Below are 119,421 nucleotides of genomic sequence, written 5' to 3' on the forward strand. Positions count from 1 at the left end.
GCAATATAGATTCTTGACTCCCCAAATCCAAAGAACATCACAGCAGGTGGGAGTCACAGGCCCCTTCCTGGCCAGCCATGAGTGTTGGGCCCAGAGAGGATACATGGTAGAGCCAGGACTCAGATCCCCGCCCTAGTAGAGAGATGCAGGCCACTTTAATCTCAGGACCACTGATGTGACCAAGGATGTGTCAGGAGTGGCTGAGCCAGCCTGGTCTGCTATGTCCCTGCATTCACACCACCCAACACCTCCAAGTCCATGTTCTGCATAGTGGGAGAAACTGAAGCATAGAGAGAGGACATGCTTTCCAAGAGCTTCACAGCACCTTTCTGTGCCAGACTAGATGCAGCCTACTAGAGCCAGGGCCATCTGAGCTGGACGGATCCCGTCATCTGTTGCATTAGACCAGAGCAGCTGGGGACTCTGAGGCCCGGAATGTGGGAAGGCCTGCCCTGGGTCACTAGCCTGCGGCTCCCACATCCTTCTCCAACACTCCTGCCCCCCATGCCGTGCCATGCCACCCTGTTTGTGCTGAGTCTTTTGTGGTCCCCCACACACACTGTGTGCTCCACGAGGTCAGGCACTGACATGCCCACCACTGCGTCCCTCAGTGTACCTGGCGCCTGTGCAAACAGGGTTTGTGGACAGTCAGTGGGGGGTGAGGCGAGTTGGTGTCTTGCCAGGAAGGGTGGGGATGCCCCTGCGGAAGTATTTGCCAAGAGCCTGCTGAGTGCCCGCTCCTCACTTGGCCGCGTGGAGGGCACTTAGCGTTGGGGTGGAGGAGCAGTCACACGCCTGGATCCAGATGGAGTCACGCCTCTGGAGAGAGGGGATGCCCCAGGAGTGTATTCACTGCGTGTGGGGGAGGTGGGACAGAGACAAAGAAGTGGACCTGGTGCCTGCTGTGTCACAGGCACCAGCAGAGGTGAAGGAAGGGGATTGGGGGAGGAAGAAGGAAGAAGGATTGGCAGGAGGAAGAAGAGGGGAAAGAGGAGGAAAAGGAAGACTTGGAAAAGGAGGGGGGAAGGAAGGGGAAAGGTGGGAGAAGAAGGAGGAAAATAGAGCAGGGGATAAATGGGAGGGGGAGAAGAGAACAGGAGGAGGAAGAGGCTGCAGAGGGGCAAAAACAGTCCTGCCCTCCTGGTGGCAAGGGGTGTGGGGCATCTTGAGGCTGAGGGTCCATCTGTGGGGCAAAGGACTCAATCCAGCTCTGCCCTGCGGTGGCTCAGGGATGGGGCACAGCAGCCAGGTGGCGTGGGGGCTGGGGAAGGTGTGAGAGACACGGGAAAATCAACACGGCCAGGAGCCAAGGAGACGCCCAGACGCCCGGGAGGAAAGAAAACACACCCACCAGAGCTCAAGTCCTCCTGCGATGCTCCTGGTGGGGACATGTGGGGTCAGGGCAACCGTCCCAGCCCATGCCAGCCCCCAAAACCGCCTTCCAAAGCATCCGCTAGGCTGACATCTCGTAATGGGTCGCCTCCATTTTATTTTTGTATTTATTTATTTATTTATTTTTTTGAGATGGAGTCTAGCTCTGTCATACAGCCTGGAGTGCAATGGCGCGATCTCGGCTCACTGCAACCTCTGCCTCGCAGGTTCAAGCGATTCTCCTGCCTCAGCTTCCCGAGTACCTGGGATTACAGGCATCCCCACCACGCCCGGCTAATTTTGTATTTTTAGTAGAGACGGGTTTCACCATGTTGGTCAGGCTGGTCTCGAACTCCTGACCTCGTGATCCGCCCGCCTCGGCCTCCCAAAGTGCTGGGATTACAGGCATGAGCCACCGCGCCCGGCCACAGGTCGCTTCCATTTTAGCCTTACATAGCCTGAAACCCGGGTCGGGGGGCGCATGGGGAGTAATCTTCGCCGGTCAAGGTGCGCGAGCCATACATGCACGCAGGGATCCACGGTCCCTACCCCAGGGGAGGCAAGCTGAGGCAGGGGGGGCCCGAGCGCGCCCGGGAGGTGTGAGCTTTGGGTTCCATCGGCACCGTCTAGACCGTGAGCTTGGCGCGTGCACCCCGGGCTTCAGTTTACGCATCTGTGCGATGGGATCGCTGCTCCGGCGGTGCCGGCTGAGGGGGCGGAGTTCGCGCACGCTCTGCACCGGGCGAGGGGCGAGGCGCGCTGGGTGTGCATGGATACGGGCTCCTGCGAACTGAGGTCCGCGCGGCCTCGGCCCGGGAGTCCCGGCTCCCGCCGCTCTCGCGGGCCCTGCCCGGACGCCGGGCGCAGGGGCGCCTCCGCCGGGTGCGTTCCCCGGGCGGGCAGGGAAGGAGGCGGCGGAGCGGAGGAGGAGGGAGTCCGGGCAGCGGCTGCCCGCGCCCGCCTGACCCTCGAGGGGGTCGCTGTTGCCTCGCAGATCCCTCCCTCGCTCCCTGCTTGCGTCCCTCCCTGCCGCTCTCGCCGCGTCCGCCTTTTGTTCGCGGAACCGCGCGCCCCCGAGCCGAGGCGGCGGGGCGGGGAGCTGGCGGGGCTGCGCGGGGGGCGGGCCGCGCCGGGCGGAGCCGGGGCCCGGGCCGCAGCCGGACTCGGAGCCCGAGGGAGCGATCGGCGTGCGGGCGGCGGGGGCCCGGGCGCGCTCCGGGGGCGCGGCGAGGCCGAGGGGGCGGGCGCCGGGCGGAGCCGCAGCCGGAGCCGGGGCGCCTGGAGGCGGTCGGGCCGCACTCTCCGAGCCCAGAGCAGCGGAGAGACCGCGCGGCGGGGCTTGGGGCGGAGACGCGGTGTCGGGGCCGAGGTGGGCCGAGAGCAGCCGCAGCCCGAGCGGCCGGAGCCGCGCCGGGTCCCTCCCCAGGGACGTCGAGGCCGGGCGGGCCTGGGCCATGCGCGCAGCTCGCTGAGGCCGAGGGAGGCCGCGATGGAGGCGCCGGCGACTGAGCCCCCGGTCCGGGGCTGCGGTCCCCAGCCCGCGCCCGCACCCGCGCCCGCCCCGGAGAGGAAAAAGAGCCACCGCGCGCCGTCGCCGGCCCGGCCCAAAGACGTGGCCGGCTGGTCGCTGGCTAAGGGCCGCCGCGGCCCAGGCCCGGGCGCAGCCGTCGCCTGCGGCGCCGCGTCCTCCGCACGGCCGGACAAGAAGGGGCGCGCGGTGGCGCCCGGGGCACGGGGCGCGGGGGCGCGGGTGGCTGGGGTCCGCACCGGGGTCCGTGCCAAGGGCCGTCCGCGGCCGGGTGCGGGGCCGCGACCGCCACCGCCACCTCCCAGCCTCACGGATAGCAGCTCGGAGGTGTCGGACTGCGCGTCGGAGGAAGCGCGCCTGCTGGGCCTGGAGCTGGCGCTGAGCAGCGACGCCGAGTCCGCGGCCGGAGGCCCTGCGGGGGTCCGCACAGGGCAGCCGGCCCAGCCGGCGCCTTCGGCGCAGCAGCCCCCGCGGCCGCCCGCCTCCCCGGACGAGCCGTCGGTGGCTGCGTCGTCGGTGGGCAGCAGCCGCCTGCCGCTCAGCGCCTCGCTCGCCTTCTCCGACCTCACCGAGGAGATGCTGGACTGCGGGCCCGGCGGTTTGGTGCGGGAGCTGGAGGAGCTGCGCTCGGAGAACGACTATCTCAAGGTGGGGGCGCCCGGGGGAAAGGGGGACTGCGGGGGGCACCGGCTGTCACAGTCCCGCGGGCCTGAGGCACCAGCCGGCCCTCCTTCCCACTGAAGAATCCGGAGAAAGAGGCCCAAGCCCTCTGGGGACCACTCTGAGGTGGATCTGGGGCTCCCTCATTCCCCACCGCCTCAACTTTATTTGGGAAGCATGCTCCTGAAAAACACCTTGGAACTGGCCACAGGGCCCTAACCTGGGAGCGGGGACTTGAGAAAACAGCTTTGGAGCGTTCTGGGGGGCGTTGCTGGGCTGGGGGTGGGTAGGCAGGGAAGGGATGGATCTCTGCCTTCAGCTGCCCAGAACCTCCACGCCCAGGCTCTCCTTCCTGGGACAAGATTGGTGGGCACCGCCGCCAGGGAAGCCTGTGGCCATCCCCTGCCCAGGAGAGGCCTGAATGCCACCCTGAGTCGTTACCCAGGGCTTTCCCGGGCGCAGGCCTGTCTCTGCCTGCCTTTCTGGGCGGGTCCAGTTTGAAAGCATGACATCTGGGAACATCCCCTTGGCTGGAGTCCACTTCCGCCCAGCCTAACGGTCCCACAGCCTGGAGGATGATGTCGTGGGAGAACCGGTTCAGAGGCAGCTTCCTAAATCCCAGGGCTGTGTTTTGCCCTCCCTGGGGCAGACCTTGTGCACACAGCAACTCCACTGGCCCCTCGTGGCCAGTGCCTTTCCATGTTCCCAGTGAGAGGAGGGTAGCTGCCCACCTGGAAGGGGCCTTCCCTGTGGCCATGTGGGGACCCCAGGGCTTCCCCCGGACAGCAGGCTTTGCCTTTGCTTTTTCAGTGGATGTGAGCACCTACTGGGTGCCGGCCAGGCTCCATCTGCGCGCTTCCTGGTGCTGTGGCAACTTTAGGGACAGCCCAGCTTGCACGTGTTGACCTCTCCCTGGGAGGCTAGAAGCTTCCTGAGCTCTCCTGCCACTGGCTGGGCACGGTTTTGGAGGAGGCTGAAATGTTGCCGACTCTTGACAGTGAATGGCCTGGCACAACACCCAGAGTGCCCCTGGCCGTGGCGCTCACAGCATGCTGCTGATTTATGTCTGCCCTGCAGCACTTAGCTTTTAACTTTTCCTTGTGGCTATTCTGGCCAAATGGGCTTCTCCCTCATTAGAGTGTTGGTGTCTTGCTCAGCTGTGTCTCTGTCTCCCCATTTTCCCCGGGATCTGCTCTCCGGCTTGAGTTCTGTAAATGCTTGTAGTGTGGAAGGACAAGGTCTGTCTGAATCAAGAGACACCGTTCCCCAAGCCAGGCCTCAGTCTCCTCATCTGTTAAATGGGAGGATGTCTTCCCAAGGGCCCGGTTCGGTGTTGGCAACTGGGAGTTCAGTCGGCTCTTAGAGTCTTCAGAAGCTGGTGGTAAGGAGAGGGCAAGTGGAAGGTGAGGAGGAAGAGGGAGGCGACCAGCCAGGACAAGGGTCTTTTGCTCCTGCCCTCTTGGTGCTCTGAGCTGCTTCCAGTGAGTGCTGCCTGAATTGGCTTAACCGAAACTCTGAGCTCCTCACCCCTGCCTCCCAGTTCCTGCTACTCACTCTGGTGAGGGGGGGATGGGTTGCAGAGCTTTGCTTCAGGGCTCCTAGGCACCCATCCCCATGGGCTCCTCTCCGTCCCAGGAAGTCATCAGGCTCCGACCCAAAGTCCATTTGAGGCACCCATGACTGTTTAAAGGGGAAAACAATCCCAGGAGGCTGGGGGTTGAGCCCGGGATCTCACAGGGGCCAGGGCCCAGCTGGGGACATCCCACATCTGGGCCAGCATGGAGCCGTAATTTCCACTGTTCATTCAGTGGCTCAGGCTTCGTGCTGCTGTTGGGTCTGGGGTCTGTCGCTTCCTGACTGCCTGATCTTTGGCAAGTTACTTAACAGCCCTGGACCTTAGATTTCTCATTTGTAAAAATGGGACAGTAACACGCTTTCCAACCTCAAGGGTTAAATGAGCTGATGCCTGCAAACGCCATTAGAGCACCTGGTATGTAGTAAGCCTCCGATCACTGCTCTTGTCAGTGGCATGGGACACGTTTCCATGTGCACCCAGCCTGTTCTCTTGTGGGTTCTGTGAGGGCAGAATAGATCCTCTTCATCGCCTAAGGCAGGCTGGGCTCTTTCTCCCGGCCCCTCCTTGGTTCATTCGCCCGCTGTTTATTTAGAACCTGCTGTGTGCCAGCACAGATCTGGGATACAGCCGTGGACGAGAGAGGGTGAGGTGTCTGTTTTCGTAGAGCTTTGGGGGAGACCGGAATTAAACAATAGTCATACAAGAAATCACAACACAGATCATAATGAGGGTGAAGGGGACAGTTTGCCAGGAGCACACAAAGGTGGGGGCTGAGGTAAGAAGATTTCAGGCTGAGGGAAATTGGAAAGAGCTTGTTGAGTTCAAGAACAGCGCTGAGGCCAGAGAGGGGAAGGAGTGTGGGTGAGAGAGGAGAGCAAGGCCAGCCCATGCCACTTCTCACTGTGTATACATTTGGGTTAGCCCCTTAACTTGTCTGGATATCTGTGTATCCCAGCCGCCAGCCTCACAGAGGCAGGGTCAAAATCCAGAGATTGAACGTGGACCACAGAGGGGTTATTACTGGAGGTGTTGTTTTGTTTATTCCACAGATGGGAAAACTGTGGCCAGAGTGGGGAAGAGACTTGCTCCGGGTCCCAGAGCCGGGAATCTAGGCTGCCAGGGCTTGGAGTAAGCGTGTGTTAGACTTTTTTTTTTTGAGACGGAATTTCACTCTTGTTGCCCAGGCTAGAGTGCAATGGTGCACTCTCGGCTCACAGCAACCTCCGCCTCCTGGGTTTAAGCCTTTCTCCTGCTTCAGCCTCCGGAGTAGCTGGGATTACAGGCACGTGCCACCACGCCTGGCTAATTTTGTATTTTTAGTAGAGATGGGGTTTCTCCATGTTGGTCAGGCTGGTCTTGAACTCTGGACCTCAGGTGATCTACCTGCCTCGGCCTCCCAAAGTGCTGGGATTACAGGCGTGAGCCACCGCGCCCGGCAGCATATGTTAGACTTGTTTTTTTTTTTTTTGAGACGGAGTCTCTGTCGCCCAGGCTGGAGTGCAGTGGCGGGATCGCCGCTCACCGCAAGCTCCGCCTCCCGGGTTTACACCATTCTCCTGCCTCAGCCTCCCGAGTAGCTGGGACTACAGGCGCCCGCCACCTTGCCCGGCTAGTTTTTTGTATTTTTCAGTAGAGACAGGGTTTCACCGTGTTAGCCAGGATGGTCTCGATCTCCTGACCTCGTGATCCGCCCGTCTCGGCCTCCCAAAGTGCTGGGATTACAGGCTTGTTAGACTCGATGTGTTTTCTGCCTTTCTGGACTACTTTGCCTCTAAGATGCGGAAACTGAGTACAAGGGAAAGGACTCCAAATCCCCAGAATGTCCCCTGCAGGAGCAGAGTTGAAGGAGGTCCCACCACGTCTGGTGGATGGCCCTGCTCAGGCTTACCTCCCCCTTGTAGGGGTCACTGGGAACTGTCTACTGGGAAGGACTCTTGGGTGATCTCCAGTCTGGTGTGGCCTGCTCTGGGGCCCAAGTGAGGAAAGCATAAATTGGGCAGCTGTCTCCCAGTGAGAAGATAGAAGGAGCTTCTACAGAGAAGGTAGTGAGCTTACTGTCACTTTAATTATTCAGAAAGAGGCCAGATGACCTTTCATGCTTGGATAAAGACAGAGGGTTTGTGGAATGATTGCTTGAGGAGGGTTCAGAGGGAGATTGATGTGGTGGCTGCAGCTGAGCTGCCTGACCTTGGGTCCCTTCTAGCCAAGGAAGTCTGAAGGTTATTAACTACTGAGGTTCCAGGATGCTAAGATGCAGCTTTAGCTGCAGAGCAGACACGTCACCTGTGACCTTCAAAGACCCGGTGATCTGAGGTCTTCCAGCCTTTCATCACCACTAACCGTTAAGCATGTACCATGTGACCAGGACATGTAGGAACCCACTGGGTGTGGATGGAGGAGTCTGAGAGTTGGAGCCTGAAGACCTGACTTTGAAACCTGACTCTCCCATTTACTGTGTGGCCATGGGCAAGTTACCTGGCTTCTCTGAGCTGCTTTTTTTCTCATCTATATAATAAAGGTGATGGGGCCTGGCGCGGTGACTCATGCCTGTAATGCCAGCATTTTGGGAGGCCGAGGCGAGCGGATCATCTGAGGTCAGAAGCTCAAAACCAGGCTGGCCAACATGGTGAAACCCCATCTCTACTAAAAATACAACAATTACCCAGGCGTGGTGGCACGCGCCTGTAATCCCAGCTACTCAGGAGGCTGAGGCAGGAGAATCACTTGACCGTGGGAGGCGGAGGTTGCAGTGAGCTGAGATTGCGCCACTGCACTGTAGCCTGGGAAACAGAGTGAAACTCTGTCTTAAAAAAAAAATAAGTAAAGGTGATGGAACCTGCCCGGACAATCTCATATGATTGTCATCAGGAATCAGGGAAGTATGAATAGACAAGAAAACATTTTGCTAGCAGTGAAATCCCAAGTCACCTGAGGAATTGTTGTTATTCATAGCCAATGGGCAGACAGGAGGTCTGTGTCTGCATTCTTGGAGGAACTGGGAGAATGCAGGAGGGTGGATTTCCTTAGTTTTAGAATGTTGATACATCAGTAGCTGCCCCAGGGAGGATGGGAAGGTGTGATCACCTTCCCTGCCGTGTGTGTGGGCTCCCTCCTGGGTGATTCTAGATGTGAGTGTTTGAAGTGCAGCCAGTCTAGGTGTCAGCTCAGAAGGGCCTGGAGGAAGCACCTAATCCATCCCCGCTTGCCATTTTACAGATCAGTAAATGGAGGCTCTAAGTTACATAACCAGGATTCCAACCAGGTTGGTCTAACTCTGGGCCTGTTCTTTCTGCAGTGTGACCAGAGCAGTGAGCTTTTGGTTGCTAACTAGCGTGTCTAGGCTGGGACACAGGTTGGTGAGAGGAATCCTGTCATGGGCCAGGCTCTAGGCTAAGGCATGCTGGGGGCCCGGAGCCTGGGGGAGGTGGGGGTTAGTGGAGGACGTTTGTGTGTGCACACGTGTGAGATTGTTCCTTCTTCTGTAACATGGGGGACAAGCATGCCCACCCGGGGCCGTGAGGACCCTTTTCAGTGTGAGGATGCAGATAGAGTGCACAGTGAATGTTAGTGTCCTTCCCAGTCATTGCCGTTCCCTCGTCTGTTTCTCCAGGCATTCATTCATTCATTCAACACATATTTCCCCAGTGGGTCCGGGGTACCAGGCCCTGTGCTGGGTGTCTGGACTCAGTGACCACGTAGTAGGCTTCTGCATGTAGCTCTTCTCTTCTCGGCTCCCAGGAGCTACAGGGGAGGACTCCAGTCTGTCACTGGGTGGAGGAGACAAGGTTACCACAGTCAGCAAAACTCTTGGCTGCTCCCTATCCTGAGGCCCAGCCTCAGCCTCCCAGGGGCCGAGCCTGTGTCCCTGGGCACACTCTCTCTTGTATATACAAATGCACATATATGTATTCACAGCTCAAGCTCAGAGACACACAACCACTGGCACATGTCTCACAGACCCATCCAGTGACTCGCTGGTGTTGGATGCTTTCGGAAGCACGCTTCCAGACATATTAGAGAGGATGCTCACTCAGAGAAGTGCACACACCCAAGCAGCTACACAACTCCCATTCCATCACACCCACGCATCACCACACAGACACAATGGAGGCTGAGACCCTGTTGCAACCCCCAGGTCAGAAACACATCCTCATATACACCTCTTACACCCCCAGACACACCCGGATATGCCCCAGAGACTGACATCCTGCAGACACACTCAGACTCATCAGAAGTACACATGAAGGCGGGGATACAAACCTACGCAGACATTATACACACACACTAGCATCCACGGAAGTCGACACATCTACGCTTGCCAGGCTGGCCCAGGCACAAGCTCACCACCCAGGTACCTCCCCTGCCTCTTCCACAAAGAGAGCAGCAGAGACTTGCACACTTACCCGAGGCTTACAGACACCCACCAAGGGGACTCCCACGCAGACATTTACACACAGATAGCACACACAGTCACATGCACATCAGCAGGGACACGGCACAGTCTGGCATGCAAACATTAGGCATGTAGCATTTGCCAACAGGAGCCAGAGGCTCTCAAACCAGGGAACCTACACACACACACACACACACACACACGCGGGCTGTGACATTTCATCCACACACAGAAACAGGAAATCCTGGTCTGTGTCTCCCTGGAGCTAATGTGTACAAACTAAACTGTTTTTAGTGGCTCACTAGGCTTCCTTCCACAAGGCTGCTGGGAACACTGAGGAGTGTGGCCAGGGGCTTGACTTTGTAACCTTCTGGAGCTGGGGGTCCTGGGATCCTGGGTGGTGGGTGGTTGGGGGCTAGTAGGTCTTGAAGTCAGAAGAAGCTGCACTGAAGTCCCCCAGGTCCCTGATGCCCAGGGCCAGTGGGGCCGAGTGAAGTGGACTGATTGTCAGGCTGCCCACAGAAGAAACACTGCCCGGGGGCAACTCCCTTCTAATCTCCTTGGAATTTCCTGCTGGCCCTATCTCCCCCTGTTCCCTTGCTGGGGGCTGCGGAGGGCCATGCCACTCCCATCTGTAAAGGGTGCCCAGTTCTGGCTGGGGAATGATGGAGGCCAGGGTAGAGGTGGCTAGAGGAGGTATGGGAGCTCAGAGAAGGGGCTTGGCAGGCTTCCTGGAGAAGGAGGTGTCCTTGGAGCTGGGGAGTTAGCCTCAAGTGGCTGTCTCTGTGCCCAGCTCTTAGAACAGTGCCTGCCACGTTGTAGGAGCTCAATAAATATGTGTGCAATTAAGTGAAAGGCAGTAGGCAGGGCCTGGAGGTGGACCACAGGCTTGAAACAGAAAAGCTGGATGGAGTGGTGGGAGCTGGCAGGGTTGAGGAGAGTCTGGGAAGGGGAGTTGGGCCGGCTTGGGATGGGCACTGAATGCCAGGCCGAAGCCGTGTGAGCACCTTGCTAGGAGGGGTCTCGTGGCAGCAAACCTGCAGCCACCTCCTTTTATGTGTCTGCAGCCCTGGGCCTGAGGCCTGCCCTGCCGGAGAGGAGAGCAACGCTGTGTGGTCTCAGGGGCAAACTCCACCTCTGGAGTCAAGTCTGGAGCCAAACTTCACTGTGTCACCTTCTCCCTGTGCATGCTGTCCCTGCATGGTCCCTCCTCAAGCCTCCGTGTTCCTCCTGTAAAATGGGATGTGATCGTTTCTAGTGGGGCGCTTGGGAGGTTGAGAGCTCAGGTGTTCTGTGCACCTAGCACCATCCTGGCACAGAGGAGGAGAGGAGGCCCCATGTCCTGCATAGCCTCTGGACAGAGAGAGAGTCCCCCAGGGGAGGGGCGCAGCTAAGTTCAAGGCAAGGGCCTGCCCAGCAGCCAAGTTTTTCACTGAGGTCATTCCCCTAGTCCCCACATGCATGACCTCATCCGTGGTCACGTTCACTCCCCTTGGTGCCGGAAGGAACTTGGAGCTGGGGTGCTCCATGCCAGGCTGACCCTGGCATCACTGGAGGCCTCAGTCAGCACTGCATCTGCCTGCTTTGCGGCAGTGGGGCGCAGCAGGGGGTCGGAGCGGGTGGGAGCAGCAGGCCAGCCCTTCCTTCTCTGAGGTCCAGGGTGGTTGGGAGAGAGCACTGTGATCTGGAGCCAAGCTGACTGGGCTCGAATCCCAGCTCTGCCTTTTCCTTTCTGAGCTTTCCCTTTCTGAGCCTCAGTCTCCTCATCTGTAGAATGGGGATGTGGATGTCCTTGCTGCGCATGTTGCCGTGAGGGTTCCATAAGAGAAAGAGTGCATGTACGGGTCCCATTAGCGAGGTCTGGCTCCTCGGAAGGACCCAACAGCCAAGCGCTTGCCTGTTCTATCTGGCCCTGGTGTGACCCCGGTGACCCCAGGTTAAGCTGGGTCCTTGACAGCAGGGGCTGTGCTTGGCTCTGGGTGTCCCCCCGTGGGTGTTGGCTTGGGGCATCAGTCTGAGTGGTATGCACAGAGCTGCACTGCATTTTGGGTACCCCCAAACATATCTCCCTGTCTGTGTCCCCCCTCCCCTCCCCTACGGCATTGTGTCACTCTTCCCTGAATGACCCAGGCTAGTGCCACCAGCTTAGTAACTGGTGATACACATTTGCTAATGGAAGGACACCTTTGGGGGCCCCTCATTCTCAAATGGAGGTGAATCATCTCTCATCGCCTGAGCCACAAGGAAAAGCTCAGCCTCTATGGAAAAAAGTCTGGGGTTCCCTAGCTAGGCTGGGTTAGCTGAACATCTTTACTCTGGTTGGGGCCCAGGCCTGCTTTGGATCTTCTGGGCTTGAGTCGGTTGCACCAGCCTCTCCTCTTCCAGCCTCTCCTTGACCCTGCCTCATGGTGGAGCAGCCTGTGTGGTCCTGCCTCCCGCAGCCTCGCCCACCCCTGCCCAGCCCAAGCTCTACGGGTGCATGCGGGACATACCCCAGCCTCTGTCCCGTGCTCTTGCCACCTGGCCTTTGTGCTTGCAGTTCCTGGCTCTTTCCCTTAGTTTCTTCCTCCACCTTAGAGCACTCAGCCCCAGCAGCAACTCCCCAGGCCAGGCTCCTGTGTCGGACACCTTGGAGTTCCCTGGAGCTTCCTTTGGAGCATTTACCGTGATGGTGATTAGATTATTAATGGGGTAATGACAGGTTTCATGCCACCACCGCCCCACCTTGCCCTGCATGAGGGCAGGGACCTTCCAGGGTGTTTAGCTCCTTCCTTTTACAAAGGGAGAAACTGAGGCCCAGAGAGGTTAGGGGGCTAGTTAGAGGTCATGCAGCCTGTAAGTGGCAAGAGGCAAGACTGGGGTCTTGTGCTTCTCTCCAGGATGCCAGGCAGGGGGAATGGCAGGGGTGTAAAGTGCTGGGGTGTCCTGGAGCTTCAGGCTGTGTGGTCTTAGGCCACTATCTTTGGAGCTTTGCCTTCTATCCCTAAAGACCTCAGACCCCTGCTCTGAGTTAGAGATTTCGCTGCAACCCAGAAGGTGTTTGGGGGATGTTTTAAACACATCCAGGTCCAGATGCTGCCTTCCTTCCTGTTCACATGGAAAGGATGGGAGGAAACTGTCAGGCGCTTCCTGACATGAATGTCCCAGAGGCCGTAGGGCCTGTGGATATGTCCCTGCTCTGCCAGGTAAGGCCTTGAATGGGACAGTGACAACAATGACAAGCCAGATGTGGCCTTGGTGGGCAGTGGTCTCTGGGCATCTCCTTACCAACAACAAACACCACATACACACACACACACCCCTCCCTGATAGAGCATCTGTAGTCTCCTATGCAGAGCTGTACCAGACGGATCTGGGAGGCTCACTCCTGATTGGCTGCATAGACCTCATCTTCCTGGGCCTCCGTTTGCTCACCTGTGAAATGGGGATAAGATAGTCATAGCGCCTGCCTCTAAGGTTCATCACTGAGCAAGAGATAATGGCCTTTCTGTCTCAGTCCAGTGTCTGGAACACATTAAACACTTGTCAATGTTAGCTATTGTTATCGTCACCATTGTTCATTATAAGACTGTCTGGTCCAGCTTACAGGAGCTCCAACTGGACCTGAATCCTGGCTGTGCCACTTAACTGTGTGTGGCCTTGGGCAACGTACTTGACCTCTCTGAGGTTCCTCTCCCATCGGGGATTGCTTGGACTGCAGTGAGAGAATGTGCGCTGCCTGGCGGGGAGGGGGAGTGCCCAGGGAGCATCTCCTCTTATTTCTTGGCAGTGGAGAGGCGGGTCCAGGCCCCAGTCTTCCCTTGTTATTCCTAACCAGAGGAGTAGGATGCGGTGGGTCTCCAGGGCCAAGCAGTCTCCGTGTCGGCTGGAGTGGGGAAGTTGTGTGGCACAGCAATGCTGGGCTGGGTATACTGGCCTTCTTTCCCTGGGACCTTTTTTTTTTTTTTTTTTTACTGGAGATGAAGTCTTATCTGTCGCCCAGGCTGGAGTGCAGTGGTGTGATCTTGGCTCACTGCAACCTCTGTCTCCTGGGTTCAAGCGATTCTCCTGCCCCAGCCTCCCAAGTAGCTGGGATTACAGGTATGTGCTGCCACGCCCGGCTAATTTTTGCATTTTTTAGTAGAGATGGGGTTTCACCATGTTGGCCAGGCTGGTCTTGAACTCCTGACCTCAGGTGATCCACCCGCCTCAGTCTCCCAAAGTGCTGGGATTATAGGTGTGAGCCACCGCGCCCAGCCTCATCAGGACCTTTGATGCAACTCCCCAAAAACTGGACCCCAGCTTCTTTCCAAGGATGCTAAGCTAGATTGAGCTCTGGGATGGGAGACAGGTGCCCAGAGCCCGCCCGCCCGCTCAGTGCTATCCCCTCCAGGGACTGTGGGATTGTCCCCTGTCCTTCTCGAGGCCTCTGTGTCCCTGGGTATGAAGGGATGGAGTCTTTGGGTTTCCTCCCCTGCTGCTGTGCCCAGAGTGTTTGCATTTGAGCTGAGAAGTGGAGCTCTGTGGAGTTTTTTGCATACCCTTTTTTGGGGTCCAAGTGCGATGATCTCATCTGGAGCCTTGACAGACTCCTGGGGGACTGGCAGAAGGGATGGCAGATGGCTGCCCTGGCCTCTTGGGTGGGGCTGGCATGCCGCCCCTGTGGCCACTGCCGACCCACTCCGCAAAGCAGCCCTTCCGGGGCTGGGGTGAGTGGCCTGGGCCCGGGCAGGAGACGAGTGGCCCAGAGCCAGGGTGGCAGATGGGAGGCAGCCCAGGCCTCGGCCTGAGGGAGGGACCGTGGTGGCCAGGGCAGTGTGGGAGCAGGCGGGCCAGGCGGAGGCTTCTGTTCCTCTATAGTGTGGTTGCTGCCGCGCAGAGTGAGGGTTCTGGGCCTCTCAGCTCAGCTCTGTCATTCTTTTGGGCTGGTCTGCCCGTCAGAGGGCTTGTTGGGCCCCTGGAACCTGGGGAGGAGGTGGTACATTTGGGTAAGGTTTGGAATCTGGCAGGTCTGTGGCCTGGGTCTTGCTGGGCTGGGATTTGAGCCCTGCCACTGGGGTCCGAAGCACCCGTGGGCATTAGCTTCACAGAATCAAGGAATTAGATTCAGACACAGGAGCGCGGACTAGAAGTGGTTTTCTGTAGGGAAGTAGAACAGGGGGATTCTTCTCCCCTCTGAGGGCCTGTGTATTCATTCAGCACCTCTTTATTGAGCTGTTCGGTGTGTCCCAGGCACTGTGCTGGGCTCTGTCCTCCTGACATCACATCCTAGTGGTAGAGACTGACATTCTGCAGGCAAACAGACAAAACGATGAATATCACAAATAAACCTGTGATACATGCCAAGAAAGAAACAAGGGGTTAAGATGGACATAATGGGACTAGAGGAGCATGGAAGGCTTCTCAGAGGAGGTGGCAGTTCAGTGGAGACTTGAGGCAGAAGGCAAGCCAGCAGTGCAGAGATGGGGGCAGGGAAATCCAGGCAGAGGAAACTGCAAGGCCAAAGGCTTTGGGGTGGGACAGGTGAGGCAGTTGCTGGTTGCCTAAGACCCAAGTGGCTGCTGTGTTGCCAGTGAGAGGAGGAGTCGAGGGAGATGAAGATGGAGAAGTGAACAGGACTCAGGCCAGACAGCGCCTGTATGCCCTATGATGGGATTTGGGTTTTCTTTTGTGTGTGATAAAAAGTCACTGGAGGTTTTGTTTTGCTTTGCTTTTTGCTTTTTGGGGTTTTAGGTCAGGTGTACTGGGCATATATATACAATATATACAGTTGTACAAATATATACAATAAAATGAATTTTGGCAAATGCATCCAGTTCTGCAGCCACCACCACAACCAAGATACAGAACAGTTCCTTCACACCCCAAATTTCGCCCTGTGAGGTCAGTTCCTCTTTCGGTTTCAGACCCTGACTACCACTGGCACTGTTTTCTGTCTCTATAGCCTTGCCTTTTCCAGAGTGTCAAAAATAGATTCATACAGTGTGTAGCATACTCAGTCTGGCTTCCTTCCCTAAGCTTCTTGCATGTGAGCTTCCTCCATGTTGCAGGTGTCAGCAGTTCTTTCCTTTTCATCGCTGAATAGTATTCTATTGCGTGGACGTACCACAGTTTATCATTCACCAGCTGAGGGACATTTGGGTGGTTCCCAGGTTTTGGTGATCATTGAAGAATTTTAAACAGTTTTAACCACATTTTAAACATGGTTTTAGAAAAAATCACTCACTGTACAAATTAGTTGGGAGCAGAGTGCCCATCATAAGGATTAAATCCAATAATTTGGTGATGGGTCTGGCCCACCATAGGTACTCAGTAATTGTTCAAACAAAAGGGCTCTGCCCTGGGGCAGTCAGGGAGGCTTCTTGGTGGAGGTGGCTTTTTTCTTTTTTTTTTTTGTCAGATACAGTCTCATTCTGTTGTCCTGGCTGGAGTATAGTGGTGCCATCTCGGCTCACTGCAACCTCCACCTCCTGGGTTCAAGCGATTCTCCTGCCTCAGCCTCCGGAGCAGCTGGGATTACAGGTGTGCACCACCACCCCCGGCTAATTTTTTGTATTTTTGTAGAGACAGGATTTCACCGTGTTGGCCAGGCTGGTCTCAAAGTCCTGACCTCAAGTTATCTGCCCGTCTTGGCCTCCCAAAGTGCTGGGATTACAGGTGTGAGCCACCGCGCTCTGCTGGAGGTGGCTTTTGAGGTGGAAAACAGGTGTGGAGTAGGAGGCCCAGGCAGTGCAGAGTCCCATGGCAGCTAGGTGGGCTCAGATTGCAGCTTCCGCTCCTGAGCCAGCCTTGGCATATCTAGGGTTTCTAGAATGTGGTCTGTAGGGGTCATATCAGAGTTCCCCAGGGACACCAGGGGCTGACTCTTGGGTGGGAGGTAGCTGAGGGACTTCCGCTCTGGAAGTCTCTTCCTTGGTGGCTGGCAAGAGGCAACCTGCTCCTGCCTTCAGGAACCTCATGTCCCCTTGGTTCTCCCCGTCCTCCCAGCTGGGAGCTGCTGCTGGATTCAGACCACACGCTGCCACTTGCTGTGTTTCTGCAGAGGGTCCAGGTGTTCGGTCACTTTCATCTCCAGCCCCACAGCTCCCCAGCTGCTGCAGGCCAATTCCATCATAGCCGTGCATCTGCATCTGGAGCCACGTGCGAAGGTTCCAGTGGCCCCAAATCTAAACTTCCCCCTGCTGTCCTCAGTGTACAAAGGTGAAATCATTTTATATCTGTGTGGGTTTCTCATAGAAAATAATCTTTCTTAGAACACTTATATGTGATTTATCAGCCTGGGCAATAAAGCAAGACCCCCTCTTTACAGAAAATACAAAATTCAGCTAGGCATGGTGGTGTGTGCCTGTAGTCCCAGCTGCTCAGGAGGCTGAAGTAAGAGGATGACTTTAGCCCAAGAGGTCAAGGCTGCAGTGAGCTGTGATCAAGTCACTGTGCTCCAGCCTGGGTGACACAGTGAGACCCCGTCTCAAAAAATAAAATAAATAAGTAAAAAGTGTGATTTGAAAGCGGAGCTCTGCTTCTCCTGTCTATATTTCATTTTAAACATTTAAAGTTATATCTTATTTTGGCTGGGTGCGATGGCTCACGCCTGTAATCCCAGCACTTTGGGAGGCCGAGGCGGGTGGATCACCTGAGGTCAGGAGTTCAAGACCAGACTGGATAACATGGCAAAACCCCGTCTCTACTAAAAATACAAAAATTAGCTGAGCTTGGTGGCGCATGTTTGTAATCCCAGCTACTTAGGAGGCTGAGGTAGGAGAATCGCTTGAACTCCAGAGGCAAAGATTGTGGTGAGCTGAGATCGCGCCACTGGACCCCAGCCTGGGCAACGAGAGCAAAACTCAAAAAAAAAAAAAAAAAAAGGAAACCAACTCTATTGAAATACAGTTATTAAAGTATTTTTAAATTACAACATAGTAATATATGTGCTTATTAACTCATAAATTCTGATGACAGATCTAACTAGCATAATTTCAAACTACTGATGAATGTAAATAATATTTTGACATTTTTGCAGCAACTGTTATATGATATGAAAATATCTGTGATTTTTTTTTTTAGTGGCAAAGTCACAGGTATTACTTATATAATGATGGTTTGTTTATAGGCCCAGAATAGAAGGAAATGCTACATTTTACTTAGAGGTCACTCAAAAGAAAGATGTGATATTCCAAGTTCATGGACTCCCTGAGTTCTGGTTCCAGAGAAAGATCTTGAAGTCAGTGGTTGGAGTTTGAGTCCTGATTGGAGGTCTCACCCCCTCCCCCTGCCCGTTTGCATGTGCTTGGGCATGACCCACCTTCCCAGTGCTTCTCTGAAGTTCTTCATCTGTAGAACATGGATGATGGTTCCTGTCTCTCCTCACTGGGGGGGTTTCAATGAGGATCTGTGGGATGATTCAGCTGGAATGTCTTTGTAAATGGTGAAGCCCTCTGCTGCTGTGCAAGATCTTGCTATTATTAGCAGTAGTGTGAGCTCATGTTTGGCCATCTGGCCCAGCCGGGACCAAGAGGCTCTTCCTGGACAATTCTCCCAGGATTCTTGGGAATCAGTCCATCGAGGGGAGCAGGTTTGCCTCTGAGAGGCTGCTTCCTGCAGGCTGAGTTCATGGTTTGGCAGGGGGTGGACAGAGATGCACTTTGTGGGCAGGGAGTGGGTAGGTGAGCAGGAGGTTCCCTGTGCAGACAGACCCTGCCTACCCTCCTTGGGTGGCATAGAGATCTGAGACTAGTTCTGATCTGCCCAGGCTCTCCCTCTTTTATTTTTAGAGACAGGGGTCTCACTCTGTCACCCAGCCTGGAGTGCAGTGGTGCAGTCATGGCTCACAGCAGCCTGGAACTCCTGGGCTCAAGTGATCCTCCTGCCTCAGCCTCCTGAGTCCTAGGGATTACAGGCACATGCCCAGCTACATTTTTAAAATTTTTTATTTTTTTGTAGAGACGGAGACTCACTGCGTTGCCAAGGCTGGTCTTGAACTTCTGTCTTCCTAACTCTTTGCAGCTGACCTGGAGTTGTGGACTGGGCAGGACAGAAGCTATATTCAATTTTTTTTTTGGGGGGGGGTCAGACTCTGTGTCACTTAGGCTGGAGTGTAGTGGCGCAATCCTTACTTATTGCAGCCTCAACCTCCCAAACTCAAGTGATCCTCCTGTTGCAGGCTCCTGAGTATCTGAGGCTACAGGTGCGCACCACCATGCCTGGCTAATTTTTAAATTTTTTTGTAGAGATGGGGTCTCGCGATGTTGTCCAGGCTGGTCTTGAACTCCTGAGCTCAAGGGATCCTCCCTCTTTGGCCCCCCAAAGTGTTGCAATTACACGCGTGAGCCACCGCGCCTGGCCCCATACTCATTCTTTAATTCCTACATCTACCCATAGACAGTGACGGTACCTGCTCTGTACCACGGCCTGCCCTGGGTGATGCTGGGGACTAGACACAAACCAGCCCCAGCCCTTCTCCCTAGCTCTTGGGGAAGACTGACATGAAAACAGACAAATACAACCTAAAACTACCAGCACAACGGACCATAGATTTCAGAGTGTAGGGTTTGAATCAGATTGCGGGGAGGAAATGTTCTGGAAGGATGAGATAGTCGGGAGTCAGCCTGGCAAAGGCCGTTCTATCAGAGGGAATAGCTGAACAGTCTGGAAGAGCACAGTTATGACGCACTGACCCAGGGCCACGTGGCTGGTATGGAATCCAGCACCGCTGGTCCCTTGCTCAAGCAGCTCTGCGAAGCTTCTGAGCCTCGTCTTCTCATCTGCAAAATAGGAACATTTTCAGCACCTACCTCACAGGGTTGGTAAGAGGATTAAACTGTCAACCGATAATGCACGTACTGCCTGTGCTGGGGCCTGGTAATTAGTGAGCCTCCTAATAGGTGGTAGCCATGTTTCGTTTGTTGAAACAGTCTGTCTCTGTCGCCCAGGCTCAAGTGTAGTGGTGCGATCTCAGCTCACTGCAACCTCTGCCTCTGGGGTTCAAGCGATTCTCCTGCCTCAGTCTCCCGAGTAGCTGGGATTACAGGCACCCGCCACCACACCTGGCTAATTTTTTTGTGTTTTTTTGTAGAGATGGGGTTTCACCATGTTGGTCAGGCTAGTCTCGAACTCCTGAACTCAGGTAATCCATCCACCTCGGCCTCCCAAATTGCTGGGATTACAGGCATGAGCTGCCGTGCCCAGCCAGTGGTAGCCATTTTTAAAGTCACAGCCTATTTGGATGCTGGAGGGCCGGGGTAAGGCAGGAGTAGGGAGGAGACCAGGGGCTGGCTCAGGGCCCAGTAAGGGGACTTGGACCTGAAGCAGAAGCTGGTGAGAACTGGTAGAAGAGATAGAAAGCCGTCTACCTTCTTCAGATTTCTCCAAAAACAGCTATTAACTGTGTAATCAGAGCAAAAAAGCATTCTCTAGAAAGGGAAGCACTGCCTATCCTGGCAGCAGTGTGGGTGCCCTGGTCTCCCATCCTCCTCCATGCTCCTATTCCCCGTTTCTATTCCAGCTAAAAAGTCTGGGTTAGCTTCAAGAGTAGCCTTTAAGGTGAAGAGGTCAACTTGAAGGAGGTGGCCAGGCGTGGTGGGGCTGAGGGTCAGGGGTCCCAGGGCTCTGAGGTGGGCACTGCCAGGCACTGTGTCCTTTTGTTGTCTGGCAGAGGATGAGGCTTGGGGTTTCCCGGGTGGTGTTGAGGGGATTTTTTTTTTTTTGAGACAGTCTCGCTCTGTTGCCCAGGCCGGAGTGCAATGGCGTGATCTCGGCTCACTGCAACCTCTGCCTCCCAGGTTCAAGCAATTCTCTTGCCTCAGCCTCCCAAACAGCTGGGATTACAGGCGTGAGCCACCCCACCTGGCTAAGTTTTGTATTTTTAGTAGAGACAAGGTTTCACCATGTCTACAACCTTGTTCTATAGCCACAAGGCCTACTGAGTCCAGTGGAGCTGGGCCTCTCCCTCCCCATTTCCACACAGTTAGGGGGTCTGGGAGCTGGGAGAGGCTCTTCAGAACCACTGAGCTGTCTGTGAAGGAGCTGGGAAGCCTGTGCTCCTCACCCCCACCTCCCAGGGCCTCTCACCCCCAGCTCTTTCAGTTGGATCTGTCACTGGAGAGCTCTCCTGGGATGGGGGCCCAGACTGCGTGACCGCAGAGCCCCAGAGCATTCTTATGCTCCCTGAGGACTGTGAACCTCTGGAGCAGAACAAGGGCCCACCCTCTGGGTCCCCTCCCCAAGCTCCAGCAGCCTCTCTCCTAGCCCCACCTGGGGCCCCGAAAGCTCAGCGCCCCTGCCTAAGTCCTGCATTCGCCAGCCTCTCCCGCCCACGTCCCTGCAGACCCAGCCTGGGGCCACAAGCCTGTCTTTGTCAGCTCACCCTCTCACGTGGGGCCGTGCCAGCAGGGGCTGACGGGCATTCTGCCTGCAGCTGGGACTAGCCCCCCCGAGAGGCCTAGGCCCCCCTGGAGAGATGGAACTGGTGTGAATGCAACATCTTGCGCTGTCACAAATTGACTGTGGTGAAGGGCAGGCCCTGGGGAGACAGCTGCTCATGTGAGAACTATCATTCATTCATTCACTTATTCAAAGGATGCTTACTGAGATCCTGCTCTGTTTCAGGCCCTGGCTTGGGGACTTGTCCTCAGAGATCTGACTCTTGCCCTTTTAGCAGAGGGGGAAAAAGGCTAGAAGGAAATGCCCTTCATCAGAATCCCTTGGGGGGCTCACCCTAGGAGTTTCTGATTCAGCAAGTCTGGGTTGGGACATGAGAATTTCTCACAAATTCACCAGTGATGCTGATGCTACTGGTCCAGGAACTGTACTTTGAGAGCCACTGTGATTCAGGTATTGGAATTATGCACGGATTATATTTTCTTTCTCTTTTCTTTTTCTTTTTTTTTTCTGAGACAGAATCTCGCTCTGTCGCCTAGAGTGGAGTACAGTGGTATGATCTCAGCTCACTGCAACCTCTGTGTCCTGGGTTCAAGCAATTCTCCTGCCTCAGTAGCTGGGATTACAGGCACCTGCCACCACACCTGGCTAATTTTGTATTTTTAGTAGAGACAGGGTTTCACCAAGATGCCCAGGCTGGTCTCAAACTCCTGACCTCAAATGGTCCACCCACCTTGGCCTCCCCAAAGTGCTGGGATTACAGGTGTGAGCCACTGCACTTGGCCTGTTTTCTCTATTTTCACAACTGTCTCTATGATCATGTTTTACTTTTTTTGTTTTTTTAGAGACAGGTTCTTGCTCTGTTGCCCAGGCTGGAGTGCAGTGGTACAATCATAGTTCAGCGTAACCCCAACCTCCTGGGCTCAAACAATCCTCCCACCCCAGCCTCCCAAGTAGCTGGGGCCACAGGTGTACTTCCAGGCCAGGTAATCCATTCGCCTCAGCCTCCCAAAGTGCTGGGATTACAGGCATGAGCCACTGCACCTGGCCAATGATAGCCATTTTTAAAGTCACGGCCTGTTTGGATGTAATATATTACTATTGTTGTTGTTGTTGTTATTTTTTGTAGAGATGAGGTCTCACTATGTTACCCAGGCTGATCTTGAACTCCTGGGCTCAAGTGATCCTCCTGCCTCAGCTTCTCAGAGTGCTGGGGTTACAGGGGTGAGCCATTGTGCCCTGCCAATGCTTTATTTTATTTTATTTTACTTTGCTTTTTTTCCAAGACAGAGTCTCGCTCTGTTGCTCAGGCTGGAGTGCAGTTGCATGATCTCGGCTCACTGCAACCTCCGCCTCCCGGGTTCAAGCAGTTCTCCTGCCTCAGCCTCCTGAGTAGCTAGGATTACAGGTGTGCACCACCACAACCGGATAATTTTTGTATTTTTAGTAGAGATGGGGTTTCACCATGTTGGCCAGGCTGGTCTCAAACTTCTGACCTCATGATCTGCCGGTCTTGGCATCCCAAAGTGTTGGGATTACAGGCGTGAGCCATCGCCTCCGGCCTGCCCTGTTTTATAAATAAGAAAATCAGTTATTTAAAAGGTAAAAAAGTGATTCCAAAAATGACTCTAGCGCTGTGGGTGTCATCTTATGTGAGAGACGTCACCTCCCATGATCTGAATGTCGTGCATCTGTTAATGTAGCCCAGCATCATAGGGTTGTGTGCATTTCCCCTTGGTTCAGCCTGAGCTTGAGGTCCACTTAGACCCTCCTATTCTTTCCATCACCATATCCTGTCATTTTAACTTTCTAGAGAGAATAAGTGGGGTGCTGATGATCGGCATGGCTAGGATTTGAACACAGATCCATCTGGAGGCTGGCCTAGTCTGGATTTAGCCGACTGGCTTGCACTTCCTGAGTTCTCTTTCCTTCATGCTTCCTTCATCAGCTGACTGAAACAGCGCGTGGATCCTTCACTTCCTCATTTTTTAACTGGTGTGATCATTTACTGTTCCACTTCCTCCTTTCCACTTGTTCTGTCCACATGGTGTGCTGGTGGGGTGGTGAGTCTGTGTGTCTGTGAGGATGGGGTGGGGGGGGGCCTGGCCGAGTGACTGTTGCTCTGCAGCCCCAGGAGTCAAACCGATGGGCAGGAAAACCTCCCAAGCTTCTGAGAACTAGCCTGGAGGGTAGGGCTCCCTAACCCCGACCCTGAATTAAATCCATCCAGCCTCAGGGGGCGGAGGCAACCCCAGCCATACCCCCTTCCTCACAGGGAGCCATCTTACCAGGCTGACCATTGGAAGAGCAGAGCTGTCCTTGCCCTCTGGGCAGGCAGGAGTGAAGAGAGAGACCCCCATGTTTGTTCCTTTCCCAGGCGCAAGGTCAGTTCCCCCCTTCCTCCCAGCCCCAGCGGGGGTATAGTGAGGGGTGCTCGGACAGAAGCCAGAGGTGTCCCTCCAATGGGAGCAGAGTGGACGCTCCCTCCTCCCAGTGGCAGCATGAGGAGGGAGGAATACAAGACCCCACTTCCCAGTCCCTTCCTTTCCGTTTCCTTTGGGGAAAGGCAGGTAGGGAGGGCTGAGGAATCCGGCTCTCCAGATCTGCCCTCTCCAGGACCCGCAGAGGCCTTTTTGCCCCTTGGACCACCCAACCCCTGCTTCCATCACCGCCATCCTCGGTGCTTCCCCCTGGCTCCTCAGGGATGCCTTTAGCAGTTCATTCATCCCTGGTGACTCTGTTTCTCTTTTTTTATTTTTTGAGACAGAGTCTGGCTCTGCTGCCCAGGCTGGAGTGCAGTGGTATGATCTTGACTCACTGCCACCTCTGCCTCCCAGGTTCCAACGATTCTCCTGCCTCAGCCTCCCGAGTAGCTGGGACTACAGGCGCCCACCACCACGCCCGGCTAATTTTTGTATTTTTAGTAGAGACAGGGTTTCACCATGTTGGCCAGGCTGGTCTTGAATTCCTGGCCTCAGGCGATCTGACTGCCTTGGCCTCCCAAAGTGCCGGGATTAGAGGCATGAGCCACTGCACCTGGCCAGTTTCCCTTCTTAGTATACAATCTTATTTAAATCATTCGGTCACACTAAGGGTAAGTATTATTCCCATTTGTGACTGGGTTTGCACATTTGTATGAGACATAATAATTATGCATTTCTTCTGCGTAATTCTACTTCCCTCCCCCTTTACACTTAGTATCTAATGATTGTTGCACATTGGTATGTCTTTTTGTTGTTTTTGACCTAACTAAACATGCATGCACCCATTCAGTTAATATTTGTTGGGAGCCTACTGCCTGCTAGACCAAATGGGATGGCCTCCAGGCACTCATGGTTTGGCTGGAAGACAAACTATTAAACATAGAATTGCAGATTTGCTAATAATGATTATAAAGGAGAAGTGAGGAACAGCTGGAAGCTGATGACAGCGGTAGCAGAAGCTGCCTTGAGGAAGTGAGGTCATACTGTTACCCTCTCTGCTTAAAATGCAAACCCAGGCCAGGCATGGTGGCTCATGCCTGTAATCCCAGCTGGGCAGATTGCTTGAGCTCAGGAATTCATGACCAGCCTGGGCAACATGGCAAAACCCTGTCTACACACACACACACACACACACACACACACACGCGGGATGTGGGGTTGTGTGCCTTTGGTCCCAACTACACACACACACACACACACGCGGGATGTGGGGTTGTGTGCCTTTGGTCCCAACTACTTGGGAGACTAAGGTGGGAGGGTGGCTTGAGCGACTGAGGTGGGAGGGTGGCTTGAGCCTGGGAGGCAGAGGTTGCAGTGAGCTGAGATTTTGTCACTGCACTCCAGCCTGGGTGACAGAGTGAGACCCCCTCTCAAAACAAGCAAACCCCAAACCCAGATTCTATTTTGCCCTTCAAAGCCCCAGGTGGTTGACTCCTGTCAGTTTCCTCAGCCTGAAATTAACCCAGTAGCTGCCCTGCCCTCCTTGCTGTACCTTGACACATACGCCTTGCTGTACCTTGCTGTATCTTTCCTGCCTCTGAGCCTTGGCACGCACTGTTCCCTCTGCCTGGAATAACCTCTCCCCCTAGCTTTTCTGGCTCTTCCTTCTTGTCTCAGCTCAAATGTCTCTTTTGTAGAGATGGCCTCCCTGATCATGTCCCCTAACATAGCACCCTCCACATCACTCTGTCATATAACTCACGTTGTTTGGTTTCGTTTTGGTTTTGTCTTTATAGCACTTAACAGCATCTGAGGTTTTTTTATTTTTATTTCTTTCTTGGAGATAGGGTCTCACTCTGTCTCCCAGGCTGGAGTGCAATGGTATAATCTCAGCTCACTGCAACCTCTGCCTCCTGGGTTCAAGTGATTCTCATGCCTCAACCTCCCGAGTAACTAGGATTACAGGCACGCACCACCATGCTTGGCTCTTTTTTTTTTTTTTTTTGGTGTTTTTAGTAGAGACAGGGTTTCACCATGTTGGCCGGGCTGGTCTCAAACTCCTGACCTCAAATGATCCACCTGCCTTGGCCTCCCAAAGTGGTGAGATTACAGGTGTGAGCCACTGAGCCCAGCCAGGTGTTTTTTGTTATTATTATTATTTGCTGGTTTACTGTGTATCTTCCTGGTGAAACTTGGGGCTCCATACAGAATATGTAGAAGGGGTTGGACCCACTGTCCCTCCCTGCCCCTGCACTTAGCACAGGGCCTAGTACTTACATAGTTGATGCTCATCCATATTTCTTTTTTTTTTTTGAGATGGAGTCTTGCTCTGTCGCCCAGGCTGGGGTGCAGTGGCGCGATCTCGGCTCACTGCAAGCTCCGCCTCCTGCATTCATGCCATTCTCCTGCTTTAGCCTCCTGAGTAGCTGGGACTACAGGCGCCCACCACCAGGCCCGGCAATTTTTTTGTATTTTTAGTAGAGACGGGGTTTCATCGTGTTAGTCAGGATGGTCTCGATCTCCTGACCTCACGATCTGTGATCTGCCTGCCTCGGCCTCCCAAAGTGCTGGGATTACAGGCATGAGCCACCGTGCCCGGCTTCATCCGTGTTTCTTAAATGGCATCTCCTGCTTCCCCAGTGTGTTCCTGTTGCTTCTGTAACAAATCACTACAAATTTAGTGGCTTAAAAGACCACCAGGCTGGGTGTGGTGGCTCACACCTGTAATGAATCCCAGCACTTTGGGAGGCCAAGGCAGGCAGATCGCTTGAGGTCAGGAGTTCAAGACCAGCCTGGCCAACATGGCGAAACCCCATCTCCACTAAAAATATAAAAAATCAGCTGGGTGTGGTGGTGGGCACTTGTAATCCTAACTACTTGGGAGTCTGAGGCAGGGAGAATCGCTTGAAGTAGGGAGGAGGAGGTTGCAGTGAGCTGAGATCGCGCTATTACACTCCAGCCTGGGCAACAGAGTGAGACTGTCTCAAAAAAAAAAGAACACCGGATTATCATCCTCTGATCCTGGAGGTGTCAAGGTTTGGGCAGGACTGCATTTTTTGGGAAGACCCCAGGGCAAAATCCTTTTCCTTGCCTTCTAGAGGCACCCCCTCCCTCCATCATCACAGCCCCTTCCTCCAGCATCAAAGCATCTCACTCCAGCCTCTGCTTCTGTTTCCCTGTCTTGGGATCCTTAATTTACTCATATTTGCAAAGTCCCTTTTGCCACGTAAGGTAACATTCACAGATTCTGGGAATGTGGACATGGACATCTTTGGAGGTCTGTCATTCAGCCTGCCACATCCAGGTCCCCCACTGTGCTTCGTTCAGCACTGGGTGTGGTCAGCACTCAGGCCTCCTAGCTGCTACTGTGGGCCCAGTAACCTGACCCTTCCTTCCCTCCACAGGACGAGATTGAGGAGCTGCGGGCCGAGATGCTGGAGATGCGAGACGTCTATATGGAGGAGGACGTGTATCAGCTGCAGGAGCTGCGACAGCAGCTGGACCAGGCCAGCAAGACCTGCCGCATCCTGCAATACCGGCTGCGCAAAGCCGAGCGCCGCAGTCTCCGTGCCGCCCAGACTGGCCAGGTGGACGGCGAGCTTATCCGTGGTCTGGAGCAGGATGTCAAGGTCAGCCTGGGCCCAGGTGCCCTTGTTGCTGGATGAGACCACAAGTCTAAGTGAGGCCCAGGTTGGCCTTGCATGTCACTTCCGTGTGTCCGTGGCCAAGTTCTACTACCTCTCTGGGCCTCAGTTTCCTCATCTAAGTAGGAATTCCTGGTGAATCCACAGGGCTTCTATCAAGGGTGCCCCAAAATGATATTATAATATGAATCCTTCCTACTACCAGCAGCTACTGTTTTTTTTTTTTTTTTTTTTTTTTGAGACAGAGTTTCTCTCTTGTTGCCCTGGCTGGAATGCAATGGTGCGATCTTGGCTCACTGCAACTTCCGCCTCCCGGGTTCAAGCGATTCTCTTGCCTCAGCCTCCCGAGTAGCTAGGATTACAGGCGCCGGCCACCACACCCAGCTAATTTTTGTATTTTTAGGTAGAGACAGGGTTTCACCATGTTGGCCAGCCTGGTCTCCAACTCCTGACCTCAGGTGATCCACCCGCCTTGGCCTCCCAAAGTGCTGGGATTACAGGCATGAGCCACCGCGCCCGGCTGAGAAGCTACTATTTATTATCAACCACACACCTGGTGTTAGGCTCCAATTTGTCCCTGCACAGTTCCATGGAGGTTTCTTTTCCTTGTTTGTTTTTTTAGAGACAAGGTCTTGCTCTGTTGCCTAGGCATCAGGCAGTGATGTGATCATAGCTCACTGTAGCCTCCACCTCCTGGGCTCGAGGGATCCCCCCACCTCAGCCTCCTGAGTAGCTGGGACTACAGGCACACACCACCGCACCTGGCTAATTTTTCTATATGTTGTAGAGATGGGGTCTCATTATGTTGCCCAGGCTGGTCTCAAACTCCTGGGCTCAAGTGATCCTCCTGCCTTGGCCTCCCAAAGTGCTGGGATTACAAGGATGAGCCATGGTGCCAGGCAGAGGTTCCTTAATTATGTTAATGAAAAGTAGTGAAGGCCTCAAGACCATCCTGGCTAACACAGCAAAACCCCGTCTCTACTAAAAATACAAAAAATTAGCCGGGCATGGTGGCAGGCACATGTAGTCCCAGCTACTCAGGAGGCTGAGGCAGGAGAATGGCGTGAACCTGGGAGGCAGAGCTTGCAGTGAGCCAAGATCGTGTCACTGAGCCAAGATCATGTCACTGCACTCCAGCCTGGGCGACAGAGTGAGACTCGGTCTCAAAAAAAACAAAACAAAATAAAAAAAAAAGAAAGTAGTGAAGGCCTAGAGTTGGTCAAGCCTGGTTTAAATCTTGGCTCCAATATATCTGAACTTTATTATTTTGAGCAAAGTCACCTGTTTCAGTGTCCTCATCCGTAAAATGGGTTTGCAGCAATCTCTATGTCACAGGGTTCTATGAAGATTAAATGAAATAATGTGGGCTGGGCACAGTGGCTCATGCCTGTAATCCCAGCAGTTTGGGAGGCTGAGGTGGGCAGATCACCTGAGATCAGGAGTTCGAGACCAGCCTGGCCAACATGGTGAAACCCCATCTCTACTAAAAATACACAGATTAGCTGAGTGTGGTGGTTCCCGCCTGTAATCCCAGCTACTCGGGCTGAGACAGGAGAATCACTTGAACCTGTGAGGCGGAGGTTTCAGTGAGCTGATATCACACCACTGCACTCCAGCCTAGGTGACAGAGTAAGACTCTGTCTCCAAAAAAAAAAAAAAAAAAAAAGAAATAATGTGGGTAAAATGCCAGCATAAGGACTCAAAAATGTTAGCTATTATTATTATTTCCATTTTCTTATGAGGAATCTGAGGTTCAGAGAAAGGCAATACCTGCCCAAGGTCAAGGAGCGCTCAGCGTGTTGGTGGCAGAGCCCAGGCTCATCAGCCTCCCAAGCTTCCAGCTTGGCCTCACTGCTGTCTGCTTCAGGAAGCAGGGGAAGGGTGGGTGGGACGTTGGCAGGTGGGATGTCCCCCTGCCTGTCTTCGGAAGCTCTGGTCTGGTGGTGAGAACTCCGGGGCCCCCAGGCCCGGCCCACTGCCCTCGGAACTCAGCCCAGTGTGATCCAGTGACAGGAGGAACTAGGATGGGGTCCTAGGGAGGCTTCCTGCAGGGGTGACTTCTGAGCAAAGGTCCAAGGGAGAAGTGGGCCTGAGCCAGGAAGGGGTAGAGAGGAAGGTGGCAGAAGATGGCCCCTGTGAGGACCCAGGGGAGCGGCAGGATGGGAGTCGGTCACACACTTACCTGGGGAGAAGTCCCTTCTGTTGGAAGACACTGGCAAACTCAAGCCCTAGAGCCTTTCCAGTGGAATATAAAAGAAAAACCCTCATTAAGGGACCAGGGAGAGCCAGGATTTCAGAGGCCAGCAGGGCCAGGGGAAGTAAACAGGAGTGCCTGCTCCAGGAAGCCACTGGCACCTCCTGTGGTCTTGTTGGTGCACAGTGGGATTGTAGTGCTATTCTACACATGAGACAACCAATGGATATGTCTCTGCCAGAGGTGGAGGCTCATGCCTGTAATCCCAGAATCCCAGCGCTTTGGGAGGCTGAAGTGGGAGGATCGCTAGAGGCCAATAGTTGGAAATCAGGCTGGGCAACATAGCAAGACCCTGTCTCTACAAAAAATAAAAAAAATTAGCAGAGGCTGGGGGTGGTGGCTCACACATGTAATCCCAGCACTTTGGCAGGCCAAGGCGGATAGATCACCTGAAGCCAGGAGTTTAAGACCAGCCTGGCCAACATGGTGAAACCCCAGCTCCACTAAAAATACAAAATGAGCCGGGTGTGGTGGTACAGGTCTGTACTCCCCACTACTCAGGAGACTGAGGCAGATGAATCGCTTGAACCTGGGAGGCCGAAGTTGCAGTGAGCTGAGATCACACTATTGCAATCCAGCCTGGGTGACAGAGTAAAACTCTGTCTCAAAAAAAAAAAAAAAAAAAAATTAGCAGGGTGTGGTGGTAAGTGCCTATAGTCCCGGCTATTTGCGAGGCCAAGGCCAGAGGATTGCTTGAGTCCTGGAGTTAAAGGTTGCAGTGAGCTATGATTGCACCACTGTACTCCAGACTGGGAGACAGAGAGAAACCTTGTCTCTCTCTAAAAGAAAAAAAAAGAATGAGTTAGTTTCCAAGTTCAAAGCGTACTTCTACTTGACAGGGCAGCTCCCGGGCATATTCAGATTCCAATCACTGGGTTGGGAGGGGTGGGGGGTGGTGAGGGAAAGCAGGAGGGAGGAGTGGGGAGGGGGAGGGAATAGCTGGAGAAGCTCAGAGGAATCTGCGTTTGGGCCTGTATAGTGGAGGATTCATGGGAGGGACACAAAAAAATGTCAGACTTCAGAAAGATGAGGAAGGGGCGGAGGAGAGGCTGGGACCTGGAATGAGCTGCGGGGCTGCGGTGCCTCCGTGGGTGGGGCCAGAGCAGCGGTGGGGAGGAGGGTGTGGGGAGCTGGTGTAGGGAGCTGGTGGGTGGCTCTCGGAGTCCGGGCGGAGAGGAGGGGCCCTTTCTGTTGGGATTTGAATTAGCCAATCAGCGTCCCTCTTGCCCCTTCCCTCCCTCCCCTCCCCACCCTGCAGCTGGAGCGCTGAGCTCATCTGCCGGCCTGGGGCCTGAGCTGGATGGACTCCTCTGGTTACCACCCTGAGCCCCATGTGCTGGGGTCGTTCTGGGGGTTTTGGGAAGTTATCAGAATGTTGCCTTCCCCCTTGCTTGGGGGACTCCTCCGACTTGCTCTGCCCGCTCCTTGGCCCATGTCCTGACTGGCCCCTACAGCTTGGTGCCTCATTTTCCCCTTCTGTTAAATGTGGCTTTTGACCAGCTGAATCTTCAGGGCTTTTGAGCTCCAGTGGTTTTATGGAGCAGAGGGGTATTGGTGGGATGGGGGTGGGGGGTCATGAATAAAACCACAGGCCTCAGTGCCCCCCCTCAACCCCCAGGCTCTCCCTCTGTGCTGGTCCTCACCATTGACAGGACCTACAGAACCTCGGTGGGGCCTTTGCCCAGCATGAGGAGGGTGAGGTCACAGGGTGGAGAGCCGCTGTGCCACTTGTTTGCTGTGTGGCCTTGGGTAGGTTCCTTCACATCTCTGAGCCTGTTTCCTCCTGTGGAAAATGGAGATAAAATGAGTCCCTCCCTCTAGAGGTTTTTGTGAGGATGAAATAAGTCAAGTGAACAGAGTAATGAACACTAGGTCTGGAAATAAACATGTATTGGTTATGGTTTTCTTTTTCTTTTTTCTTTTCTTTTTTTTTTTTTTTTGAGACAGGGTCTCACTCTGTCACCCAAGCTGGAGTGCAGTGGTGTGATCTCGGCTCACTGCAACCTCTGCCTCCTGGGTTCCAGCAATTCTCCTACCTTAGCCTCCCAAGTAGCTGGGTTTACAGGCATGTGCCACCATGTCCAGCTAATTTTTGTATTTTTAGTAGAGATGAGGTTTCCCTATGTTGGCCAGGCTGGTCTCTAACTCCTGCCTTCAGGTGATCTACCCACGTCGGCCTCCCAAAGTGCTGGGATTACAGGTGTGAGCCACCGCGCCTGGTCTGGTTGTGGTTTTCTTATTGCTCAGAAGAACTTATACTTACTGTGTATACTTACATCAGTAGGACTAGCAGTAGTAGTAGACTAGTAGGACTGGTTGGTAGTAGTAGTAGACTAGTAGTCTGGGGGCAAGGGTAGGCCAGGATCTCAGCCTCCCTGGATGGATAAAAATCACCAGGAGAGCTTGTTCACAATGCAGATTCCCAGGACCTCTCAGGAGCTGAGACTAGGTACGAGGAGTTCAGGTCCAGGGAATCTGGGATCTAAATTCTTATCTAAAGTGACTCCTGTAGGAAGCCAAGGACACACCAGGAGACGACTCCTGTAGGAAGCCAAGGACGCACCAGGAGCACACCCCCTTCCTCAGATACAGATGTTGTTGGAGAAAATGTTCTGGCTTTGGGTTTAATTCCTAGGTGACCTGTGCAGGTTACCTCCCTTCTTTGAGCCTCAGTTTCCTCATCTGTAGAGTGGGGGTGACATTCCAACCCTCCTGGGGTTTGTAGGAGGATTCAGCCACACGGAGTCCAGAATGCTGCCTGGCCAGGGCATGCTCTTGCTTTTTTTCTTTTTTTTGAGACGAAGCCTTGCTCTGTTACCCAGGCTGGAGTGCAGTAGCGTGATCTCGACTCACTGCAACTTCCAGCTCCCGGGTTCAGGCAATTCTCCTGCCTCAGCCTTCCAAGTAGCTGGGATTATAGGCACGCCACCATACCCAGCTAATTTTTGTATTTTTTTAGTAGAGACGGGGTTTCACCGTGTTGGCCAGTCTGGTCTCGAACTCCTGACCTCAAGTGATCCGCTGGCCTCGGCCTCCCAAAGGGCCAGAATTACAGGCATGAGCCACCACGCCCCCGGCCTTGTTTCTTTGTTTCTTTCTTTCTTTCTTGAAACATAGTCTCGCTTTGTCACCCAGGCTGCAGTGCAGTGGCAGATCACAGCTCACTGCAGCCTTGACCTCCTGGACTCTCAAGGGATCCTCCTGCCTCAGCCTCCCAAGTGGCTGATACTACAGGCACACGCCATCATGCCCTGCTAATTTAAAAAATTTTTATAGAGATGGGAGTCTCCCTGTTTTGCTCAGTCTGGTCTTGAACTCCTGGCCTCAAACAGTCCTCCTAACTTAACCTCCCAAAGTATTGGAATTACAGGCATCAGCCACCATGCCCGGCCAGGGGCTGCTCTTTTGTGAGAGCTTCTATCCCTCTCCCTGAGGATCAGGATGACAGAGGCCTATGAGCCGAGGGGCCTGATGCCTGGGGAGCAGGGACTGGAGGCTGCTAGTTGTACTTGGCAGGAGCCAGGCCCTAGTGCTGTAAACAGTGACTTCATGGCTGAGTGCATTTGTTTGTGCTTTGGGGATTTGCCCTGGTTTCCGGAAGCCGCAGCTGCCGTGCCTGCCTTAGCATCTCAACCCCCCTACCTTGAGGGTAGCTGGGAGGATCAAATGAGACAGACACGTGGGGCGCTTCAAGTGCCTGACACAGTAAGCCCACTGTTGGGGTTTATTATTAATACTTTTATTGTTGATGTTAATGTAATGTGTTTTCACGCATTGGGCCTGTACGGCAGGATCAGGCTGAGAGTGAGACTTTAGAGTTGATCCACTCGATTTCAAACCTTGGTTCTACAGCCTTCCTAGCTGTGTGACCTTGGGAAGTGACCTTTCCTTTCTGAGCCTCAGAATGGGGATAATAATCAAAGTGCTTCCCAATGGGATGAAAAGCATGTGTTGACCCGCCCTCCCAGGGAATGTGCTAGCTGATTCTGTAAATCAATTGTGAGGGCTGAGGAGGCCCAGGACCACTGAGGCTCACTGAGGAGCAGGGACGAGGGCAGGCCACAGTGCTCCTGCCTCCTAGTCTGGCTGCCTGGAGTTGTGTTTTTTTTTTTTTTTTCCTCTGAGACAAAGTCTTGCTCTGTTGCCCAGGCTGGAGTGCAGTGGCGGCATCTCAGCTCACTGCAACCTCCGTCTCCTGGGTTCGAGCAATTTTCCTGCCTCAGCTTTCCGAGTAGCTGGGATTACAGGCATGTGCCACCACGCCTGGCTAATTTTTGTATTTAAGTAGAGACAGTAAAGACGGGATTTTACCATGTTGGCCAGGCTGGTCCTGAACTCGTGACCTCAAGTGATCCACCCGTCTCAGCCTCCCAAAGTGTTGGGATTATAGGCATGAGCCACCGTGCCCGGCCTGTGCTTTCTTTTGATATAGCAGCCATCAGGGGAAGAGAGTAAATAGGGAAGGGATTCCACGGAGAATGGGGCAGAAGAGAACTGGGGAATCATGGAGGGGATGGGAGGGGATAAAATTCATAGAGTTGTTCATGAACCCCAGAGGATCCAGAAATCCACATGGATTGTGACTTCTTGATGGGAACTGGTAGCCTCCCCAGGTGGAGGACATGGTGAAGATGCAGCATCCCCGCAGGTGGAGAGGAGCTGGCCCAGATAGGAGCTCATTTGAGAGCGGAGCCCTCCAGCCAGGAGTGTAGCCCCTCCCGGACAGTGGGTGGAGTTGGCATTTGAGGGCAGCCTCTTCAGCCCTGCGAGGGCAGGTGCCACTCCCCATGTATATTCAGTCATTCACTCGTTCATCTCCCCTCCCTTTTCACTTGTTGGACCCTTGGATTTATTTGTTCATCCAACAAGCATTTATTAGGCACTTAGTGTGTGCCTGACGCTGTGCCACTGCTGGGACACATAGATGTGAATGAGGCCAAGTACGTCTGCGGCCTTGATCTCTGTACCCCACCACTCCTGCCTCAAGTGCTTAAGCAGGATGAGTGAGTGAGGAGTGAGTGAGTGAATGGAGAGTTGATCAGGACAGGGGCTTACTGGGTGACCTAACCAGCCCCAAACCAGGGACCATGTTTAAATAACTTGTACTGGGTCACATAGCCAGTAAATGCTAGAACTGGGCTTGAATCTAGTTTTCCCATCTGCAAAGCCCTTGTTCTGATACTGAGGGGTTGTTCTCCCCACTTATGGATGAGGAAGGTCTGGTGCCCAGAGAGGCTGTGGGAGGAGCCTCATGGTCCCGCTCCTGGCTGTCCTACGAGATCCTCAGGGGCAGAAAGAGGCAGTGGCAGTGGAGGGAGGGAGAGGCCATGCCTGGTTTCCTTTCGGTCGTTGTTTTTCCTGGCCTGCCTCATACACTGCCAAGGGGTCTGTGCCGAGCTGGGCTTGGGCCCAGGCAGAGGACAGAGCCAGGGAGGGCCCTCTTCCCTTCCGGCAGGGAGGAGGCACCACAGTCATTTCCGAGACCAGCAGGCACGGGGCGCTGGGCTCTCTGCCCCACATGGAGTTCCTGCTAGCGAAACCTGGGCACTTCTGGGAGACCCTGGGCTATACCAGCCCCTCAGCCAAACCCCTGGGGCTTCCAGCCCAGCTCAGCCCACACTGGCTTTGCATGACACTGAGCGAGTCACTTCTGCTCTGAGCTCCAGTTTCCTTGTAAAATGGGGATAGGATTGGGGTGAAGATGGGTGAGTTTGGCATGCAGTAAGTCTTCACCAAACAGTAGTTCCCAGCCTACACAGTGATGGAGTCTGGTTGCAATTTCCCAGCTCAGAAGAGCCTTCCATCCTCATCCCTGCAGGCCTCCTTTCCTGGCTTCCCTCAACCAGCCAGCAGGGAACAGAACAGAGGGTGTGTGCCAGGAATGGGGTGCTATTGCTACAGAGTCCTGGACCATGATCAGAGATTGCAGCTCCTCTATCGTCTTTCTGTAGGGATGACTTGGACATCTGCCCGCCCTTTGTCATATCGGGCCTGTTCTACATCCCAGACAACTAGATACAGGTCTCAGGGTCACACTGTGACCTCCAGCCATCATGCCCTTCTCTGGGCTTCAGCTCCTTGGAGCAGCAGGCACCAGTCACCAAGAACTCACTGTGCAGGGCCCAGGCCAAGGCTTTTGTGCAATAGCTGGTTCAATTATCCTGTCAGGCTTGTAAGTTTGATCCTGTTATTACTGTGTTCACTTTATAGTTGAGGAGACTGAGGTGCAGAGAGGGAAATTGACTTGCCCAGGACTACAGGCTGGCCACTGGCAGAGATGGGATTCAGTGGTCTGGGGCCCATCTTGCTCTGGGTTTCCACTGCAGCTTAATCCCCTCTCTGTTTTGTTTTGTTTTGTGTTTAGGAGATAGGGTCTCGCTCTGTTGCCCAGGCTAGAATGCAGTGGCACAATCATAGCTCACTGCAGCCTTGAACTCCAGGGCCCAAGTGATTCTTCCATCTTGGCTTCCTGAGTAGCCTGGCCTGTAGGTGTGTGCCACCATGCCAAGCTAACTTTTTTGGTTTCTTTATAGAGATGGAGTCTTGCTATGTTCCCCAGGCAGATCTCGAATTCCTGGGCTCAAGCGATCCTCCTGCCTCAAGCCTCTCAAAGTGTGGGATTACAGGTGTGAGCTACCGTGTCCAGCCCCTCAAAGTGTTGGGATTACAGGTGTGAGCTACTGTACCCAGCTCCTCAGTCTTCTCCCTTTAAGAAAAGCTTCTGGGGCTGGGCGCGGTGGCTCAAGCCTGTAATCCCAGCACTTTGGGAGGCCGAGACGGGTGGATCACGAGGTCAGGAGATCGAGACCATCCTGGCTGACACCGTGAAACCCCGTTTCTACTTTAAAAATACAAAAAACTAGCCGGGCGAGGTGGTGGGCGCCTGTAGTCCCAGCTACTCGGGAGGCTGAGGCAGGAGAATGGCGTGAACCCGGGAGGCGGAGCTTGCAGTGAGCTGAGATCCGGCCACTGCACTCCAGCCTGGGCGGCAGAGTGAGACTCTGTCTCAAAAAAAAAAAAAAAAAAAAAAAGAAAAGCTTCTGGCCCTCCTACAGGCTTTTGTGAGGACTGGGTAAGAGGTGGCTGGGAGAGGCTTTGGAAGTGTGAAGAGCCCAGGTAGCCGGGCACAGTGGCTCATGCCTATAATCTCAGCTACTCAGGAGGCTGAGGCAGGAGAATCCCTTGAGGCCAGAAGTTCAAGATTCTCCTGGACCACATAGTGAGACCCCGTTTCTTTTTATTTATTTATTTAGAGACAGAGTTTTACTCTTGTTGCCCAGGCTGGAGTGCAGTGGCATGATTTCAGCTCACTGTAGCCTCTGCCTCCCTGGTTCAAGCAATTCTCCTGCTTCAGCCTCCCAAAGTGCTGGGATTACAGGCACCTGCCACCATGCCCGGCTAATTTTTTGTATTTTTCGTAGAGATGGGGTTTCACCATGTTGGCCAGTCTGACCTCGAACTCCTGACCTCAGGTGATCCACCTGCCTCGACCTCCCAAAGTGCTGGGATTACAGGTGTGAGCCACCATGCCCGGCTGAGACCCTGTTTCTACAAAAAAATGCAAAATTAACCAGGTGTGGTTATGCATACCTGTAGTCCTAGCTATTCCGGAGGCTGAGGTGAGAGGATTGCTTGAGCCCTGGAGTTCAAGCCTGCAGTGAGACATCATTGCACCACTACACTCCAATCTGGAAGATATAGTGAGACCCTGTCTCAAAAAAAAAAAAAAGGCTGGGCGCGGTGGCTCAAGCCTGTAATCCCAGCACTTTGGGAGGCCGAGACGGGCGGATCACGAGGTCAGGAGATCGAGACCATCCTGGCTAACATGGTGAAACCCCGTCTCTACTAAAAAAATACAAAAAAAAAAAAAACTAGTGGCCGGGCGCGGTGGCTCAAGCCTGTAATCCCAGCACTTTGGGAGGCCGAGACGGGCAGATCACGAGGTCAGGAGATTGAGACCATCCTGGCTAACACGGTGAAACCCCGTCTCTACTAAAAAATACAAAAAAAAAAAAACTAGCTGGGCGAGGTGGCGGGCGCCTGTGGTCCCAGCTACTCGGGAGGCTGAGGCAGGAGAATGGCGTAAACCCGGGAGGCGGAGCTTGCAGTGAGCTGAGATCCGGCCACTGCACTCCAGCCTGGGTGACAGAGCAAGACTCCATCTCAAAAAAAAAAAAAAAAAAGCCCCAGGTAAATGAAAAGGCATTTCTGAGAATAGGGTCTTCCCAGCTTTCTGGGGCTGTGCTGTGATACAGACACCGGGAGCTTGTGGTACCTAGGTTTGGGTTTTGGTTCTGCTGCTTCCTTCATGAGTTTCTTGGTCTCTTTGTGCCTCAGTTTGCTCATCTGCAGTGTGGCAGTGATGCAATAGGAACCTGCCTGTCTCTGGGGTTGCCCTGCTGTGAACGTCGGGTGGTCAATGGGACTTGCAGTGGAGACTCTCCTCAGCCTCCTCACACCCCTTCTCTCTCCCACCCCTGCACAGGTCTCTAAGGACATCTCCATGCGGCTGCATAAGGAACTCGAGGTGGTGGAGAAGAAACGGGCGCGGCTGGAGGAGGAGAACGAAGAACTTCGTCAGCGGCTCATCGAGACTGAGCTGGCTAAGCAGGTGCTACAGACAGAGCTGGAGCGACCGAGAGAGGTGAGGACTTCGTGCATCCAGCAGGGCCAGCCTAGGGCAGGCGGGCACATGCAAGCCCCCACAAGCCAGTGTCTCTGCGAGCCCCCACTTGTGGGAAATGGGCAGCTTATGCCTCCCTGGCAAGGTCGTTTATTCATTCATTCCTCCAACATGCATTTCCTGAGCACCTACTGTGTAAACTGTGTGCTGGACACTAAGGTTACTACGGTGAACAAAATACACCCAGTTCCTGTCCTCAGGGAGCTCACAGGGTAACGAGAGGGAGTCATTCATCAAAGAACCACAGCCGCTGTGGGAGGATTCACTGAGAAAACATGCAACAATGTCAGGCATGGGGCTCAGCCCTCTGTGCCTCAGTTTCCTTACCTGTAAAATGGGGCAGTGGTGCCCTGAGTCATTGTGAGGACCAACAGGAATAACGCACATGTGGAGTGGCTGCAAGAGACTGCCAGGTCTGCCATTTGGCGTGAAGTCAGTGCGGGGGCTGGGTCTCAGGCCGGTGTCGCTGGGGTACTGGTGCTTCCTCAATGTGACCCTGAGACACAATCCTGTCTGTCTTTGTTCATGCCAGTTCCTCCCCCGGCAGACCTCCTCCTCCTGTTGTGTGTTGGGTATACACAACATATAGTATGCGCCCTGCTTGACAGTTTATCTCAAACATTTTCATGCTAACAAGGTTGCAATCATGCCCATTTTATGGATGAGCAAACAGCCCTTGAGAGAGGGAGGGATGACCTCAAGGTCATGCAGGGCTGAGGGGGTTCTGCAGAATGCCAACTAGAAACCATCAACCTAGGTGTCCCTTAAAGGCTGGAATCCCCCCATTCCAGGGGTCTGTGTTCCAAATGGTCTGGGGTGGCTTCTGGCCCTAGAGGCAGAGCCAGGCCTTAGCTCTCTGCCTGCTGATGAGGTATGAGGATCATGCATTCTTCCAGGGCACACTCCTCGCTGCAGGCGCTGCCTGCCTTCCTCCCCCGAGGGCGAGCCTGCCAGTGTCCCTGGACTGAGATACCACAGCCCGAGGCCAGAACATTCCTTCAGCCATCCTTCCCACTGGGCGTGTTGGTGTGATGTGCCAATGCCCTCTCAGTGTGCAGGGAGAGGAGGCGTTTGCTGCTAAGGGTGGCTAGCCCCCTCCCTTCATTCAGCTGCCCGCTCCCACGGCCTGGCCCATAACACAGAGCACCCTCTTCACACCGTCTTGCTGCTGCTACCCTTGATAGTGAAAAGGGGAGACAATTTCTGAAAGCATCTTAAGGTCACAGTACAAGTGATGAAACTGAGGCTCCGGGAGGAACAACTTGCCTGAGTTCACCCAGCCTGTACTTAGCAGAGATGTGGCTGGAACCCTGAAGCCACTTCCCTTCTCTAAGTCTCAGTTTCTTTATCTGTGACATCAGGATAAGCAAACAAACAAGCAAAGCCTGCATGGTGGCTCACACCTATAATCCCAGCACTTTGGAAGGCTGAGGTAGGCAGATCTCTTGAGCCTAAGAGTTCAAGACCAGCCTGGGCAACATAGCAAAACCCTGTCTCTATAAAGAATGCAAAAATTAGCCAGGCTTGGTGGTGCCTGCCTGTAGTCCCAGCTACTTAGGAGGTGGAGGCTGTAGTGAGGTGAGATTGTACCACTGCACTCCAGCCTGGGAGATAGAGTGAGACCCTGTCTCAAAAAAAAAAGATAAAAGGGGTCCAGGCACAGTGGCTCACGCCTGTAATCCCAGCACTTTAGGAGGCTGAGGTGGGTGGATCACCTGAGGTCAGGAGTTCGAGACCAGCCTAGCCAACATGGCGAAATCCTGTGTCTACTAAAAATACCAAAAAAAAAAATTTAGCTGGGCGTGGTGGCGGGCACCTGTAATCCCAGGTACTTGGGAGGCTGAGGTAGGAGAATCTCTTGAACCCGGGAGGTGGTGGTTGCAGTGAGCCGAGATCACGCCATTGCACTCACTCCAGCCTGGGCGACAAAAGCGAAACTCCGTCTCAAATAAATAAATAAATAAATAAATAAAACAGGGTGATAACTGTACGCAGCCTATGAGGTTGTTTAGGATCATGAATAAGATTATGTAACCATGGAATACTATGAAGAAATTAAGAAGAATAAGATAGTATGGCAGTTCCTCAAAAATTAAACAGAACAATCATATGATCCAGCATTCTCACTTCTAGGTATATCCCCAAAAGAAATGAAAGCAGAGACTCAAAGAGATATTTACACATCCATGTTCAGAGGAGCATAACTCACAATAGCCAGAAGATAGGAGCAACCCAAATGTTCATCAGCGGATGAATGGATGAACATAGTGTAGTGTAATGGAAAACTCTTCAACCTTACAAAGGAATGAAGCTGGGTATGATGGCTCATGCTGTAATCCCAGCCTTCTGGGAGGCAGAGGTGGGCAGATTGGTTGGGACCAGGAGTTCAAGACCAACCTGAGCAACATGGCAAAACCCCATCTCTATAAAAAATACAAAATTTAGCCAGGCATGGTGGTGCATGCCTGTAGTCCCAGCTACTAGGGAGGTTGAGGTGGGAGGATTGCTTGAGCCCAAGAGGTTGAGGCTTCAGTGAGCTATGGTGACACCCCTGGACTCTGGCCTGGGCTATAGAGTGAGACCCTGCATCGAGAGGGAGAGGGAGAGGGAGGAAAACAGAACAGAACAGAAAAGACCAGCACTTTGGGAGGCCGAGGCCGGCGGATCATGAGATCAGGAGATCAAGACTATCCTGGCTAACACGGTGAAACCCCGTCTCTACTAAAAATACAAAAAAATTAGTCAGACATGGTGGCGGGCGCCTGTAGTTCCAGCTACTCAGGAGGCTGAGGCAGGAGAATGGTGTGAACCCGGGAGGCGGAGCTTGCAGTGAGCCTAGATTGCGCCCCTGCACTCCAGCCTGGGCGACGGAGCGAGACTTCATCTCAAAAAAAGAAAAGAAAGTATTTGGAATTTATTTGTGAAATTTTAAAAGAGGTCAGACTTGTAAAGAGCTCTTTGTGGTGCCTGGTACAGAGTAGGTGCTCAAGAAACACTGGTTCACATCCCTCTGCGGCTGCTGTCAGTGAGGCTGGTCTAGCTCTCCTCACTTGCCCTGTGGTGTCTCAGGCTTGTGCGCAGAAGGCGGGAGCCTGTGTTTATTATTTGCTGTTTATCCTTTCCCTCCTCCCTCTCTTTCCTGACATGGTTTCTATGGAGACGAGGGTCCCTGAGCAATTCTTCTGCCAGAGCCTCAGTCCCATCATCACGATCTGCCGTTGCCATCCTGACAGGCTGCCGAGGTGGTGCTGTCACCCGGCTGGGAACAGGAGCCCCTGGCCTGAGCTGATGTGGTTGCCATGGAGACAGCTCTCTGCTAGAGAGAAGGGAGGTGGCAGGCCCCAGCCGAGGGCTGCGGTGGCACTGTTGCCCAGCTACCCCTCTTCCAGTGTCACACCCCTCCTTGTGTTTTAGGCAGAAAGCCAATACGAGTGTTGACGTGATTTATTATGATATAGCTGCTGTGTCTGAGCCCTCACTCTGTGCCAGGCACCACACAAGCCTTGACCACACCAGCACATTTAACCCTCCAACCGCCTTCCCACAGACACGGTGTGCTTGTCTTATTTTATAGGTGCCACTGTTTGTGGGCAATTTTAAAATCATGATTTAATTCCCATATCATACAATTCACCATTTAAAAGTACTCAGTTCAGGCTGGGCGCGGTGGCTCACGACTATAATCCCAGCACTTTGGGAGGCCGAGGTGGGCAGATCACCTGAGGTCAGGAGTTCAAGACCAGCCTGACCAACATGATGAAACCCCATCTGTACTAAAAATACAAAAATTAGATGGGTGTGGTGGTGGGCGCCTGTAATCCCAGCTACCTGGGAGGTTGAGATAGGAGAAGAATTGCTTGAACCTGGGAGCTGGAAGTTGCAGTGAGCCAACATCCCATCATTGCACTCCAGCCTGGGCAACAGAGCGAGACTCTGTCTCAAAAAAAAAAAAAAGCGTGCAATTCAGACCAGGCATAGCACTTTGGGAGGCCGAGGCAGGATGATTGCTTGAGCCCAGGAGTTTGAGACCAGCCTGGGCAATATAGTAAGACCCCCATCTCTACAAACAGTTTAAAAATTAGCTGGCATGATGGCACAAGCCTATGGTTCCAGCTACTCAAGAGGCTGAGGTGGGAGAATTACTTGAGCTTGGGAAACGGAGGTTTCAGTGAGCCGAGATCACGCCAGTGTACTCCAGTCTGGGTGACAGCGCAAGACCCTGTCTGAAAAAATAATAATAAAAATAAAAACAACAAAACAGTGTATAATTCAGTGATTTTTATTATATTCATGATGTTGTGTAGTGTCACCATTATCTACTTCCAGAACATTTCCATGACCCCAAAAAGTAACCTCATGCCTGTGAACAGTCACTCCCCACGCCCCCTTTCCCTCTTTCCCCCAGCAACCACTCGTCCGCTTTGTGTCTCTGGATTTGCCTGTTCTGGATGCTTCATCCAAATGGAGTCTTTGGTGACTGGCTTCTTTTACTTAGCATCAGGTTTTCAAGGTTTATCCATCCATGTTGAAGAATGTAGCAGGACCTCATTCCTCTTTATGGCTGAGTAATCATCCATTGTGTGGGTATATAACCACATTAGATTTGTCCATTTATCTGGGTTGCTTTGGCTACTATGAATAATGCTGCTGGGAACACTCATGTGCACGTTTCTGAGATTCTGTGTGTGTTCTCTTGTGTAGATCCAGGGAGTAGAACCGCAGGATGTAGACTCAACTGGGGAAAGACAAAGATGGGATTCAAACCCAGGACTCCACATCTCCCAAACTCACACTGACTTTTCTGGTGTTGCCCCTACACTCCTTGCCCCACGCTTGCTTTCCTAGGACCCTCAGGTGTCTTCAGAATCCTGGAAGAGGCTGCCCACTCCAGTGACTGCTTCCCTCGCTGGCACAGCCTTCTCATCCAGATTTCCTACCTGGTGGGCTAGGAAGGGGCTGATAGTTCAAAGCCTGGTTCTACGTTTTTTCCGGCTTTGGCACTTACTCGCAAGTGACTGTAACCTTTGGGGAAATGATATAACTGCTCTAGTGCTTAGTTTGTTTATTTATTTTATTATTATTATTGGGGGAGACAAGAGTCTTGCTGTGTCACTCAGGCTAGAGTGTAGTGGCATGATCATGGCTTGTTGCAGCCTCAAACTTCCGGGCTCAAGAGATCCTCCTGCTTCACCATCCCAAGTTGCTGGGACTATAGGCGCACGCCACCACACCTGGCTAATTTTGTAATTTTTAAAGAGATATAGCGTCTCTCGCTATGTTGCCCAGGCTGGTCTCAAACTCCTGGACTCAAGTGATCTGCCCACCTCAGCTTCCAAAGTTCTGGGATTACAGGCATGAGCCATCGTACCCAGCCCAGTTTGTTTATTTATAAAATTGGAATATTATCCCTACTTCTCAGAGGTGTTTGTGAAAATTAAACAAGACAAGCAAGTAAAGTGCTTAACACAGACTAAGGACTTATTATTTTCGTTACTGCCACAACCACCGTGAGGGCTGCGGGTCTGGAGAAGCATTTGCCTTAGTTGAATAAATACATTTCTGCTGCCTCTGGCAAGGAGCTCTCTGTCTAGAGCTGCCAGTTGCCCGGGAAAGGAGCAGCTACGTTGCCAGTCTTCACGTGCAGTTGGCTCCATCTGTCCTTGTGACATTTGATTTGGGGCCAATGTTTAAACCACTCTTTGTTTTCTTCCCCAAATGATCTCTCCCTAACCAAGAGTCACATGGCCTCTCTGTGTGGCCATATCAGCCATTCTGGAGGAAGAATGAGCCTAAATCTTTGAGGTGCACCCCCAACCCTGGTTTCCTTCTAGAATCTAGAGTAGGCCAGGCACAGTGGCTTACATCTGTAATCCCAACGCTTTGGGAGGTCGAGGCGGGTGGATCACTTGGGTTCAGGGCAGACCAGCCTGGGCAACATGGTGACATCCAATTCCTACAAAAAATACAAAAAAGTAGCCAGATGTGGTGGTGCACGCCTGTAGTCTCAGCTGGTCAGGAGGCTGAGGCATGACAATTGCTTGAACCTGTGAGGCAGAGGTTGCAGTGAGCCGAGATCATGCCGTGGTACTCCAGCCTAGGCGACAGAGTGAGACCCTGTCTCAAAAAAAAAAAAAAAAAAAAGAATCAAGAGTAAATTTTGTACCTGAAGCACAGTCTGTGCTTTCATTGAGACCTTTCCAAACATCTCCTCCTCCAGATTTGGTGAAAATCTGCCTCGCTGTTTTGGCAGAAGGTTCATTTTGTTCCTTGGAAGGTTGGCCTTTGTTTCTTGGCTGAAGTGGCGCAGGAAGGTGTTTGAGTGTAGAGGCCCCTCCAGAGCTGTGCTCAGGAGCTCTCTCCTGGGCTGAAGGAAAGACAAGGGAGAACATAGCTCAGGCTTCTCCTAGAAGCCTGTAGACCAGGGATGCTTGGAGGCACCACCCTGGCTGCTCAAAGACAGCCTTGTGAGTTGCTGGCGAGTGGGGAAGCCCCTGTTGCATGCCAGGCCACAGTTTGTCCTCAGGGCTGGGCATGTCCCCAGGCTTTGCAACTGCATTCCTGCTGGTGTCCAGGCACCACCCTGCCCTGTCCCACCCTCTCAAGGCCCAGAGCCAGAACATCTGCCTCTTGGGCAGAGACTGACTTCATCCCTGGGGGCTCCACAAAGGGGCTCTGACAGGCCCTGGCTTTCTTGAGGGGTGGCAGCCCCCCAGCCGCCTGGCCAGCCCCTGCAGAGGGGAGGAAGGTCTTTGTGCACTCTGAGCCCGCCTTGTGTTCCCTCCAGAATGGCAGGGCTGTGTGGGAACCCACATGGCTTAGGTAAGGTGGGGGAAGTGTCAGGTCCCACCAGAAAAGGGTGGAACTCGTCTCCTCTGCCCACTGCCCTGCTTTCTAGTGAGATTCAAGCCACTCAGCTCATTCACACCTTTTCTCTGCCTGCTGGAAAGGTGTGCGGTGACTTCTTGGGGAAAGTATATTTTAAAAACCTTTTATAATGACTTTTCCCTTCCCCACAATAGGTAGTTAGTATATACTTAGCAAGCAGAAAAAGATTAGAAGATTCAAATAAGCCATAGGGAATTTCTGTGTGGATGGAGAGGTGCATATACTTCCAATAAGTTTTTCTATGTATACATATATGTGTATTTAAATGTAAATGTGAATATGCTTTTTTTCTTTTTTGGAGACAAGGTCTGGCTCTATTGCCCAGGCTGGAGTGCAGGGATGTGATCTTGGCCCAGTGTAACCTCTGCCTCCCAGACTCAAGTGATCCTTCCACCTCAGCCTCCCGAGTAGCTAGGACTACAGGCACGTGCCACAACACCCAGCTAAGAATATGCATTTTGTTTGTTTTGTTTTTGTTTTTATTTTTGTTTTTGAGACGGAGTTTCGCTCTTGTTGCCCAGGCTAGAGTGCAATGGTGCAATCTCAGCTCACTGCCACCTCTGCCTCCTGGGTTCAAGCGATTCTCCTGCCTCAGCCTCCCAAGTAGCTGGGATTACAGGCATGCACCACCATGCCTGGCTAATTTTTTTTTGTATTTTTAGTAGAGACAGGGTTTCTCCATGTTGGTTAGGCTGGTCTTGAACTCCCAACTTCAGGTGATCCACCTGCCTCGGCCTCCCAAAGTGCTGGGATTATAGGTGTGAGCCACCGCGTCTGGCCACAATATGCATTTTTTTAATCTAAAAAAGTAATACAAACTCAGTGAAGCAAAAATATCATTAGAAAAGCACACAGATGCATACCTAGCATACCTCTAAGGACAAGCTGCAGCACTCTGGTTATGTTGGTTGCCTTGGGCAGGATAACTGGGTGACTGGGTTCACTGTATTCTTTTATGTACTTTTTGAATGTTGAACCATGTGACTTTGTTATCTATTCAAAAATAATAGAAATAATAAAACCCGTACATTAAAGAAGAAAGTCTTCAGTTTGACTCCTCAGCCGGACCCAGCATCAGCAGTTTGCTTTGTATCTTTCCAGGCCTTTCTCTAGTCTCATTCAATGCAGAGTTCTATAGATTTTGAAACTCTTTTTTTTTTTTTTTTGAGACAGAGTCTTGCTCTGTTGCCCAGACTGGAGTGCAGTGGTGTGCTCTCAGCTCACTGCAACCACTGCCTCACGGGTTCAACCAAGTGTCCTGCCTCAGTTTCCCTAGTAGCTGGGATTACAGGCGCCTGCCACCACTCCCAGCTAATTTTTTGTATTTTTAGTAGAGATGCATTTTCACTATGTTGGCCAGGCTGGTCTCAAACTCCTGGCCTCAGGTGATCCACCCGCATTGGCCTCCGCAAGTGCTGGAATTACAGGTGTGAGCCACCACACCCAGCCATTTCTTTCTTTCTTTCTTTCTTTTTTTTTTTTTTTTTTTTTGAAACGGAGTTTCATTCTTGTTGCCCAGGCTGGAGTGCAATGGCACGCTCTCGGCTCACTGCAACCTCCGCCTCCCAAGTAGCTGCGATTACAGGCATGCGCCACCATGCCTGGCTGATTTTGTATTTTTCGTAGAGATGGGGTTTCTCCATGTTGCTAGTCTGCCACCACTCCCAGCTAATTTTTTGTATTTTTAGTAGAGACGCATTTTCACTATGTTGGCCAGGCTGGTCTCAAACTCCTGATCTCAGGTGATCCGCCCGCCTCAGCCTCCCAAAGTGCTGGGATTACAGGCATGAGCCACCGCACCCAGCCTCTTTCTTCTTTCTGTGGCTGAGTAAATATTCTGTTGTGTGGATAGACCACATGTTTTTTTATCCATTCTAAAGTTAGTGGACATATTTGGGTTATAGGTTTTGTTTTGCTGGTTACTTCTTTCCCTTAACAGAGTGTCTGGGAGACTTTCCCATGTCAGTGAATCTCATGATCGCTCAGTCCTATGAATGGCTTTTAGGTGATCTCATTCATTCACATGTGATGCCTGACCCCTTGGTACCTGTGGAGACCCCTGGTTCTCCTCTCTGTCGCTTCACTTCCTTCCTCCAGGGAGCCTGCAGTCCTTGGCGTGGCTCTGGTCACCTAATCCATGGTCCAATGTTATAAATGAGAAAATGGAATTTCAGGGAGAGGAAGGGGTTCACCCAGGGATCATAAACTCAGCGTCCCAAGGGCCCCAGGGTTCAACTCCCAGCTGAGGCCACAGCCCTTCCCACTCAGCTTGTAATAGGCGGGCCCAGATCCTTCCATAGCCTGACGGTCTGAGCCCAGAGCCCCCACCTTGCACTCGCCACAGGGTCTGCTTCTGTGTGCCCTGTCCAGGGCCCCACTGGCTGCATTTGTCTGCTGCCTCCTGGCTCTTGTGGAAGGACTCCTTTTCTGACCCATAGCCCTGTTTCATCCCCTTCCCTTCCAGCTTTTGAAAGCTCCCAGGTCAGCACTTCTCAAATACTGGCTCCTGGCTCTTGGCACCCAGCGTCTGAAATATCAGCCTCTGCCTTCCTGCCTCATTTGCATTTCAAAAGGTCTCTTTAGGATTTGATTGGGCTCTCAGATACTCTGTACTTAAGGGTCCATCTGGAGCTCTCCTTGCCTGGCACAGTGGATCCGACCTGCATTTCAGAATCACCTGAAAGCATTTAAAAAATACTGATGTCTCAGACCTACCCCAGACCACCAGTATTTTTTTTTTTTTTAAGTAATTCTCATGTGTACCAGGTTGAGAACCACTGTGCTAGCTACACTCTGGCCCTCATCAGCGAAGGCACATTTTTTCCTACCAACTCTTTGGAATTTGATTAAGAGCTATGTCAAGAACTGGTCCCAGGTGAGCTGTGGGTGTGCTGTGAGACCTTGGACAAGTCCCTGCCCCTCTCTCTTGGTTTCAGAAAAATAGGACTCGGATTAGATCAGTGGCTGTCACTTTCAGGGATGGGGTGTGAGAGGCGGGGATGGGAGCAAGCACGTATCCAAATCACCTGGGACCATTTTCAGAAATATACCAGCCCACCTTGAAAAGTCAAAACAACCTGTAAGCATGGTTTTATACATCCACCGCCACCATGAATCACCCCTCCTCTCTTGGGAGGAAGCGCTCAATGGAATCGTGCATCTAATTGAATGACTTCTTTAAACATTGAGAAACTTCAGTAATTGTTATTGTAACATTTCCTCCAATTCCCTCTGTAGGGCTTGTGCCATTTGGCATTCTTGCCAGCAATTTATGAACCTTTTTGTTTCTCCATAGCTTCACCAATAGACTATGTCTTCAGATATTTGGATTTTTGCCAATCTGATAGGTGAGAAACGGTATCTCAGTGTAATTTTAATTTGCATTTATCTAACAGGAGCGGGGTTGAATATCTTCTTGTGCCTTGATATCTTCATGTGCCATGATCCATTTGCCTTTCTTTTCCTGAGAACTGTTTTTTCATATCTCTAGCCTATTTTCCTACAGGTCTGGTGACCTTTTTAATGCTCTGTTTGTGAAACTCTTTCCATATTTAGGATATCAACCCTTTGTTGGTGTTATACATTACAGATATTTTTTCAGAGTTTGTCATTTATATTTTTACTTTTCTTAGGGTGTTTTTATTTCCATGCAGAATTTGCTTGTGTAATCAAATGTATCTATATTTTCCTCTATTGCTTCTGGGTTTTTTTTTTTTTTTTTTTTTTTTTTTTTTTTGAGACGGAGTCTCACTCTGTCGCCCAGGCTGGAGTGCAGTGGCCGGATCTCAGCTCACTGCAAGCTCCGCCTCCCGGGTTTACGTCATTCCCCTGCCTCAGCCTCCCGAGTAGCTGGGACTACAGGCGCCCGCCACCTCGCCCAGCTAGTTTTTTGTATTTTTTAGTAGAGACGGGGTTTCACCGGATTAGCCAGGATGGTCTCGATCTCCTGACCTTGTGATCCGCCCGTCTCGGCCTCCCAAAGTGCTGGGATTACAGGCTTGAGCCACCGTGCCCGGCCTTGCTTCTGGATTTTAAACATCTTATTTTTTTGAGGCAGAGTCCTGCTGTGTTGCCCAGGCTGGTCTCAAACTCCTCAACGCAAGCAGTCCTCTCACCTCAGCCTCCCAAAGTACTGGGATTACAGGCATGAGTCACTATGCCTGGCTAGCTTCTGGATTTGTTTTTTGAGACAGCGTCTTGCTGTGTTGCCCAGGCTGGTCTCGAACTCTTGGCCTCAGGAATCCTCCTGTCTTGGCCTCCCAAAGTGTTGGATTACAGGCATGAGCTACCACATCTAGCCCTCATTTTCATTTTATCCATTAGTATTCATTCTAAATTAAAGTTCCCACTAGATGTCAGTTTCATGAGGACAGGATTTTCTCTGAGGTGGAGATTTGCCTACTGAGCTTTATGGAAGAGTCTCTTGGGGAACAACACCCCAGGGAGTGAGGCAGAGCTGGAAGCTGAATTACGCCAGTGATCCCGGTAGATCCCATGGGGAGCTCCGGAGCTAGGATGGCCCTCCCTGTAGAGCTGAGGCAAGGGGTTATGGACCCGTCCCTGGATGTGGGCTCCATCCACGGATGGCACCTGCCCTTGGACAAGGTGGTTCCCCTCAGCCAGTGGCTGCCGCTGGGAGGGGTACTCAGCTTTGAAGTCTCAGCTCTGAGAATGAGTGTCTCAGTTCCGAAGGGGAATCTGGGCAAAGCACCGCAACATCCTCCATGGTTCACTGCTGTGTTCTGTACACCTACCTACCTGGCGCATGATAGGTGCTCAGGAAATCCTTTCATGAAAGACAAGCAAGAACAGAAACACAGCTTTCCAAGTCTTAGCCAAGACCAGCTGGGTCACACATGGGAGTGGGCTATAGGGGAGGAGCCCTGAGCAGGTGTTTTCAGAATCATCTCCAGTGCTTCTGGCCTGTCTCCCATTGCTGCTCACTGGGTAATCTGGAGGGCTCCTCTTACTCAACAGTCAGTGCCGTCAGGGTGGGGTGGCCTGGGGACTGGGGCCCTCCCTGGACCCTGGGCACTGTGACAGCTGTCTGCATGTGCATCACCCTATGAGCTTTCAGTCCTGACTTTTTTTTTTTTTTAATTCTCCCTTCAGCATTCCTTGAAGAAAAGAGGAACCCGCTCCCTGGGGAAGGCCGATAAGAAGCCTTCAGTGCAGGTAATTCCCAGCAGCCCCCGTAGGAAGGTTTTATTCTGAAGACCTGAGCCTGACTCTTAAGTGGCCTGGGGATCCCAGATTCTGCCCTGTCCTCCCCTTGCTCATTTTCTTTTCTTTTTTTCTTTCTCTTTTTTTTTTTTTTTTTTTTTTTTTGAGACAGAGTCTCACTCTCTTGCCCAGGCTGCAGTGCAGTGGCACAATCTCGGCTCACTGCAACCTCTACCTCCCAGGTTCAAGCAATTTTCATGCCTCAGCCTGAAAAGTTAGCTGGGACTACAAGTAGCTGGGACTACAGGTGTGCACCACCACATCTGGCTAATTTTTGTATTTTTAGTAGAGATAGGGTTTCACCATGCTGGCCAGGCTGATCTTGAACTCCTGGCCTCAAGCAATGTACGTGCCTCGGCCTCCCAAAGTGCTGGGATTACAGTTGTGAGCCACTGCGCCCGGCCCCCTTGCTCATTTTCTTAGTTTCACTGCCCACTTTATTTCCCAAAACCACATCCTGAGCCCATGGTTCTTAGATGCTTAGATACTCACTCCCCACCCCAGCCAGGAACTTAGCAAGCAGCACTACAGTCAAATCCAAAGGTCTAGAGTTGGAGACTGAGGCTTGAATCTTGGCTCTGCCACTTGACTGCCATGTGATTGGGGTGAGTCATTTTGAGTTTCTGGGCTCCATTCCCTATCTATCCCTGTCTTGGGGTTCAATTGGAAGAATTGGATAAAGTACTACTATATGCAGCAAAGGCCACATACCGTTAGCTCCTAGTAGTCTGGGATTGTCAGAATGCCAGGCCCTTTTCATCCTTAGCTCATTTAATCCCCTCTGTGGCTCTAGGAGGGAGGTAATGTTACTGCCGCATTTTACTGATGAAGCTGTAGTAGCAGCAGTTGCTCATCAATATGTCACCTGCTCCTGGACTCCCAGGCTATGTGTGGTGCCCCATCCTTGCTGTCATTTCAACGTCTACCCCTCTGCATCTCCCCGGGACCCTTACTTCCTTGAGGGTGTGGCTGTGTCTGATTCAACCCTGTGTTCCCAGCATATAGTTAGTGCTCCCCAAAATGCCGTGGCTGGTACTGAGCCTCCCAGCACTAACCTTCCTGGGTTGTGTCTGTCTCCGTGGCCCCAGGAGGACAGTGCAGACCTGAAGTGCCAGCTGCACTTTGCAAAGGAGGAGTCGGCCCTCATGTGCAAGAAGCTCACTAAGCTTGCCAAGGAGAACGACAGCATGAAGGAGGAGCTGCTGAAGTACCGCTCGCTCTATGGGGACCTGGACAGTGCGCTGTCAGCCGAGGAGCTGGCGGATGCCCCCCACTCGCGGGAGACCGAGCTGAAGGTGCACCTGAAGCTGGTGGAGGAGGAAGCCAATCTGCTGAGCCGCCGCATTGTCGAGCTGGAGGTGGAGAACCGAGGCCTGCGGGCTGAGATGGACGACATGAAGGATCACGGAGGTGGCTGTGGGGGTCCTGAGGCACGCCTGGCCTTCTCCGCGCTGGGTGGCAGCGAGTGCGGGGAGAGCTTGGCAGAGCTGCGGCGACACCTGCAGTTCGTGGAAGAGGAGGCTGAGCTGCTGCGGCGCTCTTCTGCCGAGCTTGAGGACCAGAACAAGCTGCTGCTGAACGAGCTGGCCAAGTTCCGCTCGGAGCACGAGCTGGACGTGGCGCTGTCGGAGGACAGTTGCTCCGTGCTCAGCGAACCTTCGCAGGAGGAGCTGGCGGCCGCCAAGCTGCAGATCGGCGAACTCAGCGGCAAGGTCAAGAAGCTGCAGTACGAGAACCGCGTGCTCCTCTCCAACCTCCAGCGCTGCGACCTCGCCTCCTGCCAGAGTACGCGGCCCATGCTGGAGACGGACGCCGAGGCCGGGGACTCTGCCCAGTGTGTGCCTGCTCCCCTGGGCGAGACACACGAGTCCCATGCGGCCCGCCTCTGCAGAGCCAGGGAGGCTGAGGCGCTGCCTGGGCTGAGGGAGCAGGCCGCCCTGGTCAGTAAGGCCATCGATGTCCTGGTGGCTGATGCCAATGGCTTCTCGGCTAGCCTCCGACTGTGTCTGGACAATGAGTGTGCTGACTTCCGGCTGCATGAGGCCCCGGACAACAGCGAGGGCCCCAGGGACACCAAGCTCATCCATGCCATCCTGGTGCGTCTGAGCATGCTGCAGCAGGAGCTGAACGCCTTCACGCGGAAGGCAGACGCAGTCCTGGGGGACTCTGTCAAGGAGCAGCAGGAGTCCTTCTCATCACTGCCCCCCTTGGGCTCCCAGGGGCTCTCCAAGGAGATTCTTCTGGCAAAAGACCTTGGCTCAGACTTTCAGGTAAGGTGTCTCGTGCACAAATCCTATTATTTATTTTTTTCCTTTGTTTTGTTTTGTTTTTCTTGAGAGAGGGTCTCTCCCTGCCAGCCAGGCTGAAGTGCAGTGGTGCAGTCTCAGCTCACTGCAGCCTTGATATCCTGGGCTCTAGCCATTCTCACCCCTCACCCTCCTGAGTACCTGGGACTACAAGTGAGCACCACCACACCCAGCTAATTTTTATTTTTTATGTTTTGAGACGGAGTCTTGCTCTGTCAGCCAGGCTGGAATGCAGTGGTGCAATTTCGGCTCACTGTAACCTTCAACTCCCAGGTTCAAGCGATTCTACTCCCTTAGCCTCCCAAGTAGCCGCGATTACAGGCGCCCTCTATCACACCTGGCTAATTTTTGTATTTTTGATAGAGATGGGGTTTCACCATGTTGGCCAGGCTGGTCTTGAACTCCTGACCTTAAGTGATCGGCCCACCTTTGCCTCCCAAAGTTCTGGGATTACAGGCGTGAGCCACTGTGCCTGGCCATAATTTTTAAATTTTTTTGTAGAGATGGGATCTCGCCATGTTGCCCAGGCTGGTCTTGAACTCCTGAGCTCAAGTGATCCACCAGCCTCAGCCTCCCAATGTGCTAGGACTATAGGTGTGAGCCTCTGTGCGTGGCCTGATAGTCACATTTTAAATGGTCAGTATTTTTGTGTGTCTAGTGGAGTGGATCTAAAATATTTCATCCTTGGCAACTTGCCCTTCTAAATCATTGTCTACATATGTATCATATATTTGTTTTTCCACCCAGATTGTTTTATATCTGTTGTTACTATACACCTTATATTTTTTACGCAGTGTATCAGTTTGTTCATTTATGATGCTTGTCTGTTGTTCACACACTTTTTGTGCTCACTGCTGAAGGTGTCATGATTAGCAAAAACAGATATGATTCCCCCTCTCACTGCCCTTATCATCTAGTGGGCAGAGTCATCCAAAATATCCCGTCAGTGAATGTGCAATTAGACACTGAGAGAGGAATCTGAAGGAAAGGTACATGGTTTTATGAACAAGGAACTTGACCTGGACCCTGTGCTGAGGGAGGGCGTCTGATCTGACCAGAGGTCAGAGGGATGAATGGCTGGGGGAACAGGGTTTTCAGCAGAGGAAATAGCCTGTACAAAGGCACAGCTCAGATCAGAGGCGGAAGGAGCGTGGTGTGTCCAGGGCGCTGAGTGAAGAGACAATGTGAAGCTGGACTGCACTGAGCATGGGGGAGATTTGATCTTCATCCTCAGAGCAATGGCAGGGAATTTTTCATTTCCAGGGAAAGAGAGTGACTTAGCGCTTTCTTTTTTTCTTTTTTTCTTTCTTTTCTTCTTTTTTTTTTTTTTTTTTTTTTGAGACGGAGTCTCACTCTGTCAGCCAGGCTGGAGTGCAGTGGCACGATCTCAGCTCACTGCTACCTCCACCTCTCAGGTTCAAGTGATTCTCCTGCCTCAGCCTCCCAAGTAGCTGGGATTACAGGCATGTCCCACCACACTTGGCTAATTTTTGTGTTTTTAGTAGAGACGGGGTTTCGTGATGTTGGCCAGGCTGGTCTTGAACTCCTGACCTCAGGTGATCCACCCGCCTCGGCCTCCCAAAGTGCTGGGATTACAGGTGTGAGCCATCGCGCCCTTCCGAGATTTAGCACTTTCTTTTTAACAACTATACAGTGATATGTGCCATAATTTCTTTAACTCAAGACCTGTTGATCCAGTTTCATCTTACTTGTTTAAGCAAGCACACTGCCTTTTTTTTTTTTTTTTTTTTTTTAAGAAACAGTCCTGCTCTGTTTCCCAGGCTGGAGGGCATTGGTATGATCACAGCTTGCTGCAGCCTCAAATTGTAGATGGAATTATAGGCATGTGCCCATAGATTGCTCTGTTATCTCCCTCTTGGTTCTTCTTGAAAGAGGGATGAACAGAGGTCACACATGTGATAGGATAGTTGGGGCTGACTCAGAAGGTTTGTGCACAAGACACACATTCACAAAATCACTTCCCACTGACCTAGTCATTCATCCTTTCTGCAAGCATTCACTGAATGGCAGCAGTGCTCCAGCCAGGGCTGGGTCTGGGTTGCAGAGGTGAATCTACCAGGGTCCTAGCCCTCCGATGGGTGGTTCAAGCCTCTTAGGGAGCGCAGAGGCCTGGGGTGGGTGTTTCTGGCACCCCTCGGGCCCCTCCCCATGGTGATATTTGGTTTGTTCTGCCTGTGCCTCTGGGTGCAGCCACCTGACTTCAGGGACCTGCCGGAATGGGAACCCAGGATCCGAGAGGCCTTCCGCACTGGTGACTTGGACTCTAAGCCCGACCTCAGCCGGAGCTTCAGGCCTTACCGAGCTGAAGACAATGATTCCTATGCCTCTGAGGTGGGTCTAGGCCTGAGCAAGCAGGGGATTGGGTAGGAGGAAAGTGACTGAGGCCTGTCAAAAGCAGAGTGGTGCATATATCACTTAGCTGGTGAGGATATGGGTTTGGGGAAATAAGGAAGTTTGGGACATTCTCATGGCCTGTTCCAAGGAAACTTATAAACTCATCTTCATAAATTATTTTTTTTTCTGTATTAAATTCCACTGGGAATTTAACAATTTATGTAATTTTTTGTTTGTTTGTTTTTGAGATGGAAACTCGCTCTGTCCCCCTGACTGGAGTGCAGTGGCGCGATCTTGGCTCACTGCAAGCTCCGCCTCCCGGGATCATGCCATTCTCCTGCCTCAGCCTCCTGAGTAGCTGGGACTACAGGCACCCGCCAACGTGCCCGGCTAATTTTTTGTAATTTTAGTAGAGACGGGGTTTCACCGTGGTCTCAATCTACTGACCTTGTGATCCGCCTGCCTCAGCCTCCCAAAGTACAATTTATGTAATTTAATGGAACTACTTATTTATGTAGCAGGAAGGCAGCAGTCTCTATGGTCAGGCAGTTTGAGTTTCAATTGTGGATCCACTCTTTACCTGGCTGTGAGATCTTGGATAAGTCATCTTACCTCTCTGATTCTCAGTTTTCTCACCTGTAAAATGAAGGTGCCTCACAGGGTTGTTGAAAGGATTAAATACATGAAAAGCCATAGCTTAAGGCCTGGCCCACATTGGGTGAGGATGAGGAGGAGGATGATGATTATGATAATAATGACACATCTGTGGGATTCAGACTTGACCTGACTTCAAGTCTCAGTTCTGCCAGTGTTCCTGTGTGACCGTGGACAGGTTTCTACCTTCTGGCCACAGCTTCCCTGTTGGTAACATGGGAGGGTTAGAGTGAATGGTGGCTATCGAATTGCTAGGATTCTTTGATCCTCAGGGAATTCTGGGTAGTTCTGAGCCCCTTCTAAGCCTACTGAGCTTCTCCTTGCTTTTCATAATGAGCCTGAAGCAGGAAAAGGCTCCTGTGGACTGGGTGGAGTATCTCTGAAACCCTGAACCTTGCAGAGTCCTGTGTATTTTCCAGCCTGAGTACCTTTCTGAGCATCTCTTGGAAGATAACTCTGTGGTCCCAGGAAGGCCAGCCCATGACTATGTAGGAAGGAGAAGCTCACTTGAAGCTGATGGATCAGACTCTCTAAGTGAGCCTCCTGGAAGCCATGGCAAAAAGAGAAAAAACTGAGATAACTCAGTTCTCTTTTTTTTTTTTTTTTTTTGAGACGGAGTCTCGCTGTGTCACCCAGGCTGGAGTGCAGTGGCGCGATCTCGGCTCACTGCAAGCTCCGCCTCCCGGGTTTACGCCATTCTCCTGCCTCAGCCTCCGAGTAGCTGGGACTACAGGCGCCCGCCACCATGCCCGGCTAGTTTTTTTTGTTTTTTTTTTTTTTTTTTTGAGACGGAGTCTCGCTCTGTCGCCCGGGCTGGAGTGCAGTGGCCGGATCTCAGCTCACTGCAAGCTCCGCCTCCCAGGTTTACGCCATTCTCCTGCCTCAGCCTCCCGAGTAGCTGGGACTACAGGCGCCCGCCACCTCGCCCGGCTAGTTTTTTGTATTTTTTTTTTTTTTTTTTTTTTTTTTTTTTTTGAGACGGAGTCTCGCTCTGTCGCCCAGGCTGGAGTGCAGTGGCGCGATCTCGGCTCACTGCAAGCTCCGCCTCCCGGGTTCACGCCATTCTCCTGCCTCAGCCTCCTAAGTAGCTGGGACTACAGGCGCCCGCCACCTCGCCCGGCTAGTTTTTTGTATTTTTTAGTAGAGACGGGGTTTCAGTGTGTTAGCCAGGATGGTCTCGATCTCCTGACCTCGTGATCCGCCCGTCTCGGCCTCCCAAAGTGCTGGGATTACAGGCTTGAGCCACCGCGCCCGGCCTGTTTTTTGTATTTTTTAGTAGAGACGGGGTTTCACGGTGTTAGCCAGGATGGTCTCGATCTCCTGACCTCGTGATCCGCCCGTCTCGGCCTCCCAAAGTGCTGGGATTACAGGCTTGAGCCACCGCGCCCGGCCATTTTTTTTTGTATTTTTAGTAGAGACGCGGTTTCACCATGTTAGCCAGGATGGTCTCGATCTCCTGACTTCGTGATCCACCCGCCTCGGCCTCCCAAAGTACTGGGATTACAGGCTTGAGCCACCGCGCCCGGCCTAACTCAGTTCTCATTTTCTGAGAAAAGGAAATAGGCCTATTCTTTTTTTTTTTTTTTTTTTTTTTTTTAGACTGAGTCTTGCTCTGTCGTCCAGTCTGGAGTGCAGTGGTACGATCTTGGCTCACTGTAACCTCCATTTCCTGAGTTCAAATGAATCTCATGCCTCAGCCCTCCTGATTAGGTGGTACTATAGGCATATGCCACCATGCCCAGCTAATTTTCATATTTTTAGTAGAGACAGGGTTTTGTCATGTTGCCCAGGAGGCTGGTCTCAAACTCTGGGGCTCAAGTGATCCTCCCGTCTCGGCCTCCCAGAGTGCTGGTATTGCAGGCGTGAACCACCGTGCCCTGCCAGGAAGTAGGCCTATTCTATAGGCTTACCTGTAGAAAAAATAATTTCCTGCACACATTCAATTATTTGTTTCATTTGGTCACTCTTTATTGAGCAGTGACAATTGCCCAGTGCTGTTGAACACTGAGTTCAAGGAGGATACCAGGGAGCAGACGGTATGTAGCCCTGCAAAAATTTTTAATGCAAAACAGATATAGAAGATATACCTCAAGTCACTGTGCCTTCCACTGCCAAATCATCATATTATTGACCATATAATGAATGTTTACTTTCACAGAGGGACATTTGCCATACCTAGGAATGTTTTATGTAGGAGTTCTGGGGCCAGGCACTGTAACTCACACCTGTAATTTCAGCACTTTGGAAGACCCAGGTGGGCAGATTGCTTAAGCCTAGGAGTTCAAGATGAGCCTGGGCAACATGGCAAAATCCTGTCTCTACCAAAAATATATAAAAATTAGCCAGGTATGATGGCGGGCGCCTGTAATCCCAGTTACTTGAGAGGCTGAGGCAGGAGAATTGCTTGAACCTGGGAGGCAGAGGTTGCAGTGAGCCAAGATCGCGCTCAAGTCTGGCAAAACTCCATTGAGAGAGAGAGAGAGAGAGGAGGGATGGAGGGAAGGGAAGGGAAGGAAGGAAGGAAGGAAAGGAGGGAGGGAGGGAGGGAGGGGAGGGTGAAGGTCGGAGGTCAGAAGGTCTTCACACAGTTCCCATGGTTACATTTAGTATGTGTCCATGTCCTTTATATGTTTTTCTATGGAGGTCTATAGCTTTTTTGGTTTTGTTTTTCTACTTTCTGTTGAAGTATAACATAATAACATACATAAAATAAGGACACTGTCCTTAAGGGTACCCCTGAATGGATTGTTACATATGTATAGATCCATTAAACGTCTTTTAAGTCCCATCATTTCGTATCTAAGTTGTTTCTAAAATATTGCAATTATAAACAATGAAACAATGAACATCTTTGTGAATCAAACTTAGTTTCCCCAGGACCTTATTAAGATAAATTTCAAAGAGAAAAGATCAAGTTCCAATGGTAACAAAAGCCAGATTTGATATGTACTGTTTCATTTAATCATCATGACGACCCTCTAAGGTGGGGACAGTCATTCTGCCTGATTTGTATTTGGACAGCTTGGGTCCAACTTCCCATCGTTCCCCTACCACTGTCATCCTGAGATCACAATTTCTATCCACTTCTTCCCCTCTCTCCCTCCTCATTATCTGTGTCCCCTGTCCACACCACAGATCAAGGAGCTGCAGCTGGTGCTGGCTGAGGCCCACGACAGCCTCCGGGGCTTGCAAGAGCAGCTCTCCCAGGAGCGGCAGCTGCGAAAGGAGGAGGCCGACAATTTCAACCAGAAAATGGTCCAGGTGCGTGGTGCCCAGCGCTTTCCAGGCAGCTATTCCTACAGCCTCTTTGAGCTGGAAGCAGAGGCCTTGAGGATCTATGGGCCCTCTGAAGTCAAGAATGTTAGGGGAGGCTAGGCGTGGTGGCTTACCCTTGTAATCCCAGCACTTTGGGAGGTCGAGGCAGGCAGATCACTTGAGGCCAGGAGTTTGAGACCAACCTGGTCAACATGGTGAAACCCCACCTCTACTAAAAATACAAAAATTAGCCAGGCATGCTTGTGCGCGCCTGTAATCCCAGCTACTCGGGAGGCTGAGGCAAGAGAATCGCTTGAACCCAGGAGGCAGAGGTTACAGTGAGCCAAGATCGTCCCACTGCAGTCTAGCCTGGGCGACAGAGTGATCTCAAAAAAAAAAAAAAGGAATGAAAGAATTAAGGGAAACCTGAGTCTTCAGCCCCTTTGCCCTGCTGGGATGTTATTGCACGTGCCATTGTGCATTAGCTGTGTAATAGGACTATCATTGGCTGCCTGTGGGACCTGGGGCCAGTCCTGTTTTCTCTCAGGACCTCAGTTTCCCATTTATGAAATGGTGCCCTCATCAGACCTGGCTTCTAATCAAGATAATAGTTCTGGAATAACATTTGTTAAGCCCTTTCTGTATGCTGGGCCTGTCCAATGCACTTTCTACCCATTATGTCTTTTAATCCTTGTGCCCTCCCTTATCACCATTTTGCAGATGGGGAAACTGACGCCCAGAGAGCCAGAGTGCTCTGCCCAGGGTTGCACATCCAGAGCGCAGCGGAGCTGGGCCTCTAATCCAGGTCCCTCTGTTAGCCGTGACTCTGCATTTTTTCCTAGGGTGTTGCCCAGTCATCAGCCATCCTCAACCCTGGCACGCCCTTTGCTCTCCACGCGTCACCCCTCCCTGCTATCATCGCTCACCCTCGCAGGTTCCTCACTGAACATGAGAGTCCACGTGAGACATTTGGTTCCCAGGAGGTGCTCAGTATATGATGACATGTTTTTTTAGTCAGAGCCAGGGTCAAATCCCAGCTCCTTCAGTGATGTGTCACTGTGGCTGCAGTAGCAGAGGGCAGTGCTCATCTGAATAGACTGCGCCACGCGTGGTGGGATCCCGGGCAGGGATCACTCACAGGCACCACCCAGACTTTCCTCCCTGCCCCACTCCAGGGGCCCGGAAAGGGGTGGGGGAGAGGGAAGGGCCCTGGGATTGCTCAAGCTCTTGTCCCCCGGCAGCTGAAGGAGGACCAGCAGAGGGCGCTCCTGAGGCGGGAGTTTGAGCTGCAGAGTCTGAGCCTCCAGCGGAGGCTGGAGCAGAAATTCTGGAGCCAGGAGAAGAACATGCTGGTGCAGGAGTCCCAGCAGTTCAAGCACAACTTCTTGCTGCTCTTCATGAAGCTCAGGTGGTTCCTCAAGCGCTGGCGGCAGGGCAAAGTTTTGCCCAGCGAGGGGGATGACTTCCTCGAGGTAAGATTGGGCCTGGGACTGGGACTGGGAGTATGGGCTGGGGAGAGAGGGACAGGAAAGGGACGCCCAGCTGGATTTGACACAGCTCCTAGACTCGCATACCTGCCATCAGCATGCAAGCTTCCTTCTCTGCATTCGTTGCTCCTTTTTTTTTTTTTTTTTTTTTTTTTTTTTTTTTTTTTTGAGATGGAGTCTCTCTCTGTCGCCCAGGCCTGAGTGAGTGAAGTGGCACAGTCTCGGCTCACTGCAATCTCCGTCTGTCTCCCAGGTTCAAGCAATTCTCCTGCCTCACCCTCCCGAGTAGCTGGGACTACAGGCGCCTGCCACCATGCCCTGCTAGTTTTTGTAGAGATGGGGTTTCACCATGTTGACCAGGCTGCTCTCGAACTCCTGACCATGTGATCCGCCCGCCTCAGCCTCCCAAAGTGCTGGGATTACAGGTGTTAGCCACCACACCTGGCCATCGTTGCTCTTTACTGGGCATGTGGAGGGTGCTTGCTGGGGGTACCATAAGGAAGATGACACGCTTCGTCCCGGCCTCAATAGCAGAAAGGATCCTTGGGGCTGGCAGGTCTTTAACACAGAGTCCTCAGAGGCAGCAGTATCGAGGTGAATGTAGGAATCTAGTTTTGTAGTAGCATCAGGTACAGGTATACATTTTTATTCAGTGCCCTGGGAGGCTCCCCTGGGTCCCTTCCCAGAATTTTTTTTTTTTTTTTTTTTTGAGACAGAGTCTCACTCTGTTACCCAGGCTGGAGTGCAGTGCCACGATCTTGGCTCACTGCAATCTCCACCTCCCGGGTTCAAGGAATTCTGCCTCAGCCTACCGAGTAGCTGGGATTACAGGCACGTGGCACCATACCCAGCTAATTTTTGTATTTTTAGTAAAGACAGGTTTTCTCCATGTTGGCCAGGCTGGTCTCTTGAACTCCTGACCTCAAGTAATCCATCCCCCTTGGTCTCCCAAAGTGCTGGGATTACAGGCATGAGCCACCATGCCCAGCCGAAAGATATGTTTATTTAACAAGAGGGAGTAGGCTGGCTTAAAAACACTGGTGATAGTACAGGTGGTATTAGGGTGTGGCAGGAAATGTGTGGGGGCAGAGCTTTGGGAATGTGTGAAGCTTAGAAAGGACCCACCTGGCCCATTCGTGCCCCAGTCTGTGCAGGACCCTCTGCTGCTCAAAGCCCCTGTCTCCTGTCATCAGCACAGCAGCAGGGAGGAGAAGGGGACTTACAAGGATGTCAGACCTTGGTCACACTCATCTTAGTTGACACTGCTCACTTTGGCCTTGTCCTTTTGGGTTCAGGTACCTCGAATCTAGCCCAGGCTTGGCCCTCCTCGTCCAGGCTACTGTCTGTAGGCCCCTTTCCAGATCAAATAGGGAGCATTGGCATGCCTCAAGTTGCCATGTACGCCATCAGGGGTACTCCAGAGGAGCCCAGATGCCCTAGGAGCCAGGCATGACAGTTAGACCTGAGTGTATAGCAAGACCCTGCATCACCCTATCTCAGTGGAGCTCATCATTCTCGAAGGCCACTAGCTCCTCCCCAGGGCCTCATGGGAGAGTCCCTGCCGCCATTCCATGGGCCCACACCCTGCTGCCCTGACCCTGCAGTGCCTGACACAGGGCCGCCCTGGGAGCATCAGCCTCGAGCCTCTTGTCTGAAGCTGTCTCTTCTGTGACGTTTGGAAACAGAGGAGCCCTCTCACCTGTTTGGAAGTCTCACGGTCCTCTGGACGAAGCCCAGTTTAAGGGAATGACCTGCAGGCCACACAGTCTGTATTTTAAGTCAGTTTGTCTGACTTGAACCCTCCACATTTGGTGAAAACCTTTCTAGCCATTTCCATATCCTAGAGTAAAAGAGAGAGAAACTTACTTTAGGAAAGGAAAAAATAGAGTATAAACAGAAAATTGGCCAGGTGCAGTGGCTCACGCCTGTAATCTCAGCACTTCGAGAGGCTAAGGTGGGCAGATCACTTGAGGTCAGGAGTTAGAGACCAGCCTGGCCAACATGGTGAAACCCCATCTCTACTAAAAATACAAAAATTAGCTGGGAACGGTGGCGCACACTGGTAGTTCCAGCTGCTTGGGAGCCTGAAGCAGGAGAATCTCTTGAACCTGCAAGGCAGAGGTTGCAGTGAGCCAAGATCATGCCATTGCACTCCAGCCTGGGTGACACAGTGACACTCCGTCTCAAAAAAAATAAAGAGACACAGAAAATTACATAACATATATGCCTCTAATTAAGAAATATGTACATTTACCAAAATAGGCATAATTAATAAGATATAAACATAATCATGCTAGGCATGGTGGCTCGCACCTATAATCCCCGCATTTTGGGAGGCTGAGGCAGGAGGATTGCTTGAGCACAGAAGATGACTCATTCCCTTTTGCCTTATTTCCATCCTAAACTAGGTCCCTGATCTCCTTGGCTGGCCCTGGACTCTTGCCCAGAATCCATCAGCAATAAATCCAAGCCCCCAGCAAGATCACTTCTGTCCACCCAAACCTTTGGTCACCCTTATGTAGCATTGTGGGAGTGCACATGGCCTTTTCATTTCAACCGCAGTGCCTGCCTTGACCCAGCCTGTCAACATGGTTATTTCAGAGTGACTCTCAGGGATGCTTCCTGGTCTTTGGGGCAGAATAGATGTCGTGGGAGGCTAGGAGGGCCTGACTGTCCGGCCGTGCTCCTCAACCTATACGGTGCCCAAGGTTGGAATTAAAATTTGGGAAAACTTCCCACCTGCAGTTAAGCATGGTTTTTGAAAAACAGGTGAACAGCATGAAGGAGCTGTACCTGCTGATGGAGGAAGAGGAGATAAACGCTCAGCATTCTGATAACAAGGCCTGCACGGGAGACAGCTGGACCCAGAACACGGTGTGTTTCCAGCCCCTTCGCGGTCCTGTTGTGTCCATTCATTCCTTTGTCTGCTCAGTGATCAATTCCTGCTGCTTTCTCTGACCCCATTCCTGGACACTGGAGTTGCAGAAGGTTATTGCCTGGTCATCCCAGGGCAGTAACAGAATCCAGATGATGGACTGTTGGGTCATAAGCAAGACAGCAAGTAATTCTCTTTGCAGTATAGGGGACAGCATCACAGTGAAGGGGTCATGGATGATGGGTTTTGAAGGATGTATAGGAGTTTACCTAATAGAGAATGGGGACTATTCTGGACCAAGAGAACTGTGTGTGCTAAGGTGTGGCAAGGTGTTTTGGTATTGAGTATGGCTTGGGAGGTACATGGTAAGGGTAAGGACATCAGGCTAGAGGCATCTGAAGAGGGGCCTTGTGGTCTAGGGTCAGGAACCTTCAAATCAAGCCATAAGTCAGAGAGAACAGTGTGGTCCGGATCCCAGGGTCACACACGGTAAGCTGGGGTAGGGATGGGAAATGAGAGCATGGGCCCAGGAAAGAAGATTTGGGACCAAGTCAGGCAAACTGAGGGAGTCTGCATGAATTTGACCCCACACTGGCCTGCGTGTGTCAGAGAGGATCCTGAGTGAGGAGAAAGACCCACAGCCCAGATGCTACAGAGCCTTGAAGAAGCCAGATGATTCAGCTCAGAGTTAGGCTGAATAATTATTATTGTAACTGCAGGGTTTTTTTTCTTGGTGTCAGATTTGGGACTCATGTCAGCCTAGGAGGTAGCCAGGGCTGGGCTTGTCATTCCCATGTTATGGGTGAGATGACCTAGAGAGGCCGTGGGACTTGCCTGAGGCCTCGTGGAGTCCCAAGCTGGACTCCTAGGTGAGTTCTCTGAGCCCAGATTCCCCCCCCTACCCGCCGAGGCTCTTGACTCAGGTTTTGCCTTCTGTCTGCAGCCCAATGAGTACATCAAGACACTGGCCGACATGAAGGTGACGCTGAAGGAGCTGTGCTGGCTTCTCCGGGATGAACGCCGTGGTCTGACGGAGCTTCAGCAACAATTTGCTAAGGCCAAGGCTACCTGGGAGACAGAGCGGGCAGAGCTCAAGGGCCATACCACCCAGGTGAGCCCCCCACCTGTCAGAGGCCTCTCCCCTCTCACCCAAGCCTTTAGCTGTCAGATCGGAGTAGGATGCCAAGGCCATGCTCCTAGAGGAATAAGAACCCCTTTGCTTCACCTGTGGCCCAGAGAGGGCAAGAGACTTGCCTAAAGTCACACAGCAAGGGTATCAGAAACGGTGGGGAATGGGAGTCACGGGGGAAGGGAAGGAAGGTGAGGGATTGCACCCTGGGCTCACAGGTGAGGCTGGCGCGCACCCCCACTGCCTGCTGTCCTCATTTGCTCCTTCCTTTCCTCATAAACACTCCTTCAGCCCCCACTGCCTGGCTCTGTTTTGCTCCCTCCACTCAAACTGGGGGCCTCCCGCAACTCCCCAGTGTGCCCAAAGGAGCTTTAACCAGGAGCCCTGGGGGTTTAGGTTTGGGGTCTGCTGTGCGCCTGAGGCTGACTTGCCGCCTCCTTTGGCCTGAAGAGTGAGAGGGTAGGCTTCCTCCCACTCGGAGAGAATGCTCTGACCCCACAGCTCGGGCTCCAGCCTCTTCCATCCAGCCTGCCCCTGCCGCAAACTGTCTTCCCAGGCAGCAGCAGCCTCTGGGAGGCAGGCACTCCGATGGTCTCTGCTGGACAGGTGACAAAACTGGCACAGATGAGTTAAATTTATCTCCCAAGGTCACCCGGCTAATAAGTGGCAGACTGGCCCTTGCTCCCCCAAACCTCTAACCCCTGGCTCCCTGTGACCCCAATTCCACCTCCTTTTTTATTTATTTATTTATTTTTTTGAGACAGAATCTCACTGTGTCACCCAGGCTGGAGTGCAGTGGTGCAATCTCGGCTCACTGCAACCTCTGCCACCCGGGTTCAAGCGATTCTCCTGCCTCAGCCTCCAAAGTAACTGGGATTATAGATGGCATACCACCACACCCAGCTAATTTTTGTATTTTTAGTAGAGATAGGGTTTCACCATGTTGGCCAGGCTAGTCTTGAACTTCTGATCTCAAGTGATCTGCCCACCTCGGCCTCCCAAAATTCTGGGAGTACAGGCGTGACCCACCATGCCCAGCCCCAATTCCACCTTCTTCCCACTGCTCACAGTCTCCTGGCTGCTTCCTGGGGCCACTACTCTCCCCTCCTAACCCTCTCTGCAGCTCTCACAGCTCCCTCCATCTGCACTGTCCACTATACCTGCTGCCCCTAAAGACCTGGGCATTTCAGGTGCTCCTCCCACCAAGAACCTGACCAGCCCATGGGGGTTAATGCGGGGCACTGAGTCTAAAGGTTGCACATTCCCCTTCCTGCCACCCTGAGGTCTGAGGCCAAGAAAACCATCTTGCTGGAGTGACCACTAGTAATCTTGCAGAGTTTTCATGAGGATAATGACATCATACCTGAAAAGCCCACAGCAGAGCTTGGCTTATAGAAAGAACTCTTCAAACCCTTATTGTGTGGAGGGGTTAGGGGTTAGTTCTGAGTGGGGAGGACTAAGCTGGGTTAGTCCCTGGTGAGGGGTCTTCTGAGGGACCTCTCCCCTTTTCCCCTGCTGGCACCTAGGAAGGAAGGAGAGAGGAGGGCCGAGAGGAGTGGCCTCCTGCTGCCAGCTGCTCAGTCTGCTTCTTTCCGCAGATGGAGCTGAAGGCGGGGAAGGGGGCTGGGGAGCGGGCAGGGCCCGACTGGAAGGCAGCCCTACAGAGGGAGCGTGAGGAGCAGCAGCACCTCCTGGCAGAGTCCTACAGCGCTGTCATGGAGCTGACGCGGCAGCTGCAGATCAGCGAGCGCAACTGGAGCCAGGAGAAGCTGCAGCTGGTGGAGCGGCTGCAGGGTGAGAAGCAGCAGGTGGAGCAGCAGGTGAAGGAGCTGCAGAACCGCCTAAGCCAGGTGAGGCCCACCCCTGCCAAGCTACTTCCACCCGCAAGGGAGAGTTGCTACAGAAATGATTCAGAAGCAGGAACTCCTTCAGGTATAGCTGGATCTAGGTGCTCATCCAGTGAGGTCTGGCACAGCATCTCCTTCGGGTATAGCTGGATCCAGGCACTTAGAGAATGCAGTGGGAACTAGATCTTCCTTTCTGCCTCTGCCTGTCAGGCCTGCTTTCCTCTGTGTTAGCTTTACTCTTAAACAAGCTGTTCCCAAATATGGCCACCATTAGTTTCATGCTCATATCTTACAGCTTAGCAAGTACAGTGGATTGGCCAGATATGGGTCATGTGCCCATCCCTGGAGCCTACCCAAACTCAGGAACCAAGAGGGAGGAACTAAGAGTGGTTCCCATGGGAAAATTGGGAGGCCTTCAATCAAAAGAAGGAGGAAAGGAAAAGCAATCATTGACCCTCACTCCCCATTATAGTTCACTTCATGCAGCCAGCCGCCACCTACCATATGCTGCTCTGCTCCTCTCTTGATTTTGACTTTTCCCTTCCTTTCACTTATATTTTTATTTACTTATTTATTAGAGTACAGTGTGCACGCTTGGCTCACTGCAGCCTCCGCCTCCCAGGTTCAAGTGATTCATGCGCCTCAGCCACCTCAGTAGCTGGCATTACAGGCGTGTGCTACCACGGCTGGCTAATTTTTACGTTTTTAGTAGAGATAGGGTTTCACCATGTTGGCCAGGCTGGTCTCGAACTCCTGGCCTCAAGTGATCCTCCCGCCTCAGCCCCCCAAAGTGCTACGATTACAGGCGTGAGCCACCATGCCTAGCCTTACTTTTATTTTATTTTTTTAAATTAATTTATTTTTTCTTTGAGACAGTCTCACTCTGTCACCCAGACTGGAATGCAGAGGTGCGATCTCGGCTCACTGCAACCTCTGCCTCCCGGGTTCAAGCAGTTCTCCTGCCTCAGCCTCCCGAGTAGCTGGGACTACAGGCGCTTGCCACCCCACCCGGCTAATTTTTATTTTTAGTAGAGATGGGGTTTCACCATGTTGGCCAGGCTGGTCTCCAACTCCTGACCTCAGATGATCCGCCCACCTCGGCCTTCCAAAGTGCTGGGATTACAGGCGTGAGCCACCGCGCCTGGCCTTACTTTTAATTTTAATCACATAAACCAGGACTTCATCTTTATATAAGGTCCAAATATTACAAAGGCATATTTCAACCTACTCCCTCCATTTCTTGTCATTTTTTGTTAATTAAAAAAATTTTTTTAGGCCAGGTGCAGTGGCTCACAGTAAGAAATGGGGTCTTACTGTATGGCCCAGGCTGGGCTTGAGCTCCTGGTCTCAAGCCATCCTCCTACCTCAGCGTCCCAGGTAGCTGGGCCTTTCTTGCTATTTAAATTTATATTTACAGGGTTTTGTTCGTTTGTTTTAAAATCATTAATCAAGTTGTAATGTCCATTTATTTATACTTTGCCTCTTTCCTGGAGAGCTGTTTACAAAAGAGTACGGAGGCCTTCCTCATTCAGTGTGCCTGGTGCCTGGTGTTCCCAGTGTGGAGATACTATGATTTGTTATCTACAGTGATTAAATCTAGATTGTTTCCAGTTTTTCACTATTGAAAGTTGTGACCTGAAGCTGGATGTGGCAGTGTGCGCCTGTAGTCCCAGCTACATGGGAGGCCGAGGTGGGAGGATTGCTTGAACTCGGGAGATCAAGACTGCAGTGAGCCGTGATTGTGCCACTGCACTCCAGCCTGGGCAACAGAGTGAGACTTTTTTTTAGATACGAAGGTATCTAAAAAAAGAAAAAAAAGTTCAAGTTGTGCCTCAGTGAACATCTCCACACATATATTTCTGCACACGCATAAATATTTCAGTAGGATAGATTCCTAGAGGTTAAATTGCTAAATCCAAGGGCATAAGCATTTATAGTTGATAGTAACTGCCAGGCTGCCTTCTAGAAAAGCTTTGCCCTTGTACCCTCCCACCAGCTGCACAGTTAGAAGGACGAGAAGGCCCTTTTTGCTTCATCTTTGCCAGTTGCTGTGATTACCAGTCTGTGAAACGTCTGCCCAAATTAGGGTGTGAAATGCTATCTCATTGCTTTACTTTGCATTTCTCTGACTTACTGAAGGTGAGCATTTTTCATGAGTTTATTGATCTTAGGTTTTTCCTCTTCCTAATGTTCTCTTCAGTACTTCAACAGCCCTGCAAGGTCACGTTCATGAAACCCCTTTTTCAGATGAGGAGACAGAGGCAAAGTGATTGGCCCAAGGTCATAAAGTGAGTAAGGGAGAGGACCAGAATCTGGCAGAACTCCCAAATCTGGAAAGTTCCTGGTCCTGGGCCATGCCCACTCTCCTGCAGGGACAGAGCTCCTGTGAGGTTCACACCTGCTAGGAGCCTGTGCTTGGGGAGTGCAGGATGGCAGGATGACTAACAAGTTCCAGAACAATCCAGGTACCATGTGGAAAGCAGGTCAGATGCATGCATCTGTTTGCACCATCAAGCCAAATTCCTGTTTGTAAAAGAATAATTCCTTCTTATTTTATTAACAACAAAATATTTCTAAATTTCTAAATATTCTAAATTTCTAAAATGATTTTGAAATTATGAAACAAGCTTCGTGTCATCCCTGGGGGACATATCAGCCCACAAGCATGTCTTGTCAGCTCATCAGGGCACAGATTCCATGTCCTGCTGTTGTTTTAACATCAGGGACTTGCCAGCCCTCTAGCCTCTTGTGTCTCTCTGACATTCCTCTTCCTCCTGCACTTTAAACCAAATCCCCCAAAGCAGCATTCTTTACACTGGACTGACGATTAAGCCAGACTGGTGAAAGTAGCAGAGTGGCTGGTGGGAAAGAGCTTCTGACCAGGAGTCCCCAGTCCTTACCTGGCTCCACCAGGTACAACCCCAGTCAAGTCACCCCTGATCTCTGGGCCTCATCTGTAAAATAAAGATGACCATACTTGACGTTCTCATTTTTCAGGGCAGCTATGGAAATAAAGTGAGATAACCACAAGAATCAAAGTGCTTCCTAAGCCCACCCTTGTCTGGGGCTTGGTTTGATTCTGTGGTCTTCATCTGTCATTGCTGTTCACTGATGTTAGTATTATTTCCCCCCTCCCTTCCTTTCCCTCCCTCCCTCCCTTCTTCTTCCTTTCTTAGTTTCTTTCTTTTCTTATTTTGAGACAAGGTCTTGCTCCATCACTCAGGCTGGAGTGCAGTGGCACCATCTCAGCTCACTGCAAGCTCTGCCTCCCAGGCACAAGTGATCCTCCCACCTCAGCCTCTCATGTAGCTGGGAGCACACTCTAACACGCCTGGATAACTTTTGTGTATTTATTTACTTATTTATTTTTGAGATGGAGTTTCGCTCTTATTTCCCAGGCTGAAGTGCAATGGCACAATCTTGGCTTACCGCAACCTCCGCCTCATGGGTTCAAGCGATTCTCCTGCCTCAGCTTCCCGGGTAGCTGGGATTACAGGCATGCACCACCACACCCGGCTAATTTTTTGTATTTTTAGTAGAGACAGGGTTTCTCCATGTTGGTCAGGCTGGTCTTGAACTCCCAACTTCAGGTGATCCACCTGCCTCGACCTCTCAAAGTGCTGGGATTACAGGTGTGAGCCACCATGCCCAGCAACTTTTGTGGTTTTTTTTTTAGACATGGGGTTTCCCTGTGTTGCCCAGGCTGATCTTAAACTGCTAGGCTCAAGTGATCCTCCCACCTCAGCCTCTGGAAGTGCTGGATTACAGTTGTGAGCTGCCACACCTGGCCTAGTGTTATTTTCATTGTTGCCCTGTTTGTCTCATGTTGGGTTTCTAAGAAGCAAAGCTCTAGACATGGATTCAAGTACAAGTAAGGTGACCAACCCATGCCGGCTTGCCTGGGACTGAGGGCATTCCCGAGACTGTGACTTTTAAAACTAGAATAGTCCTAGCCGTAGCCTCCTAGTTTTTTTTAGAACTGAGGGTTCTGGGACATGGGACTTTCAGTACAAACACTGAGAAAGTCCTGGGCAAACCAAGATGAGTTGGTTACCCTGTGTGCAAGTGATTTGTTAACGGATGGAGCCAGGATGGGGAAGGGGAAGAAACCATGTAAGATACGCTTTCAGATGAAATCTGCCCTTGGCCTGACCCCATGATGTGCCCAGCAGTATAAACAGTAAATCACCCCACAGTTTAGTCCACCTTAAGGCAAGGGATCCACCTTTAGGGCCAGTCTTCTGGACCCCTGTCTTTGTCCGTCATTGGCAGTGATTGGGTCCTGGTTACCCAAGGCAGTCCTCCAGAGAAGGTTGTAGTGCCAGATGGTACAGATGGAGTCACCAGCAATGGGAAGTGCTACACTGTTGTTACGATCATTCACTCAGTCAGCTGCCCGACCTCTTCTCTCAGTCTTGATCCTCTCATCTGCCAAATGGAAATAACCACAGGAACACCTACCATACACAGTTTCTGTGAGAATTAAATTAACTAATGCAGCTGGACGCAGTGGTTCATGCCTGTAATCCCAGCACTTTGGGAGGTTGAGGCGGGTGGATCACCTGAGTCAGGAGTTCAAGACCAACCTGGCCAACATGGTGACACCCCGTCTCTACTAAAAATACAAAAATTAGCCAGGCAAGGTGGTGCATCCCTGTAATGCCAGCTACTCTGGAGGCTGAGGCAGGAGAATCGCTTGGACCTGGGAGGCAGAGGTTGCAGTGAGCTGAGATCGTACCACGGCACTCCAGTCTGGGCAACAGAGTAAGACTCTGTCTCGGAAAAAAAAAAAAAAAAAAAAAAAAATTAACTAATGTGTGCATAGGAGATGGGTTCCGTCACAAGCCACCTGGAGGTGATGGACCTCCAAGAAGGGAGGGAAGCAGAGGCCCCTCAAGGCCCAGCGGGGAAGAGTGCTGGGATCTGTGAATGATGGCCACTGTGGATGGAGCAGTGGGGGTGCCTGGATCTTACATTTGCCACTCTGATTGGATGTGGCTGCTGCTTAGCTGGTCTAGCTGTTCTGTGAATTGTGCAATGAATTCACATAGTAATGGCTGTTCCTATATTAGGTATAATGACATCTAGAAGGATCTCTGCAAGTAATTGCTTTTATTATCATTTTCCAAATCCACCAGGCAGAGGGGCGTGCTCTGAGCTGCTACCCACTGAGAAGGTGGCCCCTGGTCCATGATGTAGGTTATGTGGGCTGCAGAGTAGAGTCTGGGGAGTGGCTTTGCTTAGAGCGGGGTTCTGCTTACTAGCTTTGCCCATTACCGACCCACCCTCTCTGCCCTTGCCCAGCTGCAGAAGGCTGCCGACCCCTGGGTCCTGAAGCACTCGGAGCTGGAGAAGCAGGACAACAGCTGGAAGGAGGTGAGTGGGGCAGCTGCTGCCATGTTATCTTGGCCCCTGGCTACACCATAAAGGTCCCTGCTCGTGGGGGACATGACAGAAGTTGCTAACCCTGTCTCACAGGTCACACCCTTGCACCTTGGGCCCCTCAGCCCTAGAGTCTGTATCTCATGGTTCCTGCCTCAGGGACTGGGCTAAGTGAGGGAGTAGGGTTGAGGAGGGAGAAGACAAGCCCACCGCCAGCTGAGCAGGGGCCACTGGATGCTTTGTTGCGGTCACCACATTTGGATTAAATTCTAAGTGGTCCCTTTCCTTGGGTGGGTCACTCTTGGAGCTCTGATTGGCCCAGCCTGGATCACATTTGGTGGAGGAATTAGATGCAATGGAGCCAGAAACTGACCATGCTAGAATGATGACATCGTTCCTGCTCTCCAGATGAGGAGATTCAGGCATTGAGGTCCGGGCTGGTCTCGCGTTCCACGCCCTTAGTGCTCTCGTGGCCGGAACTGACCCTTCCTGTCTCTCCTCGACAGACACGCAGTGAAAAGATCCACGACAAGGAAGCTGTTTCCGAAGTTGAGCTTGGAGGAAACGGGTTAAAGAGGTGCTTGCATCCTGGTCCCCTGCTCTGCCTCTCTGTCCCGCCCCACAGCCTCACCCCTCTTCGCTCCCTGCTGGGCCCTGCACCCACTCTGCCTGCCTTTGCTGCAGCCCTGCCCCGCCCCTTTGCCCTCTTCCTGCTGCCACCCTCCCCGCATCTGAGTTGGGAGAGCATCGGGATATGGTTTCTCTGGAACCTGAACCACGCAGGAGCTGGAAAGCTTGGGGCAGTGGGAATTCCAGGCTGCTGCATGTTGTTTGAGTCTGGGAATGGAACACAGGTGGAAGCAAACCATTTAGCTCCTCTTGGGATTCTTTTCTCCTGTCTCTGGAGTGAGGAGAGTCGAGATGGACCTCCGTTCCTGGGATTATTGAGCAGCATCCTTTGGGCCCAGCCCTGTGCTGTGGCCAAGGAAACCCCTACCCCAAGACTGTAAGGACCACGTCTCCACTGTTAGGAAACCCATGAAAGGAGTCAGGGAAACAGAACCCCCAGCTGCCATCAGACCAGCCCAGAAGCAAGGCAGGCAGGACAGGCTGGAGCCAGAGGGCCAGGTTTGAATGCCAACCCTGCCAGTTCTAGCTCTATGACCTTGACCTTGAGCAGTACTTCCCATCTCTGTCTAGTGGGGATGATATGAGCTGCCTCTTGGAGTTCATCAGAGTGGTCTGACACATGCATTTCCATATGCCTGGCATGTTCAGTGATTCAGGCAATATGTGTGCCAGGAGCTTCATGGCGTCTTAGTTTGGGTTCCCCCATAAGCAAACTCTGAGACAAGGATTTAAGTGCAAATGGTTTATTTGGGACAGAATTTCAGGAAACACTTGGAAGTGAGACAGGGAAGGGAAGGCAGCCAATTAAAGGAGCTTCATCCAGGTTATCCCACGGGCAACTGGAGTTCAGGCTGTCGGAGGAACTCAGGGAGCCAGAGTAGAACGTGCAGCTTAGAGTCATCCCGCCCGAGAAACAAGGAGGCTGGGGCACTTGTTCACCATATCCCACCTATTGTTTGTCGAGGGCTGTGTTTAGGGGCATTCACTCCTTAACTCTGTGCTATTTCTAGCTTCGGTTTGGGTTGTTGTTTTTTTTTTGAAATGAAGTTTTGCTCTGTCTCCCAGGGTGGAGTACAATGGCACGATCTTAGTTCGCTGCAACCTCTGCCTCCCAGGTTCAAGCGATTCTCCTGCCTCAGCCTCCTGAGTAGCTGGGGTTACAGGCGCACACCACCACGCTTGGCTAATTTTTGTATTTTTAGTAAGAGACAGGGTTTCACCATCTTGGTCAGGCTGGTCTCAAATTCCTGACCTCAGGTGATCTGCCTGCCTCAGCATCCCAAAGTGCTGGGTCTAGCTTCTTCTATGTGGAGGACAGCCAAGTATGATCCCACAGGCAGAAAAAAAGCCATCAGGTAGAGAATGGTGGAGTATGCAGTTCAGAGTATGCAGTTTTAGGTGTATAGGTGAAAGTACAGAGAGAGGCCAGGTGCAGTGGCTCATGCCTGTAATCCCAGCATTTTGAGAGGCAGAGGCAGGAAGACTGCTTGAGGCCAGGAGTCTGAGACCAGCCTGGGCAACATAGGGAGACCCCCATCTCTACAAAAATTTTTTTAAAAATTAGCCAGGCATTAGGCTGGGCGCGGTGGCTCATGTCTGTAATCCCAGTACTTTGGGAGGCTGAGGCAGGTGGATCACCTGACGTCAGGAGTTCCAGACCAGCCTGGCCAACATGGAGAAACCCCGCCTCTACTAAAAATATAAAAATTAGCCAGACGTGGTAGTGCACGCCTGTAATTTCATCTGCTCCAGAGTCGGAGACAGGAGAATTGCTTGAACCCAGAGGGTGGAAGTTGTAGTGAGCGGAGATCATGCCACTGCACTCCAGCCTGGGTGACAGAACGAGACTCTGACTCAAAAAAAAAAAAAAAGGGCCGGGCGCGGTGGCTCAAGCCTGTAATCCCAGCACTTTGGGAGGCCGAGATGGGCGGATCACGAGGTCAGGAGATCGAGACCATCCTGGCTAACACGGTGAAACCCCGTCTCTACTAAGAAATACAAAAAATAGCCGGGCGAGGTGGCAGCGCCTGTAGTCCCAGCTACTCGGGAGGCTGAGGCCGGAGAATGGCGTGAACCCGGGAGGCGGAGCTTGCAGTGAGCTGAGATCCGGCCACTGCACTCCAGCCTGGGCTACAGAGCGAGACTCCGTCTCAAAAAAAAAAAAAAAAAAAAACACACAAAATTAGCCAGATATGGTGGTGTACCCCTGTAGTCCCAGCTGCTCTGGAGGCTGAAATGGGAGGATCACTCGAGCCCAGGAGTTTAAGGCTGCAGTGAGCTGTGATATCACCACTGCATTCCAGCCTGGGTGACATTTCAAGACCTGTTTGGGGAAAAAAAAAAAAGAAAGAAAAGAAAGAAAGAAAATGCAGACAGAATGTGGGGCTGGGCACCAACAACATCTTCTACAAGAGGTGAACAAGACAGTCCTGGTCTCTGCCCTCGCGCAGCACACGGACCAGGGTGGTAGACCAGAGTGTGTCCTCAGTGTTACTTCCACTAATAACCACGTTTTCTCCTGCCCTTTGCAGAACCAAATCTGTTTCCTCCATGTCTGAGTTTGAAAGTTTGCTCGACTGTTCCCCTTACCTTGCTGGCGGAGACGCCCGAGGCAAGAAGCTACCTAACAACCCTGCCTTTGGCTTTGTGAGTTCTGAGCCTGGGGATCCAGAAAAAGACACCAAGGAGAAGCCTGGGCTCTCATCGAGGGACTGCAACCACCTGGGTGCCCTGGCCTGCCAGGACCCCCCAGGGAGGCAGATGCAGCGCAGCTACACAGCTCCCGACAAGACGGGCATCCGAGTCTACTATAGCCCCCCGGTGGCCCGGCGCCTGGGAGTCCCTGTGGTTCATGACAAAGAGGGCAAGATCATTATCGAGCCCGGCTTCCTCTTCACCACAGCCAAGCCCAAAGAGTCGGCTGAGGCTGATGGGCTGGCTGAGAGCTCCTATGGTCGGTGGCTCTGCAACTTCTCACGGCAGCGCCTAGACGGAGGCTCAGCCAGCAGCCCCTCAGCAGCCGGGCCTAGCTTCCCAGCAGCCCTGCATGACTTCGAGATGTCAGGCAACATGAGTGATGACATGAAGGAGATCACCAACTGCGTGCGCCAGGCCATGCGCTCCGGCTCACTGGAGAGGAAAGTGAAGAGCACGTCCAGCCAGACGGTGGGCCTGGCCAGTGTGGGCACACAGACCATCCGCACGGTCAGCGTGGGCCTGCAGACCGACCCACCCCGCAGCAGCCTCCACGGCAAGGCCTGGTCACCTCGAAGCTCTTCACTCGTGTCTGTGCGCGGCAAGCAGATCTCCTCCTCCCTGGACAAGGTCCATTCACGCATCGAGCGGCCCTGCTGCTCCCCCAAGTATGGCTCGCCGAAGCTCCAGAGGCGGTCTGTGTCCAAGCTGGATAGCAGCAAGGACCGCAGCCTGTGGAACCTGCACCAGGGCAAGCAGAACGGCTCGGCCTGGGCCCGCTCCACCACCACGCGGGACAGCCCTGTATTGAGAAACATCAATGATGGACTCTCCAGCCTCTTCAGTGTGGTGGAGCACTCAGGGAGCACGGAGTCTGTCTGGAAACTGGGCATGTCTGAGACGCGGGCCAAGCCCGAGCCTCCCAAGTATGGCATTGTGCAGGAGTTCTTCCGTAATGTGTGTGGCCGGGCACCAAGCCCCACCTCGGCAGCAGGAGAGGAGGGCACCAAGAAGCCAGAACCCCTCTCCCCAGCCAGCTACCATCAGCCGGAGGGTGTGGCCAGGATCCTGAACAAGAAGGCAGCCAAGTCGGTCAGCAGCGAGGAGGCCAGACTCACCATGCTCCCCCAGGTGGGGAAGGATGGTGTCCTCCGGGACGGAGATGGAGCCGTGGTCCTTCCCAGTGAGGTAGGTGGGTGGGATCTGTCCTTTCTCTTGGTAGGTGGAGTTAGTATATAAGGTCCAAGCTCTTTGGGTTTTTAAGTTCAGAAGTATGGGCTGAGGCGGGCGGATCACCTGAGATCAGGAATTTGAGACCAGTCTGGCCAACATGGTGAAAACCCCATCTCTACTGAAAATACAAAAATTGGCCGGGCGTGGTGGCGGGCACCTGTCATCCCAGCTACTCTGGAGGCTGAGGCAGGAGAATTACTTAAACACAGCAGGCGGAGGCGGCAGTGAGCTGAGATTGTGCCACTGCACTCCAGCCTGGGTGACAGAGTAAGACTCCGTCTCAAAAAATAGATATATGGCCGGGCGCGGTGGCTCAAGCCTGTAATCCCAGCACTTTGGGAGGCCGAGACGGGCGGATCACGAGGTCAGGAGATCGAGACCATCCTGGCTAACACGGTGAAACCCCGTCTCTACTAAAAAATACAAAAAACTAGCCGGGCGAGGTGGCGGGCGCCTGTAGTCCCAGCTACTCAGGAGGCTGAGACAGGAGAATGGCCCGAACCCGGGAGGCGGAGCTTGCAGTGAGCTGAGATCCGGCCACTGCACTCCAGCCTGGGCGACAGAGCGAGACTCTGTCTCAAAAAACAAAAACAAACAAAAAAAAATAGATATATATATTTTTATATATTTTTATCTCTATATATGTATATAGATGTTTATATGTTTATATATACATATATAGAGATAAAAATATATAAATATATATAATATAAATATATTTTTATAAATATATAATATATAAATACATATATAAAATATATATATTATATAATATATAATATATAAATACAATATAAATATATATTTATATTATACTTATTTATATATAAATAGATATAAATAATATAAATATATCTATATGTTTATATCTATTTATATATCTTTATATATATATATAAATAAAATAAAAATTCAGGGATATGGCCATGTGTCCCAGGAAGTTCTTATGCTGGTCTGGGGATAGAGTTGGAAGGTCCCAGACCTGGAACAACACACACTTGATGGTCACATGGTCTGAATTCCAAGAGACTAGTGAGCATGGCTTAACTAGTAGCTTTTGCACCACCCATCGGAGACTGCCAGCATCCTCTCCAGGGAGGGGGCGTTACTGCTCTCTTGCAACCCGGTGGTGTGTTGGAGCCAGCTTGTTTGGCTTGTGGGAGCCAATTGTCAGCATCACTGTGGTTCTTTGTTTTTTGTTTTTTTTTTTTTTGTTTTTTTTTTTTTGAGACGGAGTCTCGCTCTGTCGCCCGGGCTGGAGTGCAGTGGCCGGATCTCAGCTCACTGCAAGCTCCGCCTCCCGGGTTTACGCCATTCTCCTGCCTCAGCCTCCCGAATAGCTGGGACTACAGGCGCCCGCCACCTCGCCCGGCTAGTTTTTTGTATTTTTTTTAGTAGAGACGGGGTTTCACCGTGTTAGCCAGGATGGTCTCGATCTCCTGACCTCGTGATCCGCCCGCCTCGGCCTCCCAGAGTGCTGGGATTACAGGCTTGAGCCACCGTGCCCGGCCTGTTTTTTGTTTTTTGAGATGGAGTTTTGCTCTTGTTTCCCAGGCTGGAGTGCAATGGTGTGATCTCGGCTCACCGCAACCTCTGCCTCCTGGGTTCAAGTGATTCTCCTGCTTCAGTCGCCCAGGTAGCTGTGATTACAGGCATGTGCCACCACGCCTGGCTAATTTTGTATTTTTAGTAGAGACAGGGTTTTTCCATGTTGGTCAGGCTGGTCTTGAACTCCCGACCTCAGGTGATCCGCCCACCTTGGCCTCCCAAAGTGCAGGGATTACAGGCGTGAGCCACCGCGCCCAACCGCATCTCTGTGTTTAACATGACCTTGGTACCTTGAGATTGGCCACTGTGGGAGGATTTACAGCATAAAAATTAGTAAACACTACAAATCAGGGCTCCTCCTGTCACTCCTGGAAAACTAATTGTTAAACATTAGCGGACATACCCCCACCCCCATCAAGACTTCACACCTAAGTGCTCATATTTCCTCTGAGAATCTTCTGCTGCACACCCCATTCCTGCTATCAATTTCTTATTAGTTAGTAAACCTTATTTAAATGTTAGTGAGCATTATTTGAATGTTAGAATGTGCATAAGTTAACTTTGTAGAAAGGGAAGGAAATGTATTTGAAGGTTAGCATATTTTACAAAACCCAAGAGTAGGATCCTAATGACCTCAGCAGCTTCTCCCTGTCTTCCTCTCCTCTCTCTTAAGCTTCACCCTCTCTGATATCATATTCCTCCTTTTTCTCTCTTTCTCTCTCTGTTACATTTGCACAAGGACAGGGTGGGCTGTCCCAGCTCTGGCTTTATAACATTTTCCAGTTCAAGCCCCTAGGAGACACTGACACAAATCCCTCTCCCAATTCTACATTTCTGAAAGAAGGAAACTGATTGGTGCATCTAGAGGCAAGTGTACCCCTTGGTCCAGTCAGCTGTGGCTGGGAGTGGTACCATGTGGTCTGCTGTGGACTCAGTGGGGGCACAGAGACATGAGAAGGGCTATGTGTGGAATGGGCTGTGATGGACTTAAACATTCTACTTTTCTATTATTGTACATTTAGGTGGTTTCTAGTTTTTCCCTATTGTAAATAATGCTGCGGTATAGGCCGAGGGCAGTGGCTCACCCCTGTAATCCCAGCACTTTGGGAGGCTGAGGCAGGCGGATCATGAGGTCAGGAGATTGAGACCATCCTGCCTAACATGGTGAAACCCCGTCTCTACTAAAAATACAAAAAAAAAAAAATTAGCTGGGTGTGGTGGCGGGTGCCTGTAGTCCCAGCTACTCGGGAGGCTGAGGCAGGAGAATGGCGTGAACCCGGGAGGCAGAGGGTGCAGTGAGCTGAGATCGTGCCACTGCACGCCAGCCTGGGCGATAGAGCGAGACTCCATGTCAAAAATAATAATAATAATAATAATACTGTGGTGAACATCTTGGTACAAAATCATTTTTTTACATTTCAGACTATTTCCTTAGGTGTAAGTTGCAGAAATGAGATTAAAGGATGAAAGAATAGGCCGGGCGCGGTGGCTCAAGCCTGTAATCCCAGCACTTTGGGAGGCCGAGATGGGCGGATCATGAGGTCAGGAGATCGAGACCATCCTGGCTGACATGGTGAAACCCCGTCTCTACTAAAAATACAAAAAAATAGCCGGGCGTGGTGGCAGGCGCCTGTAGTCCCAGCTACTCGGGAGGCTGAGGCAGGAGAATGGCGTAAACCCGGGAGGAGGAGCTTGCAATGAGCTGAGATCCGGCCACTGCACTCCAGCCCGGGCGACAGAGCGAGACTCCGTCTCAAAAAAAAAAAAAAAAAAAAAAAAAAGGATGAAAGAATATAAATGTGGCCGGGCGCAGTGGCTCATGCCTGTAATCCCAGCACTTTGGGAAGCTGAGTTGGGCGGCTCCAAGGTCAGGAGTTCGAGATCAGCCTGGCCAATATGGTGAAACCCTCTCTCTACAAAAATTAGACGGGTGTGGTGGCGGTCGCCTGTAGTCCCAGCTACTCAGGAGGCTGAGGCAGGAGAATCGCTTGAACTCAGGAGGCGGAGGCTACAGTGAGCCGAGATGGCACCACTGTGCTCCAGCCTGGGTGACAGGTGAGACTCCGTCTCCACAAAAAAAGAATATAAATGTTTTAAAGTTATTTGTTAAATACTGCCAAATTGTTTTTCAAAAGTGTGCCATTTCTACAGCCTCCAGCAGTGTGTGGCAAGTGCGTTACTTTTCTATACTCTCAGTCAGCTGGCTGACATTTTAAAACATCTCTTAAATATTTATTCCTTTTTTTGGCCAGGCACAATGGCTCATGTCTCTAATCCCAGCACTTTGGGAGACCGAGGTGGGCAGATCACTTGAGCTAGGAGTTCAAGACCAGTCTGAGCAACATGGTGAGATCTCATCTCTACATTAAAAAAAAAAAAAAAGCAGCCAGGCACGGTGGCTTACACCTGTAATCCTACCACTTCGGGAGGCCAAGGCAGGTGGATTGCTTGAGCTCAGGAGTTCGAGACCAGCCTGGGCAGCAAAGTGAAACCCCATCTCTACTAAAAAATATAAAAAATTAGCTGGGCGTGGCAGCATACACCTATAGTCCCAGCTACTCGGGAGGCTGAGGCAGGAGAATTGCTTGAAGCTGGGAGGCGGAGATTGCAATGAGCTGAGAATGCACCACTGCACTCCAGCCTGGGTGACAGAGCAAGACTCCCATCTTTTTTTTTTTTTTTTTTTTTTTTTAAAAAAAAGGCCAGGCATGGTGGCTCACACCTGTAATCCCAGAACTTTGGGAGGCCGAGGTGGGTGGATCACTTGAGGTCAGGAGTTTGAGACCAGCCTGGCCAACATGGTGAAACCCCGTGTCTACTTAAAATACAAAAAGTATCCGAGTGTAGTGATGAGCGCCTGTAATCCCAGCTACTTGGGAGGCTGAGGCAGGATAATTGCTTGAACCTGGGAGGTGGAGGTTGCGGCGAGCCAAGGCCATGCCATTACACTCCAGCCTGGGCAGCAGAGCGAAACTCCATCTGAGAAAAAAAAAAAGCCAGGCATGGTGGTGCTGCGTGCCTGTGGTCCCAGCTGCTTGGGAGACTGAGGAGGGAAGATCCCTAAAGCCCTGAGGTTGAGGCTGCAGTAAGCCATGATTGTGCCGCTGCACTCCAGCCGGGGCAACAGAGCGAGAGACCTTGTCTCCAAAAAGAAAAAATATATTTATTTCTTTTTTTGTAATTTTTTTTTTTTTTTTTTTGAGACAGTCTCACACATTCTGTCACCCAGGCTAGAGTGCAGTGGTACGAGCAACCTCCACCTCCTGGGTTCAAGCGATTATCCTGCTTCAGCCTCCCAAGTAGCTGGAACTGAAAGCCTGAGCCACCGCGCCCGGCTAAGTTTTGTGGTTTTTGTAGAGACGGGGTTTCACCATGTTGGCCAGGCTGGTCTCGAACTCCTGACCGCAGGTGATCCACCCGCCTCAGCCTCCCAAAGTGATGGGATTACAAGCATGAGCCACTGTGCCTGGCCTATTTTTGTAACTTTTGAAAAACTGTTAAGTTTGGCCTGGCGCAGTAGCTCACGCCTGTGATCCCATCACTTTGGGAGGCTGAGGCGGGTGGATCACCTGAGGTCAGGAGTTTGAGACCAGCCTGGCCACCTTGGTGAAACCCCATCTCTACTAAAAATAAAAAAAATAGCCAAGCATGGTGGCAGGCGCCTGTAATCCCAGCTACTTGGGAGGCTGAGGCACGAGAATCTCTTGAACCTAGTAGGCAGAAGTTGCAGTGAGCCAAGATCGCACCACTGTACCCCAACCTGGGCAACAGGGCAAAACTCCATCTCCAAAAGAAAACCCCCAAAACTATTAAGTTTAATATTTATACTTAGTATACTGTAAGAGTATAGCTCACTGAATTCTCATAAACTGAACACGGCCATTACAATAGTCTGGGTTCTCTAGAGAAACAGAACCAAGAGGATAGAGAGAGAATAGAGGGCAAGGAGAGAGAGAAAGAGATTGATTGATTGATTATAATGAAATGGCTCATGTGATTCTGGAGTCTGGCAAGTCCCAAGATTTCAGGGTGAATCAGCAAGTGGAGACCCAAGAGAGCCAATGGTTTAGTCCAAAGACCTGGAACCAAGAAAGCTGGTCGTTTAGTTTCACTCCAAAGGCCAACAGCCCAGTGACCTAGAAAGAGCAGATGTTTTACTTCAAGTCTGAAGGCAGGGCCTCACAGTGGCTCACACCTATAATCCCAGCACTTTGGAAGGCCGAAAGAGGTGGATTGCTTGAGACCAAGAGTTTGAGACCAGCCTTGCCAACATAGCAAAACCCTGTCTCTACTAAAAAAATACAAAAATTAGCTGGGCATGGTGGTGCGTGCTTATAGTCCCAGCCACTTGGGAGATTGAGGCATGAGAATTGCTTGAATCCAGGAGGCAGTGAGCCAATATCGCACCACTGCACTCCAGCCTGAGCAAGAGAGTGAGACTCTGTCTTAAATAAATAAATAATAAAGTCTGAAGGCAGGAAAAAAGCAAGTGTCTCAGTCTGAAGGCTGTCAGGCAGGAAGAATTCTCTTACTTGAGGGAGAGTAAGCCCTCTTGTTCCGTTCAAGCCTTTAACTGACTGGATGGGGTTCATGTTAAGGAGAATTTACTTTTTTTTGAGACGGAACCTCACTCTGTCATCCAGGTTGGAATGCAGTGGCGTGATCTTGGCTCACTGCAACCTCTGCCTCCCAGGCTCAAGCGATTCTCGTACCTCAGGCTCCCAAGTAGCTGGGATTACAGGCACACACCACCATGCCTGGCTAATTTTTTATTTTTAGTAGAGATAGGGTTTTACCATGTTGGCCAGGCTGGTCTTAAACTCCTGATCTCAAGTGATCTGCCCACCTCAGCCTCCCAAAGTGGTGGGATTACAGAGGTGAGCCACTGCGCCTGGCTGAGAATTTCGATGTTAATCTCATCTCAAAACACTCACAGAAACACCCAGAACAATGTTTTACGTAATATCTCGGCACCCAGTCATGTTGATATATAAAAGTAACCATCACTTCCATATAACCAGTACCACATCAAGAAACAACAGCACAAAGCTGGCTGGATTTTGAATGTTGATTTTAAAGTTGATCCAAATATTGTCCAGTATGTAAAATGTGCATGCTACCCATTGACCCAGTAGTTCTTTTAGGAATGTAGCCTGTGGAAATATTCACAAACATGGATAAAGAAAAATAAAAAGAGGCTGGGCTCACGCCTGTAATCCCAAGGCTTTAGGAGGCCGAGGCAGGCAGATCACCTGAGGTTGGGAGTTTGAGACCAGCCTGACCAACACCGAGAAACCCCATTTCTACTAAAAATACAAAATTAGCCGGGCATGGTGGCGCATGCCTGTAATCCCAGCTACTTGGGAGGCTGAGGCAGGAGAATCACTTAAACCCGGGAGGCGGAGGTTGCGATGAGCTGAGATTGTGCCATTGCACTCCAGCCTGGGCAACAAGAACGAAACTCCATCTCAAAAATAAATAAATAAATAAATAGAAAAATAAAAAGAGAGAGAGGGGAGGAAATCAAAGCTCAAGAGAGGTTAAGTAACTCTGCCAAGGTCACACAGCTAGTAATTGGCAAAGCTGGGATTTTAACCAAGCAGCTTGGCTCTATCGCAGCACTTTTATTTTATTTATTTTGTATTTATTTATTTATTTTTGAGACAGAGTCTCACTCTGTTGCCCAGGCTGGAGTGCAGTGGCACAATCTCGGCTCACTGCAAGCTCTGCCTCCTGGGTTCACGCCATTCTCCTGCCTCAGCCTCCCGAGTAGCTGGGACTACAGGCGCCCACCACCACGTCCGGCTAATTTTTTGTATTTTTAGTAGAGACGGGGTTTCACTGTGTTAGCCAGGCTGGTCTCAATCTCCTGACCTCGTGATCTGCCTGCCTCGGCCTCCCAAAATGCTGGGATTACAAGCGTGAGCCACCACGCCTAGGCCTTTTTATTTTTTGAAAAGATGGGGTGTCACTCTGTTGCCCAAGCCAGAGTCCAGTGGCACAATTATAGCTCACTGCTGCCTTGAATTCCTGGGCTCAAAGGATCCTCCTGTCTCAGCCTCCCACATGGCCTAGCCCAGCAGCACTTTTTTTTTTTTTTTTTGAGATGGTGTCTCACTCTCTGCCCCAGGCTGGAGTGCAGTGATGTGGATCTCAGCTCACTGCAACCTCCACCTCCTGGGTTCAAGCAATTCTCCTGCCTCAGTCTTTGAGTAGCTGGGACTACAGGTGCGTGCCACCATGCCCAGCTAATTTTTGTATTTTGAGTTGAGATGGGGTTTCACCATGTTTGCCAGCCTGGTCTCAAACTCCTGACCTCAGGTGATCCACCTGCCTTAGCCTCCCAAAGTGCTGGCATTACAGGTGTGAGCCACCATACCCAGCTGCCCAGCAGCACTTTTTTTTGTTGTTTTTTTGTTTTTTTTTTTTGAGATGGAGTCTCTCTGTTTCACCCAGGCTGGAGTACAGTGGTGCAATCTCAGCTCACTGCAGTCTCCACCCCTCCTGGGTTCAAGCGATTCTCCTGCCTCAGCCTCCTGAGTAGCTGGGACTATAGGTTCACGCCACCACGCCCAGCTAATTTTTAGTAGAGATGGGGTTTCACCGTGTTGGCCAGGATGGTCTCGATCTCCTGACCTCGTGATCTACCCGCCTCAGCCTCCCAAAGTGCTGGGATTACAGGCGTGAGCCACCACGCCCAGCAGCAGCACTTTTGATCATTATTTCTGTTTATTGGTAATAGTAAAAAATTAGAAACTACCCAAATGTACATCAAAAGTGAATTTGGGCCAGGCACAGTGGCTCACGCCTGCAATCCCACCACTTTGGGAGGCTGAGGTGGGCAGATCACTAGAGGTTAGGGGTTTGAGACCAGCCTGACCAACATGCTGAAGTCCCGTCTATACTAAAAATACAAAAATTAGCTAGACGTGGTGGCACACGCTTGTCATCTCAGCTACTTGGGAGGCTGAGGTGCAAGAATCACTTGAACCCGGGAGGTGGAGGTTGTAGTGAGTCAAGATTGTGCCACTGCATTCCAGCCTGGGCAACAGAGCAAGATTCTGTCCAAAAAATAAAAAAATTTAAAAAGTGAATTGGGTACATAAATCAGTTATTTCTATCTGGTGAAATGGTATAGAGACACTAAAAAAGAAGGAGATCGGACAGGCATGGTGGCTCATGCCTTTGGGAGCCTTGAGCACCCAAAGGTGCTAATTCCAGCAGTTTGCGAGGCTGAGGCAGGAGGATCATTTGAGCCCAGGAATTCAAGACCAGCCTGAGCAACATAGTGAGACCCTGTCTCAAATGAAAAAAAAGTGATAAAAAGGAAGGAAATCTAGACATACCTAGTGACAGAAAAGTGTTCATGTTTTACAGTTGCAAAATAAGTTGTCATTTTGGTAAATGTATGTTGAGAATCTCTTTGGTGTACAGGACCATGGACAGTGTCCACTGTCCTCTCTGTATAGCCTAGAATATATTACAATGAATATCCATTACTGCTCTAATGGGAGAAGAACAATAGAAAGAAAAAATTGGTCCAGTGAGGAGCTTCAGCCCTTGGGAACTGGTTTATGGCTGAGTCTCAGTTCCTTGCATGGCTCATCACCCAGCGCACGGTGGCCCATGTCTCCTGGCTCCTCTTGACTTCCTGCCTCCCTCTTCCTAGGATGCTGTTTGTGACTGTAGCACCCAGTCTCTCACCTCCTGCTTCGCCCGTTCGTCCCGCTCTGCCATCCGCCACTCTCCTTCCAAGTGCAGGCTGCACCCTTCAGAGTCCAGCTGGGGTGGGGAGGAGAGGGCACTCCCCCCCAGCGAGTGACCGAGCAGCCAAATTCCCCGCCTCAACCAGCCAAGCCCCTGGATAGCAGAAGGGAACCAGCGGAGACGAGACGAGGTGAGGCGAGGGGCTGTGTCCTCAGCATTGCCTGGCCCTGGAGGGACAGCAGCGATGCCACTGCCAGAATGCAGCTTTCACATCAAGGTAAAGCCGGGTCTCCTGCTGGCCCCTGGGTGGTTAGCTCCGACTTCCCAGGGGAAGGCAGTGAGTGGGAGAGAGACCAAAACTGGGCTTCCCAAGCATCCACTGAGAGATCCGTCAAGAGCCGATCCCTGGGTTCTAAGAGAGAGCCTTGCCTGGTTCTGCCCATGCCTCCCTCTTGGAAGAGCCCAAGAAGGATACATGTCTGGCCATGCCTTTGGGGAAAAGGAGTCAGAGAGATGTTTCCTGCTGACCATCCACCCCTTCATTCAGGAGGAGACACTGCTGAGAAGAACAGGCTTTGCTCTAGGGCTCCATGTTGGGTTCCTGGTGGAGCATTGCTGGGCATCATCACCATCACCTCCTTCTCTCCACCACCTCCTCCTCCCAGGCCCACTGCTCTAGATTGCTGGGACACTAGGGGGCATGATAGGGCAGTAGCCAGGGCCAAGTATCTGCTTGGAGTCCTGGAGCCCTGGATCTCCCTGCCCATAGCCTGGCTGCAGCAAGAGCTGGGAGGCAAAGTGGAAATCTGCAGGGCTCAGGGTTGGGGAGTGATTGCAATTGCCTTCCTTGCCAAAGTGACTTGGGACCCCAATGTTCCCAGCAGACCCTTTGAGGATAGAAATAGGTAGAGTCAGTCTCAAGACCTGGTGCATAGATAAATGCCTGAATACACTGCCTTGATCTTGATCTCAGAGGCCTCTCCCTGGCACCCTAAGAGGGGGTAGGCACTACATCTCCACTGTGTTTACATCCTGCAGCTGGTAGGGGGGCAAAGATATTCCCAGTAAGAGACTCTTGGTTGGCCAGGTCAGGCCCAGGAGAACACCGAGAGGCCAGAGCCCAGGACACAGCAATAGACTGGGGCCTGGAAACACATATCTTGCCTAGATTGTTTATTTGAATTTTTCATACTATAAATATTTAAGGTGATTTACTTTATTTTAATAATTTAATTTACCCCAAAGTCCTTAAGGTAATTTATTGGAGGTTGAAACATGCATTCTTGCCACTGGGACAACATGGGGCTTCTAATGGCATGGACAGCCACGGGGTCCCCCGGGTGGACAAGGCAGCTTGGCAGCCAGGTTTGGAGACCTGGTCTCCTGGTCAGTTTTGGAGGGCCCCTCAACAGAGCTGGAGCCCTGTACCCCAACACTGCTGGCCATGTGGCCTCAGAACACTACTTATTACTCAATGCCTGGTACTTGGCCAACCCCAGCTGTCAGTCTGTAAATACTCACTGACAAGGTGGAGGGCTGAACAGCCATCACCACTCCCCAGACATTCTCCTTGTCTGTCTCATTTCCCTCCCTCCCTCTGACACCTTTCTTCATGAGTTGAATGTGGATTACTAAGGCTCTATCAAGAGCGTGGAGATCCTTCCAAGTTTCCCAAATGAGAACTCGCAGGAAAACAGGACTGAACTTTGATAATGTTGTTTATCGCAGCTTTGCACATGAACCTGAGTGTCTCCCAGCCTGCCTCGGTTCTCACCAGCCTGCCAGCCTTTTCACCAGCCTCTCTCCTTAGCCTTATGGCCTTTCATGGCTCTTCTCCCTGCCCCAGCTCTGCTGCCTGCCCTTTCTCACGTCCTCCGTGAGCTGCCTGAGCTATTGGTTGGATTTCAACGTGGCTCATTGCAGCATGTGGGGGAGTGCCTCCCATGGCCTCCCCTTGGTGCCGGTGAACCCCTTTTGGTTGCACACATGCTCCCCCGACACACATAGACATGCAGCCTTCCTGTAACTGACTGGGGACCCAGAGTGGAAACACCAGGATGGATCAGCTTGTCTGCAGAATTGCCCATCAGGAAGACCAAAAGCCAGTAGCTTTGCTGATTTGCCCCCAGGACTCTGGAGGCGCCCATGCACTCCCACCTCCACCTGCCAGTTCCCAGACCCATCCATTCGGGATCACCTGGACCAGTTACCCCAAGTCCTGCATCTCCCTTCCCTGCAGGCTGAACACCAGGGTCATGCCAGTCCCGCCAGCCACTTCCTCCATGCCCCAGTGACTTGTGTGGGCAGAGCAGGCAGCCAGTGGAGCTGTGGGCCAGTTCCACTCTGGGATGCTGCTGCTCTCACCCATGAGGTCAGGGGGGCCCGCCAAGGTTATCTCCAGGTGAGGGGATTCACATCAGGCCACATGTCACCAGAGGCCTTCTGCCACCTCCCAGAGCGACAGAGAGCCAGGGAGGCTGCGTACCCAGCCTCGGGGAGAAATCCCCGTGGGACATGAGCCCCAAGACCTACGGACCACTCAGCCTTACCATCATACTATCCAAGATTGTCCTTGCCATCTTCGTTGTCTCAGCCAGACCTTGGTTTTCCGTAAAGCCCCAGTTTCTACTTCCTGCATGCCACTGTGCAAGGCCACTCATCACTGTTCCTGCAGAAGCCTCCGGACGTGGGGCTGGATGGGGTTGAAAACGTTACATGTAAATATTGGTTTGGTTCGGTTTTTAGCATTTTACTTGGTAACTGGTTGTGTTTTCTTTTTTGGGGTGGGGGGATTGGTTTGTAAAAGCTCTCTACTCTTTTGGAATGTAATTTCTAAGTTTGTTTGTTTCTTCAAATGCCTTTTAAGTCTTGGTAACATTCCCAAAGCAGAAAACTGCCTGACCCACAGTGGGGATTCCCTGGAGAATCGGGGTCCCAAGAAGGAATGCTGCCCTTCTCGAACCCTTTCTCCCCCCTTCCTCCTGCCTCTCTGCCTTTTACTGCTAGCCCCTTCCTCCTCCTCCTTTATCCTTCTTTCTCCTTTCCCCATCTCCACTCTCTCTTCAACCAAAGTCCCAAGGAACCCTCGGGTCCCAATCCCCCATAGACCACTTGGCTTGGGTCCATGGGGTTGGCACCAGTTGGTTGGGGGAAATGGGGGACCAGTTGGCATGATTGGTCCTAAACTGGGAAACCTCATGTTTCATATGTCTGACCTCTTTCCAGAGCCAAATCAGCCCCTTTCGGAATGATGACTTCATTGGAATGCAAATCAAGTCATTTCGGTGCATCAGTGGCTCTTAGACCTGCATGCACGAGACATCAGAATCCAATTCCCTGACCCTGTGCCAGCCCTTTCCCCCAGTTTATTTCCCACCAAAGGCTGACCTTAAGAGGTCTTGCTTTCTATGAACTCAAGATGGAGCCCACCTGTAGGCATCCCCAGGGGCACTGTTCTACAAGTTGGCTTCCAATGTGACAAGGCCAAGGGCTCAAAGACCTGACCCTCTTACACCCTGTGCTGACATGGTTCCATCACGTCCACCCACATGCACTTTTATGGTTTCATCACCCAGCCTCTTCTCCTCTGGTCCACCCAGCGTCCAGGCTCTTTCTCCCTCTCCCCTCCTATCTAGAATGTCCCCTGCTTCTAGCCTCACCAGACCCCCCAAGCTCCCACTACTTCTTCCTTAATAATAGTAATAATAATTGTCATCATCATCCCCTACACATCCCACCTAAAGCACTTTACTATTTAGAAAACGTGTCCCCTGGCTGGGCACGGTGGCTCACTCCTGTAATCCCAGCTCTTTGGGAGACTGAGGTAGGCGGATCACTTGAGGTCAGGAGTTCAAGGCCAGCCTGGCCAACGTATTGAAACCCTGTCTCTACTAAAAATACAAAAAATGAGCTGAGTGTGGTGGTGCACACCTGTAATCCCAGTTACTCGGGAGGCTGAGGTGGGAGAATCGCTTGAGTCCAGGAGACAGAGGTTGTGGGAGCAGAGATCGTGCCACTGCACTTCAGCCTGGATGACAGAGTGAGACCCTGTCTCAAAAAAGAAATCGTTTCCCACCCCACATCTCCTTCAGACCTCTCAGGGACAACTCGTGGAGGCAGCCTTGGTAGGACATGGGTTAGTGCACCCATTTTGCAGATGAGGAAACTGAGGCACAGTTCTCATCCCAGAGCACAAGAAGTCACACTGAGTTTAGATGAGAACTTGAGTCCAACTCTGTCCTGTTTGCTGTGCAAATCCACTGCCCTACTGGGGGCTTTTTGTGGGTCCAGAATACCCAGAATATGCTGCTGGCCAACCCAGGCATAAAACAAGTCCATTCCAGATCACTGAGCCTGTGTATGCCAGAGGGTGATCTGAGGTCCCCATTCAGCAGAATTCTCTGAGGGCATGTTCAGAATGCAGATTCCTGGACCCCACCTTGAATCTGCATGCTTAACAAACTCTCCTGGGGTTGGGGGGTGGGCGCAGCGGTCACACCTGTAATCCCAGCACTTTCGGAGGCCGAGGTGGGTGATCACTTGAGCTCAGGAGTTCGAGACCAGCCTGGCCAACCTGGTGAAACCCCGTCTCTACTAAAAATACAAAAATTAGCCAAGTGTGGTAGCACATGCCTGTAATCCCAGCTATTCAGGAGACTGAGGCAGGAGAATCACTCGAACCCCGGGGGGAGCAGAGGTTGCAGTGAGCCGAGATTGTGCCAATGTATTCTAGCCTGAGCAACAGAACGAGTTTTGTCTCAAAAAACAAAACAAAACAAAACAAAAACCGCCCTCCCAGAGGGATCCTGGGCACTATTGGCCACACCATTGGTGTTCTTGGCCCTGATCATTAGGCTATCTTTCTTAAGTTTTTTTAAATTTAGTTTTTATTTTATTTATTTATTTATTATTTATTATTATTATTACTATTATTATTATTTTAGAGACGGGGGGTCTCCCTATGTTGCCCAGGCTGGTTTCAAACTCCTGGGCTCAAGTGATCTGCCCTTCTTAGCCTCCCAAAGTGCTGGGGTTCCAGGCATCAGCCACCGTGCCAGGTCATCTTCCTTTTTCTTTTTTTTTTTTTTGAGACAGAGTCTTGCTCTGTCGCTCAGGCTGGAGTACAGTGGCGCCATCTCGGCTCACTGCAGCCTCCACCTCCCTGGTTCAAGCAATTCTCCTGCCTCAGCCTCCCAAGTAACTGGTATTACAGGTGCGTGCCACCATGCCTGACTAATTTTTGTACTTTTAGTAGAGACAGGGTTTCACCATGTTGGCCAGGCTGGTCTTGAACTCCTGACTTCATGTGATCCACCCACCTTGGCCTCCCAAAGTACTGGGATTATAGGCATGAGCCACCACGTCCAGCCTTATCTTTCTTTTAACCAAGAAACATGATGCCGTATCTTAAAAAGAGCACTAAGCCCTGAGCAGGGACTTAAGGGATCGAGTCCCCGACCAAACTGATTTTATTACTCAAAAAGGATTTTCAAAAAGGATCAGAGGCTATTTACAATATTAGTCAGAGGGGTTCAATAAAATAAAAATAGGAAGTAAAAAAAAAAAGACAAATTATTATCTAAATCTAACTGGTGTAATTCCCATAATCATGCAATTAAATTTTACTCTTGAGTTTCCTGGCAGCCATGGTAAAAAGAGAAACACATCAGGATTTATAATTTTCATCATCCAATTATGGGAAGCAAGCATGTTTGCCCCAGGAGATGAACTCTTCTACTAATTTATAGCATGTATCCTTTCATCTAGGGCCACTGAGCCAGTTGGTGAGTCAACGGGTGAACCTAAGATGCAAGGATGTTTTCCAGGTGACTATTTAAAAAGTAAAAAATCCACCAACGTGAATGACCTTGGCAAGATCATGTGGCTAGTCTATACCTCAGTTTCCCCGTCTATAAAGTGAGGATAACGTCCCACCCCATGTAACTGTGGTGAGGACCAACTGCAACACTGTGCCTGCGAGTCCCCTTGGAAAAGTGTCAGGTTCTACACAAATGGAGAGTGGTCTGACCACACTCAGTGTCCCCAGCCCAGCCTTTCAGTGCCCTGGCCCTGGGGTGGGGGACAATACCCTCCTTACCCCATTCACTAGTCTTCATGAATAGCAAGGAGGCCATAACATAATTTGGTCTAAACCCCTTCCTTTTTAAAAAAATTATGGCAAAATATGCATAACATTAAATTTTCCATTTTAAAGATTTCTAAGTGGCTTGAAGTACATTCACAACGTGTAACCGCCACCTCCAGAACTTTTTCATCACCCCAAACTGAAACTCTGTACCCACTAAACAATAACTCCCCATTCCCCCTGTCCCCAGCCCCTGGTAACCTCTATTCTACTTTTTTTTTTTTCCCCTCTGTGGATTAGCCTATTCTAGGTATCTCTTTTAAGTAGAATCATACGGTATTTGTCCTTTTGTGTCCAGCGCCCTCATTTTTTGAGATAAGGAATCAGGTCCAGAGAAGGCAGTGGCTCACCCAAGGTCACACAGCAAACCACAGGCAGAGCCAAGACCAGAACCCAGGTTTCCTGACTCCCAACAGGTCTTGCATCCCCAGTAGTGAATGAGACACTGCTTCGACTTTCTGTAATCTTGGTTTAGCCCCTTCCTCTCTCTGGGCTCAGTCTGTTACCTACCACTCACCCATTCTTTCTTTATCATCTCCCTCCAAAGTCTCTTGTCCTCCTGCCTCCTTTTCTCCTTGGCTGGTTCCTACCAGCAGATGGAGTGGCCCTGGCCCATGCCAGATTTTCTTCTTCTGGGTCTGGGGCTCACTGTAGAATTCAGCCCTCAGTCCTCCCAGGATGTTCTTCCCAGCACTGCTCCCTCCTGCGGATTTTCCTGTAACCTCAGTAACTCGCTTCCCATCCCCCTGCTTCCTACCAGGGAAGCCTTCCTGTCGCGTCTGTGGTTTCCCAGCTCTGATATTTGCTCTCAAATGTGGTGGTGTCCTGGTTCTGTGTTTATTTATTTTGTGTTTTCTCACACCAAAAAAAAAAAAAAAAAAAAGCCTCTTCCTCCAATGCATCAGGAGGCACCAGCCCTGCCAGGCCTTCTCATTGGGCTCACCCCTCCCCAGCAACCCCTGCGTCCCACCCTTGAGCCATGCTGTCTTCTCTGTAAGCAGCCTGCCAGCAGCAGCCCCAGCACTTTGCAGTGGGCATGTGTGTGGTGGTGGGTGGGGGGCTTGGATCCCTCCTTTTTCCTCCTCTGCCCTGCCCAGTCCCAGATGGCCTTGGTTGTAAAGCAGGTGCTGCCTGACAGGTTCTTCTCTCCCTGTCCCTGGTCATCAATCCATCTCTTTGTCCATTCAGTATCCAACCATCCTCTCCATTCTCCTCTGGACCTCACCACTCTCAGAGCTGCTTGTCCTGGCAGAATCTACAGTTCACCCCGACTCTACCCCTTACCCCTCCCAACCCAACAGTATTTGCAGTTTGCAAAATCCACAGACCCAAGGTCCTAAGGGGAGTGAGGACATGATGCTGGGCCCATGTCTCCTGCTCAGGGCTTCTCTCCACCGCCAGCCCTGCCGCTCCTTCCTCACCCTCCTTGGAGCCTCCTCTGCTGCTTGTCTATCCCAAATGGCCCTGCTCCCCTCCCTTCTTGCCCTTCACCAGCTTTCTGGACACCATGCCCTGAGGAAGGGACCTTTAGTTTTCTCTAAACATCTTTGAAGGGCTGAAGCAGTCAGGGCCGGCTGCCTTGTCACTCTTTATTTGGAAGCTACTCAAACCATTCCCAAGAAGAGGGGCCTCAGCTGGCAATCTGGAAACCTGGCCCAGGTCTGGGCAGGTGTCTCCACTTCTCCCACCCTCCCAGTCTTGTGATCCTGTGATGAGCACCAGGATGGTCCTGTGGGCCCTAGAGCACCCCTCCTACTGTAGGGTTTTGCAGCCCATCCATTCTCTACTGGGCCCTGGTATCCTGGCTCCTCTCAGCTCTGCCGCTGATCTCTGTGCCTTAGTTTACTTCTCTGCACGGGGGACTCACCCCAAGACCATTTCCAGCAGCTTCCCAGGTGATGTCATGCCCCAAGGCTGGGCTTTGCCAGCTGTGACCCAGCTTCTTAGTGCTGCCCAGGAGGCACCAGGTTGCTGAGAATGAGGTGACTGCGGGCACCATTCTCAGCCAGTGGTTCTTGTATTGCATTCCAGCAGCAGGGATATCACCTGGGAACTTGATAGAAGTGCAAATTATTGGCCCCACCCAAGACTCACTGAATTAGAGCTTATGGAGTGGGGCCTTACAAGCTGGGATTTTAAGAAGCCCTCCAGATGATTCTGACATGCATAAGAATATGCCAACTGCTGATCTGGGCTAGCCATTAGTATAGCCTGGGGAGGGACTGGGACTGGCTAGGCCAAGAACAGGTGGAAAACACCAGCCTCATCTGGACTCCTGAGATTGGGAATCACCGCCAACAAAAACCAACCCTATAGTCGCTCCTCTCGGAAGAGGAAGAGAAGTTGGAGGGCCTGGAGAAAGCATACATCGTTTCTTTCCCTGCTTCTGCACTTGTCTCGGTTTTACAAAAGGCTGTGTGGATGGTGCCAGCCAGGGAGGGTGTGGGAGTCCTGGGGAGGCAGGAGGCAGAAGACCCTGACTGTTTATCCCTTGGGAACCTCACCATAGGCCAGATAGCCCCTCTTCAAATGGAAAGAAAACTCCACAAGGAAAGAAGCCGAAATCCCCAGTTCCTCCTCCTCCCAACCCCAGGGATACCTTGTAGACAGTGCCAAAAAACAGCTCCAACCCCCAGCAGCTGGGAAGAGAGCCAGAAGCTGCCCTTCCTCCTCATCCTGGCCCCTCCCCAGCCCCCGCCAATACTGTGAACCCCCTTCCCACTCAGCCTGGTTTCCTGGTGAGGGTCCTGCAGTCGTGGGCCCTGGGGGACCCCCAGGGCAAGGCCTATGGGAGGGAAGGGACCAAGGGCATCCTTGGGCCAACTGTCCACCTCTCTTGTCCACTGTTCTCTCCTTTCCACTTCTGTCTTCAAAAGGCTCCTTCCCAGGATGGATCGGGTGCTAGGACAACTGCAGTCCAATCCACCAGCTCTCCCTGCCCCTGTGTCTTATTTCAGACATGAGAATAACTGTACAGTGTAAACTTATAAAGCGTTTTTAATGGTTGTAGATTGGAAATAAAGTATGTCATATGAACAGTTGCTGTGGACTTGGCCTCCTCTCTGATTTTTCTAATGAAGTGGGTGGGGGCCCCAGCAGATTTGAAACCTAACTTTTCCCCACTCCCAGCTGCCTGGGAAGTGGGGAGCCCAGGGAGTGCCACAGCCACTGGCTGGTTTGAAGGCACGTGGGAGGGGCCACCAGGTGTTCTGGCTGCTGCCTGCTGATACTTTGTTTCCCACACAGTGTGATGTGAACACTGAGAAACAAATGCAGTCTTCAAAAAGAAGAAAAATAGAATTGAACCACAAAGGACTTTAACAATTTTATGCAAAAAAAAGATACTTTTAGATGTGTGTCAATTGTCTATTGAAATGTAATTAATTATTCCGAAACATTTCTTATACCCCACAGATGCTATGGGTCAGGAATTTGGGAGCTGGGTAGTTCTGATTCAAGGTCTCAGGAGGTTGCAGTCAGTTGTCGGTCAGGCTACAGTCATTTGAATGCCTGATGGACTGATGGACTGGAAGATCCATTTGCAAAGTAGCTACTTCTCATGGCTGGCAAGACAGTGCTGGCTGGCTGCAGGAGGCCTCAGTTCCTCACCATGTGGACCTCTGTAGGACTGCTTGCATGCCTTCACAACATGGCGGCTAGCTTCCCCCACAGCATGTCATCTGTGAGAGAGCAGGGAGGAAGTCATGATGTCTTTTATAGCTAACCCTTGAAAGTCACAGACTAGGCCGGGCGCAGTGGCTCACACCTGTAATCCCAGCACTTTGGGAGGCCGAGGCGGGTGGATCACCTGAGGTCGGGAGTTCGAGACCAGCCTGACCGACATGGAGAAACCCCGTCTCTACTAAAAATACAAAATTAGCTGGCTGTGGTGGTGCATGCCTATAATCCCAGCTACTTGGGAGGCTGAGGCAGGATAATCTCTTGAACCTGGGAGGCAGAGGTTGCTATGAACCAAGATCGCACCATTGTACTCTAGCCTGGGCAACAAGAGCAAAACTCCGTCTCAAAAAAAAAAAAAAAGTCACAGACTATAATGTCTGCAGTATCTAATTGGTTATATAGACCAGCATTCTTCAGCATGGGAGGGGACTACACAATGGCATGAACACCAGGAAGCAGGGATCATTGGGGGCCATCTTAGAAGCTGGCTACATGATACTTTCATGTATCTCTTTTATGAGGGGCTAACAACAGCCAGGCATGTGCTGGGTATTGAGGATACAATGGATGGGCCTGGAAGATATGAAATCAAATGTCAATGGCAGGGGGAGCCCAGGGTGCTCAGCCAGCCCAGAGGAAACAAGAAAGGCTTCACAGAGGAAAGGACATCTGAATGACACCTAAAATTGAGATGTTGACCAGATGAAGGCCATGGTGGTGTGTTGTAGGCAGGAGACTGAGGGGAAGTGGTTCCAGGGAGAGGGAATAGCATGTGTGAAAGCCTCGTAGAAAGAGAGCAGAGCAGAACTGGGGAACTGAAAGAAGAGGCTGGGTCAGATCACACAGTGCCTTTTTTCTTTTTCCTTATTTTTTTTGAGCTGAAGTCTTGCTCTGTTGCCCAGACTGGAGTACAGTGGCATGATCTCAGCTCACTGCAACCCCGGCCTCCCAGGTTCAAGTGATTCCCCTGCTTCGGCCTCTCAAGTAATGGGGATTACGGTGCATACCACCACGCCCAGCTAATTTTTGTGTTTTTAGTAGAGATGGGGTTTTGCTATGTTGGCCAGGCTGCTCTCTAACTCCTGATCTCAAGTGATCTGCAGGCCTTGGCCTCTCAAACTGCTGGGATTAGAGGCGTGAGCCATCACACCCAGCCTAATGACACAGTGCCCTATAGGAGAAAACAAAAAAAAAATGTGTGCCTGCTGTGGACAGGAGGGAGCCATGCAACAACTCAAAGCAGGGAAATGATGTAGAAGATGTATTGGGTCTGGATTCCATGAAATCATTTTCTCACGGTGCCCCAGGATGGCCAGCCCTAGCTGGGAAGGAACACTGAGTTCTCTTCCTGGGACATTGACAGAGAGGAGTTTAAGAGGCAGGCAAACATAAAAGGAACTGGGTACCTCTCAACCCCAGAAAGTGATATTCAGGGAGCCAAGGGCAAATCTCTGCTTTCAGAATGGCTGCTGCAGCCAGCAGGCTGGAACCACAGGGTGGAAATTTCAGGCAGGCAGATTTTTGTCTCCCACCAGAAAACTTTTCCAAGGGCCACAATTGCCATGGAAGGATGACCACAGTCAGCTCCAGTTGCCTCTCTCCAACCCCTCTTTTGGACTTCGTGGGCTACTTACAATTCAATATTTGGAAGTTTCCTTGTGAAAGAAAGGACTGTGCACATCCAAGGGGACATTTTGGTTGCATCATGCTGAGTGCTGAGGAAGCAGCCCGCTCTCTGGAGCCTCCTAGGCCAGCATGGGATAGTGGAGCAGGCACAGGTTGGGCTCCTGGGAGCACAGAAAGGACAGTTGGTTTTCAGCCTAAGGCCAGAAAGAAGGCTTGGAGAGAAATCAATCATTCCTTAGCTAAGGCTTAAAATTGGAGGATGTGGCCGGGCACGGTGGCTCATGCCTATAATTCCAGCACTTTGGGAGGCCGAGGTGGGTGGATCACGTGAGGTCAGGAGTTTGCGACCAGCCTGGCCAACATGGCAAAACCCCGTTTCTACTAAAAATAAAAAAAAATTAGCCAGGCATGGTGGTGGACGCCTGTAATCCCAGCTACTCGGGAAGCTGAGGCGGGAGAATCGCTTGAACCCGAACCCGGGAGGTGGAGGTTGCAGGGAGCCAAGATCGCACCACTGCACTCCAGCCTGGGCGACAGAGCGAGACTCCGTCTCAAAATACAAAAAAATTGAAGGATGTCGCCACGAAAAGCAGGGAAAGCCTTCCCAGGCAGAGGGAAGAGCGCCTGGGAATACAGCGCCTCAAAGGGCACCTGCTGCCCTGTCCCCGTCGTGCCCCTAGGCCCAGCCCGACCCGCCGCACCCACGGGCCCCGACCGTGGACACTGCAACCACAGGGGGCGCTGCGACCTCCTCCCGGGTGAAATGAAACCCGAGGGCAGGCCCCCCCTCCACCAAGCAAGTAAAGCAAGCCGTTTGAGGGGGTGGCCTGGAAATGAGAGAGAAAAAGTCCTAGAGCAGCAGTGGGATAGACTGAGGCAAACTGAGCTCAGAGCTCCAGTCCCCCCTGGGGAGAGTCACGGTCCACATTTTGGGAGTTAAGAAGATAAAGGGAGTGGGAACCAGAGCCTAGCAACGGGGACAGGCCATCAGATGCCTTTTGAGGCGCTGCATTCCTCCAGCAAGAATCTCTCCGGGCCTCCGTTTCCCCCACCTTAGATGGGCTCTGGGGCCGTCGGGCGCAAAAGGACACGATAGTGTGGCGGGTCCCGGAAAGGGACTCCCCGGGCGGAGTGTTGGAGGGAGGTGGTGACGTAGCCGGACAGGACCTAAAGGAGTTGGACAAGAGGAGCGGAGGTGGCAGGAGCGTTGGACGGCGGTGTACGCATGCGCATCCTCAGACGCAGGCGTTCTGCGCGCGCGTGCCCGAGAAGCTGACGGTCGCGCATGCGCCCTTGGTTGGCGGGAGTTTCGGAGGCGGTGACAGTGACGTAGAAGGCGGAGACCGCTTGACCCCGAGCAGGGAGGGTCTGCTGCAGGGGCGCAAGGCGTCCAGGAGTGACCTGGGGCTGTGGAGCGGGACCCGTGGCCTTGTGTTTCAGGTACGGAGGCTCCGGACTGGACGGGCGTCGCCCTGAGGTCAGGAAGTCACAGGCTTGTTCTCTGATGGGGCCCCGCCCGCCGCCGCACTAATCTCTTTGGCGTCGTACTTCTCGGCCCAGCTCGACCCGCCGCACCCCCGGCGGCGGGTCACTTGAGGCCAGGACCGTGGACACTGGGAGGCCCCGGGGGCACTGCGAGCTCCTCCCAGGTGAAGTGAAACCCAAGGGCAGTCCCCCTTACCAACCCCATTAGAGACGTATCTGCCGAGCCAGGGGTCTAGGCTCCAGAAACGGGTGAGGACTAGGCAGAGGCCTGGGGTGACAGGCCTGGGTTCGAATTTCCCTTCTGCCCCCAGGCTGGCTGTGTCACAAGCTTGGGCCAGGCTTTTTGCCCCTCTGAACCTCAGTTCCCCTGTCTGCAAAGTGGAGTTAATGGTGCTTACGGAGTTGTGGAAAGGATTAAGTGGAATAACGACGCAGGTAAAGCGCTTATGTAGCACAGATTCTAGCACAGAATAAGCATTTAACTGTTGACAGTTGTTGCTTTTCTAAGCTTGGATCTGTGTGATACAGTCGTTATTATCCAAGTCTGGATCTGTGTGATACGATCATAAGGACTGTGGAGGATTCAGATCCTTGACCGACCCCTCCTTGTTATCTTTTCCTTTTTGTCCCTCTGCATATATTCATATCTTTTTACTTAGCATCACCCACAGACGGATTTCTGCTGGGAGGGAGGGGACGATGAAGAGATGCCTAGGTCACATCCCTGCATTCTTCCAGTCAGTTGTTCATGACAGGCACTAGGAATACAAATACAGCCTGGCTGGGGAGACAGATATGTAAACAAATTTTATAGCCAATGCTACGAAGGCCAAGGGGCGTAGCCACCAACTCTGCCAAAGAGAAGTGATGTGAAAGCTTCATATTTGAGCTAGGTTGGGAAGGATGAATAAGTTTAACAGGTAGAAGGACAGATATGTGCAAAGATTCAGAAGTAATACAGGGAATAGGAGTGGGAGGAGAGAGCAGGAATGGGTAAATTGGGGCTAGTTTACCTAAGGTGTTGAGTACCCTTTGGAAAAGTCCCGGCAGCTGTCTAAGGAATAGACTGGGCCGGGCATGGTGGCTCAGGCCTGTAATCCCAGCACTTTGGGAGGCCGAGTCAGGCGGATCACCTGAGGTCAAGCGTTCGAGACCAGCCTGGCCAATATGGGGAAACCCCATCTCTACTACAAATACAAAAATTAGCTGAGTGTGGTGGCGGGCACCTGTAATCCCAGCTACTCAGGAAACTGAGGCAGGATAATTGCTTGAACCTGGGAGGTGGACGTTGCAGTGAGCCGAGACTGCGCCACTGCACTCCAGCCTCGGTGACAGAATGAGACTCCACCTCAAAAAAAAACAAAAACAAAGAATAGACTGGAGAAGGGCAGCTGGAGGTAGACAAACTAGTGGAGAGACTGTTAGATAGTGGGAGGGACCAGAAATTATGAGACCTGAACTAAACTAGTAACAGTGAGGCTGGGCGTGGTGGCTCACGCCTGTAATCCCAGGACTTTGGGAGGCCTAGGCTGGTTGGTCACTTGAGGCCAGGAGTTTGAGACCAGACTGGCCAACATGGGGAAACCCTGTCTCTACTAAAAATGCACAAATTAGCCAGGCATGGTGGTGCATGCCTGTAATCCCAGCTACTCAGGAGGCTGAGGCAGGAGAATCACCTGAACTGGGGAAGAGGAGGTTTCAGTGAGCCAAGATTGCGCCACTGCACTCCAGCCTGGGCAACAGAGCAAGACCGTGTCTCAAAATAATAAATAAACCAGTAACAGTGAGAATGGATAAAAGATTTAGAGACTGTTTATAGAACAGTTAGGACTTTGGATCTGGAGAACTAAGAATGAGAAGTAATGGATGATGTGGTTTTTCTAGTTTGGAAGACCAGGTAGACCATAATGTCATCAATGGAATTAGGGACTAGTTAAACACAAAGTAACTGGGAAGTAAGGTAGCGTGTGTGTTCAGGGAGATTTGAATATTTCTAGCAATAAAGTGTATAGAAATTCAGAAGAGGAGGTGATGGCCCCTGCTGATATTCTCTGTCAGGAAGGTGGACAAGGGTAGCTCGGAGAGGCTGGAAAGCACACGGCCTAAGACTGCAGCTGAAATGTGAAGAACAGATCACTTCATTTTCCTATTTTCAGAGTTTCCCACCTAGGATGACTTCAGTGACTAGATCAGAGATCATAGATGGTAAGTACTATAGTGAAATTCAGTACCTCTTACCTTGGGTTCAGGCTTCTGAGCTATACCCAAATCTTTCCTGGCTCCTGGTGGATTTGGAATCACATACTCATTTGCAGAGATGCTTTATTTATGTTTCCACGATCTAGGGGCATACATTGACTTTTTCCACTTTTTTGCACAAATAGTTGTGGCGGGTTTGATTTTGTATTTTGACTTTTTTATAACAAATGCTAGAAAAAGGACCAGTGATGTCTAAGACTCATGATCATCAATTGGAATCAAGTCTCAGTCCTGTGGAAGTGTTTACTAAAACATCTGCCTCCCTGGAGATGCATCAAGGCGTTTCAGAGGAAAGAATTCACCTTGGCTCTAGCCCTAAAAAAGGGGAAAATTGTGATCTCAGCCACCAGGAAAGACTTCAGTCGAAGTCCCTTCATTTGTCCCCTCAAGAACGATCTGCCAGTTATCAAGACAGGAGGCAATCCTGGCGGCGATCAAGTATGAAAGAAACGAACCGGCGGAAGTCGCTGCATCCCATTCACCAGGGCATCACAGGTGGGGTGCTGTGTACACAAGACAGTGAGGTTCCAGCTCAGATAAGAGACAGGTTCCAGCTTAGATAAGAGGCAGTGAGGTATGGCAGAAAGTGTAGGAGAATAGACATGACTTGCTACTTTATAAGTACTGATGTCGAACACCTAGTAAATGTTCAGTATTACTGCTATTTCTTTTTAAGAGACAGGATGTTGCTGTGTTGTCTAGGCTGGACTTGAACTTCTGGGCTCAAGCAGTCGTCCCAGTTCCACCTCCCAAGTAGCTGGGACTACCGGCGTGAGCCACTGCACCTGGTTTACTACTTATTAGCTGCCACAAATAAATTTCTAATTATTCAATATTCACCTGCTAGGATGAGAGACATTAAAGATTTCTTTCTGTGGTTTTCTATCTCATACCCTAAAGTGGAGCGGAAGATAGTTGGGTTGATACCTGATTTTAGCCTTTATAACTGAAAATATCTCAGGGAAGATGCACATACAAATATCTAGAGTGGGCCATGCCTGTAATCCTAGCACTTTGGGAGGCAGGAGGATTGCTTGAGTCCAGGAGTTTGAGGACAACCTAGGCAAAATGGCAAGACCCCATCTCTACAAAAAGTTTTTAAAAAAATAGCAGGGCATGGTGGCACGTACCTGTAGTCCCAGCTACTGGAGAGAGGCTGAGGCAAGAGGATCACTTGGGCCCAGGAATTCAAGACAGCAGTGAGCTATGATTGTGTCACTCAATCTATGCTGGGTGACAAAGTAAGACCCCTGTCTCTAAAAAACTTCGTCTCTTTTTCCCTACTCCCTCTCTCTTCCCTCCTCCCTTGCTGCACCCCCCACCCCGCCTCACTTTCTCTCTCTCTCTCTCTCTATGTGTGTGTGTGTGTGTGTGTGTGTGTGTGTGTATCTAGAGTGAAAAACTTGGTTTTTAGGGATGCTATACAGAATGTGATTTGTGTCATTTTGTGTGAATTTACAATAGTAACTATATCTTAGTAAGCATCAAAGTACAGAATATAACGTGGAAAGGCTTGCATATTTCAGGAAGACTATACTAGCTCTGTGGTGTTGAGTAAATTACTTAACCTTCTTTGCCTTAAGGTCCTCATCAGCAGCTTAGAGGTGAAATAGTACCTATCTTATATAACACAGTATTTGGCAGATAGTAAGCCCTGAAATGTTAAGCTATTGTGATTAGTTTTAAGGTATCATCCCATTTCCAAGTGGTCTGATGCACAGAAGGAAATCTGGGTAAAGATAGCCACTTAGCACATCAGAAAATTGCTGCCACAAGGCCCATGTACTTTAGTCCTTAGATGTGCTGAGAAAACATCAGCGCATCCCAAGATTAGCCCTACCTTTAGCTCTATGCCAGAGCATTTAGACTTAAACAGAAAAGCACCAATGTAATAAGGCTGGTTATTGCCTGGTTATTTCTGGCAACTTGCCAGGTTTCCTTGGTTATAGGCAGAAAGTATCCTGTTTTTCTTGACTAACAGCAGTGACAATTAAGAGACAAGAACTTTAAAAACACAACCAGCTGAACCTAGAGGGCAAAAAGACATGTAGCTCTCATAATTCACAAAGCAAAATTCCTTTGCTATGTAATAATTGTTTTCAAATGGACATAATTTTAAAAAACGGTATCTACATCTTGCGATTGGTTAGGGATTCAGTTGCATAATTATGTAAAATACTCACCCAGTTCAGTCTGATAACTCACTGTATGACCTTGGGCAAGTTACCTTTTACTTTGTGCCTGTGTCATTATCTGTCATCTGAATGGAATTCATAGGATACTTGCCTCAAGGTTTAATGAAATATGTATATAGCATTTCATAAAATCCTTTTTATATAGCAAGTATTCAAAAAATGTTAGCTATTAATGCTATTATTAGGTCATTATAGAGAGGCAGTGTGGTAATAGTGGGAAAAACACAGATATTAGTGACAGACTTGGGTTTGAATTCTGGCTCCACCAATTTCCAGTTTCTGGCCTCAAACAAGTCATTTCCCCTCAGAGCTGCAGTTTTCCCATTTGTAAAATGGAACTTTATAATAGTACTCTTACAGTACAAAGTGTTTAAAGCACATTGCAGTGCCTGTCTTATAAAAATGCTCAAATGTGGCCAGGCACGGTGGCTCACACCTGTAATCCCAGCACTTTGGAAGGCCAAGGTGGGCAGATCACCTGAGGCCAGGAGTTCAAGACCAGCCTGGCCAACATGGGGAAGCCCTGTCTCTACTAAAAATATAAAAAATTGCCTGGGTTTGGTGGCGCATGCTTGTAGTCCCAGCTACTGCAACCTCTCGGCTCACTGCAGCCTCTGCCTCCTGGGCCCTTTTGATTCTCGTGCCTCAGCCTCTGGAGTAGCTAGGATTACAGGCGCATGCCACCACTCCTGGCTGATTTTTCTGTTGTTAGTAGAGACAGGATTTCACCATGTTGTCCAGGCTGGTCTCCAGCTCGTGGTCTCAAGTGATCCCATGCCTTGGCCCCAGAGTGTTGGGACTATAGGCGTGAGCCACCGTACCCAGCCAATACAAAGATTCCTGTAACTTTTTTTTTTTAAGTTTGGGTGCACAAATGGGTAAACTTCATTCCTCAGTGATCCTGCAAAAATTAGAATTCTGTCTTTAACTAAAGAAGGCTATTCTTGCCTTAAGTTGGATTTATCAAGAGGGAGGACACTTTTTAGTTTTGTTAGTTGCTAACTATCCATCTCCTTAAATGTGGCTATGTTTTATGTTAGAGCTCAGCCGGTCTATCAGTGTCGATTTAGCAGAAAGCAAACGGCTTGGCTGTCTCCTGCTTTCCAGTTTCCAGGTGAGGTTCTTGTAGCTGGGAAATGTTTTTGTGTTTGTTAACTGCTATTGTGACGATCTTTTTTTTTTAAGATGGATTCTGATTCTGTCACCCAGGCTAGAGTGCAGTGGTATGATCCTGACTCACTGCAACCTCCACCTCACAGGTTCAAGTGATTCTCCTGCCTCAGCCTCCCGAGTAGCTGGGACTACAGGCACGTGCCACCATGCCCAGCTAATTTTTGTACTTTTAGTAGAGATGGGACTTCACTGTGTTGGACAGAATGGTCTCGATCTCCTGACCTCCTGATCCGCCTGCCTCGGCCTCCTAAAGTGCTGGGATTTCAGGCATGAGCCACCGTATCCAGCCCTTAATTTTTTGTATTTTAGTAAAGATGAGGTTTCACCGTGTTGCCCAGGCTAGTCTTGAACACCTGAGCTCAGGCAGTCCACCCACCTCGGCCTCCCAAAGTGCTGGGATTACAGGTGTGAGCCACCGCGCCCAGACTTTTTTTAAGTTGTATTGTGTATTATGTGGCTACCAGGTACTTACATCAGTTTAGATAAGCAGGTAATTTGTATGAATTAAATAACCTTTTTTTTTTCCTAACGGAAAGTCAAAATCTATAGTCCAAGCAACAAAGGATTTTTTTGTTTGTTTTTTGTTTTTTTGAGATGGAGTCTCGCTCTATCACCAGCCTGGAGTGCAGTGGCACAATCTTGGCTCACTGCAACCTCCGCCTCCCAGGTTCAAGAAGTTCTCCTGCCTCACCCTCGCGAGTAGCTGGGACTACAGGCATGCGCCACCATGCCCAGCTAATTTTTTTTGTATTTTTAGTAGAGACGGGGTTTCACCATGTTGGCCAGGATGGTCTCCATCTCCTGACCTTATGATCCGCCTGCCTCAGCCTCCCAAAGTGCTGGGATTACAGGCATGAGCCACTGTGCCTGGTCAACAAAGAGGTTTTTGGTTTTTTTTTTTGTTTTGTTTTGTTTTTTTTTTGAGACGGAGTCTTGCTCTGTCACCCAGGCTGGAGTGCAGTGGCCGGATCTCAGCTCACTGCAAGCTCCGCCTCCCGGGTTTACGCCATTCTCCTGCCTCAGCCTCCCGAGTAGCTGGGACTACAGGCGCCCGCCACCTCGCCCGGCTATTTTTTTGTATTTTTTAGTAGAGACGGGGTTTCACCGTGTTAGCCGGGATCGTCTCTCGATCTCCTGACCTTGTGATCTGCCCATCTCGGCCTCCCAAAGTGCTGGGATTACAGGCTTGAGCCACCGCTCCCGGCCTTTTTTTTTTTTTTTTTTTTGAGACGGAGTCTCGCTCTGTCACCCAGGCTGGAGTGCAGTGGCCGGATCTCAGCTCACTGCAAGCTCCGCCTCCCAGGTTCACGCCATTCTCCTGCCTCAGCCTCCCAAGTAGCTGGGACTACAGGCGCCTGCCACCTCGCCCGGCTAAGTTTTTGTATTTTTAGTAGAGACGGGGTTTCACTGTGTTAGCCAGGATGGTCTCGATCTCCTGACCTCGTGATCCGCCCGTCTCGGCCTCCCAAAGTGCTGGGATTACAGGCTTGAGCCACCGCACCCGGCCATTTTTTTCTTATCTATTTATTTGTTTCTGTGAAAAGTCTTATGTGTAAAAATTAAATCATATTTAGTATTTAGTTTCATATTTATTAAACATCATAAAGTGACATAAATTTAGGACTGGCCTGGAAATTTTTGGTGGTTGTACTAAAAATGCTTTTCTTTTATTTAGTTCTCTATTCAGAAACTTGAACCTTTCCTAAGGGACATTAAGGGCTTCAGTCTTGAAAGTTTTAGAGCCAAAGGTAAGTTGCTAACAGATAAGTGAGCTTTGACCCTGGGCAGTCAAAGCTTTGCTCACAGCATCCCCATTTACAGAAGCTGCTGCCTTATAAAACTAGCTCCCCCACCTTTTTTTTTTTTTTTTTTTTTTTGAGATGGAGTCTCGCTCTGTCGCCCAGGCTGGAGTACAGTGGCACGATCTCTGCTCACTGCAAGCTCCGCCTCCCAGATTCACGCCATTCTCCTGCCTCAGCCTCCCGAGTAGCTGGGACTACAGGCGCCCACCACCACTGCCGGCTAATTTTTTGTATTTTCGGTAGAGACAGGGTTTCAGTGTGTTAGCCAGGATGGTCTCGATCTCCTGACCTCGTGATCCACCCGCCTCGGCCTCCCAAAGTGCTGGGATTACAGGCTTGAGCCACCACGCCTGGCCCCCTTTTTTTTTTTTTTTTAAAGACAGAGTCTCATTCTGTTGCCCAGACTGGAGTGCAGTGGGGTGATCTTGGCTCACTACAGCCTCTGCCTCCTGGGTTCAAGCAGTTCTCCTGCCTGAGCCTCCCGAGTAGCTGGAAGCCACCATGCCTGGCTAATTTTTGTATTTTTAGTAGAGAAGAGGTTTCACCATGTTGGCCAGGCTGGTCTTGAACTCCTTACCTCAAGTGATCTGCCCATCTTGGCCTCCCAACGTGCTGGGATTACAGGCATGAGCCACTGTGTCCAGCCCCCCACTTTTTTTAACTTGCAAGAATATATGCTTATGAAGCTCAGGTGGTATGAAAGTGGAAAATAATCTTCCCTTCCACTCTGACCCCCAGTCTCAGTTCCTCTCCCCAGATGTAACTGTGGTCACCAGTTTCTTGTGTATCCTTGCAGAAATATTTATTGCTTTCTTTTTCTTTTTTTTTTTGAGATGGAGTTGCACTCTGTCACCCAGTATTTCTAGTAGAGACAGGGTTTTGCCATGTTGGCCAGGCTGGTCTCGAACTCCTGACCTCAGGCAATTCACCCACCTCAGCATCCCAAAGTTCTGGGATTGTAGCAGTGAGGCACTGTGCCTGGCCTTTTTGGTTTCCCTTCCCTCCCCTCCCTTTCCTTTCCTTTCCTTTTTTTTTTTTTTTTTTTTTAGGCGGAGTCTTGCTCTGTTGCCAAACTGGAGTGCAGTGGTGCAATCTCGGCTCACTGTAACCTTTACCTCCCAGGTTCAAGCGATTCTCCTGCCTCAGTCTCCCGAGTAGCTGGGACTACAGGCGCCACCATTCTCAGCTAAGTTTTACGTTTTTAGTAGAGACTGGGTTTCACCATGTTGGCCAGGATGGTCTTGATCTCTTGACCTTGTGATCTGCCCGCCTTGGCCTCCCAAAGTGCTGGGATAATAAGCATGAGCCACGGCGCCCAGCCTGGTTTTCTTTTTCTAATAAAGAGATGGAGGTTCACTATGTTGCTCAGGCTGTGCTGGGCTCAAGCAATCCTCCTGCCTTAGCCTCCTAAGTAGCTGGGACTACAAGCACTATGCCTGGCTATGCCCGTAATTTTTTATTTGCCTCCTTGTTTCGTATTACTCTCTTGCCTATTGCCTGAGTTTTTTTTGTTTTGTTTTTGTTTTTTTTTGACATAGAGTCTCATTCTAGCCCAGGCTGGTGTGCAGTGGCACCATCTCAGCTCACTGCAACCTCTGCCTCCCAGGTTCAAGCGATTCCCCTGCCTCAGCCTCCCGAGTAGCTGGGATTACAGGCGTGCACCACCACACCCAGCTAATTTTTGTATTTTTAGTGGAGACAGGGTTTCTTCATTTTGGCCTGGCTGGTCTCGAACTCCTGACCTCAAGTGGTCCGCCTGCCGTGGCCTCCAAAAGTGCTGGGATTACAGGTGTGAACCACTGTGCCCAGCCTCAGATACACCTTTTAAACTGCTTTTTCACAGGTCATTTATAGAAACATCATAAATGTCGGCCGGGCGCGGTGGCTCAAGCCTGTAATCCCAGCACTTTGGGAGGCCGAGATGGGCGGATCACGAGGTCGGGAGATCGAGACCATCCTGTCTAACACGGTGAAACCCCGTCTCTACTAAAAAAAAATACAAAAAACTAGCCAGGCGTAGTGGCGGGCGCCTATAGTCCCAGCTACTCGGGAGGCTGAGGCAGGAGAATGGCGAGAACCCGGGAGGCGGAGCTTGCAGTGAGCCGAGATCGCGCCACCGCACTGCAGCCTGGGTGACTGAGCAAGACTCCGTCTCAAAAAAAAAAAAAAAGAAAAAAAAAGAAACATCATAAATGTCATAAAGGCTCGGCACAGTGGCTTACTTACGCCTATAATCCCAGGACTTTGGGCGGCTGAGGCAGGCGAATCACTTGAGCCCAGGAGCTGGAGACCAGCCTAGGCAACATGGTAAAACCCCATTTCTACAGAAAATACAAAAATTAGCTGGGCATGGTGGTGCTGCCTGTATTCCCAGCAAATAGGGAGGCTGACGGGGGGGTTATATTGCTTGAGCCCAGAAGGTGGAGGTTGCAGTGAGCTGAGATCACACCACTGCACTTCAGCCTAGGTGACAAAGCGAGAGTCTGTCTAAATAAATAGATAAAAATGAGTTGTCTTTCATTTTATCTATACCTACCAGAAAAAAAAAGATACAGTCTTTCTACATACTTAACTCCACACTTTTGGGTGGGCTTGAGGACCAACATGTAACAGCAGACCCTAGAGCTGAGACTACCTTAATATACCTTTGTCAGCATCTCACTGTGAAAATGTATATTTTCTTTATTTTATGACACGTAAATTTGTTCTGTCTAGCATCTTCTCTTTCTGAAGAATTGAAACATTTTGCAGACGGACTAGAAACTGATGGAACTCTACAAAAATGTTTCGAACATTCAAATGGGTAAGAGCAGTTCCCCTTCTGTCCTAAATTATGATTGAATTAAGACTTTTGGCCGGGCGCTGTGGCTAACGCCTGTAATCCCAACACTTTGGGAAGCCGAGGTGGGCAGATCACAAGGTCAGAAGATCAAGACCATCTTGGCTAACATGGTGAAACCCCGTCTCTACTAAAAATACAAAAAAAAAAAAAAAAATTAGCCAGGCGTGGTGGCAGGCACCTGTAGTCCAAGCTACTCGGGAGGCTGAGGCAGGAGTATGGCATGAACCCAGGAGGCGGAGCTTGCAGTGAGCCGAGATTGGGCCGCTGCACTCCAGCCTGGGAGACAGAGAGACTCCGTCTCAAAAAAAAAAAAAAAGAATTAGGACTTTTGTTATAATTAGATAGTTGTTCATTTACCAACAAACATTTATTCAGCATCTTCTCTTTTTATTTATTTATTTATTTTTTGGTTCGGAACCTTGCTCTGTCCCCCAGGCTGGAGTGCAATGGTGTTATCTTGGCTCACTGTAACCTCCATCTCCCGGGTTCAAACCATTCTTCTGCCTCAGCCTCTCAGGTAGCTGGGACTACAGGCATGCACCACCATGCCTGGCTAATTTTTTTGTATTTTTAGTAGAGATGGGGTTTCACCATGCTGACCAGGCTGGTCTCAAGCTCCTGACCTCAAGTAATCCACCCACCTCAGCCTCCCAAAGTGCTGGGATTACAGACGTGAGCCACCATGCCCAGCTTATGTTTTTTTTTTTTTTAATTTTTGTTTTTTGAGACAGAGTCTTGCTCTGTTGCCCAGGCTGGAGTGCAATGGCGCAATCGTGGCTGACTAACCTCTGTCTCCCGGGTTTAAGCAATTCTCCTGCCTCAGCCTCCCGCGCAGCTGGTATTACAGGTGCCCACCACCACACCTGGCTAATTTTTGTATTTTTTTTTTTAGTAGAGACAGGGTTTCACCATATTGGCCAGGCTGGTCTCGAGCTCCTGACCTCAAGTAATCCACCTGCCTTGGCCTCCCAAAGTGCTGGGATTACAGACATGAGCCACTGCACCCGGCTTATTTATTTATTTTTTTTAATTTTTGTTTTTTGAGACAGAGTCTTGCTCTGTTGCCCAGACTGGAGTGCAATGGCGTGATCTTGGCTCACTGTAACCTCCGCCTCCCTGGCTCAAGCAATTCTCCTGCCTCAGCCTCCCGAGTTGCTGGGATTAGAGGTGTGCCCCACCATGCTCAACTTATTTTTTGTATTTTTATAGAAACGAGGTTTCACCATGTAAGCCAGGCTGATCTTGAACTCCTGACCCCAGGTGATCCACCCGTTTGAGCCTCCCAAAGTGCTGGGATTACAGGCGTGAGCCACCACGCCCAGCCAAGAGACACGGAGTTTTTAAGCAAGGAAAAAAAATTAGAGAAATATTTTAAGAAAGGTTAATCTGGCCATGATGTGAATTGGAATTGATAAGTGAAACAGAATATAAAGAGACCACTTAGAAAGCTATTACCTAGCTATTACCTATAGCTTAGAAAGCTATTACCTAGTGCAAGCTGGGCACAGTTGCTCACACCTGTAATCCCATCTGTTTGGGAGGCCGAGGCAGGCGGATCACAAGGTCAGGAGATCGAGACCATCCTGGCTAACACGGTGAAACCCTGTCTCTACTAAAAATACAAAAAATTAGCTGGGCATGTTGGTGGGTGCCTGAGGCTGAGGCAGGAGAATGGCGTGAACCTGGGAGGCGAACCTTGCAGTGAGCCAAGATAGCGTCACTGCACTCCAGCCTGGGTGACAGAGCGAGACTTCATCTCAGGAAAAAAAAAAAAGAAAGCTATTACCTAGTGGAAAAGTGAAATAGAGTCCAACATTAAGTATTTTTTGAAAGACAAAAATTATGTAAGGGAGTCTGGGCATGGTGGCTCCCACCTGTAACTGAGGTGGGAGAATCACTTGAGCCCAGGAGTTTGAGACCTGGGCAACATGGAGAGACTGCATCTTTACTAAAAATAAATAAAAGACTGGGTGCGGTGGCTCACACCTGTAATCCCAGCACTTTGGGAGGCTGAGGTGGGTGGATCATGAGGTCAGGAGTTCGAGACCAGCCTGGCCAACATAGTGAAACCTCATCTCTACCAAAAATACAAAAATTAGCTGGGGTTGGTGGTGGGCACCTGTTATCCCAGCTACTCTGGAGGCTGAGGCAGGAAAATCACTTGAACCCGGGAGGCAGAGGTTGCAGCAAGCTGAGATTGAACCACTGTACTCCCGCCTGGGTGACAGAGCCAGACTCCGTCTCAAAAATAAATAAATAGCCGGGCGCTGTTTCTCACGCCTATAATCGCAGCACTTTGAGAGGCTGAGGCAGGCGGATCACCTGAGGTCGGGAGTTTGAGACCAACCTGACCAACATGGAGAAACCCCATCTCTACTAAAAATACAAAAGTAGCCGGGTGTGGTGGTGCATGCCTGTGATCCCAGCTACTCTGGAGGCTGAGGTAGGAGAATCTGTTGAACCAGGGAGGCAGAAGTTTCAGTGAGCCGAGATTGTGCCATTGCACTCCAGCCTGGGCAACAAGAGCGAAACTCTGTATCAAATAAATAATTTATAAGCGATTATATTAAAGCAAATATTTCTTGAAAGATTTATGTCGTAATCCTATCTGTTTTCCAGAAAAGCATCAGATTTTTCCCTGGAAGCATCTGTGGCTGAGATGAAGGAATACATAACAAAGTAAGTTAACCTTTGTTAGAAAATCTAAATTCATTCTCCTATCTGGGGAAATTAACTAACTTGGAAAAAATGAATAGTAAGCATTGTATTTGGAGAGTCAGCATTAGTGCACCAATACTAGAAGTTAGAAGGCTCGTATTGAGATTTTTATGGACTCTACTAATGATCAGTTTCACAGAATGGAATCTAGAGAACACAAATATTAATTTGACTTGAAGAACTGAGGTTTGGTATGATTAAATATCCTCTGAATTGGTCAGGCTTTCTAGTCCTGTAATGACCTTCAACTCACATTTTACATCTAGATTGTACACCTAACATACTTATTGTTACCGTGAGTGATTCAGAATAAGATTATAAAAATTAACTGAATTTTTTTTCCTCATTCTTATAGGTTTTCTTTAGAACGTCAGATTTGGGATCAGCTCTTGGTGCACTACCAGCAGGCGGCTGAAGAGATATTGTCCAGGTTAGCTCTATGAACTGTAAAAACTGTCTTTAAAAACCTTATGGAGTTTGATTGGGGTTTATTTCAGTTCTGTTAGTACAAATTGAAAGATGAATCCTTTCTCACAGGCCAGTAAGCTAATCAAATTCTGTAGTGTGTATTAGCACTCTCTGACCATAAACGGGAAGTGAGTGAGAAGAAGGAAGAGTTGGTGTCACTATTTTCGGTCCAAAACACAATTGCTTCTGTTCTGTGTCCTTGGCTACCATTTCATATCCTGGGGGAGACAGGCACATCTCTACATTGTACCTGGCAGCCTGGAGCTGGGCCAAGAACAGTAATCAAGGGGCTTCAGTGAGCACATGGCCTATGAGCTGCATGTTTGGGGGATGCCCTTGGCCAGGGCCTTCTTGGAAACAGAAAGACATGAAAGTGGGTGATGAGGAGGATGTGAGGAAAGAGAGGATCTTTGGGTCTTGAAGGTAGAGGAAAAGTAGGAAAGTGCTAGGTGTTTGTTTGTTTGTTTGTTTTGTTTTGTTTTGGAGACAGACTCTCGCTCTGTTGCCCAGGCTGGAGTGCATGGTGCTATCTCAACTCACTCCACCTCCCGTGTTCAAGCAATTCTCCTGCCTCAGCCTCCTGAGTAGCTGGGACTACAGGTGTGTGCCATGATGCCGGGCTAATTTTTGTATTTTTAGTAGACACAGGATTTCACCATGTTGGCCAAGCTGGGCTGGGTGTTTTTTGTTGTTTTTTCGTTTTTTTGCTGTGTTGCCCAGGCTGGAGTGCAGTGGCACGATCTCAGCTCACTGCAGCCTCCACCTCCCAGGTTCAAGCAGTTCTCCTGCCTCAGCCTCCTGAGTAGCTGGGATTGCAGGCATGTTCCACCACACCATGGTTTTGCCATGTTGGCCAGGCTGGTCATGAACTCCTGGCCTCAAGTGATCTGCCTATCTTGGCCTCCCAAAGTGTTGAGATTACAGGTGTAAGCCACAGCACCTGGCCAGAAAATGCTAGATTTTTACTTAGATGAACATTTAAGCCATGGTTTTAAGCTTTTTTTTTTTTTTTTTTTTTTTTTTTTTTTTTTTTTTCAAAATAAAATCTCAGCTAGAATCCCAACGACAAAATGTTAGTCAAAACCCTAATTGCAGAAGTGGCCTCTCAGTAGAGAGGGTCTCTGAGGACCATGGTTTGAAAAACTTTCCCAGTCCAGGTAATGATGGTTATCAGTTACTTTTCACCCCTTACATACTCTGTTTATGAAGAAAGATAATGTGTAAGATGCCAGTTTCATATAAAAACTTTTGTGGCAAAGCTTATAGGTTAAAAGGAATGGTTCTAGAAGCAGACTGTCTGTTCAGACTCTAACTGTTCCTTAGTTTTGCGACCTTGGGCAAATCACTTAGTCTTGAATGAGCCTGAGGTTCCTCATTTGAAAATGGGGATGATATTAGTACCTTCCTCATTGGGTTATTGTAAGTGTCAAATTAGGTTAAATGTAAAGTACCCAGTAGTGTCTGGCACCTACTTAGCACTCAGTAAATTGTAGTAGTTGTTGTTATTAAAGTTGTTGTTCATCAGTTTTCATGAACTCTCAGTCCCGTTCAGTTATTTTAGATAATTGAGGTAGGCCAGCGTGTTTTGGTAAACAATCATAGACCCTGACTTTAGGATAGCAAGCTTTGGCTTCACTCTCTCCCAAGTATAGTCTTTCTGGTATATGGACCTTACTATTAAGTGGATTCAACTGACTGGAAGCTTCTAGCATTTCCTGGAGTCCAGAGGTATAAAGACATGAATACTAGACAGTTGTTTCAGAACTTCTTGTTAAGGCCAGGCGCGGTGGCTCATGCCTGTAATTCTAGCACTTTGGGAGGCCGAGGCAGGTGGATCACAAGTTCAGGAGTTCGAGACCAGCCTGGCCAACATGGTGAAACCCCATCTCTACTAAAAATACAAAAAATTAGCTGGGCATGGTGGCAGGCGCCTGAAATCCCAGCTACTTGGGAGGCTGAGACAGGAAAATCGCTTGAACCCGGGAGGCAGAGGTTTCAGTGAGCTGAGACCACGCCACTTCATTCCAGCCTAGGCAACAGAGTGAGACTCAGTCTCAAAAAAAAAACTTCCTGTTAAGAGAGCCTATACCTAGTGTAGAGTTGAGGAATACTGATTCAGCTTTATAGGATAATCTTTGGTATCTCTTCCAGAAAATAATTACAAAATCCCTCGAAAGCACTTTTGTTTTGTTTTTAGAGGATCAGCTGAGGCCAAAATTACTGAGGTCAAAGTGGAACCTATGACATATCATGGGTCTTCTCAGAATGAAGTTCTTAATACAAAGCCTGACTACCAGAAAATATTACAGAACCAGAGCAAAGTCTTTGATTGTATGGAGTTGGTGGTAAGTGGGCTCATGTTTATTTGGTTGAGTTATCCAGCTTGCCACCTTGTAATCCTTGGAAATTAAAAGACCTGGAGAATATGTATAAGTGTAAGTTGAATAAGTATATTCAGCTCTACCTTGGGAAAACATGGAGAGACAATTAAAAAATAATAAACAGGCCGGGTGTGGTGACTCACACCTGTAATCCCAGCACTTTGGGAGGCCGAGGTGGGCGGATCACGAGGTCAGAAGTTCGAGACCAGCCTGGCCAACATGGTGAAACCCCATCTCTACTAAAAATACAAAAAATTAGCCGGGCGTGGTGGTGGGCGCCTGTGGTCCCAGCTACTCAGGAGGCTGAGGCAGGAGAATGGTGTGAACCCAGGAGGCAGAGGTTGCAGTGAGCCGAGATCGCGCCACTACACTCCAGCCTGGGTGAGAGCGAGACTCCGTCTCAAAAAAAAAAAAAAATTAAAAAATTAAAAAAAGAATATATAGTGGTAAATGCTGATGAAGCAGGTAAGAGGGAAGGACAGTATAGGGAGGTTGATGGGTTGCTATTTTATATAGCAAGGTTATTGAAGGCCCCTTTGAGGTGCCATTTTAACAGACTTGAAGGAAATGAACCATGAGGACATTTGAGGGAATAGTATTGTGTCAATCCAGGTATTAACAGCAAGCAGATGGTATTTGAAAGGACAATTCAATGAGAGTTTATTTTCAAAAAAGCTAAATAGATATGGGTATTGGAGAACCACAAGGGTTAGTAGAGTAACCTGGGGCTTATAGGCAGCAGAGCTCTTACTCCCCCTAGGCCTGAAAGGGAGGAGGGAGTAGCAGTTACTGTGGCACCTAATGGGAGAAAGTCACATAGTTAGCTGATTTGAGAGAGCCAACTCAAGATGACTCGTTCAGCTCCTTCCCACTTAGGCATCCTGTTGTTAGAGGTTACACGGGTCAGCCTCCTGGAGCATAGAGCAACCTGGAGAAGAATGTGGTGTGACTTTGGAGGAACAAACAGAGTATCTGGCATAAGCATTCCAGGCTGAAAGAACAGCAAGCCCAAAGCTCCTGAACAAGAGCTTGCTTGTCGGGTTTGAGGAACATCCAAGAAGCCATGGACCTTTACAGCTCACGGCTGTCTTTTTTGGCAGATGGATGAGCTGCAAGGGTCAGTGAAACAGCTGCAGGCCTTTATGGAGGAAAGTACCCAGTGCTTCCAGAAGGTGTCAGTACAGCTTGGTAAGCTTGTCTCTTGAGGGGACCAGAGTTTGGGCTGTTTTCCATCTGATAGCTTTTGGGATACAAACTGCCCTTCAAAGCCTATGGTCCAAGAGAGTAAGACCTATATGAGGTGATTTGTTTTTCTCCCCACAATAAATAGTATGTTATTGATACATACTATTTGATAGGAAATTTCTAGATGTAAATTCTACAGAAGCACAGTAGACTGAAAATTAAATCCCCATGAAATATGTTGTTGTTCTGGTAAATCCAAGACTTAAGAAATACCCACCCATTGCTTTTTCCCTCCTCATTTCTCAAGAATTCACTAAGTGACACTGACATTACTCCTCCCTAGCTTTTCCTGACCTCCTCTCAGCCCTTAATTATTTGCTATATGTACCTTCATTTTCTTTCTTTTTTTTTTTTTTCTTCTTTTTTTGAGGCAAAGTCTCACTCTTGCTCTCATCCAGGTTGGAGTGCAGTGGTGCAATGACTGCACAGCTCACTGCAGCCTAAACCTGATAGGCTCAAGCAGTCCTTTCACCTCAGGCTCCCAGAGTAGCTGGGACTAAAAGCGTGCACCACCACACCCAGCTAAATTTTTAATTTTTTTGTAGAGATGGTCCAGGCTGTGTTGTCCAGGATGGTCTTCAACTCCTGGGCTCAAGTGATCCTCCTGCCTTGGCCCCCCAGAGTGCTGGGATTATAAGTGTGAGCCACTGCGCCTGACCATCATTTTATTTGTTTGTTTGTTTATTTGTTTTGAGAAGGAGTTTCGCTCTTGTTGCCCAGGGTAGAGTGCAATGGCGAGATCTCGGCTCACTGCAACCTCTGCTTCCTGGGTTCAAGTGATTCTCCTACCTCAGCCTCCCGAGTAGCTGGGATTATAGGCATGCTCCACCACGCCCGGCTAATTTTGTATTTTTAGTAGAGACGGGGTTTCTCCATGTTGGTCAGGCTGGTCTCGAACTCCTGACTTCAGGTGATCCACCTGCCTTGGCCTCCCAAAGTGCTGGGATTACAGGCTTGAGCCACTGCGCCCGGCCTCCATCTTCTTACTGATCATGTTGTATTGTGATTGTAGTGGTAGCTGGCTTTTTTTTTTCAGACAGAGTCTTGCTCTGTTGCCCAGGCTAGAGTGCAGTGCCATGATCTTGGCTCCCTGCAACCTCCGCCTCCTGAGTTCAAGATACTCTCCCACCTCATTCTCCTGAGTAGCTGGGATTACAGGCATGTGCCACCATACCTGGCTAATTTTTGTATTTTTAGTAGAGATAGGTTTTCACCACGTTGGTCAGGCTGATCTTGAACTTCTGACCGCAAGTGATCCACCCACTTTGGCTTTCCAAAGTGTTGGGATTACATACATGAACCACCCTTTTTTTTTTTTTTTTTTTTTTTTTGAGACGGAGTCATGCTCTGTCGCCCAGGCTGGAGTGCAGTGGCCGGATTTCAGCTCACTGCAAGCTCCGCCTCCCGGGTTCACGCCATTCTCCTGCCTCAGCCTCCCAAGTAGCTGGGACTACAGGCGCCCGCCACTTCGCCCGGCTAGGTTTTTTTTTGTATTTTTTAGTAGAGACGGGGTTTCACAGTGTTAGCCAGGATGGTCTCGATCTCCTGACCTCGTGATCCGCCCGTCTCGGCCTCCCAAAGTGCTGGGATTACAGGCTTGAGCCACCGCGCCTGGCCTTTTTTTTTTTTTTTTTTTTTTTTTTTTTTTTTTTTTTGAGACGGAGTCTCGCTCTGTCGCCCAGGCTGGAGTGCAGTGGCCTGATCTCAGCTCACTGCAAGCTCCGCCTCCCGGGTTTACGCCATTCTCCTGCCTCAGCCTCCCAAGTAGCCGGGACTACAGGCGCCCGCCACCTCGCCCGGCTAGTTTTTTGTAGTTTTAGTAGAAACGGGGTTTCACTGTGTTCACCAGGATGGTCTCGATCTCCTGACCTCGTGATCCGCCCGTCTCGGCCTCCCAAAGTGCTGGGATTACAGGCTTGAGCCACCGCGCCCGGCCTTTTTTTTTTTTTTAAGATAGGGTCTTGCTCTGTCGCCCAGGCTGGAATACAGGGGTGCAGTCATGACTCATTGCAGCCTCAACTTTCTGGGCTCCCAGCTGATCCTCTTGCCTCCCATGTAGCTGGATGATCATGCTAGGACCATGCTAGGCTAATTTTTTTTTTTTTTTTTTTTTTTTTGTAGAGACAAGGTCTTACTGTGTTGCCCAGGCTAGTCTCAAACTTCAAACAGTCCTCCCGCCTTGGTTTCCCAAAGTGCTGGGATTGCAGGCATGAGCCACCTTGCCCAGCTGTGGTAAGATGACAATTCTTACCAAATTGTCATCTCCTTGAGGCCAGAGACTCTCTTATTTGTCTTTGTAATGCCCTTCCATGTCAGTTGAAATTTATTTTTTTGGCCTCTTTTCTCTGCAGGGAAGAGAAGCTTGCAACAATTAGATCCCTCACCAGCTCGAAAACTGTTGAAGCTTCAGCTGCAGAACCCACCTGCCACACGTGGATCTGGATCTTGTCAGTGACCTTATGAGCTTTCCTGCCACAAGTTGCCCAAGAGGAGAAGAATGGGAAGAGTGCCCCAGCACATGGAGACTGCATGATTTCTGCTCTGTTGCCTTTGAAGATAACTGGCTGGACTGACTATAGAGCACTTTGACTTTTTTCAAAAAGTGATGGAATTTGTATGTCAAATGAATATTGTATAGACATTTTTCCCAGGAATGTACAAAATTCTTGAAAGTTCAAACTTCTTTTTTGAAATGCTCTTCAGATCCAGTGGCCCATTCTTTTATCTTTATCCTATGAAGATGTTTTTCAGGTTTTGAAACAATCCAAAAATCATTTAGGACCAAGTCTAAGGAAACATTTTAGTGGCCATCTTGGATTCTGGTTGTAAAGGAATGATACTAATTTTCTAGCATGGCTCTGAAGGTGATTTTAGGTAGAAGAGTTTTGAGGCTGGGCATAGTGGCTCACGCCTGTAATCCTAGCACTTTGGGAGACTGAGGCGGGTGGATTGCTAGAGCCCAGAGGTTCAAGACCAGCCTGAGAAATAAGGTGAAACCCTGTCTACAAAAAATACAAGAAGTTAGCTGGGTGTGGTGGCATGCGCCTGTAGTGCCAGCTACTCAGAAAGCTGAGGTGGGAGGATTACTTGAGCCCAGGAGGTTGAGGCTGCAGTGAGCTCTAATTGCGCCAGTGCACTCCAGCCTGAGCGACAGAGTGAGACAGTGTCTTAAAAAAAAATTAAAAATTGTTAAAAAAAAAAAAAAGAAAAGTTTTGAGCATTGTTTGCATCATTGGGATACATATGTCACTTCACAAGATGTTCAGTTTGAAGGAAATACCACTCATTCTCTAAATCCTGTTGTCTGTAGTGTGCTTCCGTTTTTAATATTGAGTTGACCTCCTAAATCCTAGATTCATGACAAGAAAGACTAAGTACTACTATTCATTGTTCTATTTGTTTATAATCTGTATTGTAAACTTGCACATAATTAAAAGCTTTCCCTTGTCTTTGTCTGTGTTTTGAGTGTATAAACAAAAAGGGAGTACTGGGCACGGTGGCTCACGCCTATAATCCCAGCACTTTGGGAGTCCTAGGCAGGCAGATTGTCTGAGCTCAGGAGTTCACGACCAGCCTGGGCAACATAGTGAAACCCTGTCTCTACTAAAAAAAAAAAAAAAAAAAATTAGCTGGGCATGGTGGCATGCACCAGTAAGTAGTTCCAGCTACTCAGGGGGCTGAGGCAGGAGAATTGATTGAACCCGGGAGGCGGAGGTTGCAGTGAGCCAAGATCACACCACTGCACTCCAGCCGGGGCAAAAGAGCGAGACTCCATCTCAAATAAAAGGGAGGGCAGGGCCCAGTGGCTCACACCTGTAACCCCAGCACTTTGGGAGGCCAAGGTGGGCAGATCACGAGGTCAGGAGTTCAAGACCAGACTGCCCAACATAGTGAAACACCGTCTCTATTAAAAATACAAGAATTACTTTGGGAGGCCGAGATGGGCAGATCATGAGGTCAGGAGATCGAGACCATCCTGGCTAATACGGTGAAACCCTGTCTCTACTAAAAATACAAAAAAAAAAATTAGCCGGGCGTGGTGGCAGGCGCCTATAGTCTCAGCTACTCGGGAGGCTGAGGCAGGAGAATGGCATGAACCTGGAGGGCGGAGCTTGCAGTGAGCCGAGATTGTGCCACTGTACTCCAGCCTGGGCGACAGAGCGAGACTCCGTCTCAAAAAAAAAAAAAAAAAAAAAAAATTAGCCAGCTGTGTTGGTGCACACCTGTAATCCCAGCTACTTGGGAGGCTGAGGCAGAAGAATTGCTTGAACTTGGGAGGTGGAGGTTGCAGTGAGCTGAGATCG

At 50.8% G+C, this 119,421-nt stretch overlaps 2 protein-coding genes and 2 long non-coding RNA genes across 13 annotated transcripts; 2 read left to right on the top strand and 2 right to left on the bottom strand.

Moving 5' to 3' along the window:
* The first annotated feature begins 2,646 nt into the window (after positions 1-2,646).
* Positions 2,647-94,283, top strand: MTCL2 (microtubule crosslinking factor 2). 2 transcript variants are annotated; one of them, XM_071079359.1, is made up of 16 exons: positions 2,647-3,547; positions 26,711-26,935; positions 37,690-37,848; positions 49,885-49,947; positions 51,084-52,265; positions 54,513-54,653; positions 58,446-58,571; positions 59,807-60,037; positions 62,822-62,926; positions 63,871-64,038; positions 65,655-65,906; positions 71,208-71,279; positions 71,792-71,862; positions 74,447-75,797; positions 79,643-79,736; positions 85,060-94,283. In XM_071079359.1, the coding sequence occupies exons 1-16, from the start codon at positions 2,861-2,863 to the stop codon at positions 85,071-85,073; spliced, it is 4,941 nt and encodes a 1,646-aa protein (XP_070935460.1). In that variant the 5' UTR covers positions 2,647-2,860; the 3' UTR covers positions 85,074-94,283. The 2 variants fall into 2 exon arrangements, with proteins under 2 accessions (XP_070935460.1, XP_070935459.1); XM_071079358.1 differs by lacking the exon at positions 79,643-79,736 and having other exon boundaries at positions 2,649-3,547.
* Positions 14,668-28,835, bottom strand: LOC139358467 (uncharacterized). Its single transcript, XR_011613377.1, has 3 exons — positions 28,721-28,835; positions 19,182-19,268; positions 14,668-14,796 (listed from the first exon to the last, which is right to left on the bottom strand). It is a non-coding gene; the product is annotated as an uncharacterized lncRNA (long non-coding RNA).
* A 259-nt stretch (positions 94,284-94,542) lies between the features above and the next one.
* Positions 94,543-97,826, bottom strand: LOC105496300 (uncharacterized). 2 transcript variants are annotated; one of them, XR_011613376.1, is made up of 3 exons: positions 97,717-97,826; positions 96,558-96,710; positions 94,543-94,922 (listed from the first exon to the last, which is right to left on the bottom strand). It is a non-coding gene; the product is annotated as an uncharacterized lncRNA (long non-coding RNA). The 2 variants fall into 2 exon arrangements; XR_011613375.1 differs by lacking the exon at positions 97,717-97,826 and adding an exon at positions 97,545-97,700.
* An 11-nt stretch (positions 97,827-97,837) lies between these two features.
* LOC105496526 (DSN1 component of MIS12 kinetochore complex) lies at positions 97,838-118,566 on the top strand. 8 transcript variants are annotated; one of them, XM_071079361.1, is made up of 11 exons: positions 97,844-98,198; positions 100,191-100,239; positions 100,468-100,788; positions 103,529-103,602; positions 105,337-105,409; positions 108,179-108,266; positions 110,925-110,984; positions 111,379-111,453; positions 113,689-113,836; positions 114,973-115,060; positions 117,469-118,566. In XM_071079361.1, the coding sequence occupies exons 2-11, from the start codon at positions 100,206-100,208 to the stop codon at positions 117,570-117,572; spliced, it is 1,065 nt and encodes a 354-aa protein (XP_070935462.1). In that variant the 5' UTR covers positions 97,844-98,198; positions 100,191-100,205; the 3' UTR covers positions 117,573-118,566. The 8 variants fall into 8 exon arrangements, with proteins under 8 accessions (XP_070935465.1, XP_070935463.1, XP_070935464.1 ...); XM_071079360.1 differs by having other exon boundaries at positions 97,844-97,989; XM_071079366.1 differs by having other exon boundaries at positions 97,847-97,989; positions 100,637-100,788.
* Positions 118,567-119,421: the final 855 nt, after the last annotated feature.

This window comes from Macaca nemestrina, chromosome 15, assembly GCF_043159975.1.
Source record: "Macaca nemestrina isolate mMacNem1 chromosome 15, mMacNem.hap1, whole genome shotgun sequence".
NCBI lineage: Eukaryota > Metazoa > Chordata > Mammalia > Primates > Cercopithecidae > Macaca > Macaca nemestrina.

Coding starts and splice junctions, on each gene's coding strand:
- LOC105496526 (XM_071079361.1), top strand. CDS start 100,206: ATGACTTCAGTGACTAGATCAGAGATCATAGATG. Junction 100,240..100,467: donor TAGATCAGAGATCATAGATG/GTAAGTACTATA, acceptor AACAAATGCTAG/AAAAAGGACCAGTGATGTCT. Junction 103,603..105,336: donor TCCTGCTTTCCAGTTTCCAG/GTGAGGTTCTTG, acceptor TCTTTTATTTAG/TTCTCTATTCAGAAACTTGA.
- MTCL2 (XM_071079358.1), top strand. CDS start 2,861: ATGGAGGCGCCGGCGACTGAGCCCCCGGTCCGGGGCTGCGGTCCCCAG. Junction 3,548..26,710: donor CGGAGAACGACTATCTCAAG/GTGGGGGCGCCC, acceptor TTCCCTCCACAG/GACGAGATTGAGGAGCTGCG. Junction 64,039..65,654: donor TCAAGGGCCATACCACCCAG/GTGAGCCCCCCA, acceptor TTCTTTCCGCAG/ATGGAGCTGAAGGCGGGGAA.